Source organism: Benincasa hispida, chromosome 3, assembly GCF_027475165.1.
Source record: "Benincasa hispida cultivar pf3 chromosome 3, pf3_genome.v1.1, whole genome shotgun sequence".
Taxonomy (NCBI): Eukaryota; Viridiplantae; Streptophyta; class Magnoliopsida; order Cucurbitales; family Cucurbitaceae; genus Benincasa; species Benincasa hispida.
The window spans coordinates 72,235,931-72,380,109 of record NC_143480.1 but is presented as its reverse complement, the minus strand read 5'-3'; the positions used below and the strand labels follow the sequence as shown (position 1 = coordinate 72,380,109).

The window sequence follows — 144,179 nt, the reverse complement described above, 5'->3', positions numbered from 1 at the left end:
ACGTGGTTTAAGAAATTCTAAAAAATAAAAAAACAAAAAACAAAAAAAGCAGCATTTATAAGTAGTTTTAGTTAAAGCATTTAAAAGTGTCATCTTCCAAAAGTGATTTCAAGGCTTCAATAAAAAAACACTTTCGTCAAAACGCATGCCAAAAGCACTAAAGACTAACTAGACGCAAACCTTAAAAGTCACAAAGAAACTAAATGGAAACCACCATCATCCTAATCATACAATGTAACCAAAACAGTAAATGCTTCAACAAATTGGCAGTAAGAAGAGAAATGAACCACAAAATTGCAGTGTTCTTCCATTTGCTTCCAATAATATTACCCAAATCACACAAACAGAGAAACCCCAAAAATCAGAATGGCAAGAACAAATGAATATGATGTCAAGACTGTCTAAAACTCGGAGATTGTAAAGAAAAAAAAAAAAGGAAAAGGCAAAATCTAATTTGGATTAAGGACTAAAAAGAGGAGGAAAAAAGCTTCACCTTCTTGAAGGAAGAGTCGAACAGCAAGGCCCAATTCTTCCCATTGTATGAGTTGCCGACGATGAATTCAGCACTTCTTCAGATTCTCATTCTCTCTCGATTCTCAATTAATCGCTTTTCTTTCTGCTTCTGATTTTGCGATTTTCTGAGCTGCAATGGGTTTTTGACACGTGTCAAATGAGCTGGACGGATAGTATCCGGTTCTCTATAGAGTTTGATGCTTCCGTGGGGTACATGTTGAATGAAAATGATTCCCTAAAATAATAATAAATTAATATGATAAAAGTTTTCCCGTATCAAATTTCTAATTTTATAGAAGTATTGATATCGAAAAAAAATTCGAAAAAAATTATGAAATGGACAGAAATTATTGTTTAATTAATGAAACTTTGTGGCTTAATTAGATTATAATTAACCATTTTTAATCACAATTTCTAAGACAATATTTAGATGTTTATTGTAAATCTATGTGTAAATATTGATACGAGAGTAGAAATTTAAAAAAAAAAATGGAAAATAATTACAAAATGATATAAAGTTTAGGAATATTTTGAGGTGAAATGATGTAAAAATTATGGAAGTTTTGGACTATTAAAAAACTCACATCAATTCAATTTTGAAGTGAAATGATAAGAAAATTTAATGAAAAAAGTTTGAACGAAATTAAAAATAAATATATGTTATTTTTTTTTTGTAGTTTTTCCAAATTCAATTTTTTCATAAGAAAAGTTTTGGGTAAAACGTAAAACTAAGAAAAATTGAAAATTAGAAAAAGTAACCTATAAAAAGGCTTAATCCTTTGTCGAAAATGACATTAGCATTTGAAACTATAGAATTGTACGTAATCATACCATAAAATTAAAAATTTTAAACTGAACTAATATAGTTAATTAACAGAAATCAAAATTTTGAAATGTCAAAATTACTCAAAATTTTCTCAAAGTCTCGAAATTTCATCAGAGTGAAGGAATTGAAATATTATTGAAATTTTGAAATGTCAAAAAATCGAAATAATCTCCCCCATCAAATTTTCGAGGCCATATTGAGATTTTGATACAAATTTTGAACCAGAAAAAAAAAAAACCATTTTACACCATCTCTAATATTTTAATTTAGTCATTTTAATCCCTCTTTAAAAATCTCTCTTCTACACAAACTTTTTGCATGGAAAAATGTCATTGAAAAGAAGCTCTGAGTTAGGCTCAAAAGGATAAGAAAGAGAAATTTGAGATTGTCCTTAAATTGAAACTGAGAAGATCAACTAAATTTATCCCAAATTGACTACCAATTTAGCGAATTGGAAGATTAGTCACATTTTTATACATTGTTCGCATTCGTATATGAATGGATATACTGATTCAATTTGTACAAAACACTTTCACCCAAATTACCATGTCTAATCGACATAAGTTACACTTCAATTGTTTTAATGTTGTTCAATAGACGCCAAATGAAGAGTCATGTCCTAAGAATTGAAGGGCAAAGAAGGTATTTACTAAAAATAAAGGGACAAAAGAGGGAAGTAAAGATTCTCCCCTAAAACCCCATTTATATATAGTATTAGATCATAGATATTTCAAAAGTGAAACTAAAATTGCCAAATTGAAATCCGAGGGACCAAATGACCTACTAATCCTAAAAGCTTAGGGATTAGATTAAAAAGTAGTTTTACTAAAATGTTAGATGTTTCTAAATTGTTTTTAAAAAAATTATATAAGAAAATTAAATTAATAAATAAATATTTTACATTTATAAATATTTTGTTGTTTAATTTTACGTTTCATGATATAATAAAATGTTGATTCTATCTTTTACGTCGGCATCGAACTTCATAGACATGTAAAAATATTGATATTGAGGAAAATTTAATGCCCAAATTGAGATGAAAGTTTATAATGTTGACTTGAAGAAAATGACAAGGTTGGATTTTTTTTTTTGGACAATATATGGGTGAGGGAATAAAATCTTTAACTTCAAAGTTGATCAAATATTATGTCATCTATGCTCATTTTGACAAAGTCAGATTTAAAGAGTTGATGAAAATATTGATAAAATATCCATGTTAATGAATCTTTTTGATATCATAAAAACAAAAGATTCAAAATGTAACATCCCCATTTTTTCAGGTAATTTTCATTAAATTATCTAGAAATATTTGGGCATTACTTTGATAAATTGGGAGTAAAGTTTAATTTTGAAGGCAAGATAATTAATTTAAAAGATATTTATAAAGAATTGGAGTTTTAATTCAATTTAAGGGAAAATTGGTTTAATTTACTTGGGGAAGTGTCATTTTAAATTCATTAAATATTTGGAATGATGTAATTTATCTCAATTATTGGATTGTATATTTAAGTTAATTGGAGAAGTTAATTGGTTTGAGATTAATTTGATAAGAGATTTGGAATTTTTGGATTATTTTGGATAAATATTTGAAATTTTTGGATTATTTTAGATAAAGATTTCACAACTCCTTGCCTTGGCTAACCTTGTCACATGCGTCCATCAGGCCTTCCTTAACCTCACAATGACTTAGCCATCGCATGGGTTCAACACATAGGCACTGCCTTGCCCTCCTCATGCGATCAACTAACCTTTAATTACCTTGGCCAACGTCTTGCCCTTACTCTTGACCACCCACACTATGCGTCCACCATGGTTTTGACAAGCACAACACCCCTTGCTTGGTATCTTGGCCGCAAGCTTCACACCAACGCATGGTGTTCCCTAAGCTTTCACACTTAATAAGCTAACTTAAACTCAACTACCTTGGCTCATTGACAATCTTTGCCGCAAGCCCTTAACCCTTCAATGCCTACATCAACGCATGGCAAGACTCGACCCTATCTACTTCACACTTAACCTCCAAAGGTCCTTGGTGGTCACATACCTCATGCGTCCTCTACCTCAATATCCTCCTTCCACCCTTAACCAACAATTGAACTCCTCCAATGACAATGTCATCGCCTGATCTTACAATGGCAAAGCCATTGCTTCCCAAACCTCATCCCACATATGGAACCAACGCATGCTTCCTACACTTGGCCAAATTTTTGTCCTTTAAAACCTCACTTAATTACAACTTAGGTTTTAGCCTTTAAGGTCCAATTTTCAACACGTAAGGCATTTTCTTTCTCTTTTATTCTTCTACAAGCTTCCTTATTAATCAAGTTTTAACCTAATTCACTTAGGTGAAATTCAAGGTTTCACATGAGGTCCCATCATTCATACTGGCATTGAAAATGAACTTCAGAGAATCATGATCAATTTGTGAGGACCTTTGTCTAAACAACTATCGTAATGAGTCTATGGTCTTGCATGTCGTGACCATGTTCTCATGTTTCTTTGCCAAGACTTCAGTTAAGCTGGCAAGAATGTATACTTTGGCTTTCTCATTTGCCTCCATCAACTTCTCATATGCATCCCAAACATGTCCAGGTGCATTTGGAGCGAGGACCTGAGGACACTCCTCCAGTAAGACAAATCTAAGGTCATCAATGATAAGTATAGTGTTCATCGTGTTTTTCCATGTTGTATAGTTATCTCCAGTTAGCTTATCAACACTAAGGAGATTAATTGTAGCGTTAGTCATTATGAAGGACACTTTTTCATTGACTACCCCTTAATAGCGGTTATTCTGATTCATTGAAGTATCGTTGCAAATTAATGAGATAACTAAAATTTGATTGGATTTAAAAGCACTTCACTAATATAATTTTTTATATATATATTTTCATTATGTCAAACTTAATAATTCAACTACTCGCTTCAGATAAGTTTAACAGTGACAATTACTCAACATGGAAATCAAATATAAGCACGATACTAGTAATTTATGATCTGAGGTTTGTTTTAATGGAGAACTGTCCTCTAGTTTCTGGCTCGTTAGCAAACCAAAATATTCGGGATGCCTATGACAGAGGGATAAGGGAAAATAAAAAGGCCCCACCTATATTTTAGCAAGCATATCTGATGTCTTGACTAATAAACACAAAAGCATGGTCACCGCTAAAGCGATCATGGATTCGTTGCAGGCGATGTTCGAAAAACCGCCTACATCTTTCCGGCACGATGCTCTTAAGTACATTTACAACTGTCATATGAAGGAAAGAACCTCTATTAGAGAACATTTTCTGGATATGATGGTCCACTTCAATGCGACGGAGGCAATCGATGCTATCATAAATGAAAAGAGTCAAGTCAGTTTCATCATGGAATCTCTTCCAAGAGTTTCCTACAATTTCGTACGAATGCAATGATGAATAAAATTGAATATAATCTGACAACTCTTTTAAACAAGCCACAAAATTACCAGTCTCTTATGAAGAGTAAGGGACATGAAAGAGAAGCAAATGTTGTTACCTCCAAAAAGTTCCAAAAAGGATCGTCCTCAGGAAAAAAGTCTGGACCTTCCACTTCACACAAAATTAGAGTATTCCAATGAAAAATAAGGATAAAGGGAAAAAAAGCTCATGTAAAACACAAAGGTAAGGGAAAAGTTGCAAATAAAGAAAAATGTTTCCACTGCAACGAAGACGGACACTGGAAAAGGAACTACCCCAAATACCTTCCTGAGAAGAAAGCTGAAACAGCAAAACAAAGTAAATATTATTTACTCATTGTTAAAACATGTTTAGTGAAAAATAATAACTCTATCTGGATACTTGATTCAGAGGCCGCTAACCATATTTGTACTTTTATTCAAAAAACTAGTTCTTGGAGACAACTTGCAGAAGACAAGATGACTTTCAAGGTTAGAGTTGGAGAAGTTATCTCAGTTAAAGTAGTAGGAGACCTAAAGTTGTTTTTTGGAGATAGATTCATTCTATTTGAAAATGTATTTTATGTTCCTAATATGAGAAGGAATTTAATATCTATCTCTTATTTGTTAGAACAATTGTATAAAGTATCTTTTGATATTAATAAAGTATTCATTAGCTCAAGAAGTGTTCCAATCTGTTCTACAAAACTTGGAAACAACTTATATGTGTTAAAACCAACTGAGGCAAAAGCTATTTTGAAAACTAAGATGTTTAAAACAACTGAGACTTAGAATAAAAGACGAAAAGTTTCTCCTAATCCCTATCTTTGGCACTTAAGACTTAGACATATTAATTTCAATAAGATTGAGAGATTGGTTAAGAGTGGACTCCTAAGTCAGTTATAAGACAACTCTTTACCTCCGTGTGAGTCTTGTCTTGAGAGTAAGATGAACAAAAGATCTTTTAAATGAAAAGGTTTCGGAGCCAAAGAACCCTAAGAACTTGTGCATTCAGACCTTTGTGGTCTGATGAATGTTAAAGCACCTGGAGGGTATGAATATTTCATCAGTTTTATTGATGATTATTCAAGGTATGGCTATGTTTACCTAATGCATCATAAGTCAGAAACTCTTCAAAAGTTCAAAGAATATGAGGTTGAGATTGAGAACCTGTTAGGTAAAACAATTAAAACACTTCGATCAGATCAAAGTGGTAAGTATATGGATTTGAATTTTAAAGACTATTTGATAGAACATGGAATCCAATCCCAACTCACAACACCTAGTATACCTCAGCAGAATGGTGTATCGAAAAGGAGAAATAGAACCCTGTTAGACATGGTTCATTCAATGATGAGCTATGCTCAGTTGCCTAATTTGTTTTGGGGATATGCAGTATAGACTACATATAGATTTTGAACATGGTTCATTCGAAAAGTGTTTCTGAAACACCTTATGAATTATGGAGAGGGCGTAAAGGTAGTTTACGTCACTTCAAAATTTGGTGATGTTCAACACATGTATTGGTGCAAAATCCAAAGAAATTGGAATGTCGTTCCAAACTATGCCTATTTGTACGATATCCTAAAGAAACAAAAGGTGGTGTGTTTTATGATCATCAAGATAATAAAGTATTTGTATCAAAAAACACTACATTCTTAGAGGAAGACCACATGAGAGATCATCAACCTTGCAGTAAATAAGTATTGAATGAATTTCCAAAGAAGTTACAAGTAAACCAACAAAAGTAGTTGATCAGGTCGAACCTTCAATAATAGTTATTGATGAAGCAGGTAATTCTAGTCAGTCACATCCTTCTCAAGAATTGAGAGTGCTTCAACGTAGTAGGAGGGTTTTTCAACAACCCAATGATAACGGGCAGAAATGCACGTTATCATAGTGCTAAGTTCTTAAACAGTGTTGGATTGCGTTGATAAAACATGTTAAAATTGCGTCCATCAAGCATTAATTTCATAATATTGCGGTCGCATGCGTTCATCATAGAAACAGTTGATTTTTGTGTTTTTATGCCGAATATGCATTGACGCAATGCAAGAATTGCGATCATAGGAAATCATTGGTCGAGGGCAGCATTACCGTAAGGCTTTGCGGTGATCGTGTTTGCAAATATTCGCCCGAGAAGGATTTCCGCAACTTGGTTAGTGCAACATGGATGGTGAATTTGGGTGAAAGGCTAATTAATCGCGATGGGATAGAAAGCTGATGACAGTCGAATCCAAATTAAGTTGACAGTCGATAACGATCACAAGTACATTCAGATTTTCGGTGAAAATTATTCGGCGCAGCAATCAGGAATTAAAGCCATCCCATCTGTACAATCATAAGAGAGAAGCCGCCATTCACCATGGGTGTTCTATAAATACCAAGGGCATCCTTCATAAAAGGGGTTCACCAGTTCAACTATTCTTTGTTCCATAAGTTCGCACGCCCTTGTTCATAGCTTTCTTTCATTTTAAGGCGAAGCAAGAGAAGAGTGGTGACGCCGGAGATCGCTCAGGGTAACTCGAGAGAGAACTTTAGGGCGTAGAAGCAGAGAGCGGGCTGATTCTCACAAGAGCGAGATTATCTTTTGAGCACGAGTAGAAAAACAATGTAAACGCCTGGGCAACAAGAGATTGCTACCAGGCTCTTTATTCTATACTTGCATTGTTATTTTGTACTTCATCTTCATATTTATACAATGGAAGTCCTATTTCTACATCTGTTCACTCTCTTAATATGCATGAGTAGCTAAACTAGTCGAATAGGTTGAGAAGAACTAAGCTAACATGACCTAGGAAGTTCATTGTTTACGATTGTCTTGTTTTATGCTGTGCAAAACACCCCTTTAGAGTTACTCGAGAGAGAGTCTGAAGAAAGAACCTAAGACTCGAGAGAGATAGGTTAAAATCTAGACTCGAAAGAGCAAGATTAGAACTGCATAAACAAAAGATAGGGACTTAAAGATAAGCTCTGTTTGTCAACCTGCATCGCATGCATCCTAGAGATAGGAATGATATTATGTGGTCGCCTTATTTGTATGTGTGTTATCCTGTCATTGCATAAATAAGAATAGAGGCTTATGTGTAGGTTCTATAGACTTATCGTATATATCGCATGCATTCTAGCATTAGAAGTCGTAGCATTCGCATCGAGAGATGGTTTACTATTATATGCATGTTGCATGGTCGCAAAGCACGAACGCATTCTAGGAAGTGTTAGCCGAAACCCTTCTCAACCCGTTCACTGCATACTCATCACATTTCCCATTTACCAACTCTTTTCAAACTCCACCATAATTGTTATTTTTCTTCATTAATGCAATCAACAACAAACCAACAATTTATTTATTTGGCTACCGTAAGGTTTTCATAAAAATTACTAATGCAATCTGTTTTCACAAATCCTTGTGTTCGACCCTAGACTTATCAGGAAACTCAGTGAAATTTACATTTGGATTCCGCTGAAGAAACTTGAGTGTACAACACAATTTCATCAACGCATATCATCCATAATCCACTTCATAAAATCAAGCATCAAGTTTTTGGCGCCATTGCCGGGGACTTGGCAAAATAGAGTGCTAACAATAATTTTTCTGATTTCTTTGCAGACTCTAAATCTTTGGCAAATTACAACCCGGAGATTGAGAGAACGTTTAGACGGAGACTGAGAGACCACCAACAGCAACCACAATCAGATAAAGAAGAGATGGCGGAGCAACCTAGAAACAGAGCACCAAATGATAATAATGTCATGGCGAATCCAATCCTATTGGCAAACGATCTCAATAGACCCATTATGGACCATGCATCGCTAACCTCTATGATTTCTCTCTAGGAATCATGAGGTCTGCCCTCGATGGGAGCAGATTTGAAATGAAGCCGATGATGTTGCAGATGATCCAAACTGCAGGTCAATTCGGAGGAAGGCGTGGCGAAGATCCGCATGCCCACCTCCGAAGTTTTATTGAAATATGCAATACTTTTGTGTTCTTGAACATCTCTGCCGAAGAGGTTCGACTAACATTGTTCCCATTTTCTCTCTGTGATCAGGCTAGGAAATGAGCATATTCTCTCGAACCGGGAGAGATCACTTCTTGGGAACAAGTCATGGAGAAGTTCATGAAGAAATACTTTCCACCTACTGAGAACGCCAGTCGATGAAAACTGATTACAAATTTTGAACAAGACATGGACGAATCGCTCAGAGATGCCTGGGTGAGGTTTAAGAGGTTGGTCAGGGATTGTTCACACAATGGGTTACCGACTATATTCAGATGGAAATTTTTTATCATGGTTTGAATACCACTTCACAGACCGCTGCCAATGCGGCAACCGTTGGTGGTCTGCTTGATAAAATGTATGACGAGGCGAAGAATATCTTGGATCGCATCTCCACGAACCATGAAGATTGGAGAGAGAGTGACCAGAGATTGAGACTCAAAGACAATGACGCAAGTAATGGTGCTATTGCTTCACTACAAAACTAGATGACCGCAATGATGAACTTAATCTAGGGAATTGTGATCAGCAGCCCAACACCGCAAAACGGGCAAATCAACGCAACCAGTCAAAACACCGCAAGGTGTGCGACTTGCGGTCATGGGCATGCGATGGAAGATTGCCCGCAAAATCGACAATCTGTTTACTTTGTAAAGAATAATCCTTTTTCAAATACCTACAACCCCGGGTGGAGAAACCACCCTAATTTTGCTTGGAAGAATCAACAACAAAATTTCCAACCCGTGGCGCAAAATGAAGGGCCACCAGGATTCTTCCCACGTAACAACGGTCAGACAAGCAATCAAGCAAGCAGCTCACAACCACCGCAATCCTCTTCCTTGGAAAGCCTATTGAAGCAATACATGGAGAAAAACGAAACGGTGCTTCAAAGTCAGGCTACATCCATCCGCAATCTAGAATTACAGATGGGTTAGATTGCGAGTGAGCTGAAGAGTAGACCGCAAAGGGCTCTACCGAGTTCAACAAAACTCTCACACAACCCAGGGGGATCAGGTAAAGAATAATGTCAGGCTGTGACATTGCGAAGTGGGAAGACTGTGGAGGGAGAAAAGAAGGAGCTTAGTCGGACAGCTTCCATTGTGGCTGAACTTGAAATTGCGGTGACGCAAGAAGAAGAAAGAGAAAGAGAAGCAGTAGAACCAGAGGTTGCGTTGACCTCAAAGCCAAATGAGATGGAAACCATGAAAGTGCAGTTACCCCTTTCTCGCAGAGACTAAGGAAGAAAAAGAACGAAGAGGTACAGTACCAACGCTTCCTATCTATGTTAAAGCAATTACATGTTAATATTCTTTTTCGTGAAGCGATTAAGGAAATTCCTACCTATGCAAAGTTTCTGAAGGATATGGTAACTAAGAAGAGGGGCGCTGGTAAATTTGCCACAGTGGCGTTAACTCAAAGTTCCAAATCAATAATTCCACCGAAGATGAGCGATCCTAAGAGCTTCACCATTCCTTGCTCCATAGGAGGACTGTACATCGGGCAAACCCTGTGTGACTTGGGAGCCAGCATAAATTTGATGCCTTTGTCAATCTTTAGACAGCTGAACGTGGGGCAACTTGTGCCCACAACAGTGACTCTCCAACTGGCCGATAGATCTCTGGTGCATCCAGAGGGAAAGGTGAAAGATGTGCTGATCACCATTGATAAGTTTATCCTATTAGCCGACTTCATCATATTGGACTATGAGGCCGACAAAGATGTGCCCATCATTCTGGGGCGACCTTTTCTATCAACGGGTCGTGCTCAAATTGATGTGCATAAAGAGGAAATCACTTTGAGTATCAACGGACAGAAGCTCAAGTTTAACATAATTCGTGCCATGAAGTTTCCAGATGAAGAAGACTTGCATGACTCAGATGATGACCAGAATGCGAATGAAGAAGAAAAGTTTGATGAAGAAAATGAAGAAGAGGATGCCAGCGCATCCGTTTCTGCCTGTAATGCGATCACAACAAAAACAAGCAAGGAAGAAGAAATGATCACAAATCAAGAAGAAGAGCCACTAGAAAAAGAAGAAAGAAAAACAACGCAACCTTCCCTAATGGAGCCACCAACACTTGAATTGAAGACCCTACTGACCCATTTGAAGTACGCATTTTTGGGGCAGAATGAGAAATTGCCAGTTATCATTTTCTCTACGCTCAACGAAGACAAGAGAATGCGTTGATGAGCATTCTCAAGAAACATGTGCGAGCAATTGGGTGGACGCTAGCCGACATTAGAGGAATTAGCCCTACGTACTGTATACACCACATTCGTCTTGAAGAGGACCACAAAGCAACGATTGAACATCAACGCAGATTCAACTCTGCGATGAAAGAAGTCGTCAAGAAGAAGATCATTAAATGGCTAGATGCGGGCATTATCTATCCTATAGTAGATAACACGTGGGTCAGCCCCGTGCAGTGTGTGCTGAAGAAGGGCGGCATGACGGTAGTCCCAAATGAGAATAACGAATTAATATCGCAAAGGACCATCACTGGATGGAGCATTTGCATGGACTACCGCAAGCTGAATGCGACCATAAATAAAGATCATTTTCCTTTGCCATTCATTGATCAAATGCTAGATCGTCTAGATGGAAATGATTTTTAATGCTTTCCGAATGGTTATGCCGGGTACAACCAAATTATGATAGCTTCAGAAGATCAAGACAAGACCACATTCACCTGCCCATATGGGATCTTCACTTTTCGTCGCATGCCGTTTGGCCTCTGCATTGTGTCAAGCACGTTCCTGATAACTTGTAGAAATACAAATTATTTATATTGTTTTATTTAGATATTGTGGCCAAAAGAAAGGAAAGCTTCGTCAATTGTATAGAAATTAGCTAAGAAACACGGGAATTATAAATTGTCGTCAATATACCTACTGAACCATTACGATGGTAGAAAAGAATATTTCAAGTCCGTTTTGCAGGAAATGTCACCGCATGCGTTCATGGCTCAAGATAAAAAGAACAACGCATCTACGTCGCATTGCACCCATCATTCAGAAATGAATAGACGATCAACGCAATGACGGTGCATGCGACAATCGATCAAGAGCTTTGCAATCAACGCAATCTCAACCACATGCGGTAATAAAAAACAACATCGCATGCGGGCAAACGATCGAAGATGCAAAAGAGAAACACAATTGCGGAGGATCCAGCCACGTGTACAGCTAACCATTGTGCATTTCTGATGGGATTGATCCCGTAACAGAAGGAATATTCACTCCACCATTTTCGAAATTTCCATAACGATAAAGTGGGTTCCACATTGCAGAGTGTCAAAGCTGAGCCTATAAATAGCCTCTAAAATTCCATTGTAAGATATACTTGATAAGGGCATGTTTTGATATTTGTATATTGAGAGAGAGACTGGTCTGAAGAGCCTGATCGGAAAAGATCCGGGAAGATTTAAGAGACAAGGCCGAAAGGTGAGTCTCAGGGCAAATCCTTTCAATCCCTGCCGTTGAAGCTCTGTATCAAGGTCACTTCTACTGGACGAGCAAGCCTGAGAGGGAAGCTCTTCTCTACATTCATTCCATTCGCCGGCAAGCAAATCCACCGTCCAGATCTATGTTAAGACGTTGGCACTCTTCTGTATTTGTTTCTATCTCTTATCATCAATTGTATTCATCTTCTTAATCTCTATCATTCACACCATGTATCAGACGCTAAATATTAATATTGAATATCATGATCATTTTCATCTCCATCTTTCTGTCTATTTTCGTTTCTTTATGAGTCGCTTTCTCCATGATGTTTTCTTAATCCCCTGTTAATTAGCATGAATCTTACAAGTAAATTAATCTGTGCTAAAAAAATAAATATGTTTAGCTAAAGCATGCTAGAAGGCATCTTCACCTGTGAGAGCAGAAGTGAAGATGCCATTCCTCCTGTCGAAAGAAGGTTGGAAGAATACGTTAACTAAAGTGAGAAGTACTTCCAAAGACGGAAGCAGCCTTGCGTTCATTACATTCATCCCTGCTTCACCGCAGAGATGTGGGAACATGGCCGATCACCGAGAGGTGTACACCAAGGGAAAGCGGAACCGTAGTTATGTCTTTAACGCAATTAATGAACTTGCGATGTTTATATTAATTACCCCTTTTATTTTTGTTTCATACATAAAGACTTGCCACCGCATAACATGACCCTTTGTATAATCTTCACAGTCAGTCTCAAACTAAGTATCATGTATCAGTATCTTGTATCTTGTATCATAATAGCTTAAGTTTACTTTTATCACATTTTATTTTATTATCGCAACTTTACTTTACCGCACGATTTTACTTTACCACAACTTTAATTTCCTATATAAACACAAATTTTATTAATGAAAAAACCGTCGGTCTCATATATCACGAACATAACGCATTAACTAAGTAATCCCTGTGTTCAACCTCGGATCACACCGAGAAACTTGCGTTGGAATTATACTTGGTTTCAACGTAAGGAAACTTGTGACAACGGATAGCATACTACAAGCATTTCACTATTAATGCATACATTTAGAAGTAGTATCGCATGAAGTTTGAATAAGCATAACACAACATCCACATTCATTTTCCATCATCCATGCGTTATGTGACATAAGATAAAATATATCCTTTACAAGTTTACGGCGCCGTGGCCGGGGACATGGACTTGTTCATTCATTCACATTTAAATTTTGCATTAGAAGTTTATGGCGCCGTTGTCGGGGATTGGTAACGGTTATCGTTGAGTATGTTTGTGATATTTTGCAGCATAGATCTCTTTGTACTGGCTGTTCATTGCGGAGAGCAGTCTGACAGTTTATGAGTACTGGGATTGACCCAGAGATCGAACGTACATTTTACGCAGGGCACGCCAGAACCGAGCAAGGCGAAAGAAGGCTAACATGGCAGATAATAATAATGACAATGTGCACCCACATGAAATTAAGGGATGGGACGACCAGTACAAGATCTAGTTTTCCTTGTCGCTGACCGCAACATTCCGATGAATAACTATACGACGCCCAATCTGTATGATTTTTTGCTCGGATTTTCAAGGTCGATAATTGAGGAGAACAGAAGATTCGAGATTAAATCGGTTATGCTCCAAATGATCCAGAATGCGGGGCAGTTTGGGGGTCTGCAAGGTGAGGATCCACATGCCCACTTGACCAGTTTCATCGAGATGTGCGGCAACTTCTCTATACCTGGCATTACCTCTGAAGGTATCAGATTATATCTCTTCCCTTACACCTTGAGGGATGAGGCCAAGAGGTGGGCTCATTCACTGGAGCCAAATAAGATTACTTCATGGGATCAGCTGATTGAGCGATTTATGAAGATGTTTTTCCCTCCGGCTGTCAACGTAAGGAGACGAAAGGACGTGTTGAACTTTGAACAGATGGATAATAAGACACTTAGCACTGTCTGGGTGCGATTCAGAAGACTGGTGAAGAATTGCCCGCATATTGGGATACCCGATTGCATCCTGATGGAGACCTTTTATAATGGCCTGAACAGATCAACGCAAGCTGTTGCTGATGCGTCCGCGGCAGGAGGTTTTATGGATAACACATACTGAGGCCAAGGTCATCCTTGACCTCATCTCGCATAATATGGATGACTAGGTCGACGATGGATATGAAGGAAGAGGCTCCGAGAAAAGAAGAAATGAAACTGCCATTGTCCCTGCGGAGACAATTACTACTTTGCCGTCCAGATGGCCGCAGTTACCTCTATCCTCCAGTTGATGGCACTTAATCAAGGTTCCCTCCCCAAACAACAGCAAAACCTAATGCATCAACACAAGTAGCCGCAATTAGTTGCGTTAATTGTGGAGGAGGCCATGCAGCGGAAATGTGCCCATCGAACATGCAATAAGTATGTGCATTCCAGAACAACCCCTTCAGCAACACATATAATCCTGGTTGGAGGAGTGACCCTAACTTCGATTGGGGAGGGAATAAAAACCAAGGTGGGCCGAGTAACCATCAGAATAGCAATTCAGGGAATTGAGGAAACCCTCCACCTTTTCACCACAATCAGAATCAGGGTCAACAAAGGCAATCGCACAACCAAGAAACCTTATCTTCCAAAACCTCTAGCAATTCATTGGAGGCCCTGCTCAAGCAATACATGGATAAAAATGATGCGGTGATACAGGCGCAGGCGTCTTCAATAAGAAATGTGGAGATTCAAGTGGGGCAGCTGGCATCCGAGCTTTGAAGTAGAACACCTAGAACGTTGCCTAGAAATTCTGAAGCCCCAAGATCTCATGGAAAGGAGCAATGTCCGTGAAGACATTGGGCAAGCAAGCTAGACCGCCTGTGGAGGTGTGGATTGCGTTCATCAAAAGATACTATCTACCGGTCCATATCTCAAGTCTATGTTTATATGCTTTCATAATTCCTGTCTTTATTGTTTTATGAACTTTATCGTTTACTGCTTTATTTAATTTGTCTTTTAATGCTTTATGAATTTATGATTCATTTAATTCTCTTGCATTTATTTATTTACTCTCTTTCATTTCTTTAACTTTTCTGTCATAAATGCATTATTCTTAAACTTGGTGAATGATCTTTGAATAAGAAGAAAATGATTACCACAAGGTCTATATGGCTTGCGTTGATGAAAATATATATATATATATATATATATACTAATAATAATAAAACAATCAATACTCAGTATGCATTGTGATGATGGGTGCATCTTGTACCAGCAAGATACACTTTGCGTTCATCCAACCTAAATGCGTTATGTTGAGGGGTGTGTTGCGTGTGTGTGTGTTCTTTGCCCATCTTTAGCAAAAATGCACTATGTTGAGGTAGTGTTGTGCTGGTAGAAATACCGTGCGCCTGTCCTCCAGAAATGCGTTTAGTTAAGGGGTGTGTTACGGGGATACATGCGTTGTTGCCCGTCCTTTGCGAAGATGCATTTGCGTTGGTGAGCTCACTGCGTTAATTCTTTACCTTGCGCCCATTCAAATAAAACTTCAAAGAAAATTCTTTTTGCAAATTGAGAAGTTTAATTGCTTCAGCTTCCAAGGACATGATGAATTTGCAGTTGAAAGGACGTATGACTCTGCAACTTCATAAATGTGAGGAATGCTAACGGCAGGATTTTTGAGTAGCTCGAGGCCTGCCACCGTGGAATCTGTGTTGAGCCCATCAAGGCCCAACCTATAAAGGCCGTTCTCTTCGTCTTCGGTTGTTTACTTGCTTCATTTTGCAAAAAGAAACCCTAGTCGCCTCTACATACCAAACCTTTCGTCCTTCCCAGAACCTTAACGATTTCCAGTTTTCTTTTACTCCGGCATCCATGGCAGACCATACTTCCCAGCCATCTTCTTCACCTTCATCACCTTCGACAACCCAGCTTACCATGTGAGAGGCTACATTCCTTGCAGCCAGTCGCCGTCTCGCTGTTTAACCACAGACTGTCCCTTGAGTCACCGAAAGACTCAAGCGAAACTTCTTAGCAGCTAGGTCACTTCAGTTCAAGAGGGGGGCAGAGTTCTGAAGCACCCCACTCCCAACACACCAACACTCTCCTCTGAGAGTGAGAAGAAGAGACAAGATGATAAGAAGGTGTTTAGGAGCATTCTCAACAACCTGGAGAAAGGAGGAAGACTGCCCGAGGCTGGGGTTGTGAACCAACCACTACCTACGGAGGAGGTGACGGAAGAGGAGTCAAGGAGAAGCACTCTGGTCATCGTGGATCCTAAGGAAACTACACAAGTAGAATCGTATGAAGGACCTATCAGAGTCGCCTTGGAGGAAGCGGTGGCGGAGAAGCAACTTAAAGGGGCTGAAGAAAAGAAGAAGAAGAAGAAGAGCAAGGAAAAGAAGGATGGAGGAGATGAGCCATCCCATCTAAGGAAAGCAGAGAAGAAGATCAAAGAGAAGAAGGATGAAGAAGATGAGGAGGCCAGGCTGAAGAAGAAGCAAGAAAGGAGTGAGAAGAAAGAACGCAGACGGGAGGAAAAGCGCCTGAAGAAGGAAGAAGAAAGGAAAAAAAGGGTTGCAAGCCCAGAGCTGGACAGAGAATCCTCCTCCGTAAGGGAGGACAAGGGGGAATCAGCGCAACCTGAAACAACGTAGATGGTTGCAACTGATGAAGGAGAAGAGGAAGATGTTACCCCCTTGATGTGACGTCGCAAGGAGAATGTGCTACAAAGGTCAACCATTGACCCTCCAATTTTGATTGACGCATTAGAAGAGCGGGAGAGGAGGAGAAAAGAGGAAGAAGAGAAGTAGGAGAAAATGATGTGGGCAAAACTCATCATCACAGAAGGTAGTCGAAGGAGAAGATTATAGGATGAGGAGATCCGCTGCAATAATGAAATATCAAGAGTCGAAGTAATAAGGAGGCTTGAAGAGGAAAAACACCTTTTGCTAGCCTCCGAGCAGTTTGAAAAAGAGTTTGAAACAGAAAAGAGAGAAGAGGCAGAAGAAGAAAGGAAAAAGAAGGCAGAAAAAGAGAAAAAAAAGAAGGAAGAGAAGGAGAAGAAGCGCCAAGTAAACATGCAGCGCTTAAGAAAGAAGAAGGGAAAAGAACTTGATGAAAGGGAAAAAGAGGAACAACGCAAGGAGCGAGAAAGGAAACAAAGGCAGCAATCCCACCTGGCGTTGACCAAGGAAAGGGAAAAGCAGTCGAAGAGAGCAGCAAGCCCGCGTTGGCAAAGCGGCGTTAATCAAGAAAGAAGAAGAACGATGACTTGCTGATGAAGATGGCCTTTTTCCCTGCACTAACGCCACTACCAGACCTGATTACGAGCGTGATCATAGAACATGGATGGGACACATTTTGCCAATGCCCAGCCATTGTCATTCCAAAGGTAGTGATGGACTTTTACCATGGACGACTATATGGCACCAAGGATGTGGTGACCATAAAAGGGCAAATGGTGTCTTTTAGCGCAAGGGACATCAATGAACTGTACCAGATGAAAGATAACCCGGATGCACCAGGCCACAAAGTCATTGATGATCCCATTAAAGAGTTCATGGAAGATGCGCTGCGAATATTAACGCAACCGGGCACTAAGTGGACAGTTTCATTAAAAGGCATCAGGACTCTAGTGTCTAAGACACTGCTTCTCGAGGCACGGCTTTGGGTATACTTGGTCAAACAACGGTTGATCCTAACAACGCATGACAAGACAGTTTCTAGGGATCGTGTCATGGCCACATATTGTATTGCACGTGGCATTCCAATCAATGTAGGACAGTTGATCGCAAGGCAGCTTAGAGCCTTGGTGGGGCACATCAAAGGGCAGTACTTCTTCCCGTGGACGGTTTGAAGTTTATGCCTATCACTAGGTATGGGCATTGATGAAGAGCCAATGGTAGAAGTTCACGACCTAATAAACGTCAAGATTTTGAGGTTGCTCCTCAAAGATTCCCTACACTACCCTGAGCTCCCTTTGAAGAGGCCCAACATTGATTTGAATGCGCCATAAGAGCCCAAGCCGAAGAAACAGCGCAGAGACGACAAAGGAAAGGAGAAAATCCAAGACTCAACAACGCAAGAACCAGAACCCTTGGACCCCTTACCCTTAAAAATTCACCCTCCAAGCCCTCTCGCACAACCTTCTTCTTCCCTTCCTGAGCACTTTACCAATCTTCTCCCTCCTCTAGTTTCTCTAGCCGCATATCCAGTAGCCCCATCATCACCTTCATCATCATCACCGCAACTTCCTCTCCCACCGCCGCATGTTGATAACCCACACGATTTGGGTGAAGGCACTTCTGCCCAACCCCAAAACGTCGATGGCAAGGCATCGTAGGCATAACCCACCATTGCTTCCTTAGCTGCTGAGTTAGCAGATATGCGGTCTCTTCTTGCCCAACAACAACAACTCTTCTCCCAATAGCAAGAACTCTTCTCCCAACAACAAGCCTTCTTCGGCCTGAGAATTGATGTTGTAATTGAGTGAGTCGACGATTTACAACGCAGTGCTGCCATAACAAGGCAGGTGTTGATCAATATTCAGTGCAACACTTATACGATTCACCTGCACCAAGACAGCTAGTGGAGCGCAACTATGAGTACTTCAGTTTTCTGGTAGCATATCTTCATGGACCCATGGTACCTCTGCATCTCAGGCAACATCTGATTTTTGAAGAAACTCCTCAAGTACCACATCCGAACCCTTCTCCAGAACCTCTTGCTCCTCAATAATTTTTTACAATTTAATTTTTATTGCGGCCATTCTGTTATCTTTATTTCATTCATTGTTTAATTAAATTCTTTGATTCTTTGTACAGGCAAAAGTTTTGTATTGCGATATCTGTAATTACCTGTATACTTAGTTAATATTCCATATAACTAAGTAGCAATTCTTTCAAGTACGCAGTGGCCTCTTCTTTATCATCCTTTGTCAACCTTGCGATATTCTTAATCTTTTACTTTGCGTTATTTATTGCACTGCCATGATGTCTAATATGCATACACTTAGTAACATTTCCCATACTTTGTATTTTCTAGTAACATTTCCCATACTTTGTATTTTCTAACTAAAACTTAGTTAATTCGTAGCTTTAGCACTACTTTACCTTTTATCCTTCAAAATTCTGCTCAAACCTTCTTTTTGAAATTTTGTCTAAGGTTTGTCTATTTTGTCCAAACAACGTAATGAGAACCTTAAGCATCTCTAAATTTGGGGGTGAGGAAGGTCTGAACAAATGAGATCAAGAGTATGCGGTCATTAAGAAAAATGCATTCCATCTCAAACAAAAAAAAAAAAACAAAATATTTTCATATAAACTCCAATGTCAGCGCAAGGGAAACCTTACAAACATTCCCAACCTGATAAAAGTTAAGTTCTGAAAGGAGCCTGCTTGTAGTTGGATGTTCGCATGACACCCGTGGAAGCAAGCCAAAACGAAGGTGGGTTACCAAGAACAACACAATATGAAAAAAAAAAGAGAAAAATAAAAGAAACAAGAGACAACTTCTCTTAAATTCATGAGATTAGCACACAATCGTAGTTCGATGTTCGCATGATGTAACGCATAATTTATACCTTTAAGCATGTGAAAAAATATGAATATGAATGAATATTTCTATCTTAGGCACACAATAGATGCACGCAAGATACAAATCCATGTGATACTACTTCTAGTTATGCGTTAATTATGAGAACCTTGTAGTATACTATGCGACGTCACAAGTTTCCTCGTGTTGAAACCAAGTATAATTTCACTGCAAGTTTCTCGGTGTGATCCGAGGTCGAACACAGGGACTGTTTAAGGTTATTGCGTTATGTTTGGGATGCTTGATCAGCCATGGGAGCTTGGTTGAAAGAGCTGGAAAAACGTTAGGGTTTTGGGGGAAGATTTCGTATGCTGGCGCTAGGGTTTTTCAAAGTGAAAATGAGGAAAAATCTCACAGACGGGGGAGTGTTCCTATTTATAGGTTGGGCCGCAGTGGGCCTAACGCGATTTTTTGCAGCGACAAGCCTCGAGAAGCTCAAAAGGCTCGTCGTTCGAACTTCCTTTTTATGAGTTTTCAGAAAAAACGTCCTTTCGTCTGCCTAATCATCATTACTTTAGGATACGAAATGATTAGACTTCTCAAATGCAAAAAAAAATTTCTTTAATATTTTATTCGAATGGACGCAAAGTACAGATTAACGCAATGTGCTCACCAACGCAAATGCATCTTCGCAGAGGACGAGCAACAACACATACACCCCCGCAACACACCCCTTAACTAACACATTTCTGGAGGATACCTCAACATAGTGCATTTGGCTAAGGACGGGCAAAGGACATATACGCGCGCAACACACCCCTCAGTTTCAACACAGTCGAGTTAGGTGAACGCAAAAGTATCTCATTGGTTCAAGATGCGTCCATTATCGCCTTGCATACTTGTTGTTAATTATATGATTTTTTTTTTTTTATTATTATTATTATTATTATATATATATATATATATATATATATATATATTTTCAACGCAAGTTGCTATGACTTGCGGTAATAAATTTTTCTTTATTTCTCATTCATTCACCATTTAAAGACTAACGCATTAATTATAGAAAAGTTCAAAGAATTAAAGACGGTATAAAAATAAATGAAGAATTTAATTCATAAAGTCAAGAAACGAATTAAACGCAGAAATAAAGACAAAATTCAAGAATTCAATAAGACAGAAATTAAAGAAAGCATTAAACATAGTTGTGAGATATGGACCAGAAGATGCGTTTCTTCGAATGAGTGCAATCCACATCCCTGCAGGCGGTCCGACTTGCCTGTCCAATGTCCTAGGGACATTTTTCCTTTCCATTGGATCCCAGGGCTTTTGAATTGCTTGGCAACATTCCTAGTGCTCTACTTCTCAGCTCAGATGCCAGCTGGCCCACTTAGATCTCCAAGTTCCGAATTGAAGACGCTTGTGCTTGCATTACTTCATCGTTTTTATCCATATATTGTTTCAGCAGGGTCTTCAACGAGCTTCCAGAGGTGTTCGAAGATGAGGGTTGCTGGTTATACATTTTCCTTGGTTGCCCCTGGTTATGGTGAAAGGGAGGATTTCCTCGACTACCACTCTGATGGTTTCTTGGCTCCCATTGATTAGGGTTCCCTCCCCAACCGAAGTTAGGATGATTTCTCCAACCTAGATTGAAGGTGTTGCTGAAGGGGTTATTCTGGATGGCACATACTTATTGAATATTCGATGGGCACATTTCTGCTACATGAACCCCCTCCACAATTAATGCAACTTATTGCGGCTACTTGAGCCGGTGCAGCAGGTTGCGCTGATTGTTAGAAGATGACTCCTTGATTAATTGCCATTGATTGAAGGATGGAGGTCATCGCGACCATCTGAGCGGCCAATGTGGTCATTGTCTCCGCAGGGACAATGGCAGTTTCATTCTTTCTTCTTTCGGCGCCTCGGCTTCCATAGCCATCATCTATCCAGTCATCCATGTTCCGCGATATGCGGTCAAGGATGACTTTAGCCTCAGTACACGTTTTGTCCATAAAACCTTCTACCGTGGAGGCATCAGCAATAGCCTGCATCAATCTGTTCAGGCCGTTATAAAAGGTCTCCATCAAAACACAATCGGGTATCTCGATATGCGGACAGTTTTTCACCATCTACTAAATCGCACCCAGGCGGTGCTCAGGGTCTCATTTTCCATCTGCTTGAAGTTCAGTACATTCTTTCGTCGCCTTGCGTTGACGGTCGGTGGGAAGAACTTCTTCAAGAATCGCTCTACCAGTTGATCCATGATGTAAGTTCATTCGACTCCAATGAGTGAGCACACCTCTTAGCTTCGTCCCTCAAGGTGTAAGGAAACAAATACAGTCTAATACTCTCCGGGGTTACGTTAGGTAATGAGAAGTTGCCGCACATTTCGACAAAGCTGGTCAAGTGGGCATGCGGGTCTTCATCTTGCAGACCCCCAAATTTCCCTGCATTTTGGATCATTTGTAGCATGACTGGCTTTATTTCAAACCTTGTGTTCTTCTCAACAATAAGCCTCAAAATCCCAGGCAAAAAATCATACAGGTTGGGTGCCGCATAATTCCTCATGGGTATGTTGCGATCAGCAGCCAGGAAAACAGGGTCCTGCACTGGCCTAACAGCCTTTTGATTTATTACGGGAACCGCGTTGTCATTATTCTCGACCATACTCGATGCTTTCTTTCTCCTTATCCGATTCTGACGTGCCCGTGCACGAAAGGTACGCTCGATCTCAGAGTCAGCTTCGAATTCTGGTTCAGCACCATACTCATAAACCGTCAATCTGCTCTCCCCATTGAACAACCAGTACAATGAGATCTGTCCTGCAAAACATCACAAACACAATCAAACAATAAACTGTTAACCAGTCCCCGACAACGACGCCATAAACTTGTAATGCAGAATTTATATCTTTAAGCATGTGGACAAATATGAATATGAATGAATGTTTCTATCTTAGGCACACAATAGATGCACACAAGATACAAATCCATGTGATACTACTTCTAGTTATGCATTAATTATGAGAACCTTGTAGTATACTATGCGATGTCACAAGTTTCCTTGCGTTGAAACCAAGTATAATTTCACCGCAAGTTTCTCTGTGTGATCCAAGGTCGAGCACAGGGACTGTTTGAGATTATTGCATTATGTTTGTGATACATGAGACCATGGGTTTTCAATTTATAAAAGTTGTCGTGTACAGGAATATAAACATGTGATAAAGTAAAGTAAAGCGGTAAAATTGCGATAATAAAATGAATTGTGTTAAATAAAGTAAATCTAATCTAGGATGATACAAAATACAGGTTTCATGATACAAGATACTGAGGTCAAGGCTGACTGTGAAGATATACAAAGATCGTGTTATGCGGTGGCAAGTCTTATGTGTGAAACAGAAAGAGAAAAGATAATTAGTACAAACATCGCAAGTTTCTTAATTGCGTTAAAGGCATAAAGACAGTTCCGATTTTCCCTTGACGTACACTTCTCGATGACCGGTCATGCTCCCACATCTCTGTGGTGAAACAGGGACGAACGTAATGAATGCAAGGTTGCTTCCATCTCTGGAAGTACTTCTTGCTTTAGTTAACGCATTCTTCTAACCTTCTCTCGACAGATCAGAATGGCATCTTCACTTCTGCTCTCACAGGTGAAGATGTCGTCTAGCATGCTTTAGCTAAACATCTTTATCTCTTTAACATATATTAAGTTACTCGTTTAATCCATATTAATTACCAAGGGATTAAGAAAACTTTATGAGGAAAACGATAAACGAAGGAACGAAAATAGACAGAGAATAGGATATGAAAACGATGAAAACATTCAATATTTCTATTCAGCGTCTGATACATGATTTGTGAATGAAGAGATTAAGAAGATGAAATACAGTGATGAATAGAGTTAGAAACAAATACAAATAAACGCCAACATCTTGGCGCCGATCTAGATGGAGATTTGCTTGCCAATGTGGATGGATCGTACGGAAGGATGAGCTTCCCTCTCAGGCTTGCTCAGCTGGTAGCAGGGATCTGAGTATAGAGCTTCGCGGCGGGGATCTGGCAGAATAGCACTGAGACTCACCTCTCGGCCTTGTCTATTTTCTTCCCGGATTTCTTCCGATTAGTACTCAGCTCAGCCTCTCTCTCAATAATCCAGCAGCAATTAGCCCTCGTATCAATTATTTCCGTATCAAGTATATTTTTTTCACTGAATTCTATGGGGGTATTTATAGGTGAAAAGCTTTGACTCTTGGCTTGTGGACCCCACTTCTTGTTATGAAAATTCCTAAGATGGAGGAATAAATATTCCTTCTGTTATGCAATCAGACCATCAAATCTGCACAACGGTTAGTTGTACACGTGTTGCCATCTTCCGCCTTTACGTTGCTCAGCTGCATCTTTCGATCGGTTGCTCGCATGCGGGGTTGTTTTTATTACCACATGCGGTTGAAAGTCAGCTCTGGATCGACTGTCGCATTGCGCCGTCATTGCGTTAATTGTCTCTTCATTGTTGATTGACGAGTGCAATGTGACAGAGTTGTGTTGTTCAGTTTCTCGTTGAGCCTTGATCGCAAGCGGTGACTTGGTTTCCTGCAAACAAAATGAAATCTCATTTTCTTCCATCTTAATGATGTTAGTGGGTGTAATTGCGATGATTTATAATTATTGTATTTCTGAGCTAATTTTCATACAGTCAACGCATATTTTCTCTCTTTTGGCTGCAATATTTGAATAAGGCAGTATAAATAACTTGTATTTCTACAAGTTATCACATGAAATTCATGATAAATGCCCAAAAACATAGGGATCTTTACATTTTTTGATCAAATAAAAAACATGAAATCTGACACCCATGGGAACAAGCCAAAACGAAGGGTGTAACCATGATCAACAGTCTCTAATAAATGACGCAAAGTTTGACCACCGCATTTGGACGCATCAAGTTGTTTTGACAAGAAGAGGTAAACATTCTTTTTAAAACTAGAAAAGCATTTTTAAGCAGAAATTTGTTGTATAAAGAATAAAGTAGGGCTTTGTTATGAATTAGCACGGATAGAAAGAAATTGCGTTGTCACGTAATGTGCCTAAGTGGAGCATTCGGAGCAACCAATCGACGCAAAATTTTGGATAGGAATTGAGCAATATTAGCTTAGTAGAAGATATGCTTGAGGACAAGCATATATCTAAATTTGGGGGTGTGATAACTTGTAGAAATACAAGTTATTTATACTATTTTATTTAGATATTGCGGCCAAAAGAAAGGAAAGTTGCGTCAATTGTTTAGAAATTAGCTAAGAAATGCGAGAATTATAAATTGTCGTCAATACACCCACTGACACTATTGCGATGGTAGAAAAGAATATTTCAAGTCTGTTTTGTACGACGTCAAGTCACCGCATGCAATCGAAGATGGCGCATGCGACAACCAATCAAGAGCTTTGTGATCAACACAATCTCAACCGCATGCGGTAATAAAAAACAACACCGCATGCGGGCAAACAATCGAAGATGCAAAAGAGCAATGCAATTGCAGAGGATCCAGACACGTGTACAACTAACCGTTGTGCATTTCTGATGAGATTGATCATGTAAAAGAAGGAATATTCACTCCACCATTTCTGGAATTGCCATAAAAATAAAGTGGGGTCCACACTAAAAAGAGTCAAAGCTGAGCCTATAAATAGCCTCTGAAATTCCATTGCAAGATATACTTGATACGGGCATATTTTGATATTTGTATATTGAGAGAGAGACTGGTCTGAAGAGCTTGATCGGAGAAGATCTGGGAAGATTTAAGAGACAAGGCCGAGAGGTGAGTCTCAGGGCAAATCCTTTCAATCCCCGCTGTTGAAGCTCTGTATCAAGGTCACTTCTAACGAACGAGCAAGCCTAAGAGGGAAGCTCTTCTCTACATTCATTCCATTCACCGGCAAGCAAATCCACCGTCCAGATCTATGTCAAGACGTTGGCACTCTTCTATATTTGTTTCTATCTTTTATCATCAATTGTATTCATCTTCTTAATCTCTATCATTCACACCATGTATCAGACGCTAAATATTAGTATTGAATATCATGATCATTTTCATCTCCATCTTTCTGTCTATTTTCATTCCTTCATGAGCCGCTTTCTCCATGATGTTTTCTTAATCCCCTGGTAATTAGCATGAATCTTACAAGTAAATTAATCTGTGCTAAAGAAATAAATATGTTTAGCTAAAGCATGCTAGACGACATCTTCACCTGTGAGAGCAGAAATGAAGATGCCATTCCTCCTGTCGAGAGAAGGTTAGAAGAATGAGTTAACTAAAGCGAGAAGTACTTCCAGAGACGGAAGCAACCTTGCGTTCATTACGTTCATCCCTGCTTCACCACAGAGATGTGGGAACACGGCCGATCACCGAGAGGTGTACGCCAAGGGAAAGCGGAACCGTAGTTATGTCTTTAACGCAATTAATGAACTTGCGATGTTTATATTAATTACCCTATTTCTATTTCATACATAAAGACTTGCCACCGCATAACATGACCCTTTGTATAATCTTCATAGTCAGTCTCAAACTCAGTATCATGTATTAGTATCATGTATCTTGTATCATAATAGCTAAGGTTTACTTTTTTCGCATTTTATTTTATTATCGCAACTTTACTTTACCGCACGATTTTAATTTACTGCAAATTTAATTTCCTGTATAAACACAACTTTTATTAATTGAAAAACCCCAGTCGCATATATCACGAATGTAATGCATTAACTAAGCAATCCCTGTGTTCGACCTCGAATCACACCGAGAAACTTGTGTTGGAATTATACTTGGTTTCAACGTAAGGAAACTTGTGACAACGCATAGCATACTACAAGCATTTCATTATTAACGCATACATTTAGAAGTAGTATCGCATGAAGTTTGAATAAGCATAACACAGCATCCACATTCCTTTTCCATCATCCATGCGTTGTGTGACATAAGATAAAATATATCCCTTACAAGTTTATGGCGCCGTTGCCGGGGACATGGACCTGTTCATTCATTCACATCTAAATTTTGCGATACAGTTCTAAAACATTAAATCCTACTCAGACAAATTAATCCATCACAGAGAAAGAGCTTCTAGCGGTAATTTTTGCGTTGGAAAAATTTCAAGCCTATCTGTTGGGAACAAAGGTACTCATCCATACTGATCATTCAAAAATAAAGTACTTAATGAAAAAGAAGGATGCAAAGCCGAGGCTGATCAAGTGGGTTCTCCTCCTTCAAGAATTTGCTATAAAAATAATTGACCGGAAGGGGACAGAGAACCAAATTGCGGATCACTTGTCTAGACTGGAAAATCCTGAGGTTGTCCACAATGAGTCTGAGGTGAGTCCTGTTTTCCCAGATGAGCAGCTTTTCCATATTGAAGAATTCCCTAGTATGCAGACACAGTCAATTATCTGATTTGCGAGCAAATTCCTGAAGATTACATCTACCACCAATAGAAGAAGCTCAAACATGAATGTAGACATTATTATTGGGATGAGCCAAATCTGTATAAAAGAGGAGCAGACCAGATTTTTTGATTATGCATACCAAATGCTGCTCAACAACGCATATTATCGCAATGTCACGACTAACCATATGGTGGGCACTTTGAAGGGTAGCGCATCGCAGCCAAAGTTTTACAGAGTGGATTCTTTTGGCCTACATTGTTCAAGGATGCAGCTGACTACGCAATGAAATGTGATCAGTGCCAACGCATAGGTAACATTTCATGGAAACATGCAATGCCAGTGAACACTATCTTGGAGCTTGAATTATTCGACGTATGGGGGATTGATTTCATGGGACCATTTCCCCCTTCGAATGGTAAACATTACATTTTATTAGCTGTCGATTATGTCTCCAAGTGGGTAGACGCAATAGCATGCGCCGCAAGTGATGCCGCTGTAGTCTCCCAGTTCCTGAAGAAACAAATTTTATCTTGTTTTGGCACTCCCCATGCCATCATAAGTGATGAAGGGTCCCACTTTGTCAACCATAATATTAAGGAGCTGCTGCGCAAATACAACATTCTCCACAAGGTGGCCACCGCATACCATCCGCAAACGAATGGTCAGGCCGAGGTGTCCAATAGAGAAATTAAGTTGATACTTGAGAAGGTAGTAAGGCCTTTGCAAAAGGATTGGGTAGCAAAGCTTGACGATGCATTGTGGGCATACTGGACTGCATTTAGAACACCCATAGGTATGTTCCCATATGCGTTGGTATTTGGCAAGGCGTGTCACTTGCCTTTGGAGCTAGAATATAAGGCACTGTGGGTGGTAAAGAAGCTGAACTTTGATTTGAAGAAGGCAGGAGAAGCGCGAAAAATACAATTGGTCGAGCTAGAAGAATGGAGGACTAATGCATATGAAAACGCGAAGATTTACAAAGAGCGCACTAAGCGCTGACATGACAAACGCATATGCGGTAAGAACCTTCAAGTCAGGCAAAAGGTCTTGCTCTTCAACTCGCGTCTACGGCTCTTCCTAGGAAAACTAAAGTCATATTGGTCCGGACCGTTCATAGTTAGACAAGTATTCCCGCATGGCGCAGTGGAATTATCAAATGATGACGGAATCAACATATTCAAAATTAATGGGCAGCGAGTAAAGACATATCATGGAGAAGGATGGCATCGCCAAGTGACTCCGTGGAACTAAAGAACTTTGAATAAAGAAGGAAGTAGGTGGTCCCTGCGTTATCAAACGATCGCAATTCATCAGGGACGCAAGTTTTGGGAAACATCAATTCTTAAATTCTTCTCTACTATTCAGAATTCTCACTATATCTTTTCAATCTTTATCTATCTGTTGAAGGCGTTGACGGTAGAAGAAGTTGCGCTACTTAATTAAATTAACGGCCCTGCTCAAACTCAATATCTTTTCAAAGTCTAATTTTCAAAGTCTAATTTCTCAAGATAAAATGAGGTAGAAGAAGTTGCGCTACTTAATTAAATTAACGGCCCTGCTCAAACTCAATTGCTATATTAAAACTTAACACCTTATACTTGTGGTTTTGCATGTTTGAAAAAATCATGCAACATCACCTCTGCATGTGCTCCCACACAAATTGGAGATAGATAAGTCTCCCAGAAATCATAATTCATAGCAGCCAAACTAGACGCATCTGACAATGGAATTGCCCCAAAACCAGACCGGTCCCCCCTCCTGTAACATCCCAAATTTTAGGGTAAATTTAAGATAATTATTTAAATATTTCGATGAATTTTGAAATTTTAAGGCGAAATTGAATTAAGATAATTCAATTTGAACTTTTTTTTTTTATGATAAAAGATTTTGCAAATAGGGATTTAAGTGAGTTTGGATTTAATTTAATTTGGAAGATGGAAAAGGAAAAGGAAACATGTATTTATATTTCAGGAAAATTGAATTAGGGTTTGAATTTAAGAATTTTATTTATATATACATATTAGGGTTTAAAAAAAAGGTTTAGAAATTAAACATACTCTTTCTCTCTCTTCAAAATCCAAACCCACGCGCAAGAACACCCATCTATTGAAAGCGTTGACGAGCCCACTCTAAATTCACTCAATCTCACAAACTTTTAAGAGAAGAAACTTTTTCTCTTACAAAACTCAAGAACGCATAAGAGAAGAATATTGTTCTCTTGAAACTCAGTTTCTTTTCAAACTTCAATTTGCTTCTATTGATTTTGATTCTTTTCTCTTGCTTACAAATGAGAGAAATGAACTCTTTATATAGTACTCAAGAGACACTTCCTAAAAGACACAAAGTAAATGAAGTACATGTATACATCCATTTATGTACTTGAACAATTACATGTATCTAGAAATGCATGTATCTTGAAATTAGAAATGTATCTAGGAATGTGTTATCCATAATGTATCTAGCTTATTAATTTTCAGCATGCCCCCTTAAGCTAGACTTCACTGACTCCGAGCTTCTCTTTCATTTTCAAGAATAAGTCTGTCTTTAATGCTTTTGTTATCTACAACTTGATCTTGTGTCTTGCAATACTTGATATATACTTCTCCATCTTTGATCAATTCTCTGATGAATTGATACTTGATTTGTATGTGTTTGCTTCTTCCATGAAAAAATTGGATTCTTCGAAAGTGAAATAGATGATTTATTGTCACAGAACATGACGATCCCTTTCTCTTGAGGACACTTCAATTCATGTAGTACCTTTCTAAGCCAAAGTGCTTGACAACTAGCTGCAGACAAAGAAATGTATTCAGCTTCCGTTGTTGACAATTCTACAACATCCTGCTTCTTTGATGCCCACGAAACTGCTCTAGAACCAATATTAAATACATACCTAGAAGTACTTTTGAAATAATCAATATTTCCTCCCCAATCACTATCACTGTAGCCAACAAGAATGTTATCCACATTCCTTTTATAGTGGATTCCATGATCAACAGTTCCAAGAATATATCTAAGAACTCTCTTTCCAGCTTCCCAATGACTTCTCTTTGGTGATGCCATAAATCTACTCAATAAACTTACTGAGAACATAAGATCAGGTCTAGTTGTAGTTAAATACATTAAACTTCCAACAAGACTTCTATAGATGGTGGCATCAAAAGCTTCACTATCATCATGCTTGCTTAACTTTAAACCCAATTCCATTGGGGTACTAGCAGGATAAGCATTCTCCATTTTGAACTTTATCAATAAATCTTTTGCATACTTCTTTTGAGAAATTGCAATCTCATTATCACCTTGTTTAACTTCAATATCAAGAAAGTAATGAAGTAAACCCATATTAGTCATCTCAAATTCTTTCTTCATGCTCTCTTTGAACTCGTCAATCATCATGTTTGAATTTTTCGTAAAGATTAAATCATCAACATATAGACAAATCAACAAGAAATTACCATTTTTTGTCTTCTTTGGTGTATAAAGCATGTTCATATGGTCATCTTCTGAAACCATCCTTTAAGAAAAAATCATCGATACGTTTGTACTAGGCTCTTGGTGCTTGTTAGCCCATACAATGCTTTCTTCAATTGACACACCTTATTTTCTTCTCCAATTTCGGCATAACCAGAGGGCTGCTCGACATAAATTTCGTCCTCTAATTATCCATTTAGAAATGCTAACTTGACATTCATTTGATGAACTTTCCAGTTATTTTGTGCTGCAAGGGCTAACATCAAACGAACAGTCTCTAAGCGAGTTACTAGTGCAAAACTTCTTCATAATCCACACCAAACTTTTGTTTGTACCCTTTTACTACGAGTCTGACCTTATATTTCTACACTTTTCCATTTTTCTTTAGTTTGGTTCTATAGTTCCTTTTGACTCCAAGAGCTTTTCTATTCTCTAGTAATTTGACTAACTCCCATGTCTTGTTTCTTCTGATTGCATCAATCTCTTGATCCATTGCATCTTTCCATTTCTCGTCTTGAATTGCTTCTTCAAAGTATATAGGATCAACATCTGCAAATAAAGCAAAATCAACATGTTCATCATCTTGTATTCTTCTTGAAGTATTATAGATCTCTTGAATATTTCTTGTCTTCCTTGGAGTAGTTTCTTCATCACTTGTGGAGTGTGATGAAGAAGGTGAAGTCAGTGTTATTCTCTTCAAGCTCCAAGTTTCGAGCATCTTCTTTGTCATTCATGTCAACAAGTAATGGATTTTGGTCTTTATTTGGTGCATCCCATTGCCAGAATTTTGCTTCATCGAACTTGACATCTCAACTAATAATAACTTTCTTACTTACAAGGTTGTATAATCTGTAAGACTTGGAGTTCTCACAGTACCCAACAAAAATGCATTTTTCTTATTTATCTAGTTTACCTCTTTTCTCATCTGAAATATGAGAGTAAGCAATACACCCAAACACTCTTAGGTGACTAATAGTTGGTTTCAATCTGCTCCATGCTTCTTGAGGAGTAATACCTTGCACACTTTTAGTTAAAGCTCGATTTAGGAGATAAACAACACAAGTTACTGCATCTCCCCAAAATTGATCTGGAAGCTTCTTGGTCTTCAACATACTTCTTGCAAGTTCCATCATTATTCTGTTTTTCCTCTCTGCAACTTCATTTTATTGAGGAGCACTTCGAACAGTCTTCTGATGCTTGATTCCATTTTCCTTCAAGAAATCTGCAAAAACTATATATTCTCCTCCATGATCCGAACACAATGCTTTCAATTTCAAGTTACTTTCATTTTTCACCATTTCTTTGAATGTCTTGAAACATTCGAAAGTAGAGCTCTTTTCTTTTAGCAGATAAATCCATGTTTTCTAACTGTAGTCATCAATAAATGTTAGAAAATAATGTTACCTCCATGTGTAGTGGTTCTCATGGGTCCACATAAGTCTGTATGGACAAGCTTGAGAGGTTTTGATGCTCTCTAAGAACCTCCAGTTGGAAATGAATTTCGATGATGCTTTCTGAAAAACACATGCTTCACAAAGTTGATCTTCCTTTTTAATATTTGACATTCCTCTCACCATATGTTATTGACACATGTGAGAAAAAGTGTCAAAACTCAGGTGCCCGAATCGACAATGCCACAACCATGAAGAGTCATTTACTAAAGTCTCAAAACAAACAGGTTTCTCATAGCATATTTTAATTGGAAACATTTTGTTGTGAGTCATGCGTACCTTCGTTATGAGACCTCCATTCTTGGTTCTAATCTCACATATGTTAATTTTAAAGATAACATCATGTCCTCTTAGGAGAATTTTCCCAACACTTAAAAGATTGTGTTTGAGACCTGAAACATAATACACATCAGTAATTCTTTTTGCTCCCTTTTTTGTCTTGACAAGAATATCTCATTTTCCTTTGACCTCAAGCTTCTTGTTGTCACCAGTCTTCACTACATTTTGATGAAATTCATCTAAAGATATAAAAATATTCTTTCTTCCTGTCATGTGGTTATTGCAACCACTATCAAGATACCATAGTTCCTCAGTGCTTGTTTCTTGGATGTTGAATATGAGGAAGAGAAGACCTTGATCATTATCCTGTTGCTCATGCATTAGAGTGGTTTCTACTTGATTAGAATTAGCCTTCTTAGACCAACAGTCTGCCTGAAAATGTCCATAACGTCTACAATTGAAACATTGTATGTGAGAAAAATCTCCACGACCACCACTTCTACCTCTTCCTCTATTTGAACTTCTTCCCCTTCTTCCATTTGAAGAAGATTGATTGTCTCTACTCTCTGACTCTGAATTTGTTACGACATTGGATCGTCCATTGCCTCTACCGCCACGTCCACCTCTTCTTCCACTAGATCGCCCTCTAGAGGAGGATTGCATATGAAAAGCTTCTTCTAAAGGCGTAGAATCAAACAACTTCAATCTGAGCTCATGAGATTGAAGAGATCCCATTAAGCTATTGATGGAGAGAGTTGACAAATCTTTGGATTCTTCAATCACTACAACAATATGCTCATATCTTCTAGTCATGCTTCTAAGGATCTTTTCAACCACCCTTTGATCTTCGATTGTTTCTCCATTTGATCACAATTGATTAACAATTAAGAGAACATGGTTGAAAAAATCTTCAATAGGTTCATCATCTTTCATTCAAATGATATCAAATTTAGCTCGTAGTGTTTGCAATCAGACCAATTTTACCTTTTCTTCTTCTTCGTACAAATTCTGCAATGCATCCCATGCTACTTTAGCAGTAGAGACTCTTGATATTCTTTCAAAAATATTTTCATCCACAGCTTGGTAGATGAAAAATAATGCCTTCTTATATTTTTTTCTAATATCTCTCAACTCATTGAGTTTTTGTGGTGAAAGACCATCCTCACTTTCTGGCTCCGAATATCCTCTGTCAACAATATCCTAAAGATCTTAGATCCATAAAGAACCTTTATTTGTTGGCTCCACCTTCTATAGTTTTTTCCTTCAAAGCACGGAAGTTGAGGCTACAACATGTTAGATGACATCTTTCAATCCTTTTGCTCTAATACCACTTTGTTGAAAGCGTTGAAGGGCCCACTCTAAATTCACTCTAAATCTCACAAACTTTTAAAAGAAGAAACTTGTTCTCTTACAAAACTCAAGAATGCACAAGAGAAGAATATTGTTCTCTTGAAACTTAGTTTCTTTTCAAACTTCAATTTGCTTCTATTGACTTTGATTCTTTTCTCTTGCTTACAAATGAGGGAAATGAACTCTTTATATAGTACTCAAGAGACACTTCCTAAAATACACAAAGTAAATAAAGTACATGTATACATACCATTCATGTACTTGAAAAATTACATGTATCTAGAAATGCATGTATTTTGAAATTGGAAATATATCTAGGAATGTGTTATCCATAATGTATCTAGCTTATTAATTTCAAACACCATCCCCTATCTTTGTCATTTTCTCTCTTGTAACCTCAGTGCCATCAGCCTTCAACACAGACGCTCACCAAATTTGCTGCTCGACGTCACGTAGTCCTCTAGCCATCTGTCAACCGACTAATTCAGTGTGTTGCCGTCAAGATCGGTTCTAGAAGGTGATCCATCGCGCGTCCCAGAGCGGTCTACAATGGGCGTCTCCACCGGTTGCAAGTCGTCACCCAGCCACTCGAGTTTCTCTACTGTCAAGATCATGTCGCATGCCTCCACCATCTTTGCCGCCGCCAGCATTGGAGTTTAGTCAGATTCTTGTTTTTTTTCAAGAGGGTAAGTCTATGGGTTTTGGTTTATGGGCTAATATAATCTCGTGTTATTTTTGATATCTCATTAAGATTTGTCCTAAGTTTTTGAATAGCCATTAAATTATTGGTTCAAAAGCTATTTCTCCATGTTGTTTAGATTGTAGATTTGAGATTTGAAAGAGTTATAAATTCGATAGCGGATTGTCCAACAGGCTTAAAGGTTATTTTTGGTGAGTATCGGATTTTGCAAACTCTTGAGAATTTGGTTAATGTTACTGTAATTTGATTTTGAACCCCCTATTTGTGGCTTGTGCTTATATGAAAATTTGTTTGTGAAACTTGGAAGGATTTTGGATTAAGCAACATTTGGATAAATTTATTTGCAGATGGTGGGAGTGAATTTTATATTTTGGTTTAATCTTTAATTGTCTAAAGCTAATCTCAAGTTGCATTAAGAGGTTGACTTAAGATCTTATTATTTAGGATATAAGTGATTTTAGTTTTGACTTGGATAAATATTTGGGCTTAAATTGGAGGATTGAAGATGAATTCGAATCGAACCACACATCGGGTAAGAATTATTTGAAATTGTTTGGATTTATTTTGGCATTATTTGGGAATTTGGTTTGGAATTAGGCCTTTAATATTAAATTTTCAAATTTGGATTATATTTAAGCTTGAATAGGATTCATGTTTTTGCGAAGGTTGAGTTGCTAACGGGTTGGACTTAATATTGAGGTAAGTAATTTACTATTAATTTGCCCTTGAACCCAAGTTGGTGTTAAGATTGCGATTGCATTGCATTAATTTGCCCTTTATGCCTATGTGTGTGCTTATGTCGGGATGTACATCTTTATCGTGATAGGGATACTAACCTATACACCTACTGGGCCCAGTAGTGGGTCACTTATTTGGTATTTTTATACTCACTCTTTTATGTATACTTATTTTAGATAAACGAAATGACAGAATGGCGAATGACAAGAAGAATCCTTGACCAGGCCTTGGGACTTGACATCATCTCCATACATGTTTTTTCCATGTTTACATGTTTTAGTTTAGAAGTTAAACAATTAGATTAATTTTTTTCTTTGATTCAGTTATTTATTTAATTTATTATTATTTTTAAATGAAAGCGAGGGGTACCTCGAATAGAGATTTATGTTTTTTATAGGTTTTACAATAAAAATTTATTTCATTCTTTTGAATTAGTCAAATTTTGTGAAAATTTCATCTTGAGATTTATGGATGCATATAGTAATAGTCTGAATCCCATTATAGAAAGTTGGGTCATTACAACTCCTTTGAAGGATATAGCGATGAACACCACCAAATGCCTAATTGAAACCAAAGGGCTCAACAAGTACAACTCATCCTTGACCATAGACCCTAATGCCACCATGCCAGAATAAACCCCGAGATAATCCACCACCCTCTCACACCTAAAGGCCATCGAGGGAATAAGCTCCTTATGTATGATCTTTTTATGATCACCTTAAAACAGCCCACACTCCAATACAAGCTAGTGCAAACTCCTACCACGAAAGGTTCATAAATTTAATCCACCCAATGTCGATTAACAAGACTTTGAAAATCCAAAGATAGCCATGCTAGAATAAGATCCAACCAAACTTTCCTAACTCTAGCACAATCAAACAAAGAATGTTCAGTAGATTTGAGTCCCAAACCATAGACTGGACAAGTGGAAGAAATCTCAACATGTCTATTCCAAAGATAATGAAAAATTTGTGAAAGGCCTTCCACACAAAGTGTTTAATTTTAGTCAAAATTTTCGACTCCCAAATATTTTGCCACCAATCAACCCAATTGATTCCGCTTGACACCAGCTTAGTGTGCCTACATAGATGAGCAATTCGATAATCGTTCTTGCCTGAATATCGACCACACTTATAAAAATTTCAGACCCACCTATCCTCCATAACAAATCTACTCAAAGGTTGACCCCTACCACCTCCAGAACTACTACTAAGGCATTGGTCGGCCATATGTCCGGGCTTAAACCTTAAGCAAGTCCCCATGCCGATCAAACAATGCCCCCAATGTCACTTCCCGCACGATTTGCACATAGGTCTATCCCTCCAGACCCCTTCTGAATTAGAAGCTTGCTACTTGATATGTCTCAGTGGTCTGTCTATGTTCTGGCTCTTCTGTGGAGGCTCCAAAGCTATCTAGTTTTCTTTTCTCTTTTGACTCGAGGTGGGTTCTACTGCCAAGGACTTCAAAAACTCTAGCTCGATGGGCAGCCTACTCGTGCTGCCACAGGAATGCTACTGCGTAGGTGATAGGCTCAAACGCTTGCACAATGCCTCGCACCCCATCCCAAAGTCTCTAAAAAAATCTTTCAGCTCTCTTTGCTTCAGTGGACACCAAGTCGGGGACGAAACAAGATAGTCTATCGAACTCCTCCTCATATTCTTCCATTGTCATGATCCCCTGCTTTAGGTTCATAAATTCAGCCTGCTTGTTGTATCTCACATGGGTAGAGAAGTACATTCCGTAGAATTAGTTTTTGAATTGGTCCTACATTCTCTGGCTCGATACCAATTGAAATGACCCGACTTTATATTATCTATCTAGGGCATGACTACATGCATGTATAGGCTTGACAATATACTACTTGTGAAAAGATTTGAAAAAAGAAATAAAACTTCTATTTCAATTAATAAAGTTCTGAAACGATAAATTATTGAAAACACATTCAAGGCATAAGCATAAGGGGCGAACCCGAAGACACGCTTTCATGAGCAGTGACTTTGGAGGGGCATAACTATAAGCATAAGCAGTGATCTCAAAGGTACATAGAAACATGGACATAAAGTTTGAACCTGAAGGTTCACAACAAGCGATGTGCATAGCCAGATAAAAACACTAATAGTCATTATTAGTGTAACATAGTCATAATCATACAATCATAATCTTAAATCATACTTAAGAGTTTTCAAAACAGTCAAAAAGTCCATCCACTATTCAATCAATGCGACATTCACATGAAATCATAAATTCCCATGGCCCCACAACAGCCCAACATAGCGAGTCATATCATTTCAATCCAGCATACAAAATACAACCACATACTTAACACCATTTAAGTTCAAGGGCAAACCGATAGTAAGTAGTTTACCTTGATATTAAGCTCAAAGATGACAACAAAATAGCCCTATAAGGTAACTTTTTTTCTAGCTTTTTCAACCTGGAGTTAGATTCTAGGACAAAGGCAAAATAACTTTAATTTAACCATCTAACCCAAATTCATTTGTAAAAATATTTTAGAAGCCTTAACTTCACTTACCCAAGTAACAACTTGATCCAAAACGTCCCCTAAACTCGCAAGTGATCTAATCTGAACATAAACCAACAATTAAGGGTTAAAACCAATCCTCAGACATTGATAATGTTCCAAACTATTCTTCAAGACCAAAATCACTCACCAAAGGACTGCCAAAATACACTTGAGCTTGTTGAATGGTACTCAATGGCTACAAGAAAATTGATTCAATGATCCAACCTTGAAGACAAGTCAAGAATTAACCCAAATTTAGTGTATAAATAAGGTTTAAATAAAAACCCTTCAAGAACGCTGAACCTGAACTAAAACTCACCTAAAATTCCACAATTCGTCACAGAGGAATCGGGCGGTGATTGATAACTGGTAGAAATACACGTTTTTACAGCTCAAATAAGTAAAACAATGAGAGAATGTGATAGTGAATAAGCAATATCATGTCCAAAAGCACTAAACTGAAAGGAATTGCGATCGCAAGCGCTCATCGCATAAAAACAGTTAATTTACTTATTTTGTGCAGGAACAATGCGATGGCGCATATGAAATTTCGATCCAAAGGAACAAGGTCTCAGCGTGCTTGAAGATTGCGGTCGCAAGACATGCGATCATGAGAAGTTTCTTAAAAAGGCGGCCACATAAAGACTACATATTAAGGAACAATGCAATCGCAAGACATACGTTGCATGAGAAGTTGTGGTCCAAAGGAACAAGGCGTTAGTGTGCTTGAAGATTGCGATCGCAAGTCATTCGATCGTGGGAAGCTTCTTAAAAAGGTGGTCGCATAAAGACTGCGCATCAAGGTGACAGCATAATAAATCATGATAGGACGGAAAGCTGATAACGGTCGAATTCGAATTTAGTTGACAAGCCGTTAAAAGCCACACTATAGCAAGTACACTCAACTTTCGGTAACCATTAATCGGTGCATCAGAGAAGGGGAATTATTGCCGCTCATCATTGCAATCATTAGCAAGAAAGGCTGCTTCACCTTGAGCTCTATAAATACCGAAGGCCACAAGTGTAAAAGGGTTACAAGCTTAGGAGTAGAGAATCAGTTAGTCTGTTCATGCACATACTCGTACATATACTTAGAGGAAGGAGAAGAGCAAGGAGACGAGGAATCCAAGAGATCATTCCCGGACAGATCGAGAGACTGTTGGAAAGCGTTACAAAGGAGAGAGGGCCAACACTTGCGAGAGCAAGAATACACATATTGAACAGAGTTGGAGGGAACAAGAGTAGTGTAAAAGGCCGCAGGAAGCAAGACATTTCTTACTGGGATTCTTATCTCTCAAATCCATTTGTTATTTTGTATTCAGTACTTTATTTATAGAAAATGTAATTCTCATTTCAATCTATGTTCAATCTCTCCATACCTCGCATGAGTGGCTAAATTTATGAATGGGTTGAGAAGTACTTAGCTAGCATGACTTAAGATTATTTTATGCGACCATCTTGTCTTATGCATGCGTCATTCATCATTTGGACATGCTTGAGAGAGTAGTCTAAAGATAGAATCTAGGCTTGAAAGCGTCAGATTAGAATCTAGGTTTGAGAGAGTCGGATTAGAATCGCATAAGCAAGAAATAGGGACTTAGACATAAGCTCTATTTCTATCTACACATCGAATGCACCCTAGAAATAGGAATGATTATAAGCGGTCACCTTGTTTTATGTGTGCATCATTCATCATCGCATAGAAAAGAGTAGAGGCTTAGAAATAAGTCCTATCGACTGTTTCGTATACAGATCGCATGCGTTTTAGAAATAGGAATAATGGCATTTTGCATTGAGAAATGTAGTACTAATATTTGTGTGTAGCATGATCGCATAGCTTGTGCGCAATCTTAGAAAATGCTAGCTAAACCCCTTCTCAACCCATTCATCGCATACTAGTTGTAACTCTATGCGTTCAACTCCGTCGCATAGGAAAAATCTTACTCAAACACTATCTACTTCATTTATTTATCACTACAATAGAATAAAATAATCTGTCACATATTTACTTAGTAGTCCCTGTGTTCGACCCTGGACATATCAGGAAACCTAAGAAGGCTTATACTTGGGTCTTGTTAGGAAAACTTGCATGTTCACCGCATAACATATCACTACAAACTCATACCAAACTCAAAAAAAATTCCACAATTCGTCGGCATCACGCAAAGGAAATCGGGCGGTGATGCGAGTTTGTTGACGACAGCCAGCATGAGACCAGATCTGGAATAACGACCTGACAACATTCACAGCGGGCGAAGGGCAACCTGGTGGTGACTAACACCGACAGCACGACTGATGTGTTGATCTATCATGTGATGAAAAGGTGTATAGATGCGATTATCATCCAAGTTTTTCTAACAAAGCTCAAGTATAAGCCTTCTTAGGGTCCTGGTAAATTCAGGGTCGAACGTAAGGATTACTCAAACAGATGCAACAGACTCTCTCTGATCTTATTGCGATGGTGATTAAGAAGTAGATGGTGATTTAACTTTGATTTTCTAATGCGATGGAATTAAATGCACTGCGATGAAAGAGTGGTGTTGTAACAAATATGCGATAAAAGGGTTGAGAAGAGGTTTTGCTAACATTTCTTAAGATATTGTACAAGTCATGCGATCATGATATACACAAATATTAAGTACTACATTTCTCAATGCATATTGACACATTTCCTATGTCTAGGATGCATGCGATGTGTAGGGAATGCAGTAGATAAAACTTATTTCTAAGTCTTCTGTACTCTTGCTTATGAGATCTAATCTGACTCTTTCAAGCCTAGATTCTCTTTCTTTAGACTACTCTTTCAAGTACTTAAATTGATGAATGAAGCATATATAAGACAAGATGATCGCATAAAGTGCATAGCTTAAGTCATGCTAGCTAAGTACTTCTCAACCCATTCACAAATTTAGCTACTCATGTATGGTGTGAAGAGACTGAACATAGATTGAAATGTAATTTCCATTCTTGCAAATAAAATGTTAATGTACAAAACAATAAATGATGTAAGTGTTAAGCCAGGTAAGCCATGTCTTGCTTCCTCTAGCATTTACACGACTTTTATCACTACAATTCTTTTCCAAGTTGTAAACTCTTGCTCTCACAAGGGTTAGATTTAGGGTGGTGTCTCTCTTCCGTGCTGTTTCGACAGTCTCTCGACCTCTCCAAAAATCAATTCCTTCTCAAGAATTCCCTCCTCTCGGAAATCATCTCCTTGGTTTGATAGCATTGAATGGTATTTATAGACTTCCAAACAAAATAGTTCTTCTCAATAATGATTTTATGGATGGGCAGCATTAATTTCCATACCCTGTTGCGCCGTCTGATGGTCACCGGAGGTTCAATGGATTTACAATGGTATGGTCTTCAATGGCCATCAACTGAATTTCTGATTTGTCCACTATCATCTTTACGTCCCATCACGTTTTATTACATTAGGCCACCGCCTTTATGTAAGGTCATCACGCGATCATCTTTGAAGTGCCATTGGATCGCCAACTCAGAACGCGTTATTGCCTTGTTCCCTATTGTGCTGTCTGATAACTTGTAGAAATACACGTTATTGTGGCTCATAAGTTGGAACAATTAGGATCTTTAATGATAAAATCTCATCATTTTTAGAAGAAACGCATGGAATTACTCGAACATTATCAAACTCATGCAAAAGAATGTTTATTGCTAAAGTACTGCAGCATTAACGCATGATATTGTAGGATTTCATCAAGGAAGATTCATTGATTCAGGCTGTTTGTGTCAAATCACCACTCCCAAGCATGGGCACCTGTAGAGAGCGGCATTTGAAAAGAATCTGAGTATCAGGCGGCCGACAAGGGTATGGAATTTAATGCTGCCCATCATCAAGCTGGAGAAGACCAACGCCTATAAATAGAAGATATCCCACCAGAGTTAAAAAGTTCAGAAGTTCCAAGTTCTCAACTCTCAGTTTTAGTCTCAATGTTAGCTTAGTCATAGTTCTAGATCTTTAGACCTGTGCTGTGGTGCTGAGAAGAGAAAGAGGGAAGAGAACCACCATCATCGCCGATCAAGGAGCAGAGGAAGCCGAGCTCGAGAGAGACACTTCTTCCAACCCTTACAGAAGTGGTTGTACATAACTAGAATTAAGTCAAAGAGGACAAGAGATTGTACTCTACGGTTTGACTCATTTCATTTCATTTTACTTACTACTTTCATCCTTTCATTTGATTAAGTATTGCTTTTGTAAAGACAATCAGTTTCTTTATAAATTCACATATTTGATCTATCATACTTTGCCATTGTTTATTTCTTATTTATGTTGGATGCATCTATACTTCATGCAAAATTTCATTTTGAATGCTTAAACCAACTAAATCAATTGGTAAAAGCATCTTTAGCTTAAACTATTTGAGAGAATAAGTAAGCCAGCATCAAGTTAGAACGCCTAGTACATCTAGAGATAGACTCACTGGTGTTTTATTGCATCCTGTGTTTGACACACACATCCTAGAGATGGATATTGTATGATATTCGCATTGAAAAGTGTCGAATAGAGTCTAACGCATAAACGGAGATAAACAAGTCATCTCATTCACATCATATTCTAGTTCGTGTACATCCAACTTAAATCGACGCATATCATTTACATCAAAATCCATTTTCACACAACCCATCATTCTCTACTCAACCCTTTTGTATCTTCTTGCACACACATAACACCTTAGTGTAAATAACTCATTTCTCCATACACTTAGGATATCCTTACAATAGTTACAACGCATTGTTTGCGTTAGCTTTAATCTGAATTCCTGAGTTCGACCCTGAACTTACCAGGAACCTAAGTTGGATTTATACTTGGATCTGATTTAGAAAAACTTGAACGTCAATAGAGGAGTGTCCTGCGTCCTATTGCATATCTCTAACGCATCAACGTGCTACTAATGCATCAACGCATCAACGCATCATTCATACTAAACTTATTTTTCCAAATTATTTTATACAATACACTTCTAAGCTCGGATCATGAAATCAAAGGAACAAGATTTTTGCGCCGTTGCCGGGGATTCAGCAACAAAACTAACCAGAAATTTTGCTTGTATCTTTTGTAGGAACACTTCAGCTGAGGGAGTATTATGAGCTAAGCCAAAGCTTGTAAACATTTATGAGCAGGGAGAGCACTCCTGAACTTGTATATGACCCCGAAGTTGAAAGGACCTTCCGACGAAGAAATCGATCTAATCGTCATCGTAGGTTAAGTCAACAACTACTCAGACAACAAACCAGGCAACAACAAATGGCGGACGAACAGGCAAATCAAAACTTAGCTCAACAGCTAGCCTACGCTGCGCAAAATCCTATCATAATGGCAAACAATAGTACGCGTCCCATGAAGGAGTATGCGTCTCTTGTATTGTATGATTTCTCACTAGGGTTCATATATCCAATGCCAGATGGGACAAGATTTGAGATGAAATCTGTGATCTTACAAATGCTCCAAACAGCTGGACAATTTGGGGGTGCTCGGGGAAAAGACCCTCACACCCACATGAAACGTTTCCTGGAAACGTTCAACTCATTTGTGATTCCTGGAATCACCCCAGAAGCTATCAGGCTATCTTTATTCCCATATTCTTTGCGTGACGATGCAAAGCAATGGTTAAGCTCTTTGGAGCCTGGTGAGATCACAACCTGGGAAAAGTTGGTGGAAAAATTCATGCAGAAATACTTCCCACCCACCACCAACGCAAGGAGGTGGAGAGAGATCATGAACTTCGAGTAGGAAGAAGATGAAACCTTGAGCGCCGCATGGGAGCGTTTGAAAGGATTAGTCAAGAATTGCCCCAATCATGGAGTGGTGTTGTAACAAATATGCGATAAAAGGGTTGAGAAGAGGTTTTGCTAACATTTCTTAAGATATTGTTCAAGTCATGCGATCATGCTATACACAAATATTAAGCACTACATTTCTCAATGCATATTGACACATTTCCTCTGTCTAGGATGCATGCGATGTGTATGGAATCCAGCAGATAGAACTTATTTTTAAGTTTCCTCTACTCTTGCTTATGAGATCTAATCTGACTCGTTCAAGTCTGGATTCTCTTTCTTTAGACTACTCTTTCAAGTACTCAAATGATGAATGAAGCATACATAAGACAAGATGATCGCATAAAGTGCATAGCTTAAGTCATGCTAGCTAAGTACTTCTCAACCCATTCACAAATTTAGCTACTCATGTATGGTGTGAAGAGATTGAACATAGATTGAAATGTAATTTCCATTCTTGCAAATAAAATGTTTAAGTACAAAAATATAAATGATATAAGTGTTAAGCCAGGTAAGCAATGTCTTGCTTCCTCTAGTGTTTACACGACTTTTATCACTCCAATTCTTTTCCAAGTTGTAAACTCTTGCTCTCGCAAGGGTTAGGTGTGGGTTGGTGTCTCTCTTCCATACTATTTTGGCAGTCTCTCGACCTCTCCAAAAATTAATTCCTTCTCAAGAATTCCCTCCTCTCGGAAATCATCCCCTTGGTTTGATAGCATTGAATGGTGTAATGATGATTTGATTGTTTGATGATTGACTCGTTGTTTTGCCAACACCTTATGAGATTGCTAGCATATGCGCTTTCCGATAATGATAATATGCAATACTACGTTTTAAATGATGTATGCGGTGATGCTTAGATGCTTTCGTAGTATGCGTTCGTGTAACGTGCGCGTGTCATAAGTTTTCTTACGTTGGAACCAAGTATAATTCCAACGCAAGTTTCTCAGAGTGATCTGAGGTCGAACAGGGGGATTGTGGTGATTAATGCGATAATAATATGATATATGTGACAGGAAAACAAAAAGAATAATGAATTGGATTTAAAAAGTAAAATGCGGTAAAATGTAAAATGCGATAATAAAATAACATGCGATGGTAAATAAAAGCGATGATAAATAAATTGCGGTAAAATAAATTGCAGTGATAAAATAAGATGCAGTAATAAAGTAGAATGCGATAACAAATAAATGAATAAACAATTGAATATACAAAATGAGGACTGGCTGCGAAGATGTGCAAATATCTGATGAATGTGGTGGCAAGTCTTGTGAAATGTGTCAGAAAGAGAATGGGTTAGGGGAAAGGACATCGCAAGTTCATCAATCTTGTTGAGGACGCAACTAAGGTTCCACTTTCCCTTGGCTTACACCTTTCAGTGATCGGCCGCGTTCCCATATGTCTATGGTGAAACAGGGATGAACGTGGTGAACACAAGGTTGTTTCCATCTCTGAAAATACTTCTCGCTTTAGTTAACACATTCTTCCAACCTTCTTTCGAGAGGCGGAATAGCATCTTCACTTCTGCTCTCACAGGTGAAGATGCCGTCGAGCATGCGTTATCCAAACTTAGCCGATTTCTTCAACAAGGATTAACTCACTCGCTTAATCCTTCCCCTTTACTCTGGGGATTAGTTACACATGGTGAAGGAATGGATGATGAATGCATGGAGAAGAACAGAGAGATGATGATGAATACTATAATGATATTGAAATCTAAAGATAAGCATTTGTTATTGATAATGAATGAAAGATTAGAGATGGACACAGTTGATGAATATAAAGTAAAAACAGATAAGAAAAGCGTGTCAATGTCTTGACACGGATCCCGATCGAAGACGACTTGCTTGCCGACGTGTGGGAGGAATGGAGTGGAAAACTTCCCTCTCAAGATTGTTTTCCAGGTAGAAGTGATCTTTTCCACAGAGCTTCTTCTTCGAGAATGGGAATGAATTGCTTGCTCCAGAGACTTACCTTCTGGTCTTGTCTCATCTTTCTCCCCGGATTTTCTCTAAGTTGTCTCTTCAGACCAGCCTCCTTTCTTTGAATTTGATGTAGCTATTTATAGACCTTGGCACCCTCTGCATCAGTGGTCCCGCTCTGAAAAGCTGATTTTTCCTGCCATGGATTTGTGGAAATGTCCGCTTTGCTCCACTTTTAATTTGTCAAAATCGTACAACAGAAAAGAAAATTTCAGAAGTCCTTGCGAATGCATCGCTCTTTACACCTACGATCGATCGCCGCATGCGGTGTAGTTTCTTTGATCTTTTTATCGATTTTCACATGTGGTGTAAATGCGTTGATCGTTTGTGTCCATGATTGATCGTCGCATGCACTGTAATTGCATTGTTCCTTTTCGTTCTCGATTGACCGCCGCATGCAATGTGAATACGTTGTTCATTTTTATCCTCGAGCGATTGTCGCTTGTGGTGACTTGTTTTCTGTAAAACAAAGATTTGGACATTTTGCCATCACAATGTGGTTAACGGGTGTGCTTACGGCACTTTACAATTTTTGCGTTTCTAAGCCAATTTCTATACGGTCGACGCAACTTTTCCTTCTTTTTGCCACATAATCTAAATAAAACGGTATAAATAACTTGTATTTCTACTTTTATACAAGTTATTTATAACTTAATGACAAATGTTCTCTTGCTTTGTAGAATGACAGAAAAGTGTCTACTTATTCGATATAGAGGTGATTAGGATGAGAATGAAAGTTCGTATATTGGGGGACAGTTGACAGGAATCATTGTGCCTGTTTCATTGAAGTATAAAGAACTTAAATCTCACATTTACAGGGTTACAAATGTCAGTTCTTCAGAGTTTGATCTTATAGTAAAACTTAAATATACGCTTGAATATGAAGCCCCTCCACAATACATAAGGAATGATGATGATGTTCACTTCCTTCTTTTCCGAGAAGACCTTAGTAGACTTCAGTTATCTGTAACGTTGAAATCGAATGAGGACGAAAATATTAGAATGAGGTTTGGAAATGTGAGTTCTGACGATATGACTATGGAGAGACAATACGAGGAATCATATCAGTTTCGTCAGGAAGAGGATGATATTCCATTGTCTACCAACACTGTATCATCAACATTATCACTAAACAACGACCGCACTAATCCAGCAGATTGAATTCAAAATTGGGCGGTACTTCAGTTGTTGGTAATGAGAGACCATCTAGATTCGATTATATGGATTGTGGTCATCCAGAGCAAAGTTGTGGTCCTTCAGTGGATGTTAATGAGCAATCAACAAGATTGAATGAAATGGATCGTGATCATGAAGATGTGCGTCGTTCTACAGCAGATTCAGTGGTTCCACCATCTGTGTCTTCAAGTCATAGGACAGAGTTGATTATGCCTGGTACCTCTTCATCTGGGGCAGAGGACGTTGAAGTTGGTCAACTATTTTTTAGCAAAAATGACTTGAAAATGAGATTATCTATTCTATCCATCAACAAAAATTTTGAATTTAGGGTTAGAAAGTCAACCAAATCTCTGTTCACTGTTAAATGTATTGGGGAGACATGTAAGTGGAGCCTTCGTGCAGTGAAAATGGAAAGGTCTGATATATTCATGATCACAAAGTATTGCAATTATCACACATTTTCCATTGGAATTCTGAATCACGACCATAGACAAGCAACTGTTACGGTTGTTAGTCAGTTGATTAAAGATAAGTTAACGGGAATAGGACGTATTTATAAAACTTATCATATCGTTGAGGATATGAGGAGAGATTATGGCGTGAGCATAAGTTATGATAAAGCATGGCGTGCAAGGGAAGTCGCATATGATCTCACTAGAGGTACTCTAGAATACTCATACTACATACTACATGCTTATGGAGAAGCGTTAAAAATAGAGAATTCGGGTATAGTCTTTGAGATCGAACTTGAAGATGAGGTGCATTTCAAGTATATGTTTCTGGCATTAGGGCCTTGTATTAGAGGTTTCGCAAGTTGTCGGCCTGTGATAATTGTCGATGGGTCGCACTTGAAAGGAAAATACAAAGGCACCATGTTGGTTGCGGTTCCTATGGATGAGAACAATCAATTATACCCACTAGTATATCCAATAGTGGACAATGAAACCGATCAATCATGAAATGGTTTATGTCAAACTTGAAATGCAGTATCGGAGAACCCAATAATCTGATGTTTGTGTCTGATCGGATGGTATCTATCAGCAATGCTATTCGTAAATTTTTCCCCACGGCATTTCATGGATTGTGCACATAGCACATAGAACAAAGTCTTGTTAAAAACTTTAAGGATAGCATGGTTGTTGGGATATTTAGAGATGCAACAAGAGCATTTCGCATGACAGAGTTCCAGACAAAATAGGACGAACTCTGTAGTTTTCGAGACGGTACTGTCACGAAATATTTGGAAGACATCGGTCTTCAAAGGTGGGCACAGGTTTACCAAATAGAACAAAGATATGATAATATGACATCCAACAGTGCAGAGTGTTTCAATTCGTTAACTAAAGAGTATTGGCTATTGCCCATAGTATGCTCGATTGAACATGTTAGAGGAACTCTTCAATCGTGGTTCTACAAATGGAGGAATTACTAGGCATCTCGAACGACATTGCACTTTGACTACTATGAAACCTGATTGGCAAGTGAGGTCGATAAGGGTAGACGATATCGGGTTGAGCCTATTGATTGTTATCGGGTCCACTGCGAGATAATCGATTGGACGGTATTGTCAATCTTCATACAAAGGAATGCACGTGTAAGGTATTCGACTCATTTGGTATCCCATGTTCGCATGAAATTGTTGCTGCCAAGGAACAAAATATACCCATCCATAGTCTTTGTAGTCGATTTTATACAGTAGACTCTCTAATGACTGCGTATGTGGAGCCTATAAATCCACTTGGCCACATATCTGAATGGAAGAAACCTCTTGGATATGTAGAAAAGACTATCCTTCCTCCGAAGTTTGTGGCACAAGCCGGGCGACGGAAAGTAAGAAGACTACCATTCAGAGGAGAATTTCGTAGACAAATGAAATGTGGTAGGTGTGGGAATTATGGGCATAACCGCTAAAATTGTAGCGAACCGCTCACAACCGTGCGACATACTAAAAATGCAAGAAACCGTGACACACACACCTCTCATCTAGTTTAGTTTATAACAAACTTGAACATTTCATTTGTTATAAATACCATCGATCAGTTTTTCATACATCTTACTTGTAACATACTTCATACTTTTTCATACTTGTAACATACTTGTAACATACTTCATACTTTTTTATACTTCATACTTATAACACTTCATACTTCATACTTTCATCTTGTAAACAAAAAACAATAACAAGCTGGAGTATTTCTATAATAGCAATCTTCATACTCTCTCAATCTCGCTCTCTCAATCTTCATACTTATAACAAGAAACAATAATTTCATACTCTCTCAATCTCACTCTCTCTCAAAATCTCGCTCTCTCAATGTTTGAACTTTGAACCTTGAACTTTGATATAATGTTTTATATACCATTGATAAAATTTTTTGATAAAATGTATAATATTGAACTTTGAACTTTGATAAAATTATTTTATACATGTTTTACATACATAAAAAATACATGTTTTTACATACACAAAAAATACAATAAAAAAATACATGTTCTATACACATAAAAAATATGGAGTGTTCGCCCATAATTGACATGCTAACTGCATCCTATATTCACTCATCTTCTCCTGAGTGATTACGGATGGATCAGCACTAGTCACCCGGTGTTCTAGTAATTTTATTGCAAAGATGCCACAATCATGCAACCCGTGTTGTATGTTGATGTTCATAGGTTGGAGATTTTCCAACGAGTTATGGATAGGTCCGGCTTTGAACGATCCACGTCACAGTAGTGAAATAGGGATGGTACTGTGATAGTCAATGACTCTAGCCAATTCACCAACTTTGTCATTGGTGTATATGACGGAAGTGAATCGAACATGAATATGTGGCCTCTGTTAATGTCCATTGCAAGGACCATCCAGTGCTCACTGATATTCATTGTCGTATAAAAAAAATTCACATCTGCCCATTTGACATCGAATTTACCGATGACGTAGTCCTTGTACATGTCTTCATCCTCCCATGCTAGGGCAACCTCTAGAAGTGTCTTATTCTTTATTCATTTAAATACCCCGCCACGAGCATTAAGGTGACTCTGCCAAATAAAATGAGAAGTTAAGTAATGAAATATACCATAGTAAAATGACTCTGCACAATAAAATATATCAAAATTTACCGTTACACCAATTGACAAGATGGTGAACTTGTGCATGCACATGTCAGGCCGGGTATAAAATTGGTCTGCCCCAAAAAATTACTATGTTAGTAAAAGTACAAGATATCCAACTGTAAAAAAGTCAAGACTAGGAAACTTATATCGCAATCGACCCACAAACTCGGGGAAATCAATTCCCTGAAGAATTGCTTGGCGAGTGGTTTACAGGAGTTCTCTTGAACCTCATTGTCGGTATTCTCGTATGAGATCCAGCTCATCATTTCTGTAACGATATTGTGTGGAACATCATGTGCTACGTTGTATGCGACAATCACTCTGGATAGTGACATAGCTACACCTGGGAGAGGATGCTTAACCACACTTTTCTTCTTTACTTGAGCTGGAGGTGTATATTTATCAATAACTTTCCTCTTATGACTAGTTCTTCGAGATTCCTACATAAACAGATAACAAAAATTTACTTATCAAGAAATATAAAAATATAAACAAAGATTACTGATCAATAAATTACTCACTAGTGTAACTCCTTATGTGGTCGTAACAATCCGAGAAGTGTCGGCCTCTAGGATGTCAGACATGTCAGTCTCTCTATGTGGCATGGTGAGTAAGGCAGACATGTCCAGCTCTGTTTGTGGGACGTTGGCCTCTATAGGTTCGACGTCAGTTGGTGATGTTGTGGTGGTATCGGGCTCTAAAGGGGGGATGAGAGTAGGTGAAGTGGTGGTATTTTGAGGCCTTATAGGGGGGATGAGAGTATTAGAGGCAGTTGCATTATTGGTATCGAGATCCCAAGATGGGATGGGTGACTTTGTCGTCTTCTCATTCACCGTGGAACCCTTCAATTAGTAAAGTAAAATGATGAGTTCATGAACACGTAAAAACTAAACACGTAAAGACATAAAATGATAGTAAATGCAAACCTTGCACATAGATTGCAACAGTGACAGGATGGCCGAAAATTGTCCTTTCATGTCTGTCATGTTTTCCTCCCTATTGGATACACGATTATCTAAACTCGATATACGGCCATCCAACCTCGATAGTGAGCTGTCAATGGTCCACAGGTACGAATAAATAGAATCATCGGGATTGGCTCCCTCCCTACAGGCAGCACACTCAGGACATTCCTCATCCATAGATCGCTCTCTATGGGAGTCCGCAAGATGGACATGAGGTGGGTTCAACTCGTCCTCAGCGCATACGTCCCCTGATGTGTTATTTTATGTGGTGAAACTATGGAAGGAAATGCGGTGATGGAAATGTGTTGAGCAACAAGTTTTCTCAGCAGAATCCAACTATAAATTCCACTGAGTTTCCTGGTAAGTCCAGGGTCGAACTCAGGGACTAGGGAAAACGATATGCAGTGATAATTTCTAAGAAGACTTTGCGGTAATCAATCAATCAAAGAGTTGTTTTTGGGTTGTTGTTTGCGGTATAAAAAGTATGCGGCGGATTTGAGAAAAGATCGATTATGCGGTAGATACACTGAGTATGCGGAGGAACGGGTTGAGAAGGTCTTTAGCTAGCGTTTCCCGGGAATGTGCCAAACTATGCGATCATGCTACACTCATACGACAACAAATCATTTTCCAATGCAAATGCAGTGCTCCTAGTTCTAGGACGCATGTGATGAATGCGATAATGTCCATAGAGCTTATTCCTAAGTCTCTACTTTTTGCCTATGTGATGATGCAAGTTGCACATAACGACAAGGTGACCGCACACAATCATAACCTATCTCTAGGATGCATGCGATGCGTTAATAGCAAACAATGCTTATTCCTAAGCTCCTATCTCTTAATTATTCGTTCTAATCTGACTCTCCGGAGCCTAGATTCTAACCTGACTTTTTCAAGCCTAGATTTTGTCCTTAGACTACCCTCCCGAGTATCCCTAATGGACGAATGATGCATACATAATACAAGATAATCGCATAGAATGAAGATTCCCAATTATGCTAGCTAAGGGCTTCTCAACCCATTCGGCAGATTTAGCTACTCATGCGTAATAAACAGGGAGTGAACAGATATAAAGAAGTAAATTCCATTTCTATAGATAAGTTTAAGTACAAAATGACGATGGAAGATAAGGATAGAGAGCCTGGTAGCAATCCCTTGCTTCCCAAGGCTCTTACACAGTCAATTCTGTTCTGTTCAAAAGATATTCCTGCTTCCGCAAGAGCTGGCCCTCTCTCTGAGCTCAACGCTTCCGGCACTCTTCCAAGTTCACTGGAACGATCTCTCAGCACAATCTCGCTTCTCTCGCTTCCGCCTTAAATAAAAGAAAATTTAAGAACAAGGCTACTTTTAACTATAGAGAAAATTATCTAAGTGTCAAACTCGACAAACCGAACCCCTTCTCTGAAGGTTTCCTTCGGTATTTATAGAGCTTCGGGGTGAAAGACTTCTTCTCTCTTATGTTTGCACTGATGGGATGGCATTAATTCTCTATCGGATGCGCCGAATATTTGTCACCGAAAAGTTGAGTGTACTTGCTACAATAGTTCGTTAGCGACTTGTCAACTTAATTCGGACTCGACCGTCATCAGCTTTCTGTCCCATCGTGATTTATTATGCTTTTCACCTAGATGCGCCCACCAAGTTGCACCGGCTCTATACGGCAATCCTTCTTGAGCCGATGTTTGCGAGCACAAATCACCGCAAAGCCTTGCGATAATGCTGCGCTCGACCGTTGATTTCTTGTGATCGCATTTTCCGCCTTGCGTCAATGCATATTCTGCATAAAAATACAAAAGTTAAACTATTTTCATGCGATGAACACATGCAACCGCAATGTCATGAACTTAATGTTTTTTGGACGCAATCTTATATATTTTATTAACGCAGACCTATACTGTTTACTAACTTAGTACAATAATAACGTGCATTTCTGCTCGTTATCATCCCCCACCACATTATGGAACATATCAGGTGTGTATGTCCCTCCTTCCACCCTTCCACATTCAGCATCCTCGTGCTCAGAATGCTCGTGTTCATCCCCCCCTCCACCCTCCCACATTCATCATTGGCATCTCCACGATGATCATCACCGTCACTTTCACTTTTAGAACTACCCCCATCACTAGTCGACCTATTGCCACTTTCAACACTATCATCATCCGCATTTAGATCAAATATAGGTCGCCTGTCCATTGGGGTATCCCGAAACTCCCTCTCAGCATTTGTCATGACAATACCCTCTTTGACCTTTATCTGCATTAACAACCCAGTAAACTGGTTAGTGTCGATTTAACAACCAGATAAACATATTATGCATAGAGTAAACGTACATTGTTAGACTCGAATATCTTTCCCTCGAGTACTTTGAAGAACACTGAGTTGGAGCATGACCATCGTAACATGCAGGGCAAAGCCACCTTGCTCCTTCGCTCCGCAATGTTTCCAGCTATCGATGCAGCTAGGATCTCGTACATCAATACCTAAATAAAATTAACATATATTAAGAACAATAATAATGTTAAATCAAACAATACGATTATTATGTTAAGCAAATTTACTTGGAACGCTTGTAGAAATCCATGCAAAGAGTACTTCACAACGTAATTTTTATTTCCTTTCACCTTCGTCTTGTATGGACTACTCTTATCATTCAACACAGTCTTTAGGGCATCCAGTGTCCTCTCCCAAATAATGTAGTACTCTAAGTTTTGAACCCGCTAAGTTTAAGCATATCAATAACATATATCAAGACTGTTGTAGTACTCTAAGTTTTGAATGCCTTAAAACGTTTGAGGTCCACTGCATTTTTCTGTTTGTTCTTTTCCATCATTGCAACCTCAGTATAGTAGACTACTGTGATCTTCACAGCATCCTCATCATTTTCAAACTCCAACTCCTTGTATTTTTCTTCAAGTAGACGAACATGTAAGGTGTCCTTCGTCACTCGATTACCAAAATACTTGATTGCAAGTTCATACGAGGACTGCTCATCTGATCAACTCGTGTTGGAGATCGCCACAAACTAGTCATCAACAAAAAAGTATCCTTCAAAAAAGTGACAACCTTTCCACAAACAGAGAATGACATTGAGTCAGATCTCGTCCTCTTCACTTCTCTCAGCAACATATGATAGATAATTGTGCTGTTAAACATCATGTCAACATCTACAAATCGCCCAAAAACTGTCCTCTTGAACATGTCTAACTGCCTTGGGGTAAGCTTCTCCTTCACAATCTTGTTTGTATTAGCAATGTGGGCCAAGCTCGTTACTTGACCAGAAAATCGGTCGACTACAGGTATTTTGAAACGTGTTTCCATCTTAAATCACTCCTGCATGAAATAAAGATTCAATCAGTAAACTCCTTCAGAAAAAAAATTGTAAAAAAACATTATGTTTAAATCTCGTTGGATTGGCTCTTCTGGCATCGCTCTCTCTGATATGTCTCTCTTTGGTGTCGCTCTCTCTGGTATCGCTCTCTTTGGTGTCGCTCTTTCTAGTAACTCTCACTTATCTCGCTCACATTCTCTCTTTTTACCCGTCTTCAATCACAGAACACATCGAACACCATAAAAACAAACAAAAAAATCATAGGTTCAAAGTATTTCTAAACCCCAGAACGACCCACCCTTTCTGGTATCGCTCTCTCTAGTGTCGCTCTACTGATTTCACTCTCACTTTTCTCGCTCACAAACTCTTTCTACTCGTCTTCAACCACAGAACACATCGACAACCAAAAATACAAACAAAAAAAACCATAGGTTCACAATATTTCTAAACCCAGAATGACCCACAAAGCCTCATTACCGATCAGTTTAAGGCATTTTCAGGCACAGATTGAAAGATTTACTAATCAGATTCGATTTTTCAACGGCAGTGGAATCGTTTGCAAGCGAAATGATGGATTCTAAAGAGTTTTTAGTTTATGAGCGATACGAAGTCGTTAGCCTTGGGAATTTTGAATGAAGAGTTTTTAGTTTTTGTTGGTTTTCAGTAAAAAGGTAAGAAGACGAAGAGGTAAGGACAATTTACGTAATTTGGTATGGCGATGATGTCAACAGAGGGTCAATTGATATTGTTTTTTAAAAATTGGTCATTCGACATTTTGGACCCAAAAAAATGGGTCATCCGTACAAATTCCCAATTTTCCTTCTCTTTTTTTCTTTTTCTTTTTGCCTTGCCCGCTTAATGAGGCAACCCAAATATATGGATAAAGTTTCTTTAAAAACCTTAATTTCCCCCCTTTTTCCCTAAACCAAAATATATACATAAAAATTCTTTCCCTCAATAAACATACATAACTAAAATTCCTCACTACAACCCCAACAATTAAAATTTCAAAAGAATTTAAATCTCCACCAATATTCCAACTAAAACCCAAATGAAATCCACCCATTCTAAAACCAAAATTAAATTCAATTCTCATGTTTTTTACCAAGATTATTTAAATTAATTTAACCAAAATAAAAAAATTTCAAATCTCTAAAAGTCGAAATCCAAACCCGAATAATTCAAGATAAATAAATATAATTTCCTGAAATTTGGCTTGTTACAATTAACAAAGAAGTCTGAAGCAAGAATAAGAAGGGAAGGTGATAGCACTGAAAATGTATTATTTTCCTCTTCTTAATTCTAGGTCATTACTATGTTTAATGTCTTTATTTAGTGTTTTTATAGGTATCGAGTATCTTTGAGGTAGAATCCGTCGTTACGAGCTATTCGGGGTTAATTTGGAGCAATTAGGAACTAATTTAAGCAACCAGGCTTCAAAAGGACGTGAAAAGATGAAATGTCCTTGGATGTAGCGTTGCAATTTTGCTCAACCAAGCATTACGCAATGCTACAATGCAGTAGCCTCCACAATACTGAAAAACAGGGTAGCGTTGCAACGCTCCAATTATTGACGAAGGCGCGCACGAGGCCTCAAAGCGTTGCAACGCTGTGGCTACAATGTAAAGGATTCTTCTTCAATTTAGGGCAAGAGGATCAACCCTCAATCAGCTCCTAAGCTGATTTCTTCATCTTCTCATCTCTCCCACTTGTAATTTTTTCTAATTCCTTCCTTCCTCTCATGTAATTAGTGAAGATGGAGTTGAGATTTGTCTTCTTCGTCCCATTGGAAGGTAAGTCTAGGTTTTCTCTAGTTTAGAGGATTTTGGATTGAACTCTTTATAATTTTGGGAGGTTTACTTGAATGCAATTTTATATATCTTGATTATGAATTTCCTTTCTGATTGAATCGCTTTATAATCATATTTTCTCTTGATTGTCTGATAAACTACTTAGGATTTTGTGATTGAATGCTTGCAAGATTGGCTTGTAATATGTGACATAAAATTATAAGTTGGTTTTTAAGAAGCCAAAGGTTAAATAGGCTTACGATTTTTTTGTTTATAACAAATAGTATTATTCCTATTGACCTAGGGGAAACTTTATTGAATGTTTGGTTAGACAACTAAATTCTTCATCCTAGCGTAAGCCCTATAGCATAATGCGGTTAGGTAAATGTGTTTAGTATGGATTTATCTAGCATGTTTAACTAATTAGGTATTTAGGACCATTGGTTGGATGTCCAATCAATTGGGCCAGGCATAATTAAGAACTACAAAATTGCATTCGAATAATTTGATGAACAAGATTACATTGAGTCATTTTGATATTCGTCCTCTAAACTAGAACATCTCAGTTGATTGCATTTCTATATTTTATTTTCTTGCAATTCGACTTATCCAATCCACTCTCTCCCTCCTCATTTTTCCACTCTAAAAATGAATTTCGATGAATTAATCTTCCGCACTTCTCTGTGGTTTGAAGGGATGATAAAATTCCAAACCTATGTGTCAGAGGCTTGTGACAATGTAACAAAAGGAATGAGGTGTGTGAGAGAGGCCCATTTGAGGATTTCCTCTTCTTTGAAGTTTCTCCTAAAATTCAAAGACAAACCCATTGTCCTTGTTCCAAACATCCGCAATGGAGGACTCTTCAGATTCAGCAATGGCATACAAATTAGGAAAAATCTGAAAGAGGGGGCTGTCACCAAGCCATGTGTCAGACCAGAATGCAGTGGAGGCACCATTTCTTGGCTTACAAAGAATGTTAGAATATATTTGTTCCCTCTGCTTCAAAATGACCTTCCATGGGCTCTTGCAAGATGCAGGGATGGATTCTACAGTCTTAGTACCAAAGTGATTGGAGCCGTATTTTCCTTTGATGAGTTTTCTCCACAAGGCAGTTTTTTCCACACCAAATCTCCAAATCCCTTTAGCCAAGAGGGATCGATTTCATTGTTTATTGTCAACAATGCCCAAACCCCCGTGTTGAATGGGCTGTTTGAGAATATCCCACTTGAAAAGATGATTGACATGGTTGACTCTATTACTAGACCAAAGGAAACGGAAGAGCTGTTCAATTTTGTCCACCACAGAAGATGGGGCATGAAAGAGGGACAAAAAGTAAGAAGGTAAGTTGAATAGAATGGCATTGAGGAGGGTGATTCTACCTCCTTTAGAAAGGAAATTATGCTGCCAGGGTTGTAATTCCTTCCCAATTTTCAACAAAGGGAAAGATTACTGCAATTGAACATCATGCTGCCATGTCTCAATATAAATTCAAGGCTTCATCTAAAATGAATCCAATATCACACATTTGATTAGTCAATGCATTCAATTCTGAATGTGTCCTATCTCCGGTAAGAAAAACGTGCACCCCATCCTTGAGTTCAATCCAACTACAACCAGGTGTCTTCTTGACATTTTGTTCCTTCATTGTTTTTCTAACCTCCAACACCTCTTCATGTCGACCTATGACTCCATAAACATTGGACATCAATACATAACTCCCACAATGCTCTGGTTCAAGTTGCATTACTTGTCGTGCTGCAATTTCAGCCAACTCTGCATTCCCATGAAGTCGACATGCTCCCAATAAAGCCCTCCAAACGACGGGATTGGCTTGAATAGGCATTTTTTGGGTGATGTCATATGCATCCTCCAAATGCCCTGCTCGACCAAGCATATCAATTACACATGTATAATGCTCAATAGTTGGAATAACACCAAATTTAGATTCCATTTGAGCTAACAACAAACGCCCTTGAGACACAAAACCCGTATGATTGCATGCTGATAGAACTCCAACGAGCGTAACTTCATCTGGCTTAAATCCGACCTCACACATTCGAGAAAACATATCCAATGCCTTCATACCATAACCATGCATACCATAACCCATAATCATGATATTCCATGATGCCACGTCCTTATTGCTCATTTGATCAAAAACCTTGAGGGCATTGTACATACTTCCACATTTTGCATACATATCCATAACAGCATTATTTACAAGTAAATCATCTACAACTCCATTTTCATCATCCTTTCCCAATCCATTAACAATCATATATCCATGAATTTCTCTACCATGCATGAAGGCAGCCAAATGAGAGCAAGCTGGAAGAACGGTTGTAATGGTTACCAAATCTGGTAGAATCTCAGAGCCTAACATCTTATCAAAAAGCCTCAAGGTACCATCATGATCACCACATTGTTCATGAACTGATATAATTGAATTCCATGAGAAAATATCCTTCTCATTTATCATCTCAAAAATTATTAAAGCATCTCTAATATGTTTGCATTTCCCATACATATCAATTAATGCGTTTGAAACTGCAACTCCTGAATCATAACCCATTTTCATCACAATCCCATGAACTGTTTGCCCATTGTCTAAGTCTCCCCTTGAAGCAAAAATTGGTAAAATGCCAGTAGTAGTAAACCTACTAGGCGCAATCCCTTCTATATGCATTCTTCTGAAAACCTCTAATGCCTCGTCAAGGCAACCAATCTGGGCATACCCATTGATCATTGCATTCCAAAGTACGACATCTTTTATCGACATTTCTTCAAACACTTTTTGTGCATTCTCCATTGAGCCAATCTTCAAGTAAGTATTAACCAAAGCACTACCAACAAACACATCCAACTCCAACCCCATTTTAAACAAACATCCATGAATCTTCTTCACCTCCATAACCTCACAACAAGTTCTAACCACACATGGAAAAGTGTACTTATCAGGCATTACACCCTCTAACCTCATTTGCTCATAAAATTGAAACCCTTTGGAAGCAAGACCATTAGCAACAAACCCAGAAATTATAGCATTATATGCAAACACATTACGCTCATGACATGGATCATGGAAAACCAAAATGGCTTCCCTCATTTGACCACATTTGGAGTACATGTTGATTAAGCTAGTGATGGATGGAGGCGAAGGAGAAAAACCATAAGTGATCATTAGGGAGTGAAGCTGTTTTCCTTTGTTGAGATTCTTGTGGTCGGCACATGATTGTAGAAAAGCAATGCATGTGGTCACATTATCCAGCAATTGAAAAACTGAAAGCTTGGAAGGTCGTGAAGTAGAGAAACTAAGAAAGGAAGAGGGAAAACAGTAGTGCTTGGAGACAATTTTGGCGAAGATAATCTTTCTATTTGTTAAGCCCCAAGCTAAGCTATTGAGAACGTCGTCAAAAACTTTGCTTGGTTTTAACACATTCGAAATCATTACCTACAAAGACAACACACAAACCAAATAAATGAATCAAATCCACTGGCAACATACAAATGAGAGCAGTCACTTCAAATAGAGAGAATTTTCATAAACCATTGAGTTGGAATTTCATTAAAGTCTCTTCCTGTTTTCACGTTCTGTTTTTTAAAGTTAATTTTCGTCTCGTTCCTTTGGGTATTCTCTATTTTCTCATTCCCCACTTTATCTTGAGCAAACTTCTTGAGTCACCCAAAACATAAATGAAGATCACTTAGATATTTGGAACCTAAACCAGAACAAAATCTCCAACCCAAAAGCCTACAAATAACTTTTACCCAAACATAACTTGATTCGAAACCACCTCCAATCCTCCAAACAACACAATCCTAAGTCAATATCAATATTTGAGGATTAGAACCTAAAATTACATCATCATTAATTAGTCCAAAGAACCTTGGAACCATAAAGACTTACCAAATTTCTGTCAAAACAAGTTCTAATCGTTCTGGACCATCCCCGAAATCCTTCGAAACCCAATCCAATCAGAACTCCGGCCAAACCCACTGAGCAGCAGCGGTTGACGGACACTCGCGGCGGCGCGGTCTGCACGCCGGTGATTCAAACGGACACTCGCGGCGTGACTGTAGCAGGCGTGCCGACGGTCGGTGGGAGAACGGTGGACGGGCGTGCGCGACCGGCTGGCGGTGGTGGGTTGCTGGCGGAGGCTTAGAGCTTGAAGAGAGGGATAGAGACGTGTGAGAGGTTGGGGCTTTTGTTGGCATGACCGAAATTGGGAGGGGAAAACGAGATGGGTCTACTTTTTAAAAATGTGAGTTCTTTTACGGGAAATTTGTATGGATGATCAAATTTTTTTATCCAAAATGTCAAATGACCTATTTTTAAAAAATAATATCGATTGATCCTCTCCTAACATCATCGACATACCAAATTACGTAAATTGCCCTTACACTAGCCTCATGAGGTAAATCTCGCTCTCGTCTAATTAAACGCTCTCACTCTCGCTTAAAATTCTCTGGTTTGATGTGATTGTTTGTCAGTGTACGAATGATTTGACAATTTTCACGACGGAAGCCTCAAATCAAATCAATAATACCTAAACACAATACAATGGTGATTTCTTTAAACTCTAAACTTCATTTCAAAGGTGATTACTTATATAGTTTTCAATGGTATTTTGTTGAATGGAGATTTTTCGAACGGGGATTTCTAAGACAAGGCTTTTTCAGAACGGAACAGGTTTTTTAGAAAGGTGTTTCATTATTTTGGAGTCTTTTTATTTATTTTTGCTTTGTTATTTCTGGAAATGTAGCATTACGAAATTTTGTATTGGGAGAGAGTAAGAAAGATGAAGAGTAAGAGAGAGAGCAAGAGTAAGAGGGAGAGTGAGATTAAGAGAGAGCGAGATTACGCGAGAGAGCGAGATTACGAGAGATCGGGATTACGAGAGAGAGCAAGATTTTGAGAGAGAGATTAATAGAGAGAGCAAGAGTACACTTCAATTACTTGTACAACTTAATGGAAAATGTTCTCTTGCTTTGTAGGATGATAGAAAAGTGTCTACTTATTCGATATGAAGGTGATTGGGATGAGAATGGAAGTTCGTATATTGGGGGATAGTTGATAGGAATCATTGTGCCTCATACTTTGAAATATGAAGAACTTAAATCTCGCATTTACAGGGTTACAAATGTCAGTTCTTTAGAGTTTGATCTTATACTGAAAGTTAAATATAAGCTTGATTTAAAGCCCCTCCATAATACATAAGGAATGATGATGATGTTCGCTTCCTTATTTTGCGAGAAGAGCTTAGTACACTTCAGTTAATTGTAACGTTGAAATCTAATCAGGACGAAAATATTGGAATGGAGTTTGGAAATTTGAGTTATGATGATATGGCTGTGGACAGATAATACGAGGAATCATATCAGTTTCGTCGAGAAGAGGATGATATTCCATTGTCTACCAACACTGTACCATCAACATTATCACTAGACAACGATCGCACTAATCCAGCAAGATTGAATTCAAAATTGGGCAATACTTCAGTTGTTGGTAATGAGAGACCATCTAGATTCGATTATATGGATTGTGGTCCTTTAGTGGATGTGAATGAGCAACCAACAGGATTGAATGAAATGAATCATGATCATAGAGATGTGTTGTAGGATTGTATCAACAGCAGTGGAAGCACAAGGATCATCTAAGCACTCAAATTCACTAATTTTGGCATAATAAAAAGCATGCTTCTGTAGAAAAATGGGTTTCAAGACATACCTCTTGTAGAACTTCTTCAAAGCTCCTTCTCCAGCTGCAATCTTCTCCATATATTGTTGTAAACCATCTCAAGATCTTCCTCACTATTCTTTTGGTGCTCTAGATTGAGTTGTGGAACTCAAAATAAGCTTGAATCAAGGGATGAAGGAGAAAAGCTCACTGCTACAACCTTGTTGAAGAACCATTCTTCAAACCGAATTTTCTCTAAAATTCACTATAGATTGCATGCGCAATTTTCACTCCAATCTCTTCATTATATTGCAAATCAACATGCAAAGAGAAGAGTTGCATGAGTTGCATCTCATGCTAGGAGAAGACAAGGCCAAGATGTTGCTTTATGTGTGAGCTACTTGGTGATGGATAATGGAAAAAACCATTTTTCCATTTTATGTTTTCCAATTTTTCCAATTTTATCTAAAAATAAAAATTTGATTTTATAAATCTATTTTGATTTAAAAATAAAAATTTAATTAATTTCATAAATTAATTATTAAATAAAACTTAATTAATTTAATATCAAATATTAAATTAATTTTAACACATATCCATCTTTATATATTTAAATCATATTTAAATATATAAATTCTCCTATTCCGTTTAATTCTAAAATTAAACATGTAATTATATCTCATATAATTACTAATTCCCTTAATTCTAATTTGAACGTTTCAAATTAATTTATCACGCTATTCTAGAGCTAGTCCATTATGAGCTAGTAGGAGGACCTCGCGGACCTACAGACCATGGGCTCCAACGATCCGAGATTAATCGGCTAAACTCATTAGACCAAATTAATCCCCATTCGTTAACTAATAGGTCATTCCACTAAAGCCCATAGTTGCACTCCCCTCACTGTAGATATATTATGTCTACATGATTTAACCATAATCAGCAAGTCGATCCTTCACAGGTTGTTCGTAATAACGGCTAGGTCAAATATCTGTTTTACCCCCGAGATTACGTCTTATTCTTCAAGTCCCTACTGATCTTCTAATGAACAACTGGTTTGTGATCTAATCACCAAACCAAACTCTCTCAACCCAGTGAGAGGGTGGGGCCCCTTGTTCAAGACCTGGATTCAGTACTTGAGCGAAAAACCTTTCCTATCCCTAAATCGGGTAGGCGTGAATTCCACCTTGCATCCTATGTTCTTAGCTATCTATCTGATTTTACCCCTGGAATGGGAGTTTTATTGAGCTGACGTTGTTGAGTCAACCCTCAACTATGCAAATCTAAAGGCAATCCCGAATAAATAGGAGTTCATAGTTTTCTCAAGATTAAGATCGAGTTCCCTAGGTCATCTAGGTGAAATAGTCAGTCTTAAACAGTAAACAACGTTATAAAGTAAGAGTGACTTATTTCTTGGTCCTGATCTTATGCAAACTCATTGCATAGGACGCCCCCACTCCTCATGTCATAACATGTACGAATTAGGTCACATCGTATGTAGCACTTTACAACTCTTTGTAACAACTACAGAGTAGGCCGCATCCAATGGTGTTACCAAAATAAGGTACCCAACCTCATTCATGTACCATAGATCATTTTGACTATTTACTCGAACCCGATCCACTCTTATGTCTCCACATAAATTTCAAGTACTCATATAATAGTCATGGGTCTTCGTTTATTGGATTTAGACTTTCATACAATTTATGAGATCAATAACAAGTATATTGATAATAGAAAATGTTTATCATTTTACAAACTGCGAGTTTTAGGACATAAAACCCAACAATACTCCTACTTGGACTAAAACTCCAGTGGATCAATATATACAAATATATACAATGTTGAGTTTACATGGAGAGAATAAAATGTACAAATACAATAAACTAGGGCATCACAATACCCATCAATTCTCCCACTTGCCCTAGTGATATAAAACTCGTAGACCTAATCCTACTAGGTGACCCTCGAACACTTTAGCCGAGAGGGCCTTCGTAAATGGATCAGCTATGTTTCTTTTGCTTATTCGCTTACAGCAACATACTCAGCTTCCATTGTGGAGTCCACAATACAACTCTGCTTGATGCTTCTCCACACAACTGCCCCTCTGTTAAGAGTGAATACTGACCCTGAAGTTAATTTCCTCGAATCAATATCGGTCTGAAAGTCAGAATCGGTGTATCCAGTAAGGATCAGATCCTTAGGACCATACACGAGCATATAATCTCTCATTCTTCGAAGATACTTGAGAATGTTTTTAATAGCAGTCCAATGGTCATGACCAGGATTGGACTGAAATCTGCTGACAATTCCTACAGCGTAGCATATATCAGGACGAGTACACAACATTGCATACATCAAACTTTCAACTGCAAATGCATATGGTATTTGATTCATCTCCTCAATTTCTTGAGGTGTCTTAGGACTCTACTCCTTAGACAAGTGAATTCCATGCTTGAAAGGTAAAGATCCTTTCTTAGAATTTTACATTTTATACTTAGATAAAATCTTGTCTCTATAAGATGTTTGAGATAATGTCAATGTTCTGTTCTTGCGATTCCGAACTATTCGGATTCTAAGAATATACTCTGCTTCTCCCAAATCTTTCATTTGGAATTATGAAGCCAGCCATCTCTTAACGTCAGCTAGATATTCTACCTCATTCCCAATGAGCAAAATATCATCAACATACAACACCAAAAAAGTGATAGTTTTGTTGACGATTTTCTTGTATACATAGGGTTCGTCACATTTGGTTTGAAGCCATAAGATTTGATTGCAACGTTAAATCTCATATTCCAGGATCTAGAAGCTTGTTTTAATCCATAAATGGATCGATTAAGCTTACAAACGTTTTGCTCTTGACCCTGCTGTATAAACCCTTCTGGTTGAGACATATAGATACTCTCTTCAAGATAGTCATTCAGAAAAGCTATCTTAACATCCATTTGCCATATTTCATAAAATGTGGCTATGGACAAAAGTATTCTAATAGACTTTATCATGACAACTGAAGAGAAGGTTTCTTCAAAAACTAACCCCTCTCTTTGGGTAAACTCTTTTGCCACAAGTCTAGCTTTGTAGGTCTGTACCTTACCAGCTTGGTCTCGTTTTCTCTTGTAGATCCATTTGCAACCAATGGATTTTGCCCCTTCTGGTTGATCTACAAGATCCCAGACAGAATTGAAATACATAGATTCCATTTCAAGGTCCATGGCTTTAATCCATTGGTCTTTGTCCACATCGTTCATTGTGATGCTCCATCCCAGCGTTGCAAGGCCATGGATTGATTATATGTCATATGGTATACCATATAGTTGAAATCCCACCTTAGGTTATGCATTGGTCATGCATCATCTCTATATTGTAAGAGTTATGATATAGTAGTTTGTATGACTTTAAATTACATAAGAGCATGCTCATGCATCATATAATATAAGAGTTATATTTATGCATGCATTAAGCATAGACATGCATCATCTTTATATTATAAGTGTTATAGTATACGGGTGTGTGGAAGCATGTTTGCTTAGTTCATTACCAAGTATATAAGAGTTATATATAGTAATGAATGGACATTGCATGAAGTATGGCACATAGGTTAAATTTATAAAAGTTATAAATACCTAGTTGTGCATGGTAATGTGAATGTGTTTTGACTGTTTCTTTTATAAGTGTTATAAAGGAAATTAGAACTAAAATCAATAAGAAAAACATGCATGCGAACTTAGGCTTGAATTATGGTTTTAAAAGAGTTTTAAAACTTGGTGGAGATAGACCTAAGATCACGGTTCTAATGAGATTAGCAACCTAAGGTTTAATCTTTTAATCAGTTTAATAGGATTAAATTGACTAACAAAAGATTAAATATGTAGCAAATCTATCTATAAGAGACCTTTTGTCTAAGGCGAGTTCTGTCTAGGCTGGGGTATTTAAGCTGACAAAAATAGAACACCCCTACCTGGGAACCTATCTAGAAAAGTGAATTAGATAGATTTGATGCATGCATGCAAATTTGAGGACAGTTTGTTAAAGAATTTAATGGGACTACTTCAACTTATTTAATTTTAAAGACAAGAGCTGTTTTGAGCAAATTAAATTGACTTAGATAAAATCAGTAGTCGGATGGTCTAAGTTAATGAATCTCGAGGTAGAACATTCAATGGGAGGTACTTGGGATATATGATACTTCATTTCAACCTCTTCGTGTTTCTCCCTTTATGTTTACACCGTGAGATCTATCCTCAGCCTTATGGCACCCTGGGAGTATCCCCCTAAAGGATGGTGTTTAGATAGGTCAATATCAAGGTGAATGGAGAGAATGTTCATAGTAAGTGAGAGTGGGACGTGCGACAACATATCCCCTGGTTTCTCTCGTAAGGTTGGATAATGTTTCTGTGCATCGCCTCGAGGTACCCTGGGAGTGTTCCTCTATAGGATGGCCATTTTGCACGACTATTTATATGATCTCCTATATAGGATAAGGTCGCTTTAATCTCTTGTCCTAATCTACCTTTTCCCTACAGTAGGTGCATTAGGGCGGAACTCTAGGGTCAAAAATGAGGGGTTATGCTTACGTGGAATTGTTAAAGGTTAACAGTTCTTGACTGAAAAATGGTGACTGTTGAGAGTGTCTCATCCCAGTGAAGGGGCATCTGATCACCCCACCGGTGACGTTTGTCCTGCCTCGTTGGGGCATCCTTTCAAAATAGAAATCTTTTCACTTAGGGCACTTGGAAACTAAAATGTGGTATTGCATAGACTCATTAAGTTTGTTCGTTTTTCAGCAATGTTAGTATGGCTACAGCCACATTATCTTTTTTAAGCGTCGACAAATTGACTGGCGAGAACTATGCTAGTTGGAAACACACGATCACAACCATTTTAATCATCGATGACCTGAGGTTCTTCCTTACGAAGGAATGTCCTTCTATTCCACCTCAAAACACCACTCGAAATGTTTGAGAGGCTTATGAGCGTTGGACACGGGCGAACGAGAAGGCCCGAGCTTGTATCTTGGCTAGTCTTAATGACGTTTTGGCCAAGAAGCATGAGCCTATGGTTTTAGCGCATGAGATCATGGAGTCCCTGTAGGGAATGTTCGGACAACCGTCTGGACAGCTCAAGCATGAAGCTCTGAAATGCATCTTCAACTCCAAAATGGTGGAAGACACCTCTGTTCGTGAACATGTGCTGAATATAATGGTCCACTTCAATGTGGCAGAGATGAATGGGTCACGCATCTATGAGGACAGCCAAATTAGCATCATCATGTATTCGTTGCCAACTTCTTGCACTTTTTTAGTAATGCGATACTGAACAAAGTGGACTATACCCTTACAACTCTCCTCAACAAGTTGCAGACATTCCAATCCTTGCTGAAAAGTAAAGAGAAGAAGGTAGGTGAGGCAAATGTTGCTTCATCTTCAAAGAAGTTTTATAAGGGTTCGACCTCAGGAACAAAGTCTGCACCTTCTACTTCTAACACTTCCAAGTTGAAGAAGAAGAAGGGTGGTAAGGGGGGAAGGCACCTGCTAACCCATAGTCTGTCACACGGCGGGGAAGGCGACTAGCCCCCACTGACAAAGGAAAATATTTCCATTGCAACTAGGATGGGCACTAGAAAGGGAACTGTCCTCACTGAATCAAGGAGAAGAAGAAGACTAAGGCCAAGGCAAAACAAGGTAAATGTGATTTACTAGTTTTGGAAACTTGTTTAGTGGAGAATGATGATTCTGCCAGGATTATTGACTCTGGGGCCACTAATCATGTTTGTTCTTCTTTTTAGGGGATTAGATCCTAGCGGCAGCTTGAGGCTAGAGAGATGGCGATGCGGGTAGGCACCAGGCACGTCGTCTTAGCTGTGGCAGTGGGAGGGCTCCAGTTGACTTTACAGAAAAAGTTTATCATTTTGAATCCCGAGTTAAAATGGAACTTCATTTCTGTAAAGTTTCTGATACAGTATAAATATACTCTTAATTTTGGTTTGAATAAAGTGTTTATTTATAAAGATGGAGTTGAGATCTGTTTAGCAAAACTGGAATACAACTTGTATGTGCTAAGGCCGCTAGCAACGAGTTTCCTCCATAACATAGAGATGTTTAAAACTGTCGTAACTCAAAATAAACGACAAAAGGTTTCTCCTAAGGAAAATTTCCAACTTTGGCACCTTCGATTAGGGCACATCAATCTCAATAGGATTGAGAGGTTGGTGAATAATGGACTTCTAAGCGAGTTAGAGGAAAATTCTTTACCGGTGTGTGAATCTTGCCTTGAGGGCAAGATGACTAAAAGACCTTTTACTGGAAAAGGTTATCAAGACAAAGAGCCTCTAAAGTTAGTTCATTCTAACCTTTGTGGTCCGATGAATGTGCGAGCCAGGGGAGGCTATGAGTATTTCATCACTTTTACTGATGATTACTCTCGGTATGGGTATGTTTATTTGATGCAACGGAAATTTGAATCCTTGAAAAGTTCAGAGAGTTCAAGGTTGAAGTTGAAAACGTATTGGATAGACAGATTAAAACACTTCGATCGGATCTGGGTGGAGATTTTTTGGATTCGAAGTTCTAGAACTATTTGATAGAACATGGAATCGTTTCCCAACTCTCAGCGCTAGGTACACCTCAGCAGAATGGTGTAGCGAAGAGGAGAAACAGAACCTTGTTGGATATGGTTCGGTCGATGATGAGTTATGCTTCCTTATCGAACTCGTTTTGGGATTTTTCAGCGTATATCCTCAACTGTGTTTCTTCCAAGAGTGTTATGAGAACACCTTTAGAGTTATGGAACGGGCGTAAAGCTAGTTTGCGTCACTTCCGTATATGAGGTTGCCCAACACATGTGTTTGAGGCTAATCCAAAGAAATTGGAAATACGTTCGAGGTTCTGTCTCTTTGTAGGTTACCCCAAAGGTACACGAGGGGGTTACTTTTATGATCCTACAGAAAATAGAGTGTTTGTGTCGATGAATGCCACCTTCCTTGAGGAGGATCATATGAGGGAACATAGTCCATGTAGTAAGATCATGTTGCGTGAACTTTCCAACGAAACTAATGAAACTTCAACAAGAGTTGTTGAAGGGCCTGCTCCTTCAACAAGAGTTGTTGATGGTAGTTCATCTAGTAGATCAGTTCCATCTCAAAAGTTGAGGGAACCTCGACGTAGTGGGAGGGTTGTGAACCCACCTGTTCATTATATGGGTTTCACGGAAATCCTAGCCATGGTAGCCGATGGTGACGTTGAGGATTCGGTGTCTTATCAGAAGGCAATGGAGGATATTGACCAGGATGAATGTGTGAAAGCCATGGATCTCGAGATGGAGTCGATGTACTTCAACTCAGATGGGATCTTGTAGATCAACTTGATGGGGTAAAACCTGTAGGATGTAAATGGATCTACAAGAGGAAATAAGGTGCCGATGGGAAGGTGCAAACCTTCAAGGCTAGACTTGTGGCAAAGGGTTATACCCAGGTGGAGAGAGTCGACTATGAGAAGACTTTCTCGCCTGTTTCCATTTTGAAGTCTATCTGCATCCTCACGTTCATTGCCTCATATTATGACTATGAGATATGGAAAATGCACGTCAAGACTACCTTTCTGAATGGTAATCTTGAGGAGACCATTTATATGGTGCAGCCCGAGGGATTCATAGTCCAAGGTCAAAAGAAAAAGGTTTACAAACTAGATCGGTCCATTTATGGGCTGAAATGGGCATCTCAATCTTAGAACATTTGGTTTGATACTGCGATTAAATCGTATGGCTTTGGCAAAAACGTTGATGAGCCTTGTGTCTACAAGAAAATCATCAACAATTCAGTAGTTTTCCTAGTGTTGTATGTAGACGATATCCTACTCATTGGGAATGATGTAGGTCTACTAACATCAGTTAAGAACTGGCTAGCAATCCAATTCCAAATGAAAGATTTAGGAGAGGCTCAGTTTGTTTTTGGTATTCAGATCTTTCAGGATCGGAAGAATAAAGTGCTAATGTTGTCTCAAGCATCGTACATTGACAAGATGTTGCTCAAGTACTTGATGCAGATCTCCAAAAGGGGCCTACTGCCTTTCAGGCATAGAGTTACATTGTCTAAGGAAATGTGTCCTAAGACACCTCAAAAGGTTGAGGAGATGAGACAGGTCCTCTGTGCATCTGTCATTGGTAGTTTGATGTATGCGATGTTGTGTACTAAACCAAACATCTGCTTTGCTGTGGGGATTGTTAGTAGGTATCATTCTAATCCAGGACAAGGTCACTGGACCGCAGTCAAGAAAATCCTCAAGTATCTTTGGAGAACGAGGGACTACATGCTCGTGTATGGATCTATGGATTTGATCCTTACTGGATTTACGGACTCTGACTTTCAGATTGATAAGGATTCTCGGAATTTCACTTCAGGGTCAGTTTTCACTTTTAATGGAGAAGCTGTAGTGTGGCGAAGCACTAAGCAGGGGTGCACTGCCGACTCCACGATGGAGGCCAAGTATGTAGCGGCTTGTGAAGCTGTTAAGGAGGTCGTTTGGCTCAAGAAGTTCCTGACTAATCTGGAAGTTGTTCCAGACGTGTCTAGGCCCATCACCCTCTATTGTGATAATAATGGTGCTGTGGCGAACTCCAGGGAGCCCAAAAGTCACAAACACGACAAACATATAGAGCGAAAGTATCATCTCATCCGCAAGATAGTGCATCGAGGGGACGTGATAGTCACGAAGATCGCTTCGAAGCACATTGTTGTTGACCCGGTTATGAAGACTCTCACGGCTACATTTTTTTAGGGTCACCTTTAGAGCATGGGTCTACGGGACTGCTCGCGGCTGGACTAGGGCAAGTGGAAGATTTTTGTACTGGGCCTTAGTGCCCTAGTTTATTGTTTTGTACTTGTTGTAATGTGCACCCTACTCGCTTCAGGACAAGTGGGAGATTGTTGGGGCTAATGCCCTAAACTCTCGTTGGGTTCTGTAGTTTGTAAACACATGTATTGAATAAACACTTGTGATGTAATAATATGATATATTTTCTTTACTGTTGTCTATGAAACATGAGATGTTTTATTTGATTTACCATAAACCAATAAACTAAGATCCCTAGTTGGCGTTGTAACTTAAGCATGTATGTGGAGACTTACAGGTGGATCAAGCCTTAAGTGATAACAAAAATGGTCTGTAGTATATGGATATATGAGGGAAACTTTATCCTGGTGACACTATGGATGCGGCCCACTTTGTAGATTATTACATGAGTTGTGACATGCTACAGATGATCTGATCCTAATCATTCATGTGGAGGCATGCGAGCGGGGGCGTCCTATACAAAGGAGTATGTATAAGACCGAAAAACGAAGTGTTATAGTCTCGTTATATAACGTCGTTCATGACAATAACTTCACTTCACTAAGATGACCATAGGTAACATGACCTTAATCCTGAGTGAGTTGGGAACTCCTGCCTTTGAGGGCAGTCTTTTGATTTGCATGGGTGCGAGTGGCCAAATTGCCGACTCAAACCTACCACTTTGGGTTTCGTCTGATTTGGGAGCTGGAAACTCAGCTACATAAGATGGAATTCACTCCTTCCTCGAAGCAGGGGTAAGTAGATACATTGCTCCCTTAAGGGCTGATTCTGGGGCTTGAACGATGTGGCGCCACACACCTTCTCATGAGCCGAGAGGTGTCCACTCATAGTAGAACTATGAGATTTGGTTCATTAGAGGGATGAGTGGTACTTAAGGAGTTAGATGTAACTACAAGGAAAAAAGGGTAAATTGGCCCAGCTGTACTTACGAGCATCTGTGAAGGGTTATCATACTGTTGACTGGTTATATCCGATGGACACAGAAATATATTTGTGGTGAGAAGAGTGCAGTGTCGATTTTTAGTGGAGTGCCCGACAGTTAACAGATGGTGGATCTCGTGGCTAAAGAGTTTAGTCAGCTATTCACGTACAGTTAGAGCTTCAAGCTACGAGTCTATAAAGTCCTCTTGGTATCTCAATGAATTTAAGTTGAGAATCAGTTTTTGGGTCAATTTGAAGTGCTAAAATTGACAAGAGGGAGTTTGATCATATATGATATGATGAAACTAGTTCAATATATGATATAGTTGACATGATGTATGAGATATATTAATTGGAGGAAAAGGATATAAATATGATTTATATCAAGTAAAGGAGAAAATGACTATGGTTTAAATGTTGTATAGATGTGATAATAAAACTATAGGTTATAAATATAATATGATAAGTTAGTTATTATATTTATTTATAATTAAAACAATTATGAGATAATTGTTGGTGGTTTTCTCCATAACCGTGCATGAAAGTGGGCGGTTGCATTCAATTTTCATAACTGAAAGGATAAAATGAAAAATGTTTTCATTTTTGCAAGAATCGCTTAATCGTTTCATAATTGTGCACTGCCTATCGTTTAGCTCATGACAGCCTCAAGTGTTTCCTAAACGATCGTGTACAAATGCAGTTTCCTAAACGATCGTGTAGCTTTTAATAAGCGATCACGTGCCTGAGCGAGATTTACTAAACGATTGTGTAAACGATCAAGACATATTACCTAAATGATCGTGCATCTTTTCTAAACGATCAAGCACAAGTCTATATGATAGACTCTAAACTCTCCCACTTGCTTGGTCGTTGAAAACGATCATTCTTTCCTCCTTCCTTCTACCAAATCCAACAGAGCCCACACCTTCTGGATTGTCACTCTGAGAATACCAAGGTCACTGAGTGGTGGTGTCCAAGTTGTTGCTTGTTCGTGTAGAAGATCGTTCGGTGTTGAGTGACAACGAGAGATTTGGGTAGACAACTGGCTTGGCGATCATAGCAACAATGAAAGGTGTTGTTTCAAGCGAGAGTGAGAAAAAGACAGAAGAAGAGTTCTTCAAAGGTATGTCTCTCGTTACTTTGTATTTAATTGTTGAAAGCATGTCATAATTTATTCTAAAATGCATAACTTATATGTATGTTTGTGAATGCTTATATTTCTATCACAACGAATTGGAACAATCTTGCTTCCGCTTATAGATTTTCTTCGATAAGAGTTCCTTCAAAATTATGTTCCCAGCTCCCTACTCAATCAAGTCCACAAAATTGTAGGCATATTAATTCAACGACATAAGCCACTTTCACTCATGAAAATCAAGGAACGAGCCCTCAAAGACAGGAGTTCATAACTTTGTATAGGATACCCTCACTCACATGCCTCTACATGAACGATTTGGATTACATCGTTTGTAACAATTACAAACTATTGTAGCCTTTTTCTTGGAATTATGAAAGCTTATAAGTAGAATATACGTCAATAATGCCAAGAATTCATGAGGAAAAATGAGCTTGCATCGATCAGCACAAAAATCCTCACTAATCCCATACCATGCGTTCTTCTGCGTCAAAGTTTCTATTTTTTGTAGATATTACAGGAATTGATCGCATGCGTCGGTCCCAGACCGCTACAAGGTTGACCGCACGAGTTAATTGTCATAGAGATTAGTTCGCCGCATGGAATGTTGCGTCCACAGAGTGATAATTGTGATAGATGACTATTTGTAAGGTAGATGGAATGCGTTGACACCTCGGGAGAAATAAGCTCGAACGCATACCTTAGAAGTATCAACAAGATAAGGTGATGTTGACATTGTCCATACCGCGACAAAGGTAGCAGTGAGTCAGAACGCAATCATTAATGTTGTCGGCGTTTGAGCTCTATAAATAGCGTCTTGGAGCTTCACTTCAATATATCCGAGCTTCTACCTTAAGGCAGATCCTTGTGATCACAGATGAGAGTATGAGCAGACACTCTTTGAGGAGTCTCCACCTCCACAGCCCCTTTCAAGTGACGACCGGAGTTATGCCGGAGATAGAGCTTGAGAGAGACTTCTCCACCATCCATCCATGGCACCACCAGCAGCCTTGACGCGTTTCAGATGAAAAGCAAGAGATTGTTTTCATCTAGCCTTCCACCTCTCCTCTTATCTCTGTATTGTATTACATCTTGGCTTAAGACATTAATACATTTTGTAATCATGCATCTCTTAGTTCCTTTAGTTCCATCTTCTTCTTTTACATTCATCGCTTAGTTATCAAAGGTAGTCACATACTCAATCATGCAGCCTAGAGATAGGACGCATGTAACATCCCACCGAGAGGTGTGCGTTGCAGGAGTATAGTGAGTTAATCTTCTTCGCTTCGTGTGAGGCGGTAGCAACGCTTGTCTATAAGCCGTCGCAATGTCTATGAGCTGATTAGCCGCAACTAACTGCCTGAGAGGGTGAGTAGTGGAACGCACTAAAGCAAAGTAAGATTGTTCCTAAAGATAGGCACGATCTTATGCTCAACACAACCATGCATTATAGAGATATAGGCATGTGGCTGGCCACCGAGAGGTGTGCGATGCGTTAGTGTGGCGAGCTGGGATTACTCGAGTGACCTAACATAATGAATATTATTATGCGTTAACAACTGCTACATCTCTACCAATTCTCATAGCTAAATTTCCATTGCTCAATATGTTTAGTTAGTAGTAGGAGTAGCGCATAATCCTTTTAAATTCTGTCTTTTTACTTTTATTCATCGCCTCAAACACATCACTTCACAAACATTATTGAGTTACAAGTCCCTGTGTTCGCCCTCTGATCATCCCGAGAAACTTGCATTCTCGTTATACTTGGCGAGAGAGCAAGAAAACTTGTGACAGGAACGCATGGTCATCGCATACATGCTTAAACATATATTGTATATTTTCTAATCCAACGCGACCATCGACGCATGGAGATCAACGAATAGTATATGATAAGCATATTTATTTTCCTCTCCCTTTCCCCAATGCACCATCTTGCCTTATGTTTCTCCACTTCTGTTACGACCCAACCTTTCGAGTACTCTAATAAGGGTCATTACTCATAATATACATTTAAAACCCAAATATTTTGACCATAAAATTCATAAAAACAATAAAGACAATTTTTCAAAATTAACTAGAAAATAAATAAATAAGTAAAACTTTTAATCGGGGTCCCCTAAAAAAACATTTACAAAGAATATTATTCAAAACATCAAAATATTCTGTCTGGCAATAAATTATAAATTTTCAAAACTTTCAAATGACCAAAGACATGGACTGAGCGGAAGCGATTTCTTTTGTCCCCATATAGCTCTATCACGGGTCCCGTCCATCACTCACTGGCCTGTTTCTATCATTACCTGAAAAACATAAAGTAAAAATGATGAATATAAAAATACTCAGTAAGTAACTCCACTACCAAGGTCATGTTATGCATTTATTTCCTATAAATGTAAACATGTAGGTGGGACACACACATAATGATTAACTGCCCACTTTTAGTCGTTCCAGTGATTATGCCCGTTTTAGCCTTACCGTCCACCCCTATCATCATAATGGAAAGGGTGAACTTGGTTCGTTCAATTCTGAGGAAGAAGACAAGATCACTGGGAATGAATGGGAATAGTGAAGTATATATTCGGGGTTCCCCAATAAATCCCTCATATGGAGGAGACTGGGCCCTCTTCTAATTCGTCAATACGAGAAGCAAATTGTTGTGTGAAGGAATCAACCCCTGGCACATTTAGGTTTTGAGTGTGCTGTCTTCCTAGCTAAATTTCTTTTTCATTACATTGTGCATGTCCTCCAAAAGAATATTTATAAATATATCACTAATGAAAGTCTTGTGAGGAAAGCAATCCTACTCATCCATCAGCTCCTCTCGTAGATCGGTGCAGTTTTACAAAGCGTCTAAGCACAATTCACTCGCGTTGAACGGTTTACCCTGCCCTAGCACGGAGATGTAACATGGTTATGACCCGTCGGTCCATTTTCACATGTTTCTTCACCTTTGTATGCTAAAAGCAAAGATAACTTGCCACTTTTATCATCTTTCTCAACAAAATTTGCATTTTCTTCAAATTTCTGCATTTCCAAGAATAGTGGCCAATTTATGGCAATTATAACATACAACTTGGTTTTTTTTGTTTTTTTTTATCATACCTCTTATCATTATTTGATATTTCTCCATTTTACCTCAAGTAATTTTTTCTTCCACAACCTCTTAATGAATTAAAGTTTGAATTACTCTCATCAAATTTTCTTTGATCGTAGTTTCCTCGACCTCGAACTCTGAGATCACCACGTTCACGATTGCTACCACGTCTTTGACCTCGATTATCTTTTTCTTGGCTATCTTCTTTATCTCTCAACTGTAACTTTGACTGAAAAAGTTGCTCAATTGTCTATTTATTCTTCTTGAGAAGCTTCTCTTCATGGGCTTGTAAAGTACCTGTAAGTTGATCAACCGACATTGTACTCAAATCCTTTGATTCTTCAATAGCTACAACGATAAACTTAAATTATTCGTCCAATGAGCGAAGTATGTTTTCTTCTACTTGCCATCATTTATTGTCTCACCATATCTCTTTATTTCATTTACTAGTGCTAAAAATCTTGAAGTATAATGTAAAATTAATTCAGACTCCTTCATATGTAATTATTCATAATCACCTCTTAAGTTTTGGAGGCGAACCTTCTTGACTCAATCTACTCCTATATCAGTATTCTCCAAAATTTATCATGCTTGGTTTGGTAGTTGCTTCATAGATCTTCTCCAAAATTTGGATCATCAATGACTTATGATGGTGAGAGACTTTAGTCTTTTTTTCTACTATTTTGCAAAGCTTCTCGTTAAGCTTGATTCAAAGCCACACCACTTTCTCATTCTTTATAACCATTATTAACAATGTCTCATGTTTGTGAACCAAGTAGAGCTTTCATACGAATACACTAGTTGCTATAATTTTCTTTCACAAGAAAAGACACTTGAAAGGGAACTAAGTTGTTATTTTCCATTTGCAAAAACAAATATTGTTTTTTAAACTCAAACTCTTATACCACTATATCGAAAGCGTGTGATACTCACAAATAAATAATCAACAAAAGAATATTTAAAAGAAAAGAAAACACTTATATTTGGAAACTTTACAAACTTGGTTCACACACCTTATTTGAGATGTCACTCTACTAAAGGTATGTAGTTGCACTCTTATGCATTGTAAGTCGATTTTTTACGAGTTGTCGTAACTTTAATTGAGTCAAATGTTCATTTTATCCTTGTAATTATCTTGCTCCTTAAGTACCATCGGTCTTCTAATGAACAATATGCTCATGACCCAATCATAAACCAAGTTCCTCTCAGACCAGTATGAGCGCAGAGCATCATTGTTCAAGTCCCAATTGACCAAGTTCCCAAAATGATAAGGCTTATTGAATCAGCTACTAGGGTCATTCTCACTCATGCAAATCAAAGGATGGACCCTCAAATCACTCAAGGTGATTGAGCATATGACATGTGAAATATTAATATCTTCAAGATTTATAAAGAGGGATTAAATATATTACGATCTAGTATTGTATAAACTTTTTGTATAAGATACCCTTGTATACTTCCACATGAATGATTTGGCTCAAACCATTTGTAATAATAAAAAAGTGAATCGTATTCATAGTGTCGCCAAGATAAGACACCCGACTTTATCCATATAATGTTCCTTTGGGTTATTTCTTCAACATGATTCACATATATATCTACATACTGTTCAAGATTACATTAGAAAATCTTAAATTTTATCTGCAATGGTAAGACGACTTATAAATAAAGAAAAATGAACAAATTTATTTATAAATATAGGAAAAGGTCACTATCTATCCATGATAAATCGCGATAGATAGTGGTATATTGCTACACTTGAAAATATTTTCAACAGTTTTACCATTTAAAATAATTACCTAATATATAATATATTATTGCATATAAAATTGTTATATTAAATGATCTCATTTTCAATTCATGTTTTGATGGTTTTCTTATTCCCAAATTTTTTAATCAATATTTCCAGATAAAATCTATTTCGGTGTGTATTTTCAAACAATGTTCTCACGATTCTATTAAAAGATTTTTTTTACGGTAAATATTTTGTTAGTTAAGCTGAATATGAAAGATGAAAGAATCTTTTTTTTCTTTTACCATTAAAAAATTTGTGTAATTTTTTATAAAGAAAATACAAAGCCAAACCACCTCATCATACATGCATGTTAAGCAAAGGGCAAGAGAAAGTGAATAGAAAATAGGAGAAAAAACCTAAATTCAAGAAAGCGAGAAGCGAGAGAAATAAAGAGTGAAAAATGGAAGAACCAAAATTCAAGACAATAAAAGCAAAAACCAAAGTGCAAGAGCGAGAGAAAATAGAAGAGTCAAACCCCAACTTACATGCACAATACTTCATTTCGATAATACTGGTGACATAAAAGGGCAAAAAAAGAAATTTCACATAAAGTAGATCAAATTGGTTATGCATATGAAAAAATCTAAATTCCCTTGAACCTTCTAAAATGGGACAATCGTATGAAACAAAAAGAAAAAGAAAAACCAGATTTGAAAAAGTTAGATTGAAGCAATATACAAATAGAAACAATCATGTCAAAGTTATACCTTGTTGAAATGGTCCCCCCAGATTGTTGATGTGTATTGGAAATCCAATAAACAAATTGCATATGAACACCATAAGCTTTCAACCAAGGCAATAGGAAGTACTAAAGAAGGAAAACACTTCCCTACAAATGTACATACTGATATGCCATGAGCTTCTTTCCCCAATCGGAATACTTGGAAAGCCAAACAATAAGAGTCAAAATGTTTGAAAGGTCTGACAACATCAATATATGTATGCACACCAATTCCAAGTCAAAACTACAAAAACGAATCAGATAATAGCTCAAAACTTCAAGAAAAATGTTCAAGATGCATGACAATTTCAAGCAAATAATAGGCAGCAAAATTTTCATATCAACATATTTTTTGTCGATAGAAAAAACTCAGAACTCGTTTCGGAAACCTTCAAACACATAGCACTCTTTCTTTTCCTTCTTTTTCTTTCCTCTTTTTTTTTTTTTTTCCTTTTTTCTTTCCTTTTGTTTTTGTGTTCTCTACATCTGGAAAAATAATGAGACAAATTTTGAGAAGCAATCAACTACCGAAAAACTTATAAGTAAAATTGAGATTTCAAGAAAACTTATTATGTAGCAAGTACTGTAAAATTTCATTTAAAAAAAAAAATATGTGAAGATAGGGGCTAGTAAATCGAAAACAGCCCCCTCATATCTTCTTGTTCTCATTCAGAAGAATGAGAACCTCATGCCATTGCTTGCTGCAAACAAGTTGTATTCTTCAATGGCAGTTTCCTTCTTATTGAAAGCATGACCATTGTCAACAACTTCCACCTCATTATTTCTTGAAAAATCCCCAACATCGTCTTCTTTAGAAGGCGTGAGATTTAATTTACCTCCTGTTGAAAATGCAACAGGCCCTCCAAAATGAAACAATGAAAAGCTTGAGCTATCCTTTTGCAACTTGGAAGAAGTATCATTTTGCTTACTGCCTGGTGGTGAACTGAGTGCATATGGATGTCCAGCGGTACCAGTAACATCTGAATTCGCTACAGAGCTTTCTGCCATTGCACCTGATTTGGAGACCTGAGTTCTATCTTCGGCATACGTACCATTGCTGGCTTTCGAAGCCGGGTGATAAATAGGAACCGGGGTAGGATTGAAGACAGGATTAGAAAGCTGATGCAAATGCCCATATTGCATGCAGAAGCGTGGGTTACCGTTCAAACCATACCCAAGAGGATTGGCATATAGACAGTGATTTGAATAGGAGAAAGGCATTATTCCATTTGCATGGGCATGGGCAGTTGCTGGCCATGAAACTGAGTTTTGATGGTAATAACTCATTGATGGAGGAACCTGAAACACTGGAAAGTGAATATTTTGGTTCTGAATCGAAGGAAGAGCCATTTGACATGGGGAATCCAGACTAACAGCCGAGAATCCTGCTTCGAAGTTCTGAGGAACATTTTTGGGTGCATTCCCTTGAACTTTACAACCCTCGTTATCTTGAGAAAGACTAGAATGGTTCTTGCTCCCCATGGCATCACCTCCAATTACTTTATCTATCCTTATTTCATGATTCTCAGAGAAGCCATTCTGAATGGATGCTGAAGATTCTTTTCCTTCTGATTGATGGCTAGCATATTCTGAGTCTGATGTGGAGGAGGATTCTACATTTCCATGGTTCGAGCAGATAGTATTACAGTCTCCTTCACTCGGGCATGATGAGCAGTTATCAGAATTTAAAGAGCTAGTTCCTACTTGGTTACAGGTCCCACTGGATGCCAATGTCGTGTCCATGGTTGAATTTGCAGAACACTGTGTTACCTCCTCTTCACATGCGTCGTCTTCTACGTTTTTATGATCCTTCGATTCGTTAGAAAGTCCATTTTGGAAGACTTCATCTGATTCAATACCAGAAGTTGATTCAGTGGAATTAATCTCCTCTTGATCAACTGTACCAGAAGTTACACTAACTTCGCCACTGGAAAGTTCATGCCTCGACTTCACAACATCATAATCAGGTTCCGCACCACACTTGAAAGTTGAAGACTTCGATGCAACATTTGAGTCTGAGTTACTTCTAGGATATTTCTTCTGTGATTCCATGGGCTCCCAAACTTTCTTTGAATAAACAAAATCTTTACAAGGAGAATTGTTTAATATGGCAGCTTTGTTTCTCAGTCTTCCGTTATCACGAGAATGATCTCCATAACTGTACTTGTTAGAACGATAACTTTGCTTGGACATATCAAATGAAGATTCCGACTTGCTCAAAGATTTGACATCTCGGTTAACTCTAACAGAAGAAACAAACGGCTCTGCCTTTTTGTTGTTAAATTCATTAGTTTGGTTACAGATGCAGGAACGGTAATCATAAGATACCCGATTGTTGGAAGAGTGCAACTTTTCATTAAACTTAGAGACATGTCGACCATAGGCCTTTAATGAATTTGTTCTTAATTTCCTGTTTGATCCATTTATACTCCTGGAAGGATTTTCCAAACTATCCGCATAACATCTTTGCTCAGATTTGTTAATCACCCCATTTTCTGAAACAACCATAAATCGGCGCCTCTCAGACCACTTGAAAGGATGATCTTGAACTTCCTTTGGAAATTTTAATCTCCAGCGAGAAACTTTAAATTGATCACTAGTGAAAGACTCATTTCCATCATTTCCCTCGGTAAGTTTCCCATCAAAGCTATCATCATATGAATTTTGCCCTTCTGAAATGATGGATTCATTTAAAAACATTTCATCCAGAATATCAGAAGATTCAGGCACGCTGGCGTCACATACTTCACTAACTGTATTGGACTCTGGCTCCAAAACGCATGGGGACAAATCCTCCAAGACATCAGGAGCACATGCTTCAGCTGATTCAGAACTTAACTTATCTTTATCCTTTCCTTTTAATCTTTCTTTTCTCCGGAGCTTCTTCTCTCTTTCTTTTGTCCTTTTCCGCTCTTTGCGTTCTTGTTCTTCACGCTTTTCCTTCTCTTCTTCTTCAAGAAGTTTCATCTGCAGCAAATTTCTCAAAGATTAACAGTAAATAGAGATCTTAATTCTTGTAAATAAACTTCTGAGTTTATATAGCCCGCAAGGAAACCTGCTTTTCCAGAGTAATGATTTCTTTGCATGCTATGTGAACTCGTTCTTCCAGTAATTTTAGAGAGAGACACACAAAGATGCTATGTGCATTTTGGCGTGCCGTTCCTTCTCTGAAGGCTTTTTCAACCTGGAAAAGACAACAAGGCATAAGAATAAAAGCAATCTATAATTCCTAGACAAAACTTAGATCAATACCAATATCGAATTTCCAGTCAAAGAAGCTAGAAGAAGAGATCACATTAGAAAATTCCCTTGATTAATTGGAAAGTGGTGAATAACAGAAGACACTACGACTTTGAAGTTTCATTCAGATTAAGTGTATGAGCTAATCCAACAAGCAAAACATTTTTTTATATATAAGAATCCATCCATTGATAAATGATATATCCAAAGATTACAACATAGATCAACAAAAACCCAATTACAGGTTGAAACAACATGGTGGCCCCGACAAAAGAAGATTACAATAAACTAGATGGGAAGGGGATGATAAAAAGGTAATAAAAATAAAAAGATGGAAAATGGATTGTCGTCGCAAGAAAACCATAAAAGGAGAGAACCAAATGAAACATCAACTTCTTCTTCTTTGTTCTTCCTCTTCTTCTCCAGCAAGTGCTCATTCTTTGTTCTTCCTCTTCTTCTCTGGACTCGAGATCCTTGTTCGGAAAACAAGATCGTGCCCAAATCTCGTGAGAGAGCGAGATCATGAGAGGAGAGCAGGATAGTGGAAAGCGAGAGCACGAACAGCGAGATTGGGTCATTCCACGTGCAAGCGAGGGTTTTGTTTTGGCAATTTCACCTGGTGTTGACATCAGCAAAGGGTAAAAAAAACCCTCATTTTCAAAAGGCAAGGCAAATCTCATTTTCCCCTATCAAGTTGGGTTACCCGTACAAAAACCTCAAACCTTAGCACATCCAATAAACGACCGATCACCGAGCCAAAGCAACGCATTGAGCCACCAAAGAAGGATCGAATAGCTAGTATCAAGCGAACAAAGATCCCTCTCTAAAGATGGATGTTGCTTTTTTCTCATATGAGATTGAGCACTCCAAATTCCAAATCTCTCTGATGCTTTTCTTTTTTTCTTTTGTTTCGAAGACTGCTTGGCTTTCTTTATCCTAGTGGGAATAGCCATAATACCAAGGCCATCTTCTCTAAACCATGGAGCCAAAGTAAGTATGTGAGTCCCCGAATTGAACAGTTCATCCATTTGCTGGGGGATTGAAGTCATACCAATGTGCATTAAGAGGCTCATCATAGAAATAAGGATTAGGATAGTCAAGAGGGGTCGGTAAAAGGCTAGATAGGTAAAGACTGGTATCGGCATCCAATGGCAAAGCTACAATATTAGGTGAGTGTTTAACACCTAGGCAAAAATGGTTTTTGGAGGAAAAGATGTTGCATGGTTAACTTCAAGCTCAGTTTGATTTAATGGAGAAGAAGAGGAAGAGGAGTGATGGTGGCCGAAATGGATGAAGGAAATGGGGGATTTGGTTGCGTGTGTGTGATTTTGTTTGTCTGAGAGAAGAAGGGTCTGATGGGACCGATGGATGGGGATGTTGGGCTGTCTATGGTTCGGAAAGATGGGATGTGTCATCTAAAGAGGGAGGATTAATAGGTAGTAAAGGAGAAAAAGTTGGAGACTGTTTTGTAGCTTTTTGAGGAGAAAATATAGAGACATGACTGGGGAGATTCAAGGTTCTGAAGGGATGGCTCTGATGGGACCATGGCTGATGGCAGAGGCTCAGAAAAGTTAGTTAAAAGGCGGGATGGGATGGTTTTACCCACTGGGTTATTACATGATTCAGTTGGGTGAGGGATAATATCCAATTCAATCAATTGCTTGCTATTATCCAAAGGGTAACACAAAGTGGAAGCACAACCGTGGACGGCGGCAGGGATGTTTTTGGGGTCTGAAGGGCTGTTTCTGGTACTTTTTCCGGTAGAAAATTTGTAGGTGAAAATGGTGGAATATTCCGATGGACAACTGCTATGAAACCTACATGTGGGTCTGAATCGAAATAAGGATCAATGAATAAATTCAAAGAAAAAAGATGAAGTGGAGGGGAGCTGGATGAAGGCTGGAAGGAAGCCATTTTTTTACTCAAAATAAAGAAAATGTAATCTGATATTAAATAAACTTAAGTTGAACATCATTCAGGACTTTCATTCAGAATCAAGGATCTACAGAAAAAGGAAGATGAGATATCGCACCGAGCCAAGGTGAATCAGTAGATTTAAATGAATGACGTTAATGGTCATTAACAACCCAATTGTCCATCTAGAACAAGAGAGAAACCTTCCCAAATTGAGAACCCTTTTTATGAATAATGTTACCTTACAAGAAATGAAAATAACCAGTTAAGCCTTAAAAACTTAAGTAACAAACTAACGGAACTAATCAACCCAAATCCAAATCAAATTACATAACGAAGTTACTTAAGAAACAAAGTAAAATACTATCTTCCCACAAAATTCATTACAATAAGGCCTCCTGACAAAGATTTCCAAACTCAATGAGAAACACAAAATTTTCAATGGGGTCCCACATCCTTCCACCTGAAAACATATAGCTGTTGGATCCCAACTTCATCCATCTCTATGACCATTGGTTACCCTAGCTTTCCTGGCCCCAACCCTTATGTTTAAGTTTTGAACAAGAAACAACTTTCTTTAATCTAATGAAAAGAGACTAATGCTCAAATAAATCATTTTCAACCACAAAATAAAATCTTAGAATAGAAATCATTTGGGAAATTTCTGCATATACAAATTAAAGCTCCTCAATGGATCCAGATTCCCTTGAGGAAGCCATAAATTCTACCCATAATGGTTTAGAGAATATACTTTGAAAATTTACCTCCGTGACATTACTTTAAAACAGAGAGCAACTGAATTACCTCCATGGCAATACTCATTTCCTAATTCTTGTAGATGGATAAAGGGATACTTTGTGACCATGTAATTGTACTCTGTTCTACAAATGGACTAACCTAATTACATCCAGCCCAATCTTTTAAAGCTAGTTTATATATTTTAAGAAGATATGCATTGCTAACTATAGTATCAATATCAATTGATGCAAAAGATTTGTTTACCTCTTGATGAGATACCGATCTATATGAACAAATTACAAGGCATTAAAATAAAATAAACCAAATAAAACCAAGAAAGGAGCCCAAAGAACTATAACAAAGGGCTCCAATCCAAGAGAATAAATCCTTTTCCTAATCGCTAATTACAAAAGATCTAAGCCACCAAGGCCCAAACTGAGCCATTAAACCTATTGACATCCCACACCTTCTCTACAAAACTCTCATTCCCTTCAAAGCTCTATTATTTCTCTCGAGCCAAATCCCCCAAACAACTGCTAAGAATCAAGCCTGCCATAGAAAGTTGTCCCACTCCCTAAAGTCAAATCTCCTCCATCATAGCCCTACACAGTCCTCCTTCCATGCCAAAGAAACTCCAAAAACCCCAAGAAGGGGACTAAATTGAAAGGACTAACCGGATCTCCAAATCATATGGTTCAGATCTTCCACCGGTCCTCACAAAGGGAAACCACTAAGGCCTCAAAAAAGCAAAAATGTCTTTGCATGCAGTCTCAAGTATTAACTCTCTCATGTCGGACAGGCCAGACAAAGAACTTAACCATTTTAGGAATTTTGACCTTCTGAATGAAGGAAAAATGGGATGTCGAATGGAGTCGGTGGGGTACTCAAAGGATGAAAAAGAATAACTAGAAGGAAAGCCCTAAGAAGGATGGGTCCAAAAACGAGGATCCCTCCTAACCCAAGTGATGTGAAGTCTTTAGAACGCAGCACAAATCTAGAGACCCAAGGGAAAAGACCTTTTGGCTACATGGTTTTGGCGATTTCATCATGATTCTAACACCCTATGCCACAAACTTTTGGCAAGCATGATCCTCTTCCTTTTGAATAGACGATAGTTAACAGCATACTAGACACCCGTGGAAAAATATTTCAGATAAACTTCATTTCTTTTCCCAATTTGTTTAGAATGTGGTGGGTGATGGGAGGGATACTTACTCTTGGGAGGATAAGCAGTTTGTTGATAACCCCTCTGCTCCTTATATCTCTGGTTACATCAGTATCATTCGGTTGCTTCAATTCTTTCTCACTTTGTGAAATTGCCATCTTCTCCATGTTTTAATCGTCCGTAGACCAATATGGAAACGTCAAACATTCTAGCTTTGTTACCTTTGTTAGCGAACTTCTTAGCCCCGAAAGGAGGGATGTTCACTTTTGAAGTCTCAATCCATCCAAAAGTTTTCTTTTTTGAAATTCTTTCTTTTCGTGTTTGGTTAGTCCCCATCTTCTCCTCCTCGAGCATTTTCGTTCTTTTTTTAGTGGAAGATTAAGACATCCAAGAACGTCAAGTTCTTTGGTTGGCAGTTTTGCATGGAGGAGCTAACACCTTTGGTCGAATCTTGGCTAGAAGGTTCATGGTGGCCAGACCTATTGTTGTATTCAACGCAGAAGAGCATTGAAGGACCTTGATCATATTTTTTGGACGTGTGTTGTTTGGATTCACTTCTTTGAGGCGTTCGAATTTTGTTTTACCATCTTTCAGCTGCAGGACAATTAAGGATCTCTTTCTCCTTTCATATTTATGCGAGAAAGGGTTTTTTCTTTTTCTTTTTTTCTCTTTTTTTTCTTTTCTTTTCTTTTGTTTTTCTTTTCTTTTTTTTTTTTTTTTTTTTTTTTTGTGGCAAGCTAGAGTGTGTAGTATTTTGCAAGGTTTTTATGTCAAGAGAAATGATAGAATCGTTAAGGGTTTGGGAGAGATCGTTGGATGATGTTTGGTCACTTGTTAGATTCTACATTTCTCTTTAGACTTCGGTGTTGAAGCCTTTTCGTAATTATACTCTTAGTCTTACACTATTGATCTCTCATGTTTTTGTATCCCAAGAGGTTTTGGGTTCTTCCACTTTTTTTGTATTGGCCAATATGTTTATGGCTTCATTTCTTTGTCTCTTCATCATTTGTAATATCCTGGGTTGTTTTGTTCTTTCCTTCTTTAGCTTCTTTGTATCTATCTATTGGTCTCTCATGTACTACCTCTATGGATATTTCATTCATCAATGAAATGTTTCTTATAAATTATACTTAGTCTAATTTTGCTTCACTGAAGTCCTTTTGTGTAGATTGGCTTCCTTTTGTAGGCCCGTGTATTCTTTCATCTATTTTTTCTCAAACAAGTGTCAAAGTAGCAAATATGAGCATAGCACAACTGAAATAGTATTATAGACTTTGGGGAGAGATTCGATTCTATCACCTCACATGTTAGAAAAAAAAAAAATGGAAAAAGAAGTGTCAAAGTCAAATTCAATTTATAAAATGACTGTGGTGCACGTGTCAAGTGTTAAAGAGTGTTCAAATAAATATTGAACCCACACATGTAACCAAACTACAATGATTGTGCTTCAATCTTCAAGTAATTGATATTTATATAATAAATTTATAACAAGATAATTCGGATTTTTTTATGAGAAACAAACAATCATAATTTCAAAAGAGCAACGAGTGCTCTGAAATTACATGATGCTATTTCATTGAGATTAAGAAATGTGAGATTGTAATCACAAAAAGAAGTGAATTTACACTATGAGAGAGATGTATACAAAAGGTGATAAAAAAAGGTAAGAAATCTGATTCTTTATCTTCAAATATACATACGATGATTCCACTCATTCCATATGAGCCAAAAGTAGGCTTTGATGATGAAGGTCCACATAATAGCTTTCTCATTCTTAAATGAGTGGCCAATATGGAGCATGTCAAAAAGGATGAGAGGGTCATTTGGGAAAACCACATGATCAAATGTACAATATCTCATTTGGGAAAACCATATTCAAAATAGTTTGAACTCAAATGAACAATATCTCAATTCACACTGATGTTTGACAATAATTTCTTTATAAATATCGAACACTTCACTTTCAACTTGACATACTAAAATATAAAATTAATTAAACTCCATGGCTTCTTATTGGTATAATTAAGGTTTGACCCTTTGCACGACTTCTTTCTATTGGTTTTTTTTCTTTTTGAAAAGGAAACATAACTTTTCGTTGATAAAATGAAAAGAGACTAATGCTCAAAGATACAATAATCTTCAAAAGAATAGAGAACTTGCAGGAAAAAAAAAAGAGGAAAAAAGGACTAACGAGAATACGTCAAAAAGCAATCTCCTAAAACTTAACAAACCAGCTCCGAAAATGAAAGCAATACTAGAGAGTGCATAAACTAAAAGGCCAAAGTCGATTGCAGTCCAATGAGCCGATGAGGTGAGAAGACCAATAAGGCTGGAAGTGTGAGAATTAAACCACAAAACAAACCAGCTTCTTAATTTTATTTTATTTTTTTATTTTTTTGATGAGAAACATGGATCATAATTTTATTGATAGAATGAAATTACAAAAGGGCAAAAGATGCCCTGAAGAGTTACATGATGCTATTCCAATGTGTAACAAGAGATGTAAGGTCGTAATCACAAAAGAAATGAGTGAATTTACACTAAGTTAAAGATGTATACAAAAGGTGATCGAAGAATTGTGGAAAATCATTCATTTTTACTTCAAATATGCAATGGTTACGTTCATTCCAAACAAGCCAAAAGAAGGCTTTGATGATGGAGGTCCATAGAGTTGCTTTCTCATTCTTGAAAGGATGACCAATGAGCGTCATTCAAGAGAGTGGTTGGGTTGTTGGAAAACACCATAGGATAATTGATGCAAGGATTTTTCCCAAAAATCGCCAGCAAAATCACCATATACTACCATGTGCATAATGGTTTCACAGCTATGGTGGCAAAGAACACATCAAATTAGGAGTAGACACGAAATTACCCCCGCACCCAAGCGGAGCGGCGCTTGCTATGCGCTACACTTGGCGCTCAAAGGCTGAGAGCAGAAAAACAAAGAAGCGCCACGGCGCTACCCTGGAGTCCCGCGGTGCTCCAGATATTGACGCACAATGAGAGCCTCATGTGCGCTTGGCCAGAAAGGCCAAAGCACAGCTGCACTTTGCTATAGCACAGTTGCGCTCCCTCACATCTATAAATGCATTTCTTCATCTTTTTAGGGTTTTTTATATTAAATTCCATGGAGGCCGAGGAGAGACTTTAATTTCATCTCCCTTCATATTTATAACATCTTAGGGTTAGTTTTTACTTTTGTTTTGGGTTGTATTTCATGGGTTTGAACCCTTTTCCTCCTCATCCTTTGTCTATGAAGATGTTGAGGTAAGTTTTTCTTGTGCTTGGGAGATAACCTATGTAATGACTTTGAGGATTCTTTTAATGAATTCCATGTTTTGATTTATGCATTTTGAATCCGTTTGAACTCTTGATGTATGTTTATTGGTTCGATTGACGCTCTTTCCTTTGAATCTATGTCGAATGCTAAAGATTTTAGGCTTGCGTGATGTCTGGACTCTTCGTCTAGCTTAAGTCACTAAGTAACAAATAGTGAATCTCACATGAGGGTTTATAGTCTAGTCTTGAATCTTAAAATGCATGATTTGGTTTGATTCAAAGAACTTAGGTTAATTAGGTCGGGTCCGATTAATTAACCACACAATGGAAACCTAGGGCTTAACGCAAATGTAATTGATTCTTCACATCTGCTAAGGATTCCATAGGATTGATTACATTTAGTTAATTGGAGCTTCGTTAAAAGTTCTAATTATACTTAGGTCACTTGCATGATTCGGTCTCAACTAGTTGTCCACCTTTGTAGAGGATAGTTACAGCGAGTCAAGCATGTTGTTGTGTAAAGCATGATCGATATGAGTTAATAAAATTAGTCCGATGATAAGAAATTACATAGGAACCCAATTACTTTCAAGAGCAAGAATCCCCGATCCTTGAGTACATTTACCAACTTTATTTTACTTTCTTGCAAGTTTATCTCTATCCACACCAGAAACCCCCATTTACCGCTCTAGCTAGGAAATTGGCTTAACGAAACAAATCATTCACGCTTCCCTGCGGTCGATTTGGACTTAACACTATTGCTTCATCTTTGTAGTAATAGGAGTAGTTCAGTATTATAAATTACTTTTGATTTGTGGCTCTTTTTAGGAATTAAACGACACCAGAAAAGGAATCAGTCAACGTCGGCTGTATTGATGCTTCCATTGCTGACTTCCCATAAAAAGAATCGGACTTTTTTTGGGATAGGTCCTTTCCAAATATTTTTATAAAGGGCAACGTTCATATCATTACCATTTGATGCAAGATGAATCGAGAGAGATTTTTTGGTGAACTTGCCAAATATATCAAGGATCCATCTCCAAGAATCCTTTATTGTATGGCTGTTGGACAACACAAGAAGAGTGGATAAGACCTACCATTCAATAATCTCACTATCAATGAGGTTTCTTCTAAGACCAAGGTCCCACGCTCCATAGCTATTGTTCCAGCATTGGGCTATGGTAGCCTCTTTTTTCATTGAGAGAGAGTGAAGTCTAGGAAAGGCATCCTTGAGTGGTGTGGAGCAAACCCAAGTGACATTCCAAAAAGATGTACATTCACCATTGCCAACAATGTGATTTATATTTTTGTGAATGAGATCAATCTGCCTAGCAATGTACTTCCATGGACTTTTAGCCAATCGAAACCGACTGCTTTGTGGTTGGAGAGAAAGGCCATATTTAGCATGAATTAGGATTCTCCAAAGGGCATCTTCCTCAATGTGATATCTCCAAATCCACTTGGCTAAAAGACTCATGTGTATCTCTTTTTCAGTTCAATCAAACCAAGGCCTCCTTCAATAGTGGGGAGCTGTAACTTTTGCCAATTAATTGAGTGAACACCTCTCTTATCTTCGTGCCCATTCCAAAGGAAATTCCTGTACATCTTATCAATCTGTTCCGAAACCTTGGAGGGGATTTTGAAAAGAGAAAGGTCATAAGTAGGTAGGTTGCTAAGACTGGCTTGTATAAGAGTGAGACAAACACCTTTGGAGATATATTTACCATGCCAACAATTAAGGTGCCTCGCAATCTTTTCAATGATAGGTTCCCAAGATGGAATAGAGAAAGATTTGTTATTAAGGGGTAAGCCAAGGTATGTCAAGGGCCAAATGCCAACCTTGCAACCAAAAGATGATGCCAAAGAATTAACAGTTCCCTCCTCAATATTAACGCCTAAGAATTCAGATTTGGCATGGTTTATACGATGACCAGAAATCTATTCAAATGACCGAACAATCTCAAACAGATTGGCAAGCTTCTCCTTGTCCAATGAAGAGAATAAGATGGTATCATCAGTAAACTGCAAATGACTAATTTGTAGGCAAGAGTTCCTGACAATAAAACCTTCAATATGACCATTGTCTAACCCTTTTGTAAGCATACAACTCAAACAGTCAACCACTAACATGAATAAGAATGGAGAAAGGGGATCCCCTATCTAAGGCCACGAGTGGCTTTAATTTTGTCCCTAGGCTTTCCATTGACGATAATGGAAAAGTTTGCAGTTGATAGGCAGCCCATAATCCATCTCCATACAGAACCAAATCCTTTGACATTCATAATCTCATCCAAAAATTCCCAATCAACCATATCGAAGGCCTTTTCAATATCAAGTTTAATCACCAATCCTCTTCTATTAGTGTTGGAGTAGAGGCCAATCAGTTCATTTGCTATCAAAGAGGCATCAATGATTTGTCTACCCTCCACAAAAGCAAATTGATTCTTGGAGATCGTATGCGGGAAGACTTTCTTCAGACGTTCAGATAGAACCCTAGCAATAACTTTGTATAAGCAAGTGGTAAGGCTTATCTGCCTATAGTCTCCGACTCTCCTGGCATCAATCATTTTAGCAATCAAACAAATATAAGTCTCGTAGAGATTAGCGTTGATAATAGACTTCTCAAAATAATCTTGGAACACTCTTTTAATGTCGTCTTTAAGGATGTTCCAATGCTTTTTAAAGAACTCGCAAGTATAGTCATCTGGTCCAGGAGACTTATTATTCCCAAGTCTGATATACCAACTTCTAAACTTCGCTTCCAAGAATCCAACTACTAGGAGAAAAACGCAACTTCAAACAAAACAATAAGGCTTAGGCTCATAAACACGAGAAAACCTCAAAAAAAAAAATTCAATTCCTGGACAAAACCACAAAGCTACGAGTTAACTAAAGGAGAATGCGGAGGAATTGATTCCATCTGAAAACCACATTTTTCAATCAAATCGGAGAACTTGGCAGGAATTTTAGGAAACAATTTTGCTTGAATATTTTCACCCTTCTCAAACAAAGTATCAAAACCATCTGCCAAGCAAACCTCTGGAGTATCCTCAACAAAATCATCTTGTGCTAGAGAATCCAAAATATCCTCACTGCTTAAACTAACATCCGAATCTCCATCAAAATCTTAACCAGAAGGAGTGTCTTTAGGAGGTGGACGGCTATAAACTCCTTTTAGAGAAGTAATATTTAAACCTAGAACTTTAATGATTGATTGAATGAAGTTTGAACAAGAAGGTAAAAGATGTGGATTGTCTGCCAGATGTGGATCAGCTAATAGTAGACGTGTACATGACTCCTCCAAAATATCTTTTGGTTTAACTAAGGCTTCTTTCTATTGGTTTAATTAAGGCTGGCCTCCTTTTTTGAGGTTGCCTTTATGAAGTATTAAGGCAGGCTATTCTTCTCCAGGGAGTCCAAGTTTCAAGTTGGTTTGATTTTTAACTTTGTGCATGAAGAAGAAACTTTTGTTCTCCTCGTTAATTAAATAAATTCTCTTTGATCAAGGATGTATTAATTTGCTTGAGGAGCAAAGCATTAATTTCAAAGTTTTAAGGTGTTTCTCATCCAATAATAGTAGACTTTCAGTTGTCTTCTTTCAAGCGTTGTTGTTTTTCCACTAAGTTCTTGAATGGCAGCTATAAATTCGAATCTCACTTTTATTCTCCAAGTAAACCCTGTTTTAAGATTGGTTCAGTTTTCAACATTGTGCATGAAGATGAAGCTTTTATTCTCCTCCTTTATTAAAATTCTATTAGTTCAAGGTTGCACCACTATGCTAGAGGAGTGAAGCATTAAGTTAAAGCTTTTAAGGTATTTCCTCTTTCACAAAGACTTTTTGGTTGTCTTCATCCAAGAGCTGCAGTTCTTTCACTAGTTCCATGGAAGTGTAATGATCATTCATCCAAAAATTGAACTATCATTCATCTATTCTTAGTTTATTTTGTCATTCCCCCCTTTTAAGGGTATTTGTATCCTGAGCATTAGTCGCTTTTAATTATACCAATGAAAGCTCCGTTTCCTTTTCAAAAAAAAAACAAACTCTAGAGTGTTGTCTGATATAGTATACCAAAGATATTTTAGTAACCGTAACATATATCCACATATAAATCTAATAACAAATCAAATACAACAAGCCAAATATTTCTAGACATTCAAATGTAAACGAGTTATGGATTCCTCTCTCTTGAAATTAGTTAGGTACCTCCTAACAAGAAAATATACAAAAACACTAAAATAACTATATTGCAATATAGAAAAATTACAATATAAACAAGTAATTCAAGGTTCTTGCACCCTCCCTCTTGATATCTCTCGCAACCCCTAATTCACTCACAAAATACCTACCTCCCTCATTCCCCACTACCTCTATTCTTTACTAAACTTCATAACCACCTCCCTACCAAATTACTATTACACCCTTACTACTATGATAATAGTACTATCCTACTAATATTCCTAACATATTCTCTACCAGTACCGTCACAGAATCACAACCTCATCAGAAATCTGAAAGATGACGATACTGATAGCCTTTCATCCTCAAAACAGAAACAACAAAGGGAAATTAGCTTTGGACAATAGCTTCACAGTGTGTTCCTTATGTGCTTATTTTTTAGATCAAGGCTCAATCTCCCCTATATTTGGCAATTTGGGAAAGCTTCTCAAGAGAAGGTCAGGTTCTTCCAATGGGAGCTAGCACATGGGACACACATGATTTGATTCAGTGGAATGCCCCTTACTATTCTCTCTCCTCCATACTTGCCAAAAGGATTATGAGTTTCAAGTCCACATATTCATCCATTGCTCCATAGTCCATAGCTTCTAAGGCTTTATGCACATCAACTTCAAATCCGCCACGGCCTTGCCTACATCCATCTACAACCTCTTATCTGGAGTCCTACTAGGCCACCCATTCCACAACGAGCAGCAAACCTTTGGTTGTGCCAGGTGAAAGCCTTTTTTTTCCTTTAAGAGAAGAGACACTACATTGAATAAATGAAATATGGGGAAACCCCAAGCACCTATAGGTGTTTACAAAAGAGATTTCCACAAGCACCTATAGGGGAAGCCTTCTTTTGAAACCTTTGGCTAGAAAGAAATCACAAATTTTTCGAGGGGTTTGCAACTTTTTTTCATTCTGTTGTGAACAATGTCGCAAGGGATATATATTGGTGCAAATGTTTCTGTCTTTTTTATTATAATAGTGATGAGACTTTTAGCCAAGTAGAAATCCCTTTAGTAAATCCATTTAATTAACCTATTAGTAAACTGCAGTAACTAGACTTCAACATCCAAAATGTTTAAACATTACAATATGGATCATGCTTTTTGGAGCCCTAAACTGCTCTTCAGTCTTGCAACAAAAACTGCCCTCCCATTTTCTTTCTCCCAATCATTGTGCCTTGTGCAAATCAGAAGTGGAAGATCTACAACACTTGTTCTTTGATTGTATTTATTCCAGAAACTGTTGGAGATTTCTCTTTAAAAGCTTCAATATATGTTGGATATTCGACAACATTTTTAGAAGCAATGTGCAGCAGATTCTTATTGGTCCTGTTCTCAAGAAATCTTCAAATCTGTTATGGATCAATGCAGTAAAAGCCTTGCTAGTTGAACTATGGTTTAAAAGAAATCAAAGAGTTTTCCAAGACAAAGAAACTCCTTGATTCGTTCGTTTTGAGGCTGCCAAACTTAACGCTTCACAATGGTGCTCTCTTTCTAAAATATTTGCAGCACACTCTCTCGAAGATATATGCCTAAATTGGCAAGCTTTCATCCATTCGGAGTGACAGAAACATAAAGTGAAGGGTCTTTTCTCTCCAGCCAAGAGTGGTCTAGCAGTTTAGCTTTTTGTTCCTGTCTTTCACTTGTCTTGTATTAAGCTCTTCAAAGGGTGTTTTCAACACCTCTTTTGTTTTTGGTCTTTTTGTAAGAATTATTCTTATCATTGTTATTAGATTTAGTTTGGTTTGGATATGATGAGGACGCTAAGGGGGTGTCAACCTAGTTGAGATGCCCGGGTGCGCCTCCTGATTCTTTGTTATGTATCGCTTGTTTTCAAGTACACATCTCTTGTACTTTCTTTTTATTCATTAATAAAAAGTTATGTTTCCTTTCAAAAAAAAAAAAACATCCAAAATGTTTAAATGTTTTGAGAATTTCTCCTCCTATTTTTCTTCTCCCTAGTTCTCTCCAATTTTCCCTTATCCTATATTGTGTCATTTCTAGCATCCACCTCTTTATCCTTAATCACTAGCCTAAATGGGTAAAACCATAATTATTTGGACTGACATAATCTTCACTATTAAGTCTTGGGAGAAATTAACTGGAAGATGTAGCCAACTTGGCTGGATATTAGACCGCCTTTCTGCATCTCAATAAATGATACTTAAAGATTATATATATATATATATGTATATATACATTTGAACCAAGAATTGCATCTGAAAATGTAGCATAAAATTTTTTCCCCTGATTCCATAGATGATGTAATTTAACTTGTAATTTAGGATTTAACCGAGGATTTGGGATATGATTTTAAGGTATGTTAATCTTCTTCAGTTTTTTGTCATCAGAAGTTCTTCCGGTTGAAGCTTACTTTGAAGCCTTTCAGTGAGTCTTTCAGTGGGTGTTTGTTCACCTTTTTTTCACTTTCAGTGGATTTTTGACAGCTCGATTAAGGTCAATGGTTTCCAGTTTGGTTGGCTATTTTTAGAATATATTCCTCAGCTGTTTTGTTCAATTGCAGTGATAGTTTTCTTTGAGGAGTTCCACTTTGGAAGATTTCTTTGAGTCTTTCAAGATTAATTGCTTTCTTGGTTTTTGGTTTGAATTCGCTTGAAGTTTTTCCTTCTTTTGTTTTATTTGGTTTAGTTCAACTTTCTGTGTAGATCTTACACTTTGATGTAAAAAGATGTGTCGTCTTATTTCTATATTTTTGTATCTTGAGCATTAGTCTCAGTCTCTTTTCATCATGAATTTTTTTTTCCTTTTCCCAAAAAAAGAAGTTTCTCTGTACCAATGTGCCTAACTGCTAAGTATATCCCTGCTGCTTAATAAAATTTCTCAAAACAAGAGACTCTAACATGTGATTTGACTTTGAGAGAATAATATCACAAATGCCAATTGGCAAGAAAGCACACGCCAAGAAGATTGCAGATAACATGCCTGTTCTTTAAAGATGACAGTTGCAGCATCCAGAAGAAACTCGCGAGCCAGTTCAGGACTCTTTGCATGCTTTTGAGGACGAGAACAATCTCCATCCAAATCATTTCCATCTTTATCAATCGAATCGTCCTCCTAAAAGACACAATTCAGTGAAGCAATTAGAATTGCCAAGATTTAGAAGACGAAACCATTTGTCACCTACAAGAATTTCAAGTTCATGAAATATATAATGTTTCAGATAGTTCCTTTCATAGCAGAAACAAGAAACCCATTCATTATTGCAAATACGAATGATATACAAAAGTTTTCGGCAGGTAAAATCCTAGAGAGACAAAATTACAAGAAAGAGAACAACCTCCTCCTCCTCAGCCTCTTCAGCATGCTCAAAAAACCTCCTAATATTTTCCCCTCTCGTGATTGTAACAAATCCATCACCAACTGAAAGCCTGCGATGAACACATTGTTGACCTTTCAATGCATGCGCTTTCACTGAGAGCTCAGTGCAGCGTCCATCCAATTTCCAAGCTCTGAGGGTGATAAAACATGAACTCAAACCACCAAGATCTAGGCCATTTATTTTGACACTCCCATTCATGCCAACATTTTCAAATTCTAGAATGTCAGATTTTCCTTCTCCTGTTCCAACTGCCCACTCAAAATAATGATATGTCTCCACAGAGTCGGCAAAAGTTTGACGCCAATCAGCCTGGATTGTGTCATCCGATACCTGAGACAATGGCAATTATAAATTCTTTCATGCTGATTGCAAAAAGCACACAATCTAGAGAAACCTTACTTGATCTATGCAGTCATTATATTTATAGTTCATATTAATTGTAAAGTTTACTTTATAATCATGATGGTAGAAGAGCACTTAAAGTTGAAGAAAAGTGCAAGGATGCACCTCATAATTAAAGGCCATATCTGCAACGCAAAACCAACTAGTGCAGCAAGGCTCTCTCCTTATGCGCTTCAGCTCCTTTAGTTCTTTGAACTCACGGATAACATTTCTTCTGCAATCTCTACAGAACCTCTTGCTGTCAAACCTGTGAGATAATCAACACGTAAGAGGCAAAAAAGAACAATAATTACGAGGAAAGAAAAATGCAGACAAGAAAACATAAATACTATTAGAATAAACAAGGCTTGTTTCCTATACTCCTCATCAACTACAACAATCCGATGTTCCTGAAGGGACTCATCAACTACAACAATCCTAAGTACTATTTGAATTTGTGCAGATAAGTGTTCGTAGACTATGCAAAAACATAACACATACAACCAATTTTTTAAGAGACTTTTGAGGCTTACACCTTGAGGCACACTTCAAGATCAGGCTCAAATTTTTAGGCTCAAGTCTTGGGCCTCTTTAAATCAAAAGAGGCTTACGTCTCTTAAAGAAAAGGTTTATGGCTCCATGTGATGCACTGAACAGACGTAAAGACTAGAATGTCTGGAAAAGTAATAATAGTTTGCTACATTCTTAAAAAAAATATAAAAGTACACGTGTATTTTTTTAATGAAAACAACAACTTTAATTCATAATAAATGAAAGAATACATGGGCATACAAAAAACCAAGCCCTAAAAGGACACCCTATTAAAGAACGGGGCTGCAATTGCAAAATAGTACCTACGGAATAGTTACAAAAGATCTTTGAAATCAAAGTCCAAAGAAAAACATGAAATCTAACAAGTGACCAAACATCACTTATGTATTTCATATCAATATAATACAAGACGGTACTTTAGCCCATTACTACTTTTACCAAGGCTTTAGAAACACCTTAATGACAAAATAATATACAATAAGTTGGGTTTTTCTTTCTTTCTTTCTCTTTTCTTTTTTTCTTTTTTTTTTTTCTTTTTTTGTAAGGATAGAACTGAGCTTGCAATTTGGGAAAAAAAAATCACAAAAAACATAACGAGATTAAAAAAAAATGCTCCAACCCAAATAATAAGATTGAGGGTAGTTACAAAAGTCTCTGGAAGCAGACACCCAAAGAGAGGTATTAAACTTGGCAAGAAACTACACCTGTTTCCATGATCTCTCAACCCCTCTAACCATTCTATTATCCACCCCTCTCTAGCTAAATGGTCTACAAAAAAATAATAAGAAGAAGAAAAAGACAAAGGAAAAGACAAAAAAAAAATAAGAAAAATAAGAAAAGGAAGCAAAACTACTTCATTGATATGGTGAAATGTGTACAAAACAACCTATCAACAGATAATTATATGAAGCGAGTCCAATACTCTAGGAAAGTAGATAAACTATTATTACAGAAAGGTTGATTTAACTTCCACCAAGATAAAGCCAGGAAAGAAATAGATTCAATAATGTCTTTTTCTCCCCTTTAAAGGGATGTACTATAATCCCATGTTTCTTATCGTTGAAGATGCGGCAATTTCATTGCATCTAAAGGCTCCAAAAAAAGGCTCTCATGAAGTATAACCAAAGGGTCTGTTTCTCCTCTTTAAACGGATGACCCATTAATACACATGATAGAAGGGAGAAAATGTTCCCAGGGCGAGTCAATATTCATGTTCCATCCGAATTTAGAAAGAATAAAGATCCAAAATTCATTTGCAAACCAGCAGTTGATAAGATAGATTTATCCTTTGTGATTCCAGATTCTTCATACAAATAGGACAGCAGTTAGGAGACAAGTATATCCATGGAGATTTCTTCTGTAAGACAAGTAGGATGTCATGAGTGTTTATGCTGGAATAACTGAGCTCCCAGAGGAAAAAATATTTAATATTTTCTGGATAGGTACCACTCTAAATGTGTGTATAAAAACCGTCAAAAGTCCTCAAATCAGCTGAAGCCGACTTTCTTCTGAGGAACTTGCAGAGAAAACCTCATCATTTTCTAAAAGCCAGCACCATTTGTCATCACAACCATTAGGTGTAAATGCCTCAATAAGATTTGACAAAGACGTTCATTCCACACTCACACCAAACATCTCCAAAGTCCCGTCAAACAATGAGAAAACTTGCATCTCTCAAGGATTTGACCCAAATCTTCAGCTGCTTCCCTACAAGTACCTCACTGCGCCTAATCAAAAAATAATTCTCTGAATGTAGCCCAAGGTGTTGACTCTCCCACATAAAAGACTTGTCATGCAGTACCTTCTTGGAAACATTTTATCTTCCACAAGTAGTAGAATAGGAGGAGAAAAGAGGGACAAGAAAACCCTTTGGAGAGACTAGAAAACCAACGAGATATAGCTCTATTACCTAGACGAAGATGGACCGCTCCCAAAATAGCAAAGTGAGTCAACGCCTCCAAGGCTTCCCTATCCGACAAAGCACGTTAGACACCAAAGTTAAGCATATGCAATTACTTGAATAAGAAATGACTAGAGACGAGAGGAAGCAAGTACAATTGAGGAAACGAGTTACAAATGGGAGTATCATGCAACCATCAGCCTTTCCGGAAATATGTGTTTCAACCATCTCAAATAGAGTTGTAAACAAAATTAGAGAATAAAGAACCACTAGAAGCGATATACTTCCAAGAGTTTCTAAATGTGCCTTTCAAGACCATAGCCACAATCCATTCGAAAAAGTGAGGGTCATACTTGCTCACTGTAATCTTGTGCCAAGAGTGTTTGGCTCATTTAGAACAAACACACCAAAATCCACTCCAAACAACGTGATGTCTGCCAACAAAAACCGGAAAATCCTACAATTTAATCCAAAAAATCCTCTTTAATGTTAGGCCAATGAGCATGACCTCCCCACAAATAGTTCATAATACTTCCCATACATCGACCTACAATAATTGAAAGAGAAAAAGCACCTTCCGTTGCTTCCAATACATTTTATTATCAACTCATCCCACTTTTAGCCAAAGAGTATGAGCTCTTCAAAAATATTTCACAATACTTCCCATAAGTCAACACCACAATAATTGAAAGAGAAAATGCACCTTCCAATACTTCCAATACATTTATTGTCTACTCATCCCAAAGGATTAGAAGCTGTCCCCTATTTGTTCATTCCAATCTGATTGTAGATTGCACAAATTTGTACACCCAAAAGGGGCATACATACCATCTTAAGTATATATAATCATAGAAAGAATGCAATTACAGAGGAATTTTCTTGGCTTGTAAACTACAATCTACTTAAGTTATAAGTTCCTTAACTAAAACCATATCTATACAATAAATCAAGACAGCTGTAATTCTAGATTTTTTTTTTTTTAAAGAAATCACGTTTCCAAGCAGAAAAGTGGATACACCTACACGCGCACACTGGGCCAGCATTCTACACTAGCTTATATCTTCCAAATGCATTAAAATAAATCAGTAAAAGAAAAAATATATAATAAAAATTGAAATAGAAATAAACAGATTTATTCCTATAAGAAGTCGAGCTTCTATTTGTCATGTTAGTGTTGCTCAAAATTTGTTCATGCTACTTCATATCCAAAGATTATATTATCAATCAAATCTCCATGGAGCATCAACTATCACATTTTCCTTTCATTAATTTAAATGCAATGCATGAAAAAAGGATGAGCATCAGATAGACACCTGTACATTAGCCTCTCAATAAAATCTTCTTCTTTCATCCTTAGAAGAGATTGTCGAGTCTCTTCTCCTAATGCTGACCAGAAATCAACCAATGTATCACAAGAAAGCCTGGCAGTGTGCAAGGCACATGTTTCCCTAGTTCCATGTCCCCTACCATAACTTGTTGTTCCCTGACTTATCCAACCTCGACCTCCCCCACCACAGGCATCTGGATAAAGCAACTCTCGTTCTCGCTCCCTAGCACGTGCGCTATCAAAGACCTGCTTTAAGGAAAACCTTAGCCATTAAAAGGATGAGGTAATATGGAGTGTCCAATAGCAAAGAACCAAAAATAAGCACTCTTACATTTTGGAGACCCAGAAAAGAATGCGAACACAAATAGCAATCCAAAAGTGTCAGCACCCCGTCACGTGTTGTGGTCAAACCACCCCAAGGATGGACGGACGGATCTTGAATTTCATCTTGAAACCCATTAACAGATAATGATCCATCACATGCTTGATTCTTTGAAACCCCTAATCTGTTGCAGGAATGATTCACACATGTTTTTCCTTGTTGTAAAGACTTCCCATATATGACAATCTGCAAAAATCCTTCAAGCAGCAAACCATTACATCTAGAGCAGTACATATTCTTACGAGCTTGCTCAAAGAGAGTTTGCTTGTCAATTCTCAGGAGTTTTTGTCTAGCTTGGGGAAGCAGGTCACTCCAAAACTACATTGAGAGTAAACACAACTTAATTAATTAATGGTCAGTTCACCACATTAGTTCCAACTAATGCTGGAATTAGATCATACTTATTCCGACTAATTATTTAAGGTCACAATGAAACAATGTGCTACTTTAGTTTCCCTACAAAGAATATTTGTTGTTCATAGAGCAACATGTTAAGGAAATTTGAAAAATCAGTAATCCTATTCTGGGTTAAAAAAACCGAGAGGTCTACAGTGCAAACTCACACATCTAAAATGCTAGATACTCCTTCGGTGGACTATATTGGCGGCAGTTTTAAATCCAGACTTTTATGAACTACAATTCAGGCAAAAATACATAGCAGGAAAGTGACAAAAATCCAGCACAGGAAAGTGATCTATAATACTGGCAATTACTCCCAAAATAAGAACAAATAAGGAAACCTCCAATTGCATCTTCTGGCAACGAAAGAAATGAATACCTTCTGGAGCTGATTGTAGCTAACATCGTCGCGATGCTGGGACCAAAATCCATTGGCCGAGAGCGAGTATATAGCCGATGACCCACCATTTAAATGGTCATTTTTTTGTGTTAACCCAGGCATCTTTCAAGTTCTCATAGTTGCATTTCTCAATCCTTCCATTACCTCACAACCCGAAATCTACCCAATCTGATCGACAGCCAAAAAAAAAAAGCCCAAAATGGACAGTAGCTAAGAATTACAATCGCAATAGGTAATTGGAACAAAATATCAGATCGTCGGCGGATCGAAAGAACTCCGTCCAGAAGCAAATCTGATCGAGACTACGAGGCGATGGATTATATCGAATTGGATTGGATGCGATTGGACTAGATTGAAATAGCATAATATAAAACGGAATTGAAGGGTCATCAAATAGAAGATTCAAAACGAGGGAAAATGGATGTAGGGGTTTCTGGTTGATGACGATGAGATTCGGCTGCTACGTTTATATTGCTCGCTAGAGAGAGAAATAGAGAGGAGGAGAAGAAGAAGAAGAAGAAATGAGGCTGGGTGGAGAGAGGAGAAAGGAACTGTTATATCATTAATTAACCGAATCATCAATTTTCTTTGTTTTTAACTTATATTTGGGTTAAATTATAAATTTTCTCCCTCAACTTTCGAAAATTGCATATTTAATTCATATGAAACACAAATGCAAAGAATCAGTATCATACACTTATACCGATATTTATACTTCTCAGATACGTATTTGACATGCGATTTGATGTATCTATACTTTTAGATATTTTTCAAATACGTATTTGACACGCGATTTGACGTATCTATTTCTATGCGTACTTTTTTTTTAAGAAAAAATACAAGTAACTCATATAATTTTTCCCAATCTAAAATTAGGCAACTTATTTAAAAAGCTCAATACTCGAGTCCAAAACTAAAAGAAAAAAATAAATAAATAATTGACCAAACTCTAGACTAGAATCATCTAATCTTCATATTCACATTTGAGTTCTCACAAAGTCCATCAAAATATAAACCATTTTGATATCTTCAACAATAAGTTCTATATCTTCAACAATAAGTTCTTCTTTATCTTCATAATTCTCTCTCTAATCTTCTTCTTCTTCTTTACAATATGAGTCACTTTTCTATTACATTTTATTAACTATTGTACTTCAGCATCTTAGATGTTGCTTTTTTTTTATTGTATTTCAGTGTTTGTATTCTATTTTGTGCTACTGTTATTAACTTGTATGCTAAATTTATCTATATCCTAGATTTTTTAAAAGAAAAAAAATGTATCTTCAACGTATCAATATCTTCGCTTTTTAGAAATATATATATGAAAAATATATATATAAATGACGCATCCTTAGACGTATCCGTATCTTAGATTTTTAGAAATTAACGAATCGTCGTATCCGATCATATCCATATCGTGCAGTCGTATCTGTATCTGTGCTTCATAGTAAATTAATTCATTCCCTTTAAAACATTTTTATTATCTTTTTACTTTTTTTTATTTTTTCTTTTTTTGTAAGTAAGAACAAATAGGGGTAAAATTTGATCCTTTGAACTCAAGAGATACAAGTAGGTACTTTTATTAACTTTACTAGAATAACCTAGTATTCATGATTCACCAACATGTAGACTTTACGTACGGGTATTTATGGTTCAATTCAGTTTGGTTATCGAACCAAAATTTTTTTAAAAGATTATTTATAAAACCAAACCGAATCACTTGTTCAATTTGAATCAAACAACATATATTCGATTTGGTTTGATTCGGTTTTCAATTTTACTTTATTAAAAAAAATTGAAATGGAGAGGGGGATGACTTCGAGCGAGATGGGATTAGGAACTAAAAGAAAAATGAGGGATTCATAAGGGTCAGTGTGACGTCCCAAATTTTCAGATAATTGTTGTTTAAATATTTGATTATTTTGGATTTTGATGATAATTGAGTCAGTTGGTTAAGACAACTAAATTTGAGTTTTGTTCTTTCAAAAAAAATTATTATTATTATGGGATAATTCAATTTGAAAATTTAGGGATTAAAAGATCACGGGTTTTGAATGTGTGTGTGTGAATTGGTTAATTAGGAGGAGACTTGGAAAAGATTGAGTAAAATGTTTAGTTTTCTTTTTTAGGGAATGTGAAAGGAAGGAAGGAAAAAAAATCAATATATAATATATGTGGGTATTCACATGTGGAATAAGGGTTTTTTGAAAAGGAAATTATATTTTTATAGGTATTTGGGGCTCCTTGAGATTCGTAGCGATTGGAGAAGTTGTTATGAAGGCTATGGTGGGGCAACTAAAGAGCATCATGGCAGAATGGATAGCTTAGCATGTTTAATCCCAGCAGATACCACCCTTGTAGGTTTCGATGCCACAAGTTCAGAATCAGGATCAGGTATCGAACCAAGTTGTGGCAGGTCTTTTAGAAGAGGCTAAGCACTTACAAGACTTCAAGAAATATGACACTCCGAAATTCAATGGGTCACTGAAAGACCCTACTAAGGCGAAGTTGTAGTTGTTTTCCTTATAAGGTATCTTCCAGTATATGAAGTGCCATGAAGAACAGAACTGCAGTGTGTCAACTTTTGTTATCGTCGATAACGCTAAGTGTTGGTGGTTTAGCAGAGAGGATGATAGATGCTAATAGGGGCAAGCAACGTGAGACCAATTCAAGGAGCAATTTTACGAAAAGTACTTATCTGCCCACTGAGATACAACAAGCCGATCAAACTTATGAACCTAAAGTAAGAGACCATGACGGTGGAAGAGTATAAGGAGAAGTTCAATAGGTTGTCTTATTTTGCCCTCAACTTGGTGTCTACTGAAGCAAAAAGTGCTGAGAGATTTGTTCAAGGACTTTTAGATGGGGTGCAAGGCATCGTACAAGGGTTTGAGCCGACTACCTATGCAGCAGCATTCCATGTGACAGCGCAAATAGGTTGTGTTGGGGTTGATGCCCTAAATCTCGTAGGGTCCTATAGTTTGTAAACACTTGTATGAACAAACATTCTGTGATTTATAATATAAGATATTTTATTCACTTTTGTCTATGAAATATATGATATTTTAGTTGCATTAACCACAAACCAATAAACTAAGATCTATGGTTATCAGTGTAACTTAAACATGTATGTAGAGATATATAAGTGGATCGTGTTTAAGTGATAACCTAAATGGTTTGTAGTATATGGATAAGGCTGGGTACCTTATCCTAGTGACACTACGAGTATGGCCCGCTTTGTAGCCGTCAAGAACATCTTCAAGTATCTTCGGAGAACGAGGAACTACATGCTTATGTATGGTTCTAAGGATTTGATCCTTACATGATACACTTACTCTGATTTTCAGACTACTAGGGATTCTAGAAAATCCACTTCAGGATCAGTGTTCACTCTTAATGGAGAAGCTATGGTTTGGTGAAGCACCAAGCAGGGGTGCACTGCGGACTATACCATGGAGGCCGAGTATGTAGTAGCTTGTGAAGCTGCTCCAGGTGAACAGTTCACCGATCATCTGATCTATACTAATTTCAACGAGGACCACTCAATAATATTAGATAAGAAGTCCGTTTGGCTCAGAAAATTCCTGACTAATCTGGAAGTTATTCCAGACATGTCTAAGCCCATCATACTTTATTGTGATAATAGCGATGCTGTGGCGAATTCTCGTGAGCCTCGGAGTCATAAGCACGGAAGCACATTGAGTGGAAATACCATCTCATCCGAGAGATTATGCATCAAGGGGACGTGATTGTCACGAAGATAACTTCGGAGCATAACATTGTTGATCTGTTTATGAAGGCCCTCGCGGCTATAGTGTTTGAGGGTCACCTGCAGAGTATGGGTCTATGGAACAGACCACAGCTGAACTAGGGCAAGTGGGAGATTTTGTACTGGGCTTGTTTATGCCCTAGTTTATTGTTTTGTGTACTTGTAATTTGATTATCTTGTACACTCCACTAGCTCTAGAACAAGTAGGAGATTGTTGGGGTTGATGCCCTAAATCTCGTAAGGTCCTGTAGCTTGTAAACACTTGTATGAACAAATATTCTGTTATTTATAATATATGATATTTTATTCACTTCTGTCAATGAAATATATAGTATTCTAGTTGCATCAACCACAAACCAATAAACTAAGATCCATGGTTATCGTTGTAACTTAAACATGTATGTAAAGACATACAAGTGGATCGTGTTTAAGTGATTACCTAAATGGTCTATAGTATATGGATAAGGTTGGGTACCTTATTCCCGTGACACTACAAGTATGACCCACTTTGTAGGTGTTACAACTGTTGTAAAGTGCTACAAATGTTCTGATCCTGATCATTCATGTATTAGACATGCAAATGAGGATATTCTATATAAAGGAGTTTGTATAAGACTGGACCACAAGATGTTTAGTCTTGTTATATAATGTCGTTCATAATTGAGACTTTCATTTCACTAGGATGACCATAGGTAACATGACCTTAATCTTGAGTGAGTTGTGAACTCCTGCCTATAAAGGTAGTCCTTTGATTTGCATGAGCGAGAGTGGCCAGATCGCCGATCCAACAAGCCTACCATTTCGAGGATTCGTCTGATTGAGGAGTTGGGAACTCAGCTATACAAGATGGAATTCACTCCATCCTTGAAGCAGGGGTAAGTAAATAAATTGCTCCCTTAAGGGTTGATTTCGGGTCTTGAACAATGTAGTGTTACACCCTCTCTTAGCTAGAGAGGGGTTTAGTCATAGTGGGACTATGATCTATTGTTCATTAGAGGGATCAGTGGTACTTAAGAAGTTAGATGGGGCACAATGGTAATTTGGTCTAGATGTACTTACGAGCGATTTGTGAAGGGTCATCGTACTATTGATTGGTTATATTTAATGGACATAGAAATATATCTGTAATGCGAAGAGTGCAGTTGCCGTTCTTTAGTGGAGTGTCCAACAGTTAATGGATGGTGGATAATGTGATTAAAGAGTTTAATAAGTTATTCACGTACTGTTGGAGCTTTAAGCTATAGGTCCATAAGGTCTCCTTGGTAGCCCAATGGATTTAAGTTGAGAATCAATTTTTGGAATAATTTGAAATGTCCAAATTAATAAGAGAGAATTTAATTATATGTGATATAATTAAGTTAATTCAATTATATATGATATAATGTATTTGATACATTATTGTTTAATTGGATGAACAAATATTTGAATATGATTCAAATATATATTCTATGAATAAGATTCATTGTTATTAAGTTTAATATAAATATGATTTATATTAAAGGCCATAAAATAGAGAAAAATAACTATGGTTCATATATTGTATATGATGCAATATTAAACCTATAGGTTATAAATATAATATGATAAGTTAGTTATCATATTTATTTATATTTATTAATTATTTAATAATTAACTCATTTTTCTCCATAACCACCCTTAGTGAGTAGTTATTTAGTTTTGTGGCAAAAATTGGGATAAATGAAATTTGTTTCATAATTCCAGTGAGAGACATGATTTACGATCGAGTTGTTACACGATTACTTGAGAGACTAAACGATCAAGTAGGAAGTCTATGCGATAGATTAGTTCATCTACACGATAGTGTTGTTCACTACACGGTCGTCTTCCTCCTTCAAATTCCAAACTTCCCTCTAACCAAAATTAGCCAGAGCCCACCACTCTTGGATTCTCACACCGAGAATACCAAAATCACTAAGTGGTAGTGTCCCGGTTGGTTTAAGGATCGAGTTGCTGCTTGCTGCTTGTTCGAGGGAGTTCGTGACTTATTCGAGACGTTCATGAACAAATACATTCGAAGAATTAACTTGAAGAATGGTTTTTTAAAGGTATAATCTCTAAACTTTGTTTTTAATTTAGAAAGCATGTTGTAATTTTGTTTCTAATGCATAATCTGTTTTGTTGACTGTAAATGTATGCGTTCAATCACAATGAAATTTGGATGATCCGCTTCCGCTCAAAGGTTCTCTGTAAATAGAGTTCCTTCAGGTTGCCCATCGAGGTTTTATTTTTTGAAGTCTTTGGTAGTAGAACCCACCTTGGGTCAGAAGAGAAAAGTAGACCAGAGAGCTTCAAAGCCTCCATAAAAAAGCTAGAACATAGACAGGCCACTGGGACATATTAAGCAGAAAGCTTCTAATTTATGAAGGTTCTGGAGGGATAGGTCTGTGTGCAAATCGTTTAGGAAGTGTCATTAGAGGTATTGTTTGATCGGTAAAGGGACTTGCTTCAGGTGTAAGCAGGTAGGACATACAATCGATCAATGCTCTAGTGGTAGTTTTGGAGGTGGTAGGAGCTGACCTCTGAATTCGCAGTAGGAGAATTTAAATTGACAGCAATAACAGGGTCGAGGTTATGCTACGACTCGGTGCGAGGCAGATAAGTTAGACTCAGTGGTGATAGATGCACTACCTATTTTGGGACATTATGCTCTTGTATTGTTTGACTTTGGATCGATGCATTTGTTCATATCATTTGTGTTTGTGAAGCATGCTAGTATAGAATTAGAGCCGTTGCGTTGTGTGTTGTCACTTTCTACTCTAACTAGAGATGTTATTCATGTGACACAGAGGGCAAAAGCATGTTAGCTTGAAATAGTAGAGCATATGTTAGATGTGACTTTGTTAGTCCTACATATGACAAATTTCAATGTTATTTTAGGCATGGATTGGTTGGCTGCCAACCATGCCATCATAGATTGTTTTCATTAAGAAGTTATCTTTAGCTCACTTGCGGGAGCTAACTTTAAGTTTAGAGGAGCTAAGATTGAGGCTTCGCCTAGGGTAATCTCTGTTGGGATTAGTGTCTTAATTCTCTCGGTGTCTCGTTGTTTGTAATGGTACACATTGTTTTATGAATAAAATAACGGTTATATCATTCTGACATTTACTCATATCCAATAAACAAAGCTCCATGGTTATCTTATGTAAACTTAAGCATGTATATGTGATATACAAGTGGATTATGTCTTAAGTAATAACCTAAATAGGTTAGTAGTATAAGGATTAAGGTGGGATACCTGATCCTTATGACACTACGGATACAACCCGCTTTGTAGAGGTTTGCAAGTGTTGTAAACTACTACAGATGGTAGATCTTGACCATTCATGTGGAAACATACGAAAGGAGGTGTCTTATACAAAGAGTTTGTATAAGACCAGACCACGAGATGACTAGACTCTGTATATAACGCCGTTGATACTAGAGACTTACATCTCACCTAAACGACCATAGGTGACATGACCTCAATCCTGAGTGTTTTGGGAACTCTTGCCTTTGAGGGCGGTCCTTTGAATAGTATGGGTGAGAGTGGCCAAATTGCCAACTCAACATACTTACCTTTTTAGGGACTTGTCTGATCTGGGAGTTGGAAACTCAATACACAAGATGAAATTCACTCATTTCCTAAAGTAGGGATAAGTAGAGAGATTGCTCCCTTAAGGGCTGATTTCGAGGCTTGAACATAGTGGCCACAGCTTCTCTTTGGAAGAGAGGACTCAGTCATAGTAGGATAGGACTATGACTTATGTTCATTAGGTATTAGTGGTACATAAAGAGTTAGATGTAACTATAAGGGCATAACGGTTATTGGCCGAGCTGTACTTATTAGCGATCTGTGAAGGGTTGTCGCACTGTTGATTGGTTAAGATGGACACATAATATATCTATAGTAAGGAGAGTTTAGTTGTCGATCTTTAGTAGAGTGTCTAGCAGTTAACGGATGGTGGATCCTGTGACTAAAGAGTTTAGTCAGTTATTCACGTACAGTTGGAGCTTCGAGCTACAAGTCCATAACATCCTCTTGGTAGCTCAATGGATTCAGTTGAGGATCAGTTCTTGGTGTTGATTTGAAATGTTCAAATTGACAAGAGGAAATTCGATTATATATGATATGATCGGTATGATGTATGAGATACATCTAGTGGAGATTAATGTAAATGAGATTTACATTAAGTACCATGGAATAGAAAAAGAGTTATGGTTTATATGTTTCATGAGATGAAATATTAGAACTATAGGTTGTAAATATAGCATGATAAGTTGGTTATCATTTATATTTATAATAATATTAATTATTGGATAATTAGCTCTTTTTCTCTAATAACCAATTGAGTGGGAGGTTATTGGTGGTTTCATGGTAACCATGAGATAAAAGAAAAAATGTTTTCCTAATTTTAGTAAGCTTGAGATTTTGTGAATTGGAGATTCCCTCTCTCGAAAATATTCTCATGGAAGTTATCAAGTAAATAGGATTTACTAAGTGATAGCTTGGATAAGGTAAACGATTGTGGAGTGTTTGTAGGCAACAGACACTTAGCTAAGTAACGAGCTAAACGATCGCATAGCTTTTCCTAAACGATTGGGCCTCGACCTATACGATAGGTTCTGCGATCTCCCACTTGCTCAATTCTTTACACGATTGTTGTTTCCTCCGTCTTTTGCCTCAAACCAAGTCCACACAGAGCCCACCCTCTAGATTCTCACACCGAGAATACCAAGGTAGCCTTCTTGGTGGTGTCATACTCAACTCGACATTGTCGAGGTTCTGTAGGGGCCGTTCGTGTTGTTCGGGTTGTTCGTGACTAAGGCGATCATTAAGTTCGAGTGCACGATGTTCGTGCAGTGTAGCGATCGTGTTGGACAAGCATTCAGGTGTTGCTGTGTTCGAGCGTTTCTGATCAAGGAGCTTGGTGATGAGTCTACAAAAGTATGTAGCATTTCTCCTTGATCTTTTGTATTATCATGCTGTAATTTCTGTATTGAATGCATAACTGTATGTTTCTGTTTATGAATGTAATTGTAAAGTTCATATATGATTGTAATTTGGAATGATCTTTCCACTGCTCAAAGAAATCCTTGTGTTAGATTTCCTTCAGTCTCAACTTTAAAAGCTAGAAAGATGGTTAGCCAGGGTGCTTGGGGCCCTTTGGCTAGTGCAGTTGATATTAGAGAACCTAAGATCACCTTATCGTTTGAGCCAGTTGCGAGGAAGTACCTGGATGTTTTTCCAAATGATTTCTCATGCTTGCCACCATGCAAAGAGATAAAATTCACTATTGAGTTAGAACTAGGCACCACTTCGATCTTTAAAGCTCTCTATAGAATGGCTCTAGCAGAATTGAAAAAGCTTAAGATCCAATTGCAAGAGCTGCTTAACATCTGTGTCACCTTGGGGTGCACCAGTGTTGTTCGTGAAGAAAAAGGATGGTTTATTACACCTGTGTATAGACTACAAAGAATTGAATAAGGTAACCATCAAAAATAAATATTTGTTCTCCTGAATTGACGACTTGTTTGATCAGTTATAAGGAGCTATAGTAATCTCCAAGATTGACCTCCGATCAGGTGACCACCAACTGAGGATAAAGAACATCAATATCTCTAAGACTGTATTCCGTTTTAGATATAAACATTATGAGTTCATTATAATGTTGTTTGGTTTGACCAATGCTCCTTCAGTGTTCATGGACTTGATGAACAGAGTGTTCAAGGATTTCCTTGACACCTTTGTGATAGTTTTCATCGATGACATCTTAATCTACTCCAGGACAGAGACAGAGTCTTGAGAGCATCTTCGGAAAGTCCTAGAAACTCTGAGGGAGAATAAGTTGTATGCTAAATTCTCCAAGTGTGAATTCTGGCTGTGGCACGTGTCCTATCTTAGGCATGTAGTGTCGAAGGAGGGAGTAACGGTGGTCCCCAAAAAAATCGAGGTAGTTACGAGTTGGCCTCGTCCCACCACAGTCATTGAAGTGCGCATTTTTTTGGGGTTAGCATGTTATTATCATCAGTTTGTAAAGGATTTCTCTCGCATAGCCACTTCTTTGACCCAGTTGATCTGAACAGGAGTTTCTTTTGCTTGGGGTAAAGCTTGTGAGGACATTTTTCAGAATCTAAAGCAGAAGCTTGTAACTGCACTGTTTCTTATAGTACTTGATAGTTCAGGGAGTTTGTGATTTATAGTGATGCTTTTATGAAAGGACTAGGATGTGTGCTTATGTGCCTCCTGTAATTGAAGAACCATAAACAAAATTACTCATGACTTAGAATTGGTAGCTGTAGTTTTTGCTTTAAAGATCTGGAGGCACTATCTGTACGTAGAGAAGATACAAATTTTCACAGACCACAAGAGTTTGAAGTATTTCTTCACTTAAAAGGAGTTAAATATAAGGCAGCACAAATGACTGGAGTTAGTGAAGGATTTTAATTATGAGACATGTATCACGCAGGCAAAGCAAATATAGTGATAGATGCTTTTAGTAGAAAAACAACCCATTCAGCAACTCTAATTACTTGACAGACTCATCTATGCAAGAATTTTAAACGAGCTAAGATTGTTGTAGCAATTGGGGAAGTCACTTCATAGTTGGCACAGTTGACAATACAACCAACCTTGAGACGGAGAATCATTGATGCTCAATAGGGTGATCCTTACCTTGTTGAGAAATTCCATCAAGTAGAGACAAGATGGGATAGTGAGTTCTCAGTATCCCCAGATAATGGTCTTCAATACCAGGGGCACTTATGTGTGCCTGCAGACAGTGATATTAAGAATGAGGTATTGACAGAAGCTCATAACTCCCTTTTTTCGATACATCCTAGCACCATCAAGATGTATCAGGACCTGAAATGGTATTATTGGTGGTATGATATAAAAAAGGAGGCAACTAAGCTTGTTAGTAAATGTTTGGTGTGTCAGCAAGTGAAAGCTCCAAGATAGAGGCCGTCAGGCTTGTTGAAACCCCTAAGTGTACCAGAATGGAAGTGGGAGCTTATATCTATGGACTTCAATGTAGGCTTGCCAAGAACAGCAAAGGGTTATATAGTGATATGGGTTATAATGGATGTTTAAGCTAGCGCACTTTATTAATAAGTGGAAGTAGCTGTATAAAAAAGAGGTGGTGAGATTACACGGGGTGCCAGTGTCTATTGTATTTGACAGAGACCCTCGTTTTACATCTAACTTTTGGAAGAGCCTCTAGACAGTGTTGGGTACTCGGTTAGAATTTTGTACAAATTTTCACCTCATACTGATGGTCAAACGAAGTCCTTGAACCAAACATTGGAGAATATGTTGTGTGCATGTGCATTGGAATTTTCAAGGAGTTAGTACTCTCACCTGTATTTGATGAAGTTTGCCTATAATAATAGTTATCTGGCCACTATCGGTATAATGCCATTTGAAGCCCTGTATGGGAAGAGTTTCGGGTCTCCTGTTTGTTAAGATGAGGTTGGTGAACGAAAGCTACTAGGAAATGAGCTGGTGCAGGTTACTAATGAGACAATACAGAAAATTAGAGCTCGGATGCAAACATCACAGAGTAGACAAAAAAGTTACATCGATGTTAGGCGTAAAGACTTGGAGTTTAAAGCGGGTGAGAAAGTATTCCTGAAAGTGGCACCTATGAAAGATGTTCTAAGGTTTGAGAGAAATAGGAAGCTAAATCCACGTTTCATGGGACCATTTGAGATCTTGGAGCGGATCGACCCCATGGCTTATCATTTGGCCTTGTCGCCATCCCTTTCTGTAATTCATAATGCCTTTCATGTCTCGATATTAAGGAAGTATCTGACAAACCCATCTCATGTGGTAGATTTCGAGCCCTTACAGTTGAATGAGAACTTAAGTTATGAAGAGAAGCCTATAAAAATCCTTATAAGGGAAGTGGAAGTTTTACACAGCAGGGAGATAGTGCTAGTGAAAGTCTTATGGCAGAAGCATCAGTTTGAGGAGGCAACATGGGAACATGAGGACAAGATGAGAGCACAGTACCTAGAGCTTTTCCAATATTAGAACTTTCAAAGACGAAAATTTCTTAAGGAGGGGAGAATGTGACGTCCCAAATTTTCAAGTAATTGTTGTTTATATATTTGGGTATTTTGGACTTTGAGAATAATTGAGTTAATCGGTAAGTATGACTAAATTTGGGTTTTGTTCTTTTTAAAATAATTTAATTATTATGGGATAATTCAATTCAAAATTGTAGGGAATAATAAATCACGTGTTTTTGGATGTATGGGTGTGGATGGTTAATTAGGAGGAGACTTGGAAAAGATTGGGTAAATGTTTGGATTTTTTTAGGGAATGTGAGAGGGAGAAAGGAAAAAAGTTAATTAATATATAATATATGTAGGTATTCACAAGGAATTGGGGTTTTTGAAAAGGAAATTATATTTATATAGGTGTTTAGGGCTCCTTGGGATTCGTGCCAAAGGAAAAAAAAGGGAAAACAAGATTTTTACCTCATTCTTCTTCGTTTCATGATTTTTACCTCATTCTTCTTCGTTTCATGCCGATGGACCCCCCATTTTTTCAGTTTCGTCTATTCTCACTACCACCCAAGGCCGCACATGGAGCTACTACCACTGAGTCCATGCCAGCTGCGCGATGCCCTTGTCTAAGCCATCAGACATCCACATTGTGCTTTTCTGCCAGCCGTGCAACCTCTTCCAACCGTCATTCTCCATTGTCAGCCTAGTCCAATCATTCGCTCGTCGGATTCTCGTTTGGGTAAGATCTAGGACGTTTTAGGTCTATCCTTGTTAGATTCTTCAATGAGCTATACCCATAATGTTTTAAAGTTCAGATCAAAGTTTCGAGGTGTTTATCAACTTGTAGCAAATTCGGTGGTGAATTTGAGCGATTTTAGCTTACTTTATGGGTAAGGTGTTGTGGATTTAGATGTGGGTTCATTTAGTCTTGAATACCCCCCGAGATATGACTTCGATTTTTGGTTGCATAATGACTTAAGAGGCTGATTTTGGTGATTTTTGACACTTTCAAGTTGGACACCTTAAGGTGGGTATTGGGTTTTTAATAAACCTCGCCTTGGGTAAGTGTTGTGGTTTGAGGGCTTTTTGAATGGTTGTGAGTTTTGAGTTTTATGGGAACTTATCTTGATTGTAGTTTTTTTTAGGGATTTGATTCAAAATCCAAGCTAGGCTAAGAGGAAGATTACTTCACTTCTTTTTGGGCATACAACTTGAGGTAAGCTACTTACTGCCGGTTCATCCTTGAACCCAAGTTGGTGTAAAGTTTGTGATTGTATTTTGTAGGATTGATTGACATGTCATGGCTTGCTATATTGGACTGTTGAGAGGGTTATGGAGGCCTATGTTTATACCATGGAAACTATGACATTATGTAAATGTTGTGTTCGATTGATGGACTATTGGATTGTTCTAAAAATTCTTAAGCATGATTTAAGATTATGATTGTATGCTTATGACTATGATAGACTGATAGTGATTGTAGTGCTCCTCTCAAGCTATGTACATCACATATTATAAGCCTCGAGTTCACATATTATGTCTATGTTTTGGTGTTCCCTTGGGATCACCACTTATGCTTATGACTGTGACCCTCTAGGATCATTATCTATGAAAGCGTGTCTTCGGGTTTGCCACTTATTCTTACACCTATGCCTATGCCTACGCACGATGTGCACTTTGTTGGTTTAGGAAAGCTAATAGCGGAATAATTCAAGATCATTAAGCACTCTAATTCATTAATTTTAACATGAAAGTAAACATGCTCATCAAATGAAAAAGAGGGTTTCAGAATAACACACCTTTGAAGACCTTAATCCATGAAATTAACTGCAATCTCCTCAGCTACAAGGTGTAGACCACCAATAGATTTTCTCTATGATTATTTAGGACCTTAGATTGAGTTGTGGGACTCAAAATGAGTTGAAATTAAGGAAGAATTTGAGAGGAGAATGTGGCTTTTTGCATAAACTTGAAGAATTTCTTCTTCAATCTCTAAAACAAAAAATTGCAGCTTTTGCATGCTCAATTCTCAGCTCAATCTTGTGTGTTTTATTCATCTTCAGTATGCTAAGAGTCTTCATCAAATGAAGACACCACCTACTTCACCAACTTAGGTGAATTTAAGTGGAATGCAAGGTGTTTTGAAATGGAAAAATCCCACTTTTAGTGCGTTTCACCAAAATCCATTTTTTCTCTTTAAAAATGAAATTTATGTTTAAAAAAACTAATTTTAGTTTTAATTCTTTTAATTAAACTAAAATTTTATTAATTTTACAAAATTAATTCAATAATTAATTTTCAAATAAAAATAATTAATTAAACTATTTAATTAATTTTATTAATTTACTATTAAGTATTAAATTAATTAAACACTAATTCCACTACCATGAATCCCTATTCATGTATTTGATATTTAATTTGAATTTAAATATCAACCAATTCTCCAATTCGTTTAATTCGGTAACTAAACATGTAATTATATCACATATAGTTACTAATTCCCTTAATTTGAATTTGAACATTTCAAATTCACTCATCACACTATTGTAAGGTTTATTCCATTTGTGAGCTAGTAAGGGGACCTAATGGACCTACAAATCATGAGTTCCAACGATCCGAGATTAATAAGCTAAACTCTTTAACCTAATTAACCACCATTCGTTAACGACTGGGTCATTTCAGTAAAGTTTAGTAGTTGCACTCTCATCACTGTAGATATATTGTATCTACTCGATATTGAAGGATCCAATTAAGGATCCTTGAGTGGAAGCAAATCGACCCAAATTTTCTAAATTTCACAGAATATAAATTTTACAGAGAAAGAACATAAATTATGCAATTAGTTAAGAACTGCAACATGCTTATAAAAAAATAACGAAGAAAAAGAAATTGGGTTCAGAACCCTTACCTTTGAAGAAACCAATCTTCATGTGAATTCCCTCGAGCTTCAATTGGGCACTACCACAAAGGTGACCTCGGTATTATCTGGATGAGAATCCAAGAAGAGTGGAGCTCTGACTATTTTGGAGAGATAGACAAAGAGGAGAAGGAAAAGGAAAATCATGAGAATTACAGAAAACTCATCTGTAAAACACATCCAGAAAAAAGGAAAAAATAATCACTCCCTTTGAAAATGCCCACCACTTATGTGATGTGTAAAGAAAAGAAGGGGGAAGGAGTTGCCATTAATTATTTCAAAAAATAATAAAATAAATTAAATTAAATTAAAAAATTAATTTATTTTAATAAATATATATATATCTCACTGTATGTTATATCAAATATAACATATAACCTATAGTTTATATATTGTATCAAATACGATATAACCTATAGTTTTTTTTCTCTCACCAATGGCATTTAATATAAATCACATTTACATTAAGTTTAACAATATGAATCCAATTCATATAATTAATATTTGGATCATATTCAAATATTTATTTCCTCTCATTAATATTATAATGTATCAAATACATTATAGTAATTATATTATATATAATTAATTATTTCAATTAATTTGAACAATTCAAATTCATCCAAAAACTGATTCTCATTAAATCCCATTGAGCTACCGAGGGGGCCTCATGGACTTGTAGCTTGAAGCTCCAATGGTACGTGAACAATTAATTAAACTCTTTAATTAAATTATTTCACAATCGGTTAATTATCGGGAACTCCACTAAAGACCAACAGTTGCACTCTTCGTACTACAGATATATTTTTGTGTCCATTGAATATAACCAATTAACAATATAATAACCCTTCACAAATTACTCGTAAGTACAATTGGGCCAGAATTACCATTTTGTCCCTATAGTTACATTTAACTCCTTAAGTACCACTGATCTCTCTAATGAACAATAAACCATAGTCCAACTATGACCAAACCCCTCTCGGGCCAGGAGAGGTATGACGTCACATGTTTAAGACCCGGAATTAACCCTTAAGGGAACACTTTATCTACTTACCCCAACATTGGGGAAGAAGTGAATTTCTTCTTGTGTAGCTGTGGTCCCAGCTCTCCAATCAGACAAATCCTTAAACTGGTAGGCTTGTTGAGTCGGCAATCTGGCCACTTTCACCCTTACAAATCAAAGGTCCGCCTTCATAGGTAGGAGTTCACAACTCACTCAGGATTCAAGTCATGTTACCTATGGTCATCATAGTGAAATGTAAATCTCTATTATGAACGACGTTATATATAATAAGACTGAACATTTCGTGGTCCGGTCTTATACAAACTCCATTGTATAGAATATCCCTACTCACATGTCTCCACATGAATGATCAGGATTAGATCATTTGTAGCACTTGATAACAATTATAACATCTACAAAGCGGGTCATACTCGTACTGTCACCAGGATAAGGTATCCAACCTTATCCATCTACTATAGACCATTTAGGTTATCATTTAAACATGATCCACCCGTATGTCTCTACATACATGTTTAAGCTACAAGATAACCTTGAATCTTAGTTTATTGGTTTATGGTTAATGCAACTAAAAAAAAAAATATATATTTTATTACATAAATAAAATGTTTGTACAATATAATTATAAACTATAGGATCTTACGAGATTTAGGACATCAACCTCAACAGATATAACCATCATTAGTAAGTTAACCCTTCACAGATTTTTCGTAATAACGGTTGGGTCAATTGTTATTTTACCCCCATGATTACCTCTTATTTCTTAAGTTTCACTGATCATCTAATGAACTAAAAATAGTGCAAAAAAATTGGAAGTACAAAGTGAGTTAGAGAAGAAAACCCTTGTTGCCCTTTCTATAGCCTCCATGGGCTAGGGTTTATTTTAGACTTGACGACAAGCAAATCATCGAATATTGATGGTGAAATCACGAGAAAATCTTTCCAAAAATGGCCAAATTCATATTGTCACGAATTTGGAAAGCTTGTATTGTTGTACAAGATTCAATTGAAATCCATTTATAATCATGTTGATTTCTAACCCCCCGCCCTCCCTCTTTTTTTTCTAAATAGAAGGATAAACTCCAATTTCTAGATTTAAAACATGCTACAACTATAATTCCTCGACTTCACTAGATTTTTACTAATAATTAAAGCCAAAAGTATGTAAAAACTAAGCAATGACTTAATTTAGAAACTTAATCAACCCAAAAAAATAAGACTTAATCATGTCAAGAGTTTATTTGCTTGTATTTCAGGATTCGAGCCATTAAAACAATAATGACGATTCAGACAAGAAATATGGTTAAACAAAGCCCAAAGGAACACTTTGGAGCTAAAGAGAGAGGAGGGAGTGCTACAAGAAGAATTCCTAAGAGGATAGCGTTGAGATGTTATCCAGAGCGTCCAAACACTAGAAATATAATCATAATAATAATCAAGCCATGGGACCGGAGGAGATGTCTTCTAGACACTCTGGACCCATTTGATAACGTTCTTGTTTTCTGTTTTCTTTTCTTGTTTCCTATTTCTTTTTTTACAACAGAAATAAAAATTTATTTGATAACCATTTCTTGTTTCTTATTTTTTTCCTTTTGTTTTTCTCTTTTTTTTTAACAATATAATATAAAAAAAATATATGTCATACATTAAACATAAAAAAAGATATTATCAAAAGTTTATGTCAATACAAGTAAGTCCTGATGAAAATTAAATATAATAACAAATTGTATCCTATTTTTCATATATTGCCCAAATTTGATCAACATTGTCATCTTTAACTCGATCCATTTGTCTTGAATGATGTCAAGTCAAATCCAACTTAATTATATTATTATGTAAATGTCGTGGTTGTAAAATTTTAAAGTTAAACTAAATGAATGTCTTAGTCGGTAAAATTTATATATATGGTAAAAAAAGTCTACCCAATTTTAGATATACTAAAATATTAGAATTAAGATAATATATAAACATGCATATTGCAAAATTTAATAATCAAAAAGTTGAAATATAAAAAAAAAAAAAAATAGTATACACATTGAAAATTAAAGTAATATATAAATCTATATATGGGAGAATTTTAGAATTCAAAATTAAAATAAAATATAAATATAGTAAAATTATTTTTGTAAATAGAAAAATTAATAAAGAAAATAAATAAAATATAAAAGATGGAAATAAATATAAAAACAAAGAATAAATAAAAGTACATTGAGAATTGAAATTTGAAATATACAAAAATTAACCTACATATTGAAAATTAAAATAATATATAGATCTAGATGTTGGAGAATTTTAAAATTCAAAATTAAAATAAAATATAAAAAATCTGTTATAAAATTAATAAATAGAATAAATAAAATATGAAAGATGGAAATAAATATAAAAGAAAACAAAATAAAAGTGCCAATCTTAGGACTAGAACACACAACCAAGAGATGAAAGGAAATTGTGGACATGCAAAACTTTGAATAAGCCAAGGATGTATTTTACTAAATTAAAGAAACTGTTTAATATAAGACAAAAACAAAAATTGTATTTTCTCAAAGTTTACCATTTTTTAGTAACGTCACTCAAATTTTAGAAACAAGAAACGAGAATGATTATCAAATAAGTCCATTTTTTAAAATGAGAAATAGAAATAGGAAATGAGAACGTTATCAAATGAGCCTAAATTTGTTATTTTCTTATTTTTAATTAAACATGCAAGATTAAGGAAAGATTATTTAAGATAATTGTAAATCCATATATCAATATGATATGCCCAATTTGAAGTATTCATTGAATTAAAGAATTTTGGCCAAGATTCTAAAATCCAATGCATAGAAATTAATTCTACAATCAAGAACGATTTTTTAGCAAATATTCATTCCAGAAAAATCCAGAATTTGAATAAGAAATTATAGAATTTTACAACCTCATACTAAAAAGATTAAGATTTAACGTAAACTAAACTAGAATTACATACTTTAATGAAGTTTTTACAAGATTTGATGAGAGATAAGCATGGATGCTTCAAAAATATGAAAAAAAATCAAAGAAAGAAATGCAGAAAGGTAAGAAAATTGAGAGAAAATCGAGTTTAGATTTGATTTCACACGTAAAATGGCTAAAGTTTCCTTTTATATTTAGGGTGTAACGTTGTAACATTGAGGAGAGCGTTGCAATTCTCTTGTCGATTCAAGACCTCAAGCATTGGAATAAGCTTGAGACAGCATTGCAACTCTGGATAAATTTGGGTGGCACGCGCGTTTCTTCCTTTTTCCATCAAAACTCATAACCTCAGCGTCGCAATGCTACCCTGTTTCATCACCTACTGCTTTTCAGCATTGCACAACAGCATTAGGGTGGGGTTGTGACGCTGCTGGGATGACATTTTCCTAATTTCCTGTGTCTTCTTCAATTTAGTTGACTCCAAGGTGCATTTTAACTCTATTTTAGCTCAAATTTCTCCTAAATGACTCTTTTAACCTTCCGGGATGAATTTACATATACAAATGAATATTTTATGCATAAGAATTGTACAAATTGGATAAAGTTAGGGATAAAAAACTAGCTCTTTTTTAAAGCTATCATCGAGCATGAAGTCTCACATTGTCCACCAATGAAGGAGACTTAAGGATATGTTGACACATGTTCTTCTTCCACTTACTATAAATACTTTCTCCATTCACCATGATATTACCCATGCAAACACCTTCCGAAGGGAGGACCATCCAAGACACCCAAAAACGGAGCATTAATGGAGTCAACATGCAATCAGTGGAAGAAATCAGGATTATTAAACACTTTATTTCATCAATTTTAGCATCTAAGATAGCATGCTCATCAAATAAAATAGGGTTTCATGAAACATACCTTTGAAGAACTTCAAATTCTTCAAGTTCTAGCTTGAATCTTCACTTCAAATGCTTGTAAACCACCACTTGATCTTTCCTATTATTCTCTAGGACCTTAGAAGGTGGATTCCAAAATGAGATGGAATTTGGGAAGGATTGGAGTGGAAAAGCTGTGTTCTTGGTTTTGTTGTTGAAGAACCTTCTTCAACTTTTAATTTCAGGAAAAAAACATCTTGCATGGCCATTATCTCAGTTGAAAAACTAAGCTTTTATTCAAGTTTCTTTAGGCAATCTTGATTGCACATACTCTTGACAACACCTTCTTGAAATTTTAGTGGGAATTGAGTTTGCAAAAATTCAAATGTGGGATAAACCCACTTAAAAATAGAAATTGATTTAAAAATTAATTTTTAATAATTTTTTTAAAAAATAAATTTAATTTAAATTTCTAAAACTTAAATTAAATCAAGAGTTGATTTTATCATTTGAATTTTCATAAAATTCAAATTTCAATTTTAGATAAAATTAATTCAAGAAATTAATTTTAAATAAAATATATTTAATTAATTAATTAATATAATTTAATATCTTATATTAAATTATTAAAACACCAATTCAACAATCATGCTTTCATGAAATTAATATTTTAATTCGAGTTTAAATATTTTCTAATTATCCAATTTCATTTAATTCAATAATTAAACATGTGATTATATCGTATACAATTACTAACTCCCTTAATTTGAATTTGAACGTTTCAAATTTACTCATCACTCTATTCTAAGGTTTAATTCAAAGCTAGCAGGGGACCTAATGAACCTACAGATCATGGGCTCCAATGATCCAAGATTAATTGACGTAACTCTTCAAACCTAATTAATCAACATTCATTAACTATCGGGTCATTCCACTAAAACCCAGTAGTTGCACTCCCCTCACTATAGATATATTTCTGTCTACTTGATTTAACCGTAATGAGTAAGTCGACCCTTCACAGGTTGTTCGTAATAACAGTTGGGTCAAAAACTATTTTACCCCCGAGATTACATCTAGCTTCTTAAGTCCCACTGATCCTCTAATGAACAATTGATTTGTGATTCAATCATCAAACAGAGTCTCTATCGGGCCAATGAGAGGGTGGGGCCATTTGTTCAAGACCTAGAATCAATAGGAGGCTTATTGAGCCGATGCTGTTGAGCCAACCCTCACCTATACAAATCTAAGGATAATCCCGAATAAACAGGAGTTCATAGTTAGATCAGGATTAAGGTCGAGTTACCTAGGCCATCGTTTTAAAACAGTCAGTCTCAAACAGTAAACAACGTTATAAAGTAAGAGTGATTTATTTCTTGGTTCGATCTTATACAAACTCATTGCATAGGATGCCTCCACTCGCATGTCTCCACATGAACGATTCAGGATCACATCATTTGTATTAAATACAAAGTGGGCCGCATCCAATAGTGTTACTAGAATTAAGTACCTAACCTTATTCATATACTATAAACCGTTTTAGTTATTTACTCGAACTTGATTCATTTTATGTCTCCACATAAAGTCCAAGTACTCATGTAATAGCCATGGATCTTAGTTTATTGGATTTAGGTTTTTACAAGTGCAATTTACATATTGAATAACATATTTATTGAATAAACCTCAATAACATCTTTATGTCAAATATAATATGTTTAAATTTACAAACTGCAAGTTTTAAGACATACAACCCAACAAGAATGAGTCTCCTGGTATGAACTTATCTGAAGAGCGTAAGAAAAAAATGACATATCATATACATCTTTTCCTCACTAAGTATCTTCAAGTTGAGGGTCCAAAACTTAGGTAAATTAGGCCATTTATCTAAGTGAATTCCATTTTTCCAATATAACATTTATATTTGATAGTTGTACTATAGTGTTTTAATTCATTAAACACTTTAATAGATTAATATATTATTTCATGCTTGAGTAAAATATTGACTAATTCAATCCCCAAGTCGGTCCTTAGGTAGGGATGTTCCTTTAAGGTCAACTTAGATACCACAATCCTAGACCGAACCTTCCTAGACATAGTTCCCTTATAGGTAATATTTTTTATTAATATTTTATTTTATCATTTTAATCCTATTAAAACAAAACAAAATATTTATTTTAAATCTAATCTCAATAGAAATAAAATTAAAGATTAATTAACTAAATTTTGAACTATTTAAAATATATTAATTAATCTTATCGTAATCGCATTAGCTAGCATGTAACTCTAAGTTTTTCATTCATTAAACATACAATATAACTTTTATAATAATATTAATGAATTAAAGCGTATTATAGGCATATCATGATATAATTATTAACTACATATAACTATTATATTCTAATTAATAACAATCATATCTCATGCAGATTAATTTCATTAATCATACATAATATAACTCCTATATTGACAATAATGAAAACTACATAATAAACATGTTTTTAATCATATATTAAAAGAAATATAATGTAACTCTTATATTATAAACATGTAAATTATATAGTAAAATCATGCCAGTACATACTTTAGGAATTAATCTAAACTTTAAATATAATATTTATATTTAAATATGATGCATGATTATGCTTAACCTATGTTGGGATTTAAAACTATATGACATGCTTTATACAACATATAATTAATATAATTAAACATACACTTCATGCTAACTAAAACTGTGTTATAGCAATAGCAGTCCAAATATTGGCACCCTAATAAAATATTAAATTAAATTACATTAATTTAATTTTAAATAAATTAAACTGCCTTGAGGATGAACACTTCCACCTACGAAGGAAATTGCAATGTTTCACATTTCCATGATGGACAAATAATGTGGACGACAGTTAGGAGCTTTTAATTACGAACGACAGAAATTTACACAGAAACATCTTGAGTTTGACTCCAAAATTCATCTTTGTTTTTGTCCTTTTTCATAGCACACACTTCACTATGAAAGATCCGGATTTATATAGGCTCGATTTGCAAAATAAACGCCCAAAACATCGACCCTTACATTGATCACAGTAAAAAGCTATAAATCTAAGTGCCAATATTTATAAACATCTATTTTGTAAACCCACATATATCTAATGTAGTAAGCTACCCATCTTTCCTTTTTAAGTTAAATTCGAAAGAAAACAAGCAATGATTTGACTCTAATATCAATTGACAGGATCGAATCCCTAACGAAAAACAATTGAATGCCTATTGTTTTGTCCAAAAAAGAAGAAAATTACCAACATACATCATGTCAAGTACAATAGTTAAGCATGAATTTAGAGAGAAGAAGAAAATATTACCCTTGAAAGAACACTTCTTCAAATCTTCTCCCAATCTTCGTTCTTCTCTGCAACTTATCTCCTACGTACAATATTGTGATGCCTCTATAAAGTCTTCCATGTTATTGTCTGGCAAGGAGCAGGGTCGTGGGAACCTTCTTCTAAAAAAGAAAAGGAAGTTTGGTAACAGGAGAGTTTTTGCAGAGCAATGGTTTCTCTGCAAAAATCTGAGACAGAGATATGGGGGGAGGAACGTAAGTTTTCTTTTGCAAAGAACTGTATCACAAGAAAACTTCCTCACCTTGTTTTTAAGTGAAGTGGGTTGAAAACCATCCACTTTAACTATTAATTAAACTAAGCTAGTTTATAAATTAAAAGGTTATTTTCAAATATAGGAAAATGAACCAAAATATTTACAAATATAGAAAAATTTCACTGTCTATCTATAATAGACCGCGATAAACTACATCTATGTCTATCATGACAGAGATAGACACAAATAGTAGTCTATCGTGGTTATCCCAGTCTATTATAGATAGATTATGATATTTTGCTATTATTTGTAAATATTTTCACCAGTTTTTCCATTTAAAATAATTTTTCTAAATTAAATTAATTATTAATTACAGTAATTAATAACTTACTTAACTTAATTAATTAATAAAAATTAAATATCTAATATTTAATTAAATATTTGAATCTTATTCAAATATATATATCGCTTATAACCTATGGTTTTTAATATGAATCTCATTCATATTAACTTTTAATCTATAGTTTTAATATGAATTTAATTCATATTATTATTTGAGTCTTGTTCAAATACAATAAATCTCCTTTTTATTATATATTTTAATTTTGAATCTCATTAAAAAAATTAACTTTCTATTATAATGTATCTATTTACATTATATTAATTGGATCATATACAATTAATATTATTCCCTTAATTAATTTGAATAATTAAAATTCTTTAAAACTATAGGTCCTTGTTTACCCGTTGCGAGCTAGCAGTAGGACCTAACAAACCTACAAATTATAAGCTCTAATGATCCGAGGTTAATTCATTAAATTTTTTAATTAAATTAACCAGTATTCATCAATTATAGATCACTCCACTAAAGATTCATAGCTACACTCTTAGCATTGTAGAACATGTTGCATCCATAGACTTAACAATTACAAGTGAATTGATCCTTCACAAGTTGTTCGTAATTATAGTCGGGTTAAATTACTTTTACCCCTATAATATCCTCTTACTCCTTAAGTACCACTAATCTCTCTAATGAACAATCTGTTTATGGTTCTACCCTAAACCAAGTCTCTCTCGGGCTAATGAGAGGGTGGGTACCCTTTGTTTAAGACTCGGAATCAATACTTAAGGGAATTACTCATCTTTACCTTAAATACGGGAAGGAGAAGATTTCATCTTGTGTAATTATGTTCCCAATTTCCCGCCAGTCTCGTTCCCAAAATTGCAGGCATATTGAGTCGATAATGTGGGCCACTCTCACCCATACAAATCAAAAGACAGGCCTTCACAAGCAGGAGTTCATAATCCACTCAGGATTGAGATCGAGTTACATATGACTATTTTATGTAATATTAATTTCTTTAGTCAACAGCGTTACAAAGAGAGATTAATGATCGATCTAGTCTTACACAAACTCATTGTATAGGATACCTCCACTTGCATATCTTCATACGAACGATTTGGATCACATCGTTTGTAACTCTTACAAAGTTGGTCGTATCCATAGTGTTACTAGGACAAGACATCCAACTTTATCCATATACTATAGATTCTTTCGGTTATTACTTGAACATTATCCACCTATATGTTAACTATATACTGTTCAAGTCTCATGAAATAACCTTGGATTTTTACTGTAATGGATAAGTCATTATTACATATTTAAAATAATGAACTATTATGTCAAATAACTAATTCACTATGAGGCTTTAGGACATTAATCCTAACATTTATTTCCTTAATTACTTCCTTAAGTCATGCAAAAGTTTTTGTGAAATATTGTGTTTAATGATATATTTAAGTCTAGAAACTGTTTTATAGATAATTATCTTTCAACAACAATCTATTCCCATGCAAACATAATTGATTACTAATTTCTTGAAACCAAATTAATAAGCATGGCATTAAGCATAGTCATGATCAACTTTCATTATCATGCAAACTATTTTCATAAGAGATTAGATAATGATCCAATATTATAGGTCCAATTAAGCAAACAACTTTTTAATTAACATTTAATCTAACATGTATCGATGATAAATCAATGCAGAAAACAAAATAGTATTAGAAAATATCAAAACCACTACATCCATAGAAAATATTAAGCATTAATTTGAATTCATAAAGAAGTTCATCAACATCCAAGAACTAAAACATTAAGTCACTCCTCGTTGTTACAAACATGCTTTTATATATTTTGAACAACCAATCAAATAGTAAAGAAAATAAGAAAAAAAGGGAAACCTTGAAAAATACTAGCAAACACATCCACTACAAAAATTTTTGTCTCCGCCCACAATTTCTTTTGCCAACGCAACAAAAAATGTCGGCAGAGCTAGACGTTGGCGCAACATCATTTCTACCAATGAAAATATATGCATGGACAAAAAGTTGTGTGGTCTTAGTGAAATCACTAGGTCGGGGGTTTCTACTTATGCTTATTTTAGTTTCTGCTTATGCATCTTGCGTGGGCAGAAACTTTAAGTATCTGTCAACGCAATGCGTGTCGACAAAAACCCTCTGAACCTATATTTTAGTTTTCCCCATATTTTCTAAAAACCCTACCCCTCTTTATTTTTTTCTCACATTATATTCCTCCCCCCCCCCCCCCCCTCCCAACACTCCCCTTATTTTCGATTCTCTATCTCTTTTTCCACCCTCACAATCAGTCGATGATAGCTCTAAAAAAGAGCTATAATTCCTAGTTTAATTAGTCTCATAAATAGGTTTTTAATATAAATAATTATATTTTAGGTAAGTTCATCCTAGGAGGCAAGAAAACCAATTAGAAGAAAAAACGAACAAAAAGGGACCTAATTTGGAAGTCGGATGCTCCAAATAGGAAAAAGACCAAAAAAAAAAAAAAACAATTTTGCCATCGATTGGAGTGTCACAACCCTCATGCAATGCTCCCGTGCAACGTGATAAGGCAGAATGCATGGATGCAATATAGCGTTGCAATGCTGCGAAAATTGTTGGAGTGTCACGAGTGTGTGCGTGCAACACAAAGTCACTCCAAAGCCGCAATGCCACCTTGACGCTCGAGGGTTGGATCGACAAGAACGTTGAACATTACGCCGATTTCTATAAATGTTTTTCTTCATTCTAGGGTTAATTCCTATGCAAATTTTAATGGAGGCCGAGAAGAAGCTAGGTTTTATTCTTTTTCCTTTATCTTCTTATCATCAATAGGTTAGATTTTTATTTTCTTTTGGGTTGTAATCGATAGATTGGATCTTCTTCTTGAATTTGTCTATGAATTTATATGGTAATTCCTATCTAATTTCTTTGAATAACAGATTCCATGTTCAATTTCTTGAGACTTCTTTAATTAAATTTAATGTGCTTCAATTCTATGCTTTCTTTGAATCTTAATCTATTTTAAATTTGCATTTATGTGTTTGATTGACACCCTATCATAATTGCATGTCTTTGCTAGTTAATTTTGTGCTCACGTGTTTCCTTGTGTTCGTTTATGCTTGAATTTATCCCAGTAGCATAGGATTAAATGTGAATGCTCTAGTTTATAGGCTGGACTAGAATCTTAATAATACATATCCAACCTAGGTTCAAAGAACAATTTGATTAATTGAATAAGGTTGTCCAATCAATTAGTCAATACAATTGATTCCTTAATCTTCATGCATATGAATTTTATTTCTATATGAACGCTATCAAACCCAATAGAATTAAAAGTATATAGTTTCATTGGGGAAGGACTTTCCAACCCTAATTAATGCTTAGGAAGCATAGAATGGAATGTTTCTTTAACTAATGAATTCCATGATAGAAATTGCATAGGTTCTCCATCTTACTCTAGAAATTAGATAGACTCCAATCCTAGATTGCATTTCCCTTTGCAATTTAATTTCATGCATGTAGTTTATTCTATCCAAAAAACCAACCCCCTCCCCCCCTTATCCCTCCCTGCATTTTTACTACTTTCCATATGTTAAATTAAGCTTAAGAGAGATTTAATTCTTGAGCTCTCTGTGGTTCGATCCCATACTTGCCACTTGTGCTACCTAGTAGTATAAGTAGTGGTTTGGTGAAATATAAATTTTATTTGTTTGGTTAGAGGTGTTGGGGTTAATGTCCTAAATCTCGTAGGGTCCTATAGTTTGTAAACACATGTATGAACAAAAATTTGTGATATAATAATATGAGATATTTTATTCACTAGTGTCTATGAAATATGAGATATTTTAGTTGCATTAATCACAAACCAATAAACTAAGATCTCTGGTTAGTGTTGTAACTTAAGCATGTATGTGGAGATATATAAGTGGATCGTGCCCTAAGTGATAACCTAAATGGTCTGTAGTATATGGATAAAGGAGGGAAACCTTATCCTTGTGATATTACGGATACGACCCACCTTGTAGATATTACAAGTGTTGTAAAGTGCTACAAATGGTCTGATCTTGATCATTCATGTGGAGACATGCGAGCGGGGTATCCTATACAAAGGAGTTTGTATAAGACGGACCACGAAATGTTTAGTCTTGTTATATAACGTCGTTCATGATAGAGACTTTCATTTCACTAGGATGACCATAGGTAACATGACCTTAATCCTGAGTGAGTTGGGAACTCCTGCCTATGAGGGCGGTCCTTTGATTTGCATGGGTGTGGGTGGCCAGATCGCTGACTAAAACCTACCACTTTGGGGATTCATCTGATTGGGGATCTGGGAACTCAACTACATAAAGGGGAATTCACTCCATCCCCGAAGTAGGGGGTAAGTAAATAGATTGTTCTCTTAAGGGCTGATTTTAGGACTTAAACAATGTAGCGCCACACCTTCTTATGGCCCGAGAAGTGTTCAGTCATAGTAGGACTATGATGTATTGTTCATTAGAGGAATCAGTGGTACTTAAGGAGTTAGATGTAACTACAGGGGCAAAACGGTAAATTGGCCCAACTGTACTTACGAGCAATTTGTGAAGGGTCATCATATTGTTGATTGATTATATCCAATGGATATAGAAATATATCTGTAGTGTGAAAAGTGCAGCTGTCGAACTTTAATAGAATGTCCAACAGTTAACGAATGGTAGATATCGTGATTAAAGAGTTTAGTTAGTTATTCACATACCGTGGAGCTTCAAGCTACAAGTCCATAAGGTCCCCTTGGTAGCTCAATGGATTCAAGTTGAGAATCAGTTTTTTTTGTTAGTTTGAGATGTTTAAATTAACAAGAGGGAATTTGATTATATATGATATAATTAAATTGATTCAATTATATGTGATATAATTTATTTGATGTATTAGATACATTAATTGGAGTAATTAATATAAATATAATTTATATTAAATGTCATAAAGGAGAAAAGAATTATGGTTTAAATATTACATATGATGTGATACTAAAACTATTGGTTATAAATATAATATGATAATTAGTTATTATATTTATTTATAATAAAACAATTATTAGATAATTGTCGGTAGTTATTTGTTTCTCCTTTAACTAATTGAGTCGGAGATTTCTATCAGTTTTAATAATTGAAGAATAAAAGTGAAAATGGTTTTCATTTTTCTAGATCGTAACACATTTGATTGGGTAAAAGAAAGAGCTATACGATAGCCTTGGAGAGAGTGAACGATCAAGTATCAAGCAGCGAGTTTACTAGACGATAGTTCCTCATTACCCAACGATCGAGTACCAAGTCTATACGTGGACATTCTAATTCTCTCACTTACTCGACCGTATACTTCCTCATTCCCTCTACTAAATCCACACTGAGCCCATACCTCTTCGATTCTTACACCAAGAATACCAAGACAACCGAGTGGTAGTGTCGAGTTTTGCTATTCGAGGGTTGAGGATCGAGTCTTACTCGATTGAGTTCGAGGATTGGAAAATTTGAGAGTTGAACTTGTTGTTTGTTGCATTCGTGCTCGTGATCGAGTTTGCTTGGACACTGGACTGGTGTTGATCGGGGGAATACACGAAGAAGAGTTCTTCAAAGGTATGTCACTCGATTCCCTTTGATCTTAAATGAAAAACATGCTGTAATTTACTCTATGATGCATAACTACTCTTGTATGTTTGTAAATGCTTTGTTATTTCACAATGGGTTTGGAACGATCTTGCTTCCGCTCAACGATTCTCTTGTATAAAAATTCCTTCAAGAGGTCGTAGGCGACAACAGATCTCTGCCCAAGAGTCGCACCACACCCATCTACACTGACTGTTCATCCGCCCTCCACCACCTTGTCGTACGCCTGCTCATCCGTCCCTGTCGGATCAAGCTGTCACCATCGTCTCTTTCTCTACATCATTGCACACTATTCGCTTATCATCGGCTGAGTGATTTCATCCTTTCATCTAGGTATTGTTGCAAACCCCACTTGGAATTGTTTTAGTACTTGTTCATATACTGTATCGATGAACCCCAATTTAAAATTTTACTTTTACTATTTTGATATTTTTCTTTCTTCTGTTCAATCTGTAACTTTCTTTAGATTTTTGGTAGATAAAGGTTGTTTTTTTTTATAGATAAGGTAAATGCTTTGCTTTTGTTGTAAAAGATCAACTACTCAATCGAGATCTTCGCCTCAAGTTTACTCAGTATCTGTTTTTGAGTTCCTCAATTGTGAAACTTTGTTCCAATTGGATGAATTGTAGCATACTCTGAAAAGGGTGCAGTATGTATAGGCAATCTCTATAATGATGTCCTGTCAAACAACTAAATGATATAAACTTAAGTTAGTATTAATGTTTGACAGGTCAATAAAGGTTTTCTAAATAATGAATAATGAAGAACTTAAAAGAGAAACTTCAAATTTTTGTAGCGAATAGTCAATACACATAAACTAGTCTAAATTCTTGTGATATAAAAAGTATAAAAGAGAAGATTATATTACAAGTTTAGTTATTGAACTTTTAGATTTGTGTCAATTAGGTAATTAGGTAAGTATTTGAATACCTACTTTTGTGTGTCTAATGGATTGTTGATTTTTTTAGGGCTTACAATTTATAGGTGCTTGAAATTTTGTGTCTCATAGATAGTAATAGGTCCTTAAATTCAAAAGTGTCTAATAATTTTTCATTTTATGAACACATCATAGTTGGTCATTTTGTTGCAAATATTAATATATATATATAGGAAGTGTCACTTATTTTAGGTTGTTTTGAGAATCAAAGTATCACTTAGACTCTTTTTGGAAAACTCTATGGGTTGGTTTTGAGATTGAAAGTGATGCATTTTTAAGTTGTTTTTAGAGTTAAAGTGTCACTTAGACACTTTTTAAGTACTTTGTAGTTGGTTTTGGTAATCAAAGTGGCTCTTATGAACTATTTAGGTTATTTCGGGAGTCAAATTATCTTTTGGACACTTTATAAGAACTGTTTATGTTCTTTTGAGAATGAAAGTTTCACTTAGATACTTTTTAGGTTGGTTGCACTTAAGCATTTTAGGTTGTTTGAGAATCAAACTGTCACTTAGGCACTTCTTGGAAAACTCTTTAGGTTTGTTTTGATATTGAAAGTGATACTTATGCATTTTAAAGTTGTTTTGAGAGTTAAAGTATTGCTTAGACACTTTTTAGGTAATTTGTAATTAGTTTTGATAATCAAAGTGACCCTTATGAACTATTTTGGTTATTTTGGGAGTCAAATTGTCTTTTGGGCACTTTTTAAGAACTTTTTATATTGTTTTGAGAGTGAAAGTGTCACGATCATGATCTAGAATAAAGGGAAGACATGTGAGAGGACTTGGTCAAAACATAGAATTGGATAGATATGTAGCTACTCGTGGAAAAATCAAGATTGACATTGACGAAGATGTGGGAAACCAGTATGTGCTTTTGCCACCAAAATTGCTTTGGCATCAGTATTATAGTGCGAATTGACTTGTGAGACTTGGAAGGTACCTATAGGAGCATGGGAGCTCATGATTGATCGGTTGGGAGGTTTCTTTTATGCATCTTTTATATTGCTTAAAATGTACAAGTCAGACAAATTTTGAGTTTGACTCCACAAAAATGATTGTGAAGAAGTACTTGGAACAACAGATGCAATCAATTTTTAGGGAATATGGAGTAGACTTGCATAGGGAATATTGTAAATTTGAGGACCCTATTGAAGCTCGTGCCAATCCACCGAAAAGGCTGACGAATCCAACAGATTAGAATATTTGATGTGATAGATGGGAGTCAGATGCATGTAAGTAGGTTTTTTTTAGTTCAACCTATAGTTTTACATGAATTTAGTGTACTAATTCCCATTACCACTTGTATTAGAAAAAATAATAGACAAACAAAAAAAGCCCTTCTGTTCTCGTTTTCAACCATGTAACTAATGTGAAGTCATGCGCCGAAGTTCAACATGAATTGGTAAACTGCAACATAATTGTTCTTTCATACCATCATCTCATCTTTTTATGACTAATATTAATTGTATCCTTTTTACCAAAAAAGGTAGCAACGTTGAAAGGTGGAGGTGCTCGACGAAAGTCATTTTCATGAAAGGGAATGATGGATCAATGATAAGGCAAGAGATGCATATGTAAGTCTTATTATCATGGTTGGGAAATTTCATGTTTTTTTTTTTATACGTTTAATCTAATTAGATCTTTCATATAGTTGGAAATACAAAGAATTATTGACGCGTCAACTCAAGATGGTGTTTAGACAATCTCCAGTGCAGAGGTGTGTGATGGCCCTAAAAAAAAGCTATTCATCTCAACCTAAATCATGTTAGTTCTTATGAATTTAATGTTTATTTGAGTGTTTAGACAGGAAATCAAGCAAAGGAGATTGGCAGGACATTTTTTATGAAATTTGGGTTAAAAGAGGCACTCAACAGCGAAGGGAAGCGAAAAGATGAAGCCACCCTCAAGGCAACTTGGCGCAGTGACACCAAGATCGACGCTCTCTTCAAGAGGGATCAGGGACATATGGAGCATATTGTAATGCCTACCCCTGTGCTTCGACAAAGGGTACCAGCATCGCAATGCTACCTTTCAAAGTTTTGAGGCTTGGGCCTTTATATATATATTTGCTTGGGGCCTTTTTAAATATAAGAAAATATTTAAAAATATTTACATTTTATAGCAAAAAGTTCCAGAAGTACAAAGCACTTTTGGAAATTTTTGCTATAAAGTGTAAATATTTTTGAAATTTTTCTATTTATAAGAATTTCCCTATTTGCTTTGTTTTAAGGTTAAAAATGTGATGGAGAGTGAAGAGGAGGAATCCTCTAGCTCGGTTTTCTTGTATTTCTCCATCATTTAGTTAGTTTTCTTCTAATTTTAGGTTGTAATTCATAGATTGGATGCTCCTCCCTCTACTCTTTGTTTATGAGTTATGGAGGTAAGTGGGATTTTCTCGTTTTTTGGAGCAAGAACTTATGTAATATTCTTAAGATTTATCTTGAATTGAATTCATTTTGATTTCATCCCTTTTCGAATCTTGATGAATCCTAGATGTATGTTTATATATGGATTGACTCTCTGTCCATGAATGTATAGCTTTGCTAATTGATTTAGCTTGCTCGTTTCCTTAATTATTTGCTGGCTTGAATCATAGAAGTAGCAATTAATTGACTCATGTATCTTAGGAATATAGGCTTCCCATAAACCTAGAATGCACGCTTTAATGAGGTTTAAAAAGAATTTGATTAATTAATTAGACTACCTAATTAATTGGCCGCACAATGGGACCCTTAATCGTAATGACTTGTTCTTAGTCTTAGATGGATGCTTTCATACCCAATATGACTGAAGCATGTAGTTTATTAATTAGGGTTTGAAAAATTTGGCTACTTGTAGGTTGTTGAGTTTGGTTAGGCTGAGTAGGTCGTTGTATTGGAGTTTATGCTCTAAACTCATAGTCGGTAGATTGTAAACAATTTTTTAATAAATTAAGTGTTGTTTATTTTCTAAAAAAAGTGTTAAACATTATTTTCATAACTCAAATCCAATAAACTAAGATCCAAGATTATTTTATGTAACTTGAACAGTATGTGGTTGACATACAGAGTGGACCGCATCCAATAGTGTTACCAGAATAAGGCACCCAACCTCATTTATATACTCTAGATCATTTTGACTATTTCTCGAGCCTAATCCACTTTTATGTCTCTACTGAGCTATTAATGATTTTCTTGTAAACACAAGGCTCATCAATATTCTGATCAAAGCCATAAAATTTAATCACAGTATTAAATCTTATATTCCAAGATCGAGATGCTTGTTTCAGTCCATAAATGGACCGATTAAGCTTAGACGATTTTGAGTAGAAGCTGAAAAACTAGAACAATAGCACGACCTTCTTCGCTTATTTCTTCAATTACATCTTAATTTCAACTCTAATGAATCCAAATAAATTATAGACTCTTGATAACACATATAAGCTCATGAAACAAGAGCCAATTACAAATTTAATTGAGAAATTAAAGAGAAATAAAATACCAAAACTCATAAAACTATATCAGTGCTTGTCAAATATTCGATGCACAATTTCAAGAGGGGGTTGTTACCTTTCAGGCATAGGATTGTTGGGATTGTCAATAGATATCAGTCCAGCCTAGGATATGATCACTGGACCGCGGTTCAGATCGTGTTCAAGTAATAACTTAAAAGATCTATAGTATATGGATAAGGTTGAGTATCTTATCCTTGTAGTTTTACGGATACATCCCACTTTGTAATCGTTACAAATAATTTGATCTAAATCGTTCATGTAGACACATGCGAGTGGAGATAGTGTACAATGAGATTGTATAAGACCGAATGACGAACTCGAAGTTTATCGTCGCCCATAAATCATTGCTAGTCAAATAATATTTATAAATCACCGAATGAAATACTTATACTGACTGGTAGTACAAGTAGCAAATCTAGAGTCAAACTTCAGGGAAGTACAGAAGATTAGTTCCTCGAAGCGCATTTTTAGTTAAAATGGTAAAATAGGAGGGGGAGGGGGGTCGGTGTGGACTGGAACAGGAAATGCATAAAAAACAATAAAATGCAATGAAAGGTAAAGATACAAGTGCAATCAATCGGGATGTCCTAGCTTAGAGGAATGGATTCACCCAATGCCAATAAGATCATTGAACCATAACATATGACTTAAACTCATTTCTTATGCTTAGTCCAATTTAATTAGAATCCTAATCAATGGTCCTAATTATCTAATTAGCTAAACATTCAAAAATGAATCCATAATAAACATAATTAACCGACCATATTAAGCTTTAAGGATGACGCTAAGATGAGTGTTTAACTTCTACCGTCTAATTAAATATTCAATATGGTTTCTCTGTAGGTTGATAGGACAAACTTTTATTCATTATAGACAATGAATTGCAAGCCTAACTAATCTATCGCTTCCTCTGAAATTAACCTATAATTAAATGTCACATATTACAAGTTATCTCTAAGCAATCAAATCGCATTGTGAATTATTGGTCGTCAATCAATAATAGAATCATGCCATTCATAAATGCAAAACTTAGATTGAAATCGATAAACAAGATCATATATATCATAAAGTCAGAATCTCCCAAAATAACATTCAGTTCCTTCAAATCCCTAAGCTAAGAAACCAAAATCTTATCTTCTCATGGAGGATGAGAAGCTACAACCTAGCATTGACTCGATTAATTACAAAATGAACACCCAAAGAAGAAAGTGGAAGGGAGAAGAGGGGGAAAAAGGGCTAGAAGCCCGAATGGGGTGATAAATCTACCTAAAAACGAAGAAAAAAATGTTTTATATAGCAATCACAGCATTGCAACCTTGCGACAGACAACGCGCGTGCCTCCGTCAAAATTCGGAGTATTGCAATGCTATCCTGTTTTTCAACATTATAGAGGCTATTGTCTTATAGCATTGCAATGCTCCATCTAGAGGTATTTTCATCATTTCACGTCCTTTTGAAGCCTGGTTACTCAAATTAGCTCCTAATTGCTCCAAATTAACCTCGAAATCTCTAACGACTAATTTTACTTCTGAAATGTTCGATACCTATAAAATCATTAAATAAACACATTAAACATAGTAACGACCTAGAATTAAGAAGAGGAAAATAGCACAATTTCGATGCTATCAAACACCCCCAACTTAATTCTTAATCGTTCTCGAGCAAGATAGAATCACACATTCACACAAAAATATGCTTGCCCAATCACAAAGGATGTTACTCTAGTCTCAACAGTCTCTAAGGATAAGATTTTCAATAAAAAATGAAATTCGATCATAATCAATCAATGAAGCACATTTTAAAAATGATTCTAAATCTATCCATGTATGTCTAAGTCTAAAGCCCTAACTAGTTAAGCCCGCAAAAGCTGGAATGGTTTTATAAGGCTCTCAATTCATTTTTCCATACTCTGGCTCGAAGGTTCAAGAGCTAAGGTTCCTAGACTCAACAATGCAATGACACACTCATGGAAACCGAACTGTTATTATGTTTTTTTCCCTCATTTTCTTACATTACACAAAAGAGGAACTCTTATCTAAACACATCACCTTCGTTTTTGCTTGTCCACACAGGTTAGGTGGAAAACATCCAACTATGAGAAAAGACTCCTAACAAGGTGCCGAAGCTTACTCGTTCCTCGGGGTACTTTAGCTCAGAGAAAAATTATAGGTGTCATAGATGCCCCAGGTTAATCATAACCCCGAAAAAGAGGATTAATCCCTTAAAAAATAATATACAAACTTTCTTTTACTTTACAACATGCTTTACCTTTTACAAACTTTCTTTTTATTTACTCTACACTTGGCTTTTACAATACAAAACAAGAGTTTGGAAAAAAAAACTTAGGCATGCATTACTAGGTTAATCTTTTAGCCACTTAACACCCATCACCTAGGTTTTTTAGGGTGACAATAAATGTACAACCACATAATACAATTCTAAGCATGTAAGACCTAGTTTTGTTGAACAAAGGACTTAAAGATGTATGAGAGATAAGAAAAATTTTTAAAACAGGCTAAAAATCATGATCATGCTCTTCAAACATATTTCATGAAAACCTAATCACCAAGAGGGTACATTATAACCTATTCATCATAACAACCCAAGCAAAAGAGCAAGAAAGCAATTCAAGCACACAAACATTGTCCAAGCACAACACTCAAGGGCCCCAAGCTATCACAACATACCCCATCCCCAACTTAAAATGATACATTGTCCTTAATGTATTTATAATCTAAGCCCAATAAAATAAAAGAGTTAAGGGAACAGAAAATCTCCCCTGATGATGTTTACGTGCATGGGATGATGATATGAGGCTTGCGCTTAAATTGATATTCTTATTCTTTTAGGGCAAATGGAAAGAACCTACAAAAGAAAAAGAAAAAGCTAACCTACGAAAGCAGTAAAGGAAAGTAGTAATTTTTTTTCACCTAACTCCCTCAAGAAAGGGCAAATTTTTAACATCGATTGCTCAACTTGACCTGTCCCCTATCAAGGTACAAAGAAATCTCTTATTTCTCTTATCCATTCTTGGATGAGTCAATATAGTCCAGTAAGGCTATAAGCTTCTTTATCTTTTGAAAAGAACCAAATAAGTTGAATTTGGTGTTTTTAGTATATGACAAAAAAGGGAAAAAGAAAGAATCAAAAGAATCAAATGACCCAAAAGTGTCAAAAGAAAGAAAAGACTCAACAGACTCGTGAGAACTAGGGGAAGGAAACTAAAAATTACAAAATACCAAGACTTAGAATAGGGCGAGGTCTTTCGACCTCTAACTCTATCATCTGGATGTCATCCAGTTTAGGCTTGAGATCCTCTTTAGCCCACAAACTAGGAAGCATGGCGTGATGTCCTCATCATCACTAGAGTAGTAGCACTCCACAAGGAACTCTGCCTCTGAGGTACAGACGATGGACTGTTCTGGCATGGTTGGGCAACATGGTCAGTCATGCTTTGCAGTTGAGCTTGAACGTTCTGCTGAAACTAAGGAGAGTTATTAGCAAGTTTAGAATTAAGAACTCTAAAGTCATATATGGGCACGAATCTCCAGGAAGTGGTTCCTCGTCCTCCATCGTGTCGACATGGACTACATCATGCTTTTAGGCCTCTATTTTGGCAATGGCTCATCTGGCCTCCCAACTGAAGTTGCAAGTTGAGCAATAAGGTCACTCAGAATTTGCAAGTCAATTCTAGCCTTTGCCTTGGGGCAAAGTCTCTTAAACTGGAAGCGCTCGAACTTCTGTTACCTACGGAGGGTGTTCTACTGAAGCTAAAAAATATTGTCAGCAAGCTCCATAACCAAAGCCTCTAAAGACTTACTTGACCCTAAAGACTGAGCATGAGTCGGCTGGTGGGGGGCTGTGAAATCTTGGTTGTCCAAGCTCTGTTGTCCTGACTATCCACGGTCAAAGGACTCTTCCCACCAAGAGTGGTAAGGCTCGTAGTCCATATGACCATAATACCCCTCCTCGAAATGACCATGTGGTACTGGCTCCACTGCAACGTCGGGCTTGTTGCCTCTGCTTGCTGTAAACTCCACTCCATCGCATGGCTAACCAAGGCGATCAACTAGGCAATGTGGCGGTCAAGGCCACTTACCTCGTCATCAAGATCTGCTACTTTACTTTCCGACGTCCAAGATCGATTTGGAAATTCTGTCATGATTAATTGGCACAAAAAGAAAGCAAATCAAAGTAAAAGAAACTTTAACTAAAATCTAACTAAGAAGAACTAATTGGCTTCTTCGACAACAACGCCAATTTTATGAGCTCGAAGTTTACCTTCACCCGTAAACCCTTGCTATTCAAATAATATTTATAGATCACCAAACAAACTACTTATACTAATCGGTAGTACAAGCGGCAAGTCTGGGGTCAAACCTCAAGAAAGCACGAAAGATTAGTTCCTCGAAGTGCATTTTTAGTTAAAGTAGTAGAATGGGGGGGAGGGAGGAGGGGGTTGGTGTGGATTCGTATAGGAAATGTATAAAAATCAATCAAATGCAATGAAAGGTAAAGATAGAAATGCAATCAATCAAGATGTCCTAGCTCAAAGGAATGGATTCACCCAAAGCCATTAAGATTATTAAACCATAACATATGGTTTAAAATCCTTGCTTATGCTTAGCCCAATTTAGTTAGAATCCTAACCAATGGTCCTAATTATCTAATAGCTAAACATGCTCAAATGAATCCATAATAAACATGATTAACCAAGCGCATTATGTTCTAGGGATGATGCTAAGATGAGTGCTTAACTTCCACCGTCTAATTAAACATTCAATATGGTTTCTCTCTAGGTTGATAGGACAAACTACTATTCATTATAGACGATGAATTTCAAGCCTAACTAACCTATTGCTTCCTTTGAGATTAACCTATAATTAAATGTCACATATTACAAGTTATCTCTAAGTATTCAAATAGCACAACGAATTATTGGTCGTCAATCAATAATAGAATCATGCCATATATAATGCAAAACTCAGAGAAACCTAACAGGATCATATACACCATAAAGTAAGAATCACCCAAAATAACATTGAGTTCCTCCAAATCCCTAAGCTAAGAAACCAAAATCTTCCTTTCTCATTGAGGATGAGAAGCTAAAACCTGGCATCAACTCGATTAATTACAAAATGAACACCTAAAGAAGAAAGTGGAAGAGAAAAGAGAGGGAAAAAGGGTTGGAAGCCCGAATGAGGGTGACAAATCTGCCCTAAAACAAAGAAGAAATGTTTTATACAGCAGTTGTAGTGTTGCAATGTTGCACCTAGCGTTGCAACCCTATGACAGACAACACACGCACCTCCGTCAATTTCAAAGCATTGCAACGCTACCCTGTTTTTTAGCATTATAGAGGCTACTATCTTCTAACATTGTGTAACGCTCCATCCAGGGGATTTTTCATCATTTCACATCCTTTTGAAGTTCGGTTGCTCAAATTACCTCCTAATTGCTCCAAATTAATCCCAAACATCTTGTAATGACTGATTCTACCTCTAAAATGCTCGATACCAATAAAATCATTAAATAAACACATTAAACATAGTAATGGCCTTGGATTAAAAAGAGTAAAATAACACATTTTCAGTTCTATCACCCGACCAAGAAATATATAATCTCTCTTTCTAACATCGTTGATTGAAGAGATTAATATTTCAAACGATTACCATATGTAACTCAATCTACATCTTGAGTGAGTTATGAACTCATGCTCATGAGGGACAGTCCTTTAATTTTTATGGATGAGAGTGGCCCAAGTCATCAACTCAATAAGCTTACCATTTTTGGGATAGAACCGAATGAAGGGCTGGGAACGTAGCTATATAAGATTAAATTCACTCCTTCCTGCCTTTAGTATAAATAAATAAGTTGTTCCCTTAAGTGCTGACTTAGGGATTTGAATAATGAGGCATCACACTCTCATTGGCCTGAGAGGGATTTTGTTTATGGATGGACCATAAACAAACGATTCATTAGAGGATCAGTGGTACTTAAGAAGCAAGATGTAATTACAGGGTTAAAACATTAATTTGACCTAGCTGTAATTACAAACAATTTATGAAAGATTGACTTATGTGTAATGGTTAAATCAATACACACATAAATATTCTATGGTTCATAAGAGTGTAGCTATGGATCTTTAATAGAGTACCCCATAGTTAATAAATGATGATTAATTTAATTAAAGAATTTAATTAATTAATCTCGAATCATTTGAGCTTATAAATTGTACGTTCATTAGGTCCCTCTACTAGCTCACAACGGATAAAATAAGAATATTTATTGTTGAAAGAATTTGAAATATTCAAATCTTTTAAGGGAATTTATGTTAATTGTATATGGTACAATTATATAATTTGTATAGTTACATTATAGCATAAAATTAATATTGAATAAGATTCAAATTTAAACTATATAATATGAGAGTATTAATATTTTAATAAGATTCAAATATTAAATTAATATGAATTGAATTCATATTGAAAATGATAGGTTATAAGAGAGAAACATAACTGGATCATTAGCTTAACAAAACTCATACTAGTGCATCCCTAGGGATCGACCCGGATTTGCCACTATTGAAACCCATGGTAGTAGTAAGAGTATAGTTCGGTATTATAAATTGTATTTGATGGTCTTTTGAAAGCGATGACAAAAGGGTAGATGATATTGATCCAATTTTGATAGGCCATCAATGAATGTTAGATTGAATGTTCAATTTGATAGATTGCATGTTTAATCAGATCTACAATATTGGATTGCTATTAATATTTCATGTGCATAGTTAGGAGAATAGTAAAAGTTGTTGATGGCAATATTTAATGCCATAGATATTAATTTGGTGTCAAGATGTTAGTTCTTATTTAGGATTGCATGAGAAAGGTTTGTTTTCGAAAGATAATAATTAAGAATTTAGTTTCTAAACTTAGGTAAATTGTTCTACATAATTCTATGACTAATCTAAGTATTATCCAATGAAGTTTGTAATGAAATCAACACCCTAAAACGCTCTTTTATTCTGAAATTTGCACTTAGCTTTTCTAGTCATTTGGCTTTCTTGCAATTAAATAAAAGATCACTCAAATTCACTTTCCAATTTCTTAGCTAAAATCGACACAATTCTAATAGATAAATACCGATTGTTCATATGATCCCTGAGGACGATGCTTGACCGTTTACATCATTTTAATTACTATAACTTGACCACATTCACTTGCACATGCCACCATTTTTTAGAAAAATGTATAAACAAAATCAATTTCAGTTGAGTAGGTTTTACTATAAGTACATGGGTATACCAGAAGTATAAAAAGAAAACCCTCCACTCTCTTCTCCTAAAATATGTCTTGTATTTTTGCAAAAGTACGCTCAACTTGGTTAGTTCTCATCACCATGTTTTTTTCTTTTTTTTTTTTTTTTTTTTTTACCTATTCCTCCTAATTTTCTTGATTATTTTAGTGAACTCACCCCAGTTCAAGATGGTGACACTGCGATCAAATCTTATGACTTTGAACAAAATGTTGATGAACCTTGTGTATACAAGAAAATAGTCAACAAAATTGTAGCATTCTTGGTACTTTATGTTGATGATATCTTGCTCATTGAAAATGAGACAAGTTTTTTTTGCTGACATAAAGAGATGGTTAGCATCACAATTCCAAATGAAAGATTTGGAAAATGCTCAATATATTCTTGGGATTCAAAATTTTCGAAATCAAAAGAACATAACCCTAGCACTATCTCAGGTTTCTTATATTGAAAAATGTTGTCGAGATATAATATGAAAAATTCCAAAAAGGATATGTTAACTTTTAGACATGGAATTCATTTGTAGAAGGAACATCGTCCTAAGACGCCTCAAGAAATTGAGGAAATAAAAAGAATTCCATATGCATTGGTTGTTAGGAGTCTGATGTACGCTATATTGTGTACATGTCCTGACATATGGTTTACAGTTGGAATCGTCAGCAGGTTCCGATCTAACCCTGAACATAGTCATTGGACTGTTGTAAAAAATATCCTTAAGTATCTTAGGAGAACAAGGGACTATACGCTTGTGTATGGACCTAAGGATTTGATCCTTACAGGATACACTGATTCTGATTTTCAGTTCAGGATACATAGATTCTAGGAAATCTATTTCAGGATCAATTTTCACTCTTAACAGAAGAGCTATGATATAGAGAAGCATTAAACAAAGTTGTATATCTGCATGTGAAGTAGCTAAAGAAGCAGTGTGGCTGCACAACTTCCTGAAGATTTAGAAGTGGTTCCAAATATGCACCTGCCCATTACTCTGTATTGAGACAATAGTGGTGCAGTTGTCAATTGCAAGGAACCAAGGAGTCACAAATGTGGAAAACACATCAAAAGAAAGTATCATCTCATCAGAGAGATTGTGCACCGAGGAGACATGATGGTCACGTAGATAGCCTCAGAAGACAACCTCACCGATCTTTTTACAAAGGCCCTCTCGGCTAAAGTGTTCGAGGGCCACCTGGTTTCATTAAGACTACGAGCATCATAGTCTAGGACAAATGGGAGAACGCAAGGGTATTTTAGATGCCCTAGTTTATTGTATTTTCTCTTTATATTTCTCAACATTATAAACAATATATGTTTGTCTCACTGGAGTATTAGTCCAAGTGGGAGATTGTTGAGAATATCCTCAACTTGCAGTTCGTAAATATGGTTAACATATTCTATTTATCAATAAAAATATTATTGAGTATTTTATTCAATAAATTGTGTTAATATCGCATTCTTTTATGAAAATCCAATAAATAAATCCACGGCTATAATATGAATACTTTAACTTTATATGACAACATAAAATGAATCAAGTTTTAGTATATAGCCAAAATGGTCTATAAGTATATGGATGAGATTGGGAACCTCATCTTGGTGACACTATTAGATGCGACCCATTCTGTATACTGATAGAAATGATGTGATCCAAAAATCATTCAAGTTGAGACATGTGAGTGGAGGCATTCTGTGTAATGAGTTTGCATAAGACCGGACCTCGAAATAGTCACTTTTCTTTATAACAACCATTTACTGTTAAAACTGACTATTTCAAAAACTTAATGACCTAGGATAACTTGATATTAATCCTGAGTTAACTATGAACTCTTGTTTGTACAAGATTATCCTTTGATTTGCATAGGTGAAAGTCGTCCAACAGCACTATTCAATAAGCCTCCCATTTTGGGGATAAGACTGGATAGTTAGTTGGGGACATAGCTTTGCAAGATGAAATTCACTCCTACCTGACTTAAGGTTAGCAGATAGGTTGTTCTATAAAGCGTTGATGTCTAGTCTTGAACAACGGGGCCCCACCCTCTCATTATTAAG

The 144,179-nt window shown here is 36.8% G+C and overlaps 5 protein-coding genes across 5 annotated transcripts in view; all 5 read right to left on the bottom strand.

Annotated features, from left to right (window-relative positions):
* LOC120074645 (Rhodanese/Cell cycle control phosphatase superfamily protein) overlaps nucleotides 1–774 on the bottom strand; it is a 4,724-nt gene extending 3,950 nt beyond the window's left edge. The window contains exon 1 of the mRNA XM_039027833.2: nucleotides 494–774. Coding sequence (XP_038883761.1) covers nucleotides 494–537 — 44 coding nt within the window. The 5' untranslated portion in view covers nucleotides 538–774. The remainder of the gene's footprint in view (nucleotides 1–493) is intronic.
* A 31,760-nt stretch (nucleotides 775–32,534) lies between these two features.
* On the bottom strand, nucleotides 32,535–33,173 carry LOC150037512 (uncharacterized). The gene has a single exon (XM_090312028.1). It carries the CDS (start codon nucleotides 33,171–33,173, stop codon nucleotides 32,535–32,537), a length of 639 nt encoding a protein of 212 aa, XP_090168154.1.
* Nucleotides 33,174–49,025: 15,852 nt separating this feature from the next.
* Nucleotides 49,026–54,029, bottom strand: LOC120074576 (uncharacterized). Its single transcript, XM_039027734.2, has 9 exons — nucleotides 53,775–54,029; nucleotides 53,491–53,670; nucleotides 53,270–53,428; nucleotides 53,042–53,191; nucleotides 50,673–52,964; nucleotides 50,268–50,588; nucleotides 49,974–50,186; nucleotides 49,753–49,817; nucleotides 49,026–49,671 (listed from the first exon to the last, which is right to left on the bottom strand). Exons 1-5 carry the CDS (start codon nucleotides 54,027–54,029, stop codon nucleotides 52,590–52,592), a joined length of 1,119 nt encoding a protein of 372 aa, XP_038883662.2. The 3' UTR covers nucleotides 49,026–49,671; nucleotides 49,753–49,817; nucleotides 49,974–50,186; nucleotides 50,268–50,588; nucleotides 50,673–52,589.
* A 2,272-nt stretch (nucleotides 54,030–56,301) lies between these two features.
* On the bottom strand, nucleotides 56,302–60,077 carry LOC120072809 (pentatricopeptide repeat-containing protein At3g14730-like). Its single transcript, XM_039025322.2, has 2 exons — nucleotides 59,737–60,077; nucleotides 56,302–59,280 (listed from the first exon to the last, which is right to left on the bottom strand). Exon 2 carries the CDS (start codon nucleotides 59,275–59,277, stop codon nucleotides 57,307–57,309), a length of 1,971 nt encoding a protein of 656 aa, XP_038881250.2. The 5' UTR covers nucleotides 59,278–59,280; nucleotides 59,737–60,077; the 3' UTR covers nucleotides 56,302–57,306.
* Nucleotides 60,078–78,546: 18,469 nt separating this feature from the next.
* On the bottom strand, nucleotides 78,547–101,861 carry LOC120073308 (uncharacterized). Its single transcript, XM_039026062.2, has 8 exons — nucleotides 101,245–101,861; nucleotides 100,416–100,784; nucleotides 100,071–100,330; nucleotides 96,432–96,573; nucleotides 95,883–96,254; nucleotides 95,528–95,659; nucleotides 81,077–81,205; nucleotides 78,547–80,988 (listed from the first exon to the last, which is right to left on the bottom strand). Exons 1-8 carry the CDS (start codon nucleotides 101,365–101,367, stop codon nucleotides 78,691–78,693), a joined length of 3,825 nt encoding a protein of 1,274 aa, XP_038881990.2. The 5' UTR covers nucleotides 101,368–101,861; the 3' UTR covers nucleotides 78,547–78,690.
* Between the last annotated feature and the right edge of the window lie 42,318 nt (nucleotides 101,862–144,179).

Coding starts and splice junctions, on each gene's coding strand:
- LOC150037512 (XM_090312028.1), bottom strand. CDS start 33,173: ATGACTAGAAGATATGAGCATATTGTTGTAGTGATTGAAGAATCCAAA.
- LOC120074576 (XM_039027734.2), bottom strand. CDS start 54,029: ATGGAAACACGTTTCAAAATACCTGTAGTCGACCGATTTTCTGGTCAA. Junction 53,192..53,269: donor GATTTCTACAAGCGTTCCAA/GTAAATTTGCTT, acceptor AATTTTATTTAG/GTATTGATGTACGAGATCCT. Junction 52,965..53,041: donor AGATATTCGAGTCTAACAAT/GTACGTTTACTC, acceptor TTGTTAATGCAG/ATAAAGGTCAAAGAGGGTAT.
- LOC120072809 (XM_039025322.2), bottom strand. CDS start 59,277: ATGATTTCGAATGTGTTAAAACCAAGCAAAGTTTTTGACGACGTTCTC.
- LOC120073308 (XM_039026062.2), bottom strand. CDS start 101,367: ATGCCTGGGTTAACACAAAAAAATGACCATTTAAATGGTGGGTCATCG. Junction 100,785..101,244: donor GCTACAATCAGCTCCAGAAG/GTATTCATTTCT, acceptor CTCTCAATGTAG/TTTTGGAGTGACCTGCTTCC. Junction 81,206..95,527: donor CTGTCATCTTTAAAGAACAG/GCATGTTATCTG, acceptor TGTCTTTTCCAG/GTTGAAAAAGCCTTCAGAGA.